Genomic DNA, 109564 nt, shown 5'->3' on the forward strand with positions numbered 1-109564 from the left:
GACTACCGGAACTTCCCCCTTCTTTTTCTCTCTCCCCCACCTTCTTTCTTTTTATAATATTCTGGTTTCAATAGTGCATGAATCCCAAGCAAAAGGTTGAATGATGAGCTGTTGAAGATAGAGTAGATGTAGATGGTAATACTAAATACGCCAATGAAGAAAATGTTCTAGTGGATTTTAATTACCTTTCTTTGGACTCACAATTTTTTGGTATGGTGTAGTTTTAATCTTTTTTAGAAACAGATTCCAACTCCCAACCAAATTTAAACACAAAGGTAAGTTTTTTAAGACTATTTTGTGTTATTTTCAAATTTTTGCTTAGATTTTGAATATAAGAAAGAGTGAAATTAGTGTTTACCAGCTTAATTTTCATAAATAGAAAATTAAAAACAAAATGATTATCAAATGGGGCTAAATTTAGTCTCTAAATTTTCAAAGTTTGTTTTTTTAGTACAACAAATGGGGGTGGAAGAATTTAAACCCATTATGTGCCAATTAGTGCTCAAGCTCGTATTAGCTTTCAAAGTTGTATTTAATGAAGTATTTAAACTTTTAAAAATATGTACCTTAGGATAAAGCTATGAGTTACCCTAAAATCTATATTAAAAAAAAATACCCTTTTGCAAAAAAAAAAATTGTAAATAAATAATAGGTCTTTAAACTTTTAATATTGTGTTTAATAAGTCTATGAATTTTAAAAGGTATCTAATAAGTTTTGAATTTTCAATTTTATGTTTAATAGACTCATTTTTAAAATTCAATAACATATTTGACACAAAATAATAGTTCTCCAATTTATTAATTTTGTGTCTAATAGATTAGGAATCTATTAGACATAAAATTGAAAGTTCAGAAGTTTACTAAACATTTTTTTAATTTAAGGTATCTATCAAATGCAACACTAAAAGTTTGGGAGATTTATTAACCACAACTTTAAAAGTTTGAAGACTGCAATGGTAAAATTTAACCATTTTTTAGAAATAATTATTTGTATTATGTGATACATAATAAATAGCATATGATGTTTTTTTACTTCATTACTTCGTCGACTCTAGTTACCTTATTTAGACTTTGATTTTTACTTTTTAATTGTGTAATGATTTATGTTTATATTTTAATATGTAACGATTAAAATTTAAGGTAAAAAAGGGCTGACACCATGGTAAAAGAAAAAGGGATTAAAAAAAATACAAAATTCATAAAATATAGGTTTATAAAATTCATACTTATTTAATTTTGATCTCTGAAATTTCAAAAAATTTTATTCTTCCACTTTAAAAAGATGGGTTCTAATCTCTAAAGATTATAGATAAAACTATTATAGGTATTGTTAACTTTTTGGTTATTTTTTATTTTTTGGAACATACTTTTTCTTTTAAACATTCAACAAAAGCAAAATCTATTATAAAGCTTGACACACTCACCCTTTGTAAATTCAACTAATTATTTATGTGAGCATCAATTTTCATGAGATATATGAACAACAACCATATATTTTACATTATCAATTTCAATAACCATTGTCATTAATGGTTGGTATTAAATATAATAGATAAGAATATCGTCACACTAATATAGTCGCAACAATTTTTAAACACCTGCCATATACTTTGATGATAATTGACATATATCTCCAATCAAGTAACTGTGAGTTCGATCCCCCACCCGATATCACTTATAAAAACAATTAAAATTAATAAATTAAAGTACTCAACTTAAGTAGAACACTTAACCAAATTTCATCACATAAAAAGAGAAAAAAAAAAGACCCAAATTTCTTAATGGTATTTTGAAAGGTATCCATGAATCTTGTTTGCCAATCAATTAATTGTGGTAGCAATGCTTTCCTCCATTTGCACTACACATAAATTACCCATTTCCCTTAATTTTTGCTTCCCCAAACAAAGAATTAGTCAACTAATTTAGAGAGAGGAGGTTGACTTAGAAACCATAAAAGTTTAAAATACTACTTTTACTAGTTTTGATCTGATCATTAATTTAGTTCTATCACAAATTTAGCACCACACTTCGCTCACTGAATTTCTTGAAATGTAATCATAAATTTATATCAAAGATTTTCATTAGGTATAAAATTTGTGTTAAAATTTTTTAAAGATGAACCAAAACAAAAATTAAAAAAAATTTGATGGTAGGTGGCCTTCCAAGCCAAATGGTTGTGTAATATTCACAATTTATAGTGTAAATATGCAATGAATCTGAATCTAATATTATATAATTTGAATTTGTAGGTCCAAAGGAGCAAGTAGACAATTTGAGCTGAATATAATTTGAGTCAGAATAAGGCCTCCAAAGAAAGAATAGGTTAAAAGTTCAATGTATTTCTATTTTTCTCTGCCCCCACTTCTTATTTCTTATTTTTCATGTTATCCAAACTTTTAGCCTTTTTTCTATTTTTAATATTCATTTTTTGGATCCATTTCAATCATGATTAGGGATTTCTCTCTCTTTTTTTTTCCCTCCCTTTCTCCTCCTCTCACATCATTAAATTACATAATTACCCTTCGAAAAAAAGGGGAAAAAAAAGAGAATCAGTAAATATAGCACTCGGACCAATTAGAGATTAGGTTTTGATTTCTTTAACAAATATATTTTTTTTTGGGATAAATATAGCACTCAATAATTGAAAATTAGATTAGAATAAATATAAGAATACCATATCTACATACCAAAAATATAATTTATTGGGATTATATCCACCGAAATGCAGGACGAGATAAAAAAAATTCTCGCTATGGAAGCGATTCATATTAAAACGAAGATTCGAACCAATAACTTTTTTGATCGGAATACATACCTTAACTAATTGAGATAGATTCAAATTGGCGTGAAGAATCTATTTTATTGTAGAATATGTTAGATTAGGGTAAGCATATAGTTATTTGACGGAGTTTTGAATAATTAATAATTGTATTTAGTGTTTTTATGAATATTTCAATTATTAATTTTTATTATTAAATTGATGTGGTATGTGAATAATTTAGGACGTTGTCAATATTTGACATATAGTAATATATAGTACGATGTACGATTATGGATCGATTCTTTTTGAGTGGGTGAATTTTGCTTCTAATTTGTAAATAAAAATTTCTAACAAATTTTGTCACCACCCTTAGTGAATTTAATGATTGAAGCTTATCATTTACACTTGAGTTTCTTTTTTAAAGTAAAGAAAAAGGAATATCAACTATATATATATATATGTAGATCGTTTTCCACATTTCCTTTAGGTGTTACTTGTATGTATATATATATATATGTATATATATATATTTTATGAATTAAAATGAGCAAAATTTTGTCTGACATTTTTAATATATTTACAAAAGAAAATTTTCACATTTTAATCTTGTATCCAGTGTCAGACATTTTAAATTTTTTTTTATGATTTCTCGCTAGATACTTGTTAGAATTCATATAAATGAATTAAATTTATCCAACCTATTAGCTTAAGCTTTTGGGTTGAGTGGTGGTTTGTTTATTCTTAAGATGGTATCAAAGCGGGAGGTCTTGTGTTCGAACTCTTGCGTTGAAATTTTTGTTTTTTTTCTTTGTTTTGGTATTTATGTTGTTGAGTTCAGGCATTTATTGTGACTTAAATTTTGAGAAATTACACTATATAGTAAAAATTTAATATGTATTTTAAAAAATGCAACAATTTTTCTTTTTTCAAATATAGCATAAATCTATTTTTTAGTGTGTTTTATATTATATTTGAGTTTGATTTGGATTTGTATTGTCCTATTTTTATAAAATTTTATGAAATTTGGGAAATGAAAAAGATAATGTCCACCTGTGAGAAGCCATGGAAGACCATGCTGTGAACCTCTTATCAAGCTGTTACTCTTTTTCAATTTGTTTGATTTTTTCTTTTTCTTTTTGCAAATCTCAAGAAACCTAAAAAAAAAAAAAGACATTAGAATAGCTACGTTCTTTTTTAATGTTGTATATACGTTGTATATTTAATTTATAGGTTAAAAGAGAAAATGAGTTTATTACTCAGTTAGATCAAATATGTAACCCTTTTAAAATTCGACAATTTTTTTTTGTTTTGGAATAATGTAGAACGAAACAAAACTAAGAAAAATAAGAGTCCCCAATACTCGATAACCAAAGTGGGAGATCTGAAAGACCACTCCATCTCTATCCCTCCTTCCATCGCAAACCGAGCAATCTCACGAGCTACCGAATTTGAGGCCCTCTAATTAACATGTTGGATAGATCTAATTCTCCTTCCACCGTCACAATTTCTGATATATCCTCTAGAAGCCAAGCAATTTATGTGAAAACATCTATTTTGCCTGGAAGAAATTGAACAGTCTCCATGGAATCCGTCTCTAGATGAATCAGTTTAGTGCCTTCGTTCGCCAATATTTCAAAAGAAGAAAAGAAAGTCTACTTTAATATTATTAAGTTTTCATAAAATATTAGTAAGTTCAAGTCAATTGGGTGATCCGAGTATAGGTATCTATGTCAATTCTCCTATTGTCAAAATCAAAGCTTACACTACTAGTACTAATTAAAATTAATTTAATAATTTACTGTATAGTATTACATATCTAATTGTTTAGCCAAAATCTGTCTCAATATTTATTTTACTTGAGTTATATAATGATAACTAGGACTGTTCCTCTCATAGATTAAATTAAATAGGGTACATTAATTGAAACTCTTTTGATTAGGATTGACTATTAATAAACACAATTAATACTTAAATGTTAATTAGCATCCCTTTTACGAGTGAAATCTAATCACAATATGTGTCGGAGACAATTTATCCATTCACTGATAGCAACTAAATTTTAGTGTTCCATATTTATCATTTTCTTAATTAAGGGGTGGAGATATGAGTCTTTAACGAAATTTTAAATGTCTCTCTCATAAATAATTTAAAAGATTTAAAGTGCATGCATATATATATATATATATATATATATATCTCTACATTGGTCTCGTCCTTTGCAAAATCACATTTTTCTATTACAAGGTAAATGTTAACATATGCATTGAATCTCATTTTCAGATTTGTAATATTGATGGGAAGTTTTTAGAATAAAAAAATATAAAAAGAAATTACGTGGATACGATGAAATCCAATCAAGATCTCTGAATTTTAATTTCACCAAATTACATGTCTATATATACACTAATTAAAAAATAACACATTATAATATCAAACAATCAAGATTCATCGGATCATCAAGTAATCTCCAAATATCATATTGAATCTTCAAAAAGAAAAAAAGAAATAATTATTCAAATTCTCATGTGGAGAGAGAGAGAGAGAGAATCACATGGTTTTATTTGGTCTATTTGGATATGTTTTGTTGAAGTTTGAACATTTGGGAAGGGGAAGGTTCATTGTAATGAATCCCAAGGTTGGTTTTGCCATCATGCCCAATTATTATTATAATACCAAAATCCATAATTAAAAGTTCTGCAATCAAAAAGCATGTTATGGTTTCACACCATATTTTAATCATATATTAATTATTTAATTTAGGGTTTCAAAACTTTATGTGTGTATCTTCAAGTTGAATTCTACCACTTGGGTTTTTAAATTCAATGTATGGAAAATGGGTGGCAACCATGAACCTCTTCCTTTATCTTTTGAATTTCTTTTGAATTTCCTCATATGAAAAGAATGGATTTATAGAAACAAAATCCCCTTTTTTAGGTAGGGGAAGGATATTTTTATTTATTAATCTTATCTAAAGGGTTTATTTTATTTTATTGTAGAAAAAATCAAATTATTCCTACTTCTAGTCTCATTTTCGGGTTAGAGAGTTATTTGGAATCTTTTATATCCGTGAGTATCTCGGTTAGCTTCTGTACACATCGACTAAACAAATAATAATGAATTCAAAAATAATAATTTCAAATTTACAACCAAACTCTTACCGTTCATCTCATTGTAGTTTTCAAAAGTAAGTTTTGCAGCATCTAGAACAACTCCTAAGTTACTATTTTACCAACCATACATTGATAGGAAATTTTTGTATCTTAATATATTCGAGAGAGAAAAAAACGCGACAAAAACACATGACTAAAGTATAAAATGAACTAAAATTCTCTTGAAAATGAATAGTTGATAGGGAAAGAACACAACCTAATCAAGACCAAACTCCCCAACATACAATACAAGATATCCTCTCCATTTGGCTTCATCTCTTTGAAGGTGTGAACCTAATTGGATGCACTTAATTAAAAGAGTAAGAAGAAAAAGTAATTAATCTCGATAAGTAATTCCCATCAATATGTCTAAACCATGTCTCATCCGACCTTTTAATGGCATCCAAAAGTCAAAAAAGGACCACCTTCCTTTTTATGGGGATAAAATCAAACATTATATAGGTTTAAATCAAATTTTGTATCTAATGGAACCTCTTTAATACAAATTTTATGGTTACATTTTAAAAAATTTAATAAGTAAAGTGTTATCTTAAAATTTTGATCGAAATAAATGAGATGATTTAAAAATTAAGGGACCAAAAGAATCACTTTTTAAGAGTGCAGAGATCAAAATTGAACATTTAGAGGGTCCAATGATTAAAATAAACAAAAATTGAAAGTATAAGGACCAAAATTGACATTTGAAAGAATTGGGACCAAAATGAACTAAAATAGAAAATACGTCATATTAAGTATATTTTAATTATCCACTTAACCAAATCAAACACAATAATAATAATAATAAAAGGTCACGAGATGTAATCTTGCGGCTGAATGGTAAATTTGGGCAAGAAAAAACAAAAATGATCATTATCCTAAAAAAATGATAAAATAACAATTGAGATTTTCAACCTTGAACAACAAACCATTCAATTATTTTATAAGATATCATTTACATCATCTAACTAGTAATTTAAAAAAGAAAGAAAAAAAAAAGTAAGTGTGAGAGGTACAATACATCACACCTCAATTTATTTTTAAATATATCGTTTAAATAATATCTTTAATAACTCTCGAGCAACTCAATTGATTTCTCAACACATATATCTACTTAATCGTAAAATATCTTACCTTGAAATAAATGGCATATAAAAATTATAGGATATTATCCCCCTGTAAGAATAGATGATATACGAGTCTATTAACATATGAATAATACTTAGTGACAAACAGGAGAAAACTACCAAAAAAATTAAATAACTTTTATATTTTTCAAAAAATTAAAAAGCTATCGAATTTTGAGGGTAGTCAACATGAAATAGATGTTAACACCCAAGTAATTGTTCACAACATATCGCTGCCAATTTGGCCAACTCGAGATGAGTTGAATTGAATTGCCTAAAAAGTTCTTTATATTTCCCTTTCCAATGATTTATCCGTCCAAATAGAGATTATATCAGCCATTGAAATTCAAAACAAAGAACACTTCTTTTTCTCTAATTGTGACTCGGAGAGTACACATTCTGAGTCAGAATATTTATGCTACATTCTCTATTATCAAAATGAGAGAAAATTTGATTTTCAAAGGGGGAAAATGAGAGAAAATTCAGGGTGGGCTCCAGATCCTTGAACAGTAAGCATTCTTTCCTGAAAAAAGGGTTTTAAAAGCATCTTGATCTTGGCATCTTCAACCATAAATCCATCAAAATTTCTAGTCTTTTAATGGCACAACCACCAGACAAGAAGACAATTGATTCCTGACTTTGTCTATTATTTGTTCTCTACCATCCAACACAGTTGACAGTAATATCACCACAAAATCAAACTCAGTATTATCAAAATTCAAAACTACAAGAAAGTTTGTTTTAGAGATCAATATCTGTTTTTTTACATCAATCACAACAAGTCAGATGATCAACATTGTGCTTCATCCAAGCACACTGCAAGGTTGATCTTTCTGCACATTTTAACTATTGTCATGGATGAGAAAAAAACGACGAAGAAAGCTTTATATGTATGTATGCTAAGTATATATTAGCTGATTGCCCAGAGGTAGCTCACCGTCTAGCTCGCCGATCATTCAGAAGATGATCTTGGATTTTGGGTTATTTTACACTTGGCCCCTCCCCTAGAGCTCTCCAATGTACCAAAAGAGAAGGTTAGTAAACCAGGTGGTGTCATTTTGTAAGTTAACTTAGACTGAACCAATTGCAAGTTAAGGCAGTAGCATATGTATTAAACTACGGAACATGAAACGTCATGGTCATGGGGTATTCACAAGGTGACGGTTTTTGATATACTGGCTCAATAATACAGCCCTTCTTCTTCCCATTCTTCTACCAGAAAATCTACCATGTCCTGTCAATTATATCATGATAAGATATTCAGAGCAGAGGATTTGAATGAGTAGTCAACTAAAGAAAACATCATATTACAGACAAAGGGCATACTTACAGATAACGGTATGCGCCGATGGAAAGGTTTTTTGCTTTCCAGCAAGAGTTCTTTAGTCATATACCAACTGCAAACAGAAATGAAGCAATTATAGTAGGAACAAAAATTTGATATGAGTCAAAGTTCGGAAACAATCACAGGAAATTTGACCTCCACCTGATTTTAATGACACAAAATTTCCAACTAAAGAATGATAGAAGAAAATATTCAATTAATTGCAAGAAAGATCGACAAGAAAAGAATTTCATTCGCATTATAACCACGTAGCTATCTTATATAACAGCAAGGTTAATGACATAGAATGTGTATGTAAATTTGTCAAAAGTAGATACAAACAGTAACTCACCTTAATCCTGGAAGATGGTTCTTTTTAGTTTTCTTAGCAGACTCACAATTTCCGAGCCATCCAAGCCTGGTCTGAGTCCAAAGGACAAAACCTGCAATCCAGAATAGAATTGCGTAACCAAGTTTAATTTTTCATTGATACAAATAGACTTGCGTAAAACCAGACTAAAACAGCGACAGAAGTGCTGGTGCTAAAACTATATGAAGAATACACAAGCAAGCATCCAGAAAAAAAACATCTATTTTTCTTTGCAACAAACAGTGAACAACATAAGATCTGAGTTTGTACCATGATTTACAAAGTCAGAATGATTGCTCAAATGGCCAGTGCCACCTCCATGATCAGGGTTGTGGTTCGTTGAGCTGATAGATGAGATTTGTTGAGACTGAGCCGTATACATCTCATCAAGATCACATGTGCTTGTACTCCAAAAGTCATCTGACATGCTAGGCATCTTTGCATTCTGATTATTCCCAGAGATGGCTGGTGCAGGCTTAGTGCCCCTACCAAAAAACAAACACTTCCTCTGTAAAAAAACATGTAAAAAATTGTGTCTTACACAAACTCTGGAACAGAGACAACAATGTAATAGTTTAAGTTAATGATAAATGCACATGAATGAATATGAACATCAGGATACTGCCATTTATCATTGCCTAAGCATTCAATACCAGAGCAAAGCTTTGGGTCCTCAATGCAGTTTGAAATAGACCAACTATGTAGGTCATTATCTAATATATAACTGAGGAAAATGAACCTAGTCAATGACTAAGGAAAAATGAATAGAGAGATGAATTAGTTTATAGTGGAATGAAGAAAGATGAATTATAAACCAGTTGATAAATCAAGGTATGTGTATACAACATGCTTGCCAATTACTTAGAGATGCTCCTTTGGCCATGCAAAAACTTGCATTCCAAAATCTGATAAAACTGAGTACTAAAAAGCTTTCTTTTGAAAGCAAGAATAGACTCTAATGACGAGCTTAATAACTAATCCACTCAATCTAAGAGCTTTGAGGTTGTACCAATTACTTAGAGATGTATATAGAGTCAATCAGCTTCAATATATCAGAAAATGGCCGAGACGAAGAAAAATCCATTTTGCACTTTTGCTTGGGTTATCTTGGATTATGTTTCCTTTAATATCCCATTTTTTCACTCAAATATGTCCACTTCTAACATTATTCTAACAATGTCTCCTCGGAAAAGGATTTATTAGGAAGTACACTAACAACGTAATTAAAAATGTGGCTAGCACAATGTGTTGAGGTTCAATCCATGGAAGAACTATGAAGCTACCTCCTCCCTCTCCATTTCCAAAGCTAAACCCTTCCTAAGAATAACCAACTGGTGTTTCTTCTACTTCCAAGATTCCCTAATTGCAGAGTAAGAAACCCTAGGTGTATAAAATGAAATCTACTTACATAAGAAGTCTCCAAAAAATTAATTCAAGTTCCTACCCACTTCATAAGGAAAGCTGAAAGTATCGTCACAACAAACACATCCCTCCATGAAGGAAATATCATTCTTCATGTAATCAGCTGAAACAGTCATCCAAAATATAGCCAACCAAAGAATAATGGCAGTCATAAGGCCTATATATCATGTATCCGTACAATTGTATCTATTTTCCAAGCAACAGGGCAGATAAATTCCCCCATATCAACAAGTTTGATCAATTGCAGATAATCCAGAGCAGTGTGTAAGTATCTAATGTGCATGCTTCAATTAGCTCGCCTAAATTGGTTCCAAATTTTCGAGCTCGATCTCCTTAGAACTTGAGAATCCAAAACCAGAGTGAGAGGGCTTACCCCAAACAAGAGAGAAATCGATCGATCCAAACGGAAAACCAGCGCTCCACCGTCACCATATTCGGCGAAAAATCAGATTACATTCATCAAAACGCAGAAACATGCCGAAATCGAGATCGAAATCGAAATCGGAATCACTAATTCCGGATAGAACAAGAAGTACGATTGGCTAGGATATGATTATGATCGTGACTTCCGTTCAAACTTTACCAAATCCAGTTGATGATCAGTAATTTCGTACCGTTAATAGAAGTTAATAACCGAAACCGTGTTCATCTTTTTCTTCTTCTTCTTCTTCTTCTTCTTCTTCTTTTTATTTTTATTTTTTTTATATTAATTACTTATTTGTTAAAATTGCAACATTACCCCACATACTTTGGGGTAATACTAATTTGACCCATTATCTTTCCGTTTGCATCTTTCAGTTTGATCCATTGTAATCCATATTGTAATTAGTATTGCAATTAATGATCCTATCATACAACTCCAAAGAGAGCAAACCAATAATTGGATGGAGTTTTATAAATTGAGATAAATGTATCGTTACATTTTTTTGACGTTGAAAATGATAAGAACGTTATCGTATCGACTTAATTGACAGTGATGTAGAATATACTGTAAAGTAAGGTACTGAAAGAAAAAAATAAGTCCAAATGATATTTGACTTAAATAATTGGTGAACTGTTTTGATTCATGCCCTCGAGGAAGAATGGACTTTTGGGTGTACGGAAAGGTCATTTAAATAGCTAAGGTTATTGGACAGTTGTGAGGTTGGAGAAATACAACAAAGTTCATTTGAAATTGTGGAACGATATGACATGTGACGAATGTACATATAGTCGATTTCTAATGGATGTAGACCTATAACTGGATAGTTGGCATTTGAAAGGTCACACACAAGGCTAATTGTACTCGCAAAGTTATGATGGGAACGGTGTTCTTTCCTATGGCTTTTCCTACAATTAATGTTGAATCTAAAAAGTTTCGGGTTTGGTGGACCTCCTCTCTCGAGTAAATTATACAATGTAAGAATGCAATTTCAAATCAATATATTCATCTTAATCAAGATGAATAATAATTTATGTTTTGCCAGTTGTAGTAAGCAATTGTAAAGCTTACAATAATTCTAGCTTATCATGTTGGGTAAGAAGTACATAATCACGCTACACCTACCCAATAAACCTACAATTCAATCGTTTTACGTTTGTCTGATGAACTAGACATCTTTTAATTCAGGAGGAAAACATATCATATATTTCGATTGTGAAGAAAAACATCATATACCTATTAAAAAAAACTTACACGCGAGAAAAAAATAATATGTATTTTTACTTGGTTGTATAAATATAAATATAAAACTTATAATTATATATTAAACTCAACCTCCCAAGTTCTATAATTTTATTATTTAAAATATAATTATTAAACATCAATTTCAATATAGAGTAAGCAACAAGGGATGGGACTTCCATATTTCAAGTTGATTTTATCCAATTTTAAAACAAAAGACAGAATTTTTTAAGTGTTAATACTGGATCTTTGTTGTTACTTGTTATGGAATATTTGTATGATGGCTTTCTTTAAATGGAATTTACGTCTTTTTTTATATGAACAAATGTCTTTTTTTCAGTCTTTTCCAAGACGGTTACTTTTAATTTTTTTTTTTTCTATTTCTATGCGTGGATGGTTTTGAATTTGGTATATTCTAATCATCGTTACAAAAGTTTATTGTAAAGTTCTAAAATAATTATAATTAAAAAATGAGTCCAGATATCAAAATCAACGTTATTTATTTATTTGTGACAAGTATGATATCATCTTATAAATTTTGAATGGGTATGAATTTTCAATTGGGATATGAACGTCTCGAGTCAAAGAACTTTTTGCTTTTTTAAAGTAAACAATTTAAAGCTAAATGGACACTTCCCCTATATGCCAATAAAATCAACATCAACTTCTTTAGCTAATAAAAAAAGAAATAAAAGATTGTCAACTTGTAAACATAATCCAATCAATCATATTATCAATCGCTCCCAGTTACATTATATGATTTTACTTCGTATTAATAACATTATTTATATCAAATTTTCAAAAAAATAAAAATAAAACATTATTTATATATTCTAAATTGCCGAACAAATAATTAACACAAATCTTGACTACCAAAAGTAATCTATGTGCCAAATTCTGGCACTAAGTAGATTTAGCTGGACCCACACAATTAAAATGTTTTTTTTTTTTTTAAGAAGACGGGAAAGTAGAGTCAATTCTCTTATTTTGAAGATGTAAAATATTATTATAAGCTCAAAATAACGTAATATATATATATATATATTAATTCCATAAACAATCTCCATCATTAGTGTTAGAAAAAGCAAATTTTGTAGGCCTTCAACCATTGTATAAAGTTTGTGAGCATTTTTCATAATTTAAATGCCCCTTTTTGTGATAGTGCCAAATCCATTTATGAAGAATATAATTAGTTGCACTAATGGGAATAATCTTGGGGATAATCTTCATACCATCTTCTCAGTTCACACACAACAAACCCCCATCTTGATGTTCTTTGGGAGAATTTGTAGAACAAAGAACAAACATTACAATATCTAAATAATATATAGAAAGGATTGTGTCACATAGAATGAAAGTTCAATTAAGATATATATTTAGGTAATTATAACATTTCATTTAAAAAATAACATAAACAAAATGACAAAACAACTTTATACTTTTCAATTATTTTACCAACTCAACCTAAATCAAGGTTTTAAATATTGATGTAAAAGTCGAGGTCTCAATCTCATGAAAATGTCGATAGAAATATTGATAAAACATCGATGTTGATTGATATTTTTGAAAAGGTTATAAAAATAAAAAATAATTCGAAAAAAATATTTAAATTAACAAATAATCGCTACACTATTTTTAAATAAATTTAAAATGATTGATATTAATATTATATTTATATTAGTAAAATTTTGTTGATTTTTTCGTATTTTGAATATTTTGTCGATTTATTGCTCATGTATAAATACATAACCTAAATATAGATAAGCCATCAAAATTTTGGAGATTGGAATTTCTTCCCCAAAAAGCTATTTTACCTAATTTTAAAAAGAAAATTTCTTTCTTTCTTTTTTTTTTTAATTCTATTTGAAGTATAAAAATCACAAAAAATATTGAACTTGGAAGGAAAGAAAATATATATAATTAAAATTTCTAATCCCAAAGAGATAATGTACACAAGTGGAGAACAACTCAAGTTGAGAATATACATAATAGGCTTTTTTTTTTTTTGACAAAGAAAATAAGAGGAAAAAGTTGTGTTGGAACTTTGAACTAAATTTAAAGAGAATATGCCATTCTGTGAACCAAACGATCCCTTAAGATTCCATTGTACAGCGCCACCCTGTTGGCCGGCATTCCGCCATGGCTCTTCTCCAGCTTCAAACACGGCGGCGGAGCTCCGGTCGCCGGCGGCGAAGAACACAAAAAAACCGACCCTTTTTTTCTCCGCAAATCTTCAGTACTTGTGGGCACATCCTCTGCAAAGTGAACCCTCTTTCTCCTCTTCTTCTTCTCCGTCGTCTCTCTCTTCTTCCCCACTTCAGAAAAAATAAAATAAAAAACTCAAAAAATGAATGATTTCTGTAAGTAATTATTAAACAAAATTGAAACTTTTATTGGTAGGGTTTTTTAGAAATTAAATTGCTTACCAGACGAAATGGAGGAGTGGGATTTATGGAGGCAGAGGGAGAGGACGATGAGAGTGCCAGAGAGAGCTGCCATGGCTGTTGCCAAAGCCATGGCCATTCCTTGGGAGCTCAAAATGGAAGAAGACATATTGTAAATTTATTTTAGCTTTTTGTTTGGAGAAGAGACCATGGAAATTATGAAAAGAAAAGAAATGAGTAGAAAGTAAAGGAAGGGAAATGAGATATTTGGGAAGGAGGAGAGAGTTTGTTGGGCTGTAATTTTCTATAGATAGATAGATTGAATTTACTGTATGGTAGATATATATGAATTTAATAAACTATTTAGGGTGGGTTGGGAGTGACGGTGAGATAAGTGATTTCGAAAAAAAAAATCTAAAATGATACTGTTAAGTAATTTTATGTTGTCCTAAAATAAATTTTTTAAATTACCAAAAGAGTGATTTTGACATGATTTTGTCACTCTCAAACACATTTTTAATTGAATGGTAGTTTATTTAACTTTTAACAAAATAAGGGATAGATATTAGACCCGATTCAAACTTTCAATCTTCGAAGACTTGACAATTTAGAAACTTTCAATCTTGGAAGAGTTAGCCATTTCTTTTTAATTGAATTCAAAATGGCAGAGAGTCAAAACAAATTTTGATGCAAAGTTAAAAAAATAAAAAAAAATTATCTTTTCAAAATAATAATAATAATAATAACTAAAATAAATAAAAGATTAACTTGAATATAGTTTGAGCAATTATATAATAGTTTTATTTAGTCGATTATAGGGTTCGCATAGCCTTCCTCATTTATAATATAGTAATAATTTTAAAATATATTTACGAGAGTTCATATATGCTAAATAGAAATTGTATTTGATGAATGAAGGGATAAAATCAAATCATTCAATCTAAAAATTGGACCACCTTCGACATTGAATTAGAAATTATAAAGTTGACATCTTGTTATTGATATATACAATTTGGAACTTTTGGCCTGACTTAAAAATTTAGCAAAAATTATATAAAGGCTTGTTTGAAAATATTATTGTTTCTAATTTTATTAAAAAAATCAAAGTATTTTTTACAACTATTTATGTTTCTCGTTGTTTTTAGAAACATTCCCATAATCTATATAAGATTTTTGGAAACAACAAAAGATAAGTTTCTTATTTTCATTTTCATTTTTATTTTATTTCAACATAAACAAAAAATTGGTTCACAGGTTGTTTTGAGAAATGTCAATACTTTTAAAATGAAGATAAAATGTTACATGCAAACTTTTCTATTTCTATTTCTATTTTGTTATTTTTGTAATTACCTCAAAAGTTTTTATGTGGCAATTTTAAAAAGAAAAAAAATAGACGTTCATTTTAACGGTTGTTTGCACATATTATCTCTGGTAGTCCCATCCTTAACCACCATATCTTGATCATAGTGGATTATTTTGTTCATAGTTTATTTTTTCCATAAGATTCCCTATATAAAATTTTGCATATTCTTTTAAATCATTATCATTAGCTATCATGTCAAAACTTAAATATTTTTTTTAATAATTACTATTTTACATATAATTAACGATTAACTTAAATATTGATAAATACGTAGTACAATTTTTATCATAGATATATTACACTTGTAAATTTTTTTTCTTTAGTTCAACGGTGAGATAAAAAATTATGACTTTTGAAATGGTAATAGACGTCTTTACACTGCTAAATCAAAAGACACATAAAATTATAATTGTTAAAAGCATCATTATTCAATAAGAATACATAATTTGATGTTTTTAATACCTACTATTTTTTGTAATGTTAATTAAATTTCTATTAGAGATCAAAACTAATGAAATTATAGTAAACTAAGAGGCAAACTTACAAATGGAAGGTATTAATTGCATATACTAGTGACCACATGATTTCATAGGATTCCATTATTTTGCCACTAAATTATTGTTTAATTAAGAGTGATAAAATTAGACTATGACGTGACAAAGAGGGAAGTATTTTTACCAAATAAATCATTTATTCATTTGCATATGTTCTATGATATTATATCATTTTCTATCCATTTTTTTACTTCATAAAATTAGATCGTTAACCCATATAAACAATTATACAAATTATACCCCAATAAACTTCATCATTTTGCAACTCTTTTAAGATAAATTAGGAGTCAACCAGAGCACAGCTAGACGGATTAAGACACATATATCAAACCATGAAGTTGAGAGTTCCAATTCGCAATTCGCACCTCCACGTGTTGTACTAAAAATAACAGATATTTAATTTAAAAAAAACAGATTCTCACTTTTTTTATGAGTTTTTAATTTTTTCTTTTTATAAATAATAGCCTTTGTCACTTGAATTATCTAGCTCCGTAGGAATCATTCAGTAACGTTCCAATCATTATTTGTATTATAAATTAACCAAGTAAATGCAATAAAAAGCTATAATAATGACTTCATCACCAAGTCTCTCCAATTATTGTTGTTTATGTACTGTAACTCTATCAAATTAATTAAACCCCTTCATCTCTCTTTATTTGATGCATTAAAAAAACTTCTCTTTCTTAGAATAAGTGAGATTTTTGGTAAAGTTATTGAATAGGAGAGGCATACTCTAAAGCATAGACTTTATAAATGGACCAAAATGAAGTCTTCAAAAATACTCTATGAACAACTAAAACAAAGGCTAAAACCTAGGTTTTTTTTCCTTCAAAAAAAATATTATTTGTGAGATAATTTGTTCTCACTCATATTTTTTTCAACTTTGTATGTTACAAAAATAACAAAATTATCATTGTTTTGTTTGGATAATATACCATATTTAAAAATATAAATATTTGGAATAGTGATTTATTAAAAAGTGTGATAATTTTATAGATAGAAACATAGATGAGTTGACTTTTATATAAAAGAAGATGAACTATTATTTATTTATTTTTTGACAACATCTTTTGAATGGTTATTGAAGGTGAAATATAATTTTAAAGAATTATATTACATGTGAATTTTCTCTATCATTATTACTGTTCATTTTTTTTTTTTTTGTTTATTTTGCCGAGAAGTGTATTAATGATTAGAAGGAAAAGCAGAGGTGTTCTCTTCCTGAACACACCTCGAAGAAGTAATTTAATTAGCATTAGTTACAATAAATAATGAATATGCCATAGGCATGTACTTAAAATTATTTGAGATTTTATTAATACAGACTTTCTCATTACAATAGATACATTAATATATTTGAAATGATATCTTAAAAAACTGAGTAATTTTTTTTAAAGAAAAAAATTGAGTAATAAACTTAGATCATCCTCGATATAATATTGGAGCATTAGTCTCTTGCTTTTCTTTTTCCTTTTTGTTTAAATATTTTTTATTTGATTCGTTTTGGTGTATGCACTCTCAAAACATCAATTTAAAACAACCATTTTCGTCTTTGTATTTTTAAAGAGGGTACATTTCAATCATTAAATTTGAATTAAAAAATACAGTAAAAGATTAAAAAAATGAAGGTATTACATATATAAAAGAGTAAAAGACATGTGGGGTAGGGATCCAACACAAAATCTTTAGATTAGAGATATATTTCGATCACCACTAAACTATGCTTGTTTTGCTTGAAAGATTAATAAATAATAAAAAAAATCAACACGTATTTATTCACCATTGCCCATGAGTGTTGATCATAATGCTACTTAATGTTTAGGAGAGGAGTTTTTTATTTTTATTTTTATTATTGTTCTTTTTTTCATTTCGCGTTAAATAATAGAAAATGAGTTTTCTTAATTATTTTTCTTGTTATTTTTTAGTACAATATATGGGGTTGAGATTTGAACTTACAATCTCTTAATTGGAGATATATGTCAATTACTATTGAGCTATGCTCGCTTTGACTTATTTTTGTTGTTTATATATACTGAACAAAGTTACTTTTTGTTCATTAAAAGATGTTACTCCTACCAAAGCAAGCATAGCTCAACAGTAATTGGTACATATATCTTCAACCAAGAGGTCGGAAGTTTAATCCCCCACCCCACATGTTATACTAAAAAAAATGTTACTTCTAGTTTCGTTCTTTTTCATATTCTTTTTTTTAATATTACATCTTATTGTAAAATATATACGTTACATCACATTTATAACATGAACTATACAATTTTTTTATTATTATTAATCAAGATAAGTTTTTTTATTTTCGTGAGTGTTTGGGTCAGCTTGCACGCACCTCGACTAATCTCGCGGGACAATTGTGTGACTGTACAATATTTAGTGTTAGAAAGCACATAGAAATTTACTAATTCTTAAGGTAGGTAACCATCTTGGGGTAATCAAAATAAATCTTAAATTCATTTAATATTTTTTTATGGACCATTTGGATATATGTAACAAAGGTAGGAAATTAAACATACGAGGCTTTAGATTCATTCTAAATCGACCTAGGTAACAAATTGGAAAATTGAAAAACTACCCTATGAAGTGAAGGTCATGGGTTTAAAATAAATCATTGTCAATGGGAGAGAATAGAAACCTATAGAAAAGATAACTTAGAACCATATGGTAGTAATAAATACGATGAGTACCTTTTCAAGAAAGAAAAGAGAAAAGACACTTTTTTTCAAGATTTATTTATTTATTTTTGAGTTCATAATAGAAGATTGAATTGTCAACTTTTAAATTATGCTATGTTCAAATTAATGACACTTTTCTAAGTTGATGGATACCGTGACGCCACCATAAAGCAATTAAACTTAGAGATGAGAAACAACGTGTTACAATTAAATCTCATAGTTGAGAATTATTTATTTTTTATCTGCAAATGATTATTATTCGAGTTTGAAATGTTGTTAAAACCCAAATTATAACTAAGGGTTTTGTTTTCTATGAGCTAACAGCAACCCTAAAATAACAAACTAAATGGAAAATGGTCAATCTAAGCATAGTTCAAACACACCTATCTCCGACGAAAATGTCGTGAGTTAGAATCTCCACCTTCACACACATGTTGTATTAAAAAAAAACACAAAATGGAAAATGAAAACAATTATAACCAAATATTTTATTTACACATGTGACAAAATATCTATCCTTAAACCTATTATGAGAGAGAAAGTACTCGTCATGTCCTAAATTTAGACAAAAATGAACGAAACTTTACAAATTATTCTTAGCCTCAAATATATAAAAATAACCCAATTGGGGAGAAGAGTAGATTAAAAAAGTGAAGTTGTAGATTGAGAATGTACTAATTTAACAAATTAAAACCCTATATAGCTAGAGAAACTTAATTAATTAATAATTAGTTCATAGGTTGCATAATATAAGGTGTCACCTCTCAATTTTTTTGGTTCAAATTATGACCAAGCTAACCTATGGAGGGAGAGAGAGGAAAAAGTCAAGAACTTGGACAAAATAATTTATTTGGGTAAGTATATATATATGGTACACAACTATATTACAATAAGAGGAGGGATTTAGTTTTACAATGATGATGAAGAGAAAATGATAGCAATATTCATCCAACTTTTTGATTAATTCACCGACACTATCCTCAATCTACAACAATTTTGTACTTGAGAGACCACCAACGTTCAAATTTACAAAAATACAATGTCACAAAAAAAAAATAATAAATAAACTTTAGTTTTATTGAAATATATATTCACCTCTCTCAATTTTATTTTGTCCATATGATCATAGCTTAACTAGTCGAATAATATACATTTTCGACCAAAATGTTATAATTTTGAATTTTCATACTCCACGTGTGGAACTAAAAAAACTTTAAAAAAAACTACTGAACTTTCAATTTTCCGTCTATTAGATTTGTGTTAGATCTATTATCATAAGTTTGAATCTATTTTAATATATAGAAAGTTGGGTCACAACGCTAAACTTACAAATTTAATAGTAGAAACCTATTAGACACCAAAAAAAAAGTTTATAACCCTATTTTAAAAAGAAAATAATCACAAGGATCATATAGCTTGCACAACCTTGAAAACCTACTAGAAACTGATTAATTAGGAATAGAATAAACAACTCTTTGAAGATGGCGTAGACGCAAAAATCTAAGGTCTTGTAATATCACTTATCTGGTGTTTGAATCATACGTTAGTTATAGGGATCAACTCAGCATAAGTATTCCACATGACATTGTTCAACGATAGATTTTCCTATTACTCTCATAGTCTCCGAAAGGATGAGAACCAACTATGACATCTACCTCGAGAATTCAAGTATTGTATAGTCATTAGTCCGATCATTTGTAGGAACTACTCATAATAACAAACTTGCAAAATGAATCTGTTTTTCGTAATTCGTATGATGTAATTGGAGTTCATCCTGGTACGAGAATCAATTTAGATATTCCAATGGTGGACTTAAACAGACCATTTTAACAGAAAAAAGAAAGTATTGATAGAAATATGAAATTGGGTTGATTGATTAATTAATTGGATTCCTCAACCATATCCATTTTTAAGTTAAAAATTTCACCTTTTCCCCACGGGTTGTCTATATTAATTCCTCGTTTTCCCTCTTTGATCCGCCATGGTACTTTGCCCCTCACATTCTGAGTCTGACACACTCAATCTCTCTCCTCCCTTCTTTCTCTCTCTTCAACTCTGAAACCAAAATTAAACATATTCATACGATCCATCATGGTGCCATCAAAGAAGTTCAGAGGTGTTAGGCAGCGCCACTGGGGATCTTGGGTCTCTGAAATTCGCCACCCTCTTCTGTAACTTCTCTCTCTCCATACTCTTTCAAGTTTATGGGTTACGTTCTCCATTTAATTCTACCTCTAAATCTCTTTTTAAATCTTAAGTTGACAGGCTAGGATTTGTTTCTTTTGGTAATTTACGTCGATCTCATCTCTGAATCAAAAGCTTGATTATTAATAGGTTACGATATAACGCTTTTTTGTATTGTTTCACTCTGGATAGAATATTAAATTACGATTTCATGTGAATGCTCAATATCTAAAAATTTAAGCTTTGATTATGGTGTAGAATTTTGCCTCATTTGTGAACTTAAAAAGAACAATACTTTCTTATTAGGTAGCAGACTTTTTTCCCATCACTAAATTTTTTCTGAAGCCAAAAAGGAAATGCACGTATTTACACTTAAAAAGGAATAATAATGGGGTACTTATTTTTAGAGGGATCGAGAAAAGAGACCTTTTCTTTCTTAAAAGAGTAAGATCCAACGGTGGTGAAAAAGGCAAATAGTACCAAGAAAATTGATGAAAAAACAAGAGTGATCATCAAAATTCAATTAGAAGAAAATAATATAGGTATGTTCAATCAATCGTGGGATTGAAAATTGAATATATGACCTCTAAGAAACGAAGAAAAAATCTCAAGTTAATGGTTATCGGGGTTAATATATATTTTTTTAATTTTATTTATGTTCTCTTGAGCAGAAAAAGAAGAGTTTGGTTGGGAACTTTTGAGACGGCGGAGGAGGCGGCGCGAGCATACGATCAAGCCGCCGTGATAATGAGCGGCCGGAACGCCAAAACCAACTTTCCGATGAGCCAAACGGCAGCGGCAGCCGATCAAGAAAAACCCGACCGGATTTCACCGTATTCTCCGAAAGGTCTGTCGGAGATTCTCCACGCCAAGCTTCGAAAATGCGGCAAAGCGCCGTCTCCATCGATGACGTGTCTGAGGCTCGACACTGAAAATTCCCACATCGGCGTGTGGCAGAAACGCGCCGGCCAACCCACCTGGATCATGACCGCTCACCTCGGAAAACAGACTGCCGCACGAGACGACGGTCGTTTGCGAAATAATAGTAATAATAATAACTTTTCTGATGTTCCTGCTCGTCCTCCAGTGACGACGGGTGGACCGCATCGGAGGAATCTGCAGATTGATGAGGAAGAAAGAATTGCGCTGCAAATGATTGAGGAATTGCTGAGCAGAAACTGCTGCAGCCCATCTGATCATAATCTTCAAGTTCAAGTTCAAGATCAAGGGGAAGAAAGTTTTAATTTCGCTCTTTAACTTAAAATTAATTATATATATTATGATTGGCGTTGTGTGTGAATTTATATACATAATATATGATATTAATTACTATGATAATTATTATTATTTATGTATGCAACTGTACATTGAAATAAAGTCTCAAGTTTACTAGGAAATGACTTAAATTTGTGTCATTTGCTAAGTGAGATCACTTTAATTAGGATTAGTTTAAGTATATAACTTCTTCTTGTAATTTTATTTTCTTTTTATATTGTAAACTTCGAGAGGTATTTTTTCACGGTTTTTAATTAATATGAAATCATTATAAGGTTTCTTTGGGTGAAGATTTTGTTTTTATTTATTTTGAGAAATATTTTCATTTTTTATTTTATTAGTGAATAGCGGAGTTAATTCCTATTTTAATTAGAATGGATGGTTTATAAAATTCTGTGTATGATTATTGGATTATAGTATGGACAATACTTCTTTATTGTGTGAGCATTAGGGAGATTTTGTTATCGTGCCGTATTAAGCTTTTGAGAGATTGGAGAGAGACAGAGAAGAAGAAAAATGCACACTTTACTTACTCGATCCAAATTTTTCATTTTTTTTTATCTACTATTAATCTTGAACTAAATTAAGAAATAAAATATAGAGAGACCAATTGAGAATGAGAGAGAGACTAAATGAGGACACAGATGAAGAAATCAGTGAGACTAAACGATGGAACAAGATCAAGAGAGAGTGTGTGACAAAGAATGCGACAGACCAAATGAGGGAATAAAAAGCTAGAGGGAGAGAGACCAAACGAGTTTAAGAAATCGATGAAATAAAGACATTCCACACATAATAAGAGAAAGATCGAGTATATATATCTTAACATTATTGAGTTATACTCGTATTAATATTTAATGTCCTATTGCATATAACTGATTGCGGATGAAACTAATTAGTCTCCTTTATCTTAAAATTTTCTTCTTTCCACTAAAAAAAACATACATCGATCACAAGATTTCAATCTTGAACTTGTACCCCTTTTGTATAATTAAATTTATAGATATCCAACTTAACTTAAATTATTTTTTTATGGGTTCTAGTTTGCATATCTCAACTAAAACTTATATCAATGGCTCGATTCAAACTTAATGAACTATTTAGACTTATCTGAGTTTAAATTTTCCTCAAGTAATCTTGAATCCATCTAATGAAATTAACAACTAAGCATTCAAGATTTGGATTATCAAATCATTATCAAATAAATTAGAGAATAATTAACGCCATTGCACCATTTAGTTTCAAAAGCTTTCAAATTTGTTGTTAATTAGCATACCATTTTTAGTTGGCATAGGATTTGAATATATAAAATTTTTCTACCAAACAAAGTGAACATAGTTCAGTGGTATTATACAAAAAAATAATTTAAAAAATTTATTATTATTTATTTTTCAGTACAACAATTGGAGTGAGGTGTTTCGATCTCATGACTTCATAGTCAAAGATAAGTTAAGAAGCTCGTGTGGGCATTTTTTAAAAATTATTCCTACATCAGAAGACTTGTAATTATTTGTGACCTATGGTTCAAAATTTTGTTTGGTTGTGCCCTCACAAAATATATGAAACCTACCCACAATCATGACAAATAGTAATTTTATTTTTGTAGTCCAAAAAGCGAGATTTCAAATCTCCGACCCTCTAAGAAAGTTAAAGTAGTATGTGGACCAGTTAAGCTAATCTCGTGTTGGCTAGTACTTTCATTTTCTATATCCTTTTTGAAAAGTTATTTAATTGTTTGGTTTCAATTTAATTTTGATTTTTTTAGTACTAAATTTTATTTTGATCTACGCTTTATATATTTTGGTGTCTAAATTGTTAAATATTATACTTAATCTCTTTATTTTTAGGCATATCTGTATTAGTCTTTAAATTTTTAATAATTAGTATATCTACCTACCTTTTCTCTATTCATCCCAAAGAAGAGGAATAGCTTTAATTAAATATCCCACACGACCATATACAAAAGCAAATTTATAATTTTTTTTAAGAAACAAATAAACCAAACTTTGAAAATCAATCATGGTCATTGACATGTTTAAAACGTGATACTAATTAATAACATATATCTTTTTGTAACTCATTCTTATTTCATTTATCACATGTACAGAATGTTAAAGATTCCACGTTGAAAAGAAAATGGACCTAACAAGAGGGTTTATAATATAAGTGGACTACTCCTCTCGTAGCCAATTGGTTTTTGTTAGCTTTACGAGCTTCAATCACACCAAATATTTTGATGATAACAAACTTTATTTACTGATGATTTTAGTGTTTCAAAGTGTCCATAGCACAGAGCTTGGAAAGACGAATTCAACGTATTTTGAATCACTTAAATCAGAGTTCAAACAAATAAATTATAGCCAAAACAAGTTGGTGAAAAAAAGCACATGTGGCAGGTGATGTGGCATCTAATTGTCAAATTATGCCACCGTGGCAATAATGTGGCAGTAACGTGGCATCAATAAATTTGGTGACGTGGTGGATGACGTGGACATATCATGTGACGACAAGTGACGCTTTCAATTTCGACAAATCAAATTCCTACAATTCTATCAATTCCACGATCTTTTTACAATTTCACATAATTTCTCAATCTCCATCAATTTCTCCAAATCTCCAGAATTTTCTTTATTTTTTTCCTTATCTCTATTTTTAATCTCCATCATCCATCCTTTGTTGCCTTAAATCCAACGGCCAAATTTCATCTTCGAAACTCTATTTAAAGCCACCAAATTTCACCATTCTCCAACCCAATTATCAAAGCAAACATTCTTCTATCTTCAAATCAGTTTGCTTTCAAACTTTTATTCTCTCCCCACAAAAAGTTGCCAATATTTTTTTGGTGAGAGAGTTTAGCTTTTTAGCTATTGCTTTAGTGTGAAATTTGTAAATTCACCTCAGTGAGGTATTTTCTTTGTATTATTCATTTCAAATTTTTGGGTTTTGTATTAAGGTGCGGGTACACCTTGAGTCGTGAGAAAAGGCAATTGGTTGGATCCTGAATCCTAGGACAAAAAAGAGAGTTGATTGGTTTGGTTCTCACCTGTAAGAGAGTCGGCGCAGTAAAATACCCAAAAAGGTCTTGGGGAGTGAAGTAGCGATTTTCGAACCACTATAAAAATTTCTGGTGTCATCTTTCTCTCTCCTCTTTAATTTATGTATTTAAATTTCATTTGATTTTTTGTTATTTTTAAAATTGTTTTTTAAAATCTAAAAGTTTGTAAGCAACCCTATTCACCCTCTAGTAATGCCATATCGATCCCACAATTTTGAGATGAAATTCCATGAATATTTATATATGGTATCAGAGTCCAAAAGCTCAAATGAGCATCCGGTCTGAAAATGAAATCTGTCCAAGATCGATGAGCCAAAAGAGCGGATCCATTGAATAGAGGATGAATGTTCGTTTCATTGTTAATTAGTTTTGAGATGGAACCATGAATATTGATAGAATATGAACTCTATTTGCAATAAAAATTTAGGTAGGGATTATTTGAAAATGTAGTTGGAAACTTAATGAAATCTTACTTACTACTTTGAAAATAGAGACACAACAATCTCTAAGATAAAGAAAACTTCCAAGGATATAGTGGTTTGTGGTTGATAATGATAATGAATGTGTATTTGTCAAAAATATGTCTTTCTCCCCTTGGATCTGTTTGGTACCCTTAAAAGAAAAAGAGTGCTTTCATTTGTGGTCCTCTATATGTTTAGGAATACCAATTTAAACTTTCACCAAATTTTGTACCAAAATTTTGAATTCATTGCTTGACAAACATGCATGAAGAAAAAGTTAATTTTATGTCTTGTCCCTTTCTTCAAAAGTGAAATGGTTTAGAATTTATTGTTTGGACGATAAATTAGAGTTCAGAGTCATTGTAAAAGTTATAAGAGAGTTTATTTTAATACAACACGTGAGATGAAGATTCGAATTCGTAACTTTTTAACATTGTCAGCCAAATGAGCATCATATAAAAATGATGTGGGTCTAGCATCATTATTAAATTATTTTTAAAAATAAATTATATAGTGTGAACAAAATGAGTGGATATAAGTAGTAGTAGAAATTTTTCCTTAACTAATAATGGTCAATGAGGACAACTTTTAGGATCGAAGTTGCATTAAAATGCCTCTCTATATTATCGTCGACGAGTGGTAATCATTATTTATTTTGGGGTTTAATTTGATGTGTAACTTAGGGCATCTTTGTCCCCTTTATTTTACTCAAACCATATCTGAATTAAGTTTTAGATAGGTTGAAGATATTTAATAAGTGAAAGAATATAAAGTTACATTGAAATCTAGAAAATATCATTATGTCAATTTAGATATAGGTTAAGTGATCAAATAAATATCATAGAAGTTCAAATCCCTCCCAATGGGGTTAAAATTGAAGAATAATATTTAAGAATAATTTTAACTGAAACTTAGCACTTGTTTTCTTATTGATTCTAGGGGGAGGTGGCGTTCTTGAATGAAGTCGAGACGAACCAAATTAGCACTTCTCAGATCACGTTAGGCCTCTCCAGCAGAGCTAGGCGTCGGGGCCCTGGATGCGGCCCGTTGGTCAAAGGAAAGGGGAGGTCCTGATGCCGAGACGGAGCCGTATGTGGCGCCTCAGGCTGAATTCCATGGTCGAGAACGCTGTAATAAGAAATTGGCCATGAGAGACCTTTTTAAGTATGGCAAAAGAAAAGGCCTGCTGATAGAGCTGGGCAGGAAGGCGAGGGCAATTAATCAAAGTGAGACCAGCTCGATTCGGATATCGAATCAAAGTGGATTTGTGTGTAACCAACTCCAGTTCCGGGAATCCATAGATGGATTTTGAAGAGTAAAACGTAATCGAATGAATCGATGTCGTCCATGCCAATGATAGAGTACGACATATGAGTTCAGACCCTTATGTGACCTTACCTGCGCTCTAATCTAAAAACTTGAAGAATAATATTTAAGAATAATTTTAATAAAATAGTCAAATAATCTAAAAATTCTTCATTTTGCTTAATTTGAGGTTCATTTCTATTAATTTTTTATTTTAAAATGTTAAATAGTCAAGATATGATATCACAAGTAAAATCATATTATCCATCAAGATCCAGTTTAATTTAGAGTTAATCGTATTTTGGTCCATCAGCTTTTAAATGTTTTATCTTGGACCTAAATATTATATAAAACATATTTTAGTTATTTTTCAATAGTAATTATTATATGCCAAAGCGATCATAACTTAGCGGTAATTGATATATACCTCCAACCAAGAATTATGAGTTCGAATTCCCTCCCCAACATCTTGTACTAAAAAAACAAAAATTGAAAATTTTAGGGTAAGATATACTTTTGGTCTTTAAAGTTTGAACTAAATGTTTATTTTGTAACAGAAATTAAAAAGAAAAAACATTTTGTTCATGAGATTTGAAAAATGGTTATAAATGGTCTTTGAAATTTGGTTAACTAATGAAAAGATGACATGGTGTTTATTGTAGTCTGGAATGACGAATGACTTTGTTAGAGTGACTTCGTTTTCAAGTTTGGAAGATGACAGCAGATGAGCGACGAATAGGGAGACGACTGTTCTAAGGAGAAAAGAAAAGAGAGAAGAGAGAATGAGTGACTTGCCACCTCATAATCTAATTACTAAAGAATATAAATTTGTCAAGTTTGTCAATTATAGTTAATATCACATCATCTTTTCGTTAGTCAATTAACTCTCAAATAAGTTCATAAACTATTTAAAACTATTTTTTTAACCTCAGGGATCAAAGGGTCCATTTTCAAACCTCGAAATAGATACAATATTTCACGAACCAAAAATATATTTTACCAATAATTTACAATCCCTTTTTCCACATAGTACATGAGGGTAAATGGGCTTCGATGGGCTGACAATAAGTCCATGATTGGTCTTCTACACAGTTAAAAGCCCATTAATTTTGTCATTGGGCTTGAGAGAGAATTTGAAGTATTATGAAACTCGACAAAACAAAACAAAAAACTAACTTGACATGTATACCTCAATAAAAATATTGAAATCTCAACTTTATAGAAACATTAATGGATATTCTTTAAATGATCATAAGCAAATATTAACATCCTTAGTATATCCTCTTTAAATTGAGAAATTTTATTCATTTTATGAATTAATACCTCTTAAAGCTGAACTCCTAACTAATTCTTTGCAACTATTTATCTCTTGCAAGCACATCTAGGTCACGGGCAGCTTGATTTTATTCTCTTAAGATGCTCCAAATTTATGTAAATGTCACTATTTATTAAATACTAATAAGAATTTTTTTTATATAATTAGTTAAGAAAAAAATATATTAACTTTCACATCATCAATCAATTCTCATGTCATGTCATGACCATCAACAAACAATTAGAACATTTGAAGAATGAAAAGCGAATATTTTCTAAAGTTAAGAAATCACATCTCATTTTAAGAAGCTAATAAACTTAAAAGCTTAAAAAAGCAAGATGGAGATATAAATTTAATTTTTATTTGGTTACTATAATTTAATTTCAAAATGAAATTTAATACAAAACCATTATTTTGGTTGCAAACAATTGGGATAAATTCAATTACTTTACATTTGGCAGGATAATCAATTTTTATCCTAAAACTTTTAATTCTATCCAATTGAACTTTAGACTTGACAAAATGTAGTTTTTTTAACCTTTTTCATCAACTTTTATTGCATTCACCCACTAATGTCAATAATAATAATAATAATAATAATAATAATAATATACATATATACAAATCTCTCATAAATCACTAATTAAACAAAAACCAAGCGCTAACAAATAAATGCATAAATAATGCCCGAACAAATCAATCCATGAGATAAACTAAAGAGTAAATTTAGTTATAGTGTCAACTTTCTCTAAAGCCCCATCAATTTCATAACATATTTCTTTTTTATAATAATTAAATTCTAAAATAACTTAAAATTACAACCCCTAAAAATGGAATTTCAAAATAAAAATAGCTCAGGTTGCCAAGTTCAAACTTCTCCACAGAAAAGAAAAGAAAAAAAAAATTAAAAAAACTTTAATTCAACTTGAGCCAACCAACCACTTGCTGCCATGAAATAAATAAAGCATAAAAAATATATTTTTTTTAAAATAGCACATTAAAATAAAAAAAAATATATAAATCCTCATCCATCGCTTTGAGGGAATATTATAAAAAACCCGAAATATGCCGAAAGGAAGATAAAAAGGGATATTCGAATTTCGAAGACAAATTCTTCGAATATTCTTCCCTGACCGTTATATTCCATTCCCCTTTCCTCTTCTCTTCAACTTCACCATTCGATTTCCAAATTCCAATTCCAGATCCAGTTCCAATTTCTCTCTCGTTTTCCCCTTCCATTTCTGATTCTCCGGCGCCGGAAACCGGGGTTATGAAGTTCGGCAAGAGCCTGAGCAACCAGATTGAAGAAACTTTGCCGGAGTGGCGGGACAAGTTTCTGTCCTACAAGGAGTTGAAGAAGAGGCTGAAGCTGGTGGAGCCTAAGGGCGGCGACCGCCCGAGCAAGAGGCCGAGGATCGATGCCGCCGGGAGTTCTGCAGAGTATGGAGAGACGGACGATTCGTCGAGCGAGGAGATGAATTTCATTAGGTTGTTGGAGGATGAGCTCGAGAAATTCAATACTTTCTTTGTTGAAAAGGAGGAAGAGTACATCATTCGATTGAAGGTATTTCTTCGTCTTTCTTCTTCTTTGCTTTTAGTTGTTTTTTAGCTTCTCATTCTCCGTGGTTTTGGTCTGCTGTGGTGAAAAGAAATTGAATTAGACCTCTCAATTATTCCATTCCTTCCGCAATTGACAGAGTAGTTACGATTCTGTTCTGGAAACTTTCCAAGCCAAACGAAAATCCGATTCTCTTATATGTTGTTGGATCGACATAGGCATTTTGATTTAATCCTGTAGTTCCTAAGAAAAGATTGTTTGTCTGTGTTGCTCATGCCAATCTGTAGAACTAGTTGATGATTCACATTCATTCAAGATTTCAAGTAGACAGAAATCTTAGGATTAAGAAATTTGCACCAATAGTTTAAACTACCTAATTCAGCTCTCTTGAAACAATAATCAATCATCATACAATTACAGGTCCATAGAGATGACCAAATTGCTTCCCTTTTTTGGCCTCTTGAATAATCCAGGAGTTACAGGATAGGGTAGGAAAAGCAATGGACTCCAATGAAGAGATGATCAAAATTCGTAAGGAGATTGTAGATTTCCATGGAGAGATGGTTCTCTTGGAGAATTACAGTGCCCTCAACTTTACAGGTGTGCAAACTTTGTTAACCTTTTCTCTTCTTTTTCTTTTCAATTATCCTTTCCCTACTTTTATATTTGATTGGTTAGCAATTGACATGGTTGTATGTATTTAATTTATACCCTTTCGTAGTAAAGTCTTTAAGGAATACGACATCTTTTGTCTCCCATTTTTCATTTTGATAAATATCCTGTGGCCATTTTTTTTGCAACTTTATGCTATTTTGTGTTCTTACGGCACATTCTGCTGAATCGATTCCTTTATAGATAGAATATGCTTCCATTGCCTTAGAAGAAGAAAAGCACTTTGTAAGAATGAAGTAATTCTTTATTGCTCAAATAATCTTATCCACAACTTGCATACCTTTTCAATAGGACTTGTGAAAATCCTGAAGAAGTATGACAAAAGGACGGGTGCGCTCATCCGCTTGCCCTACAGTCAGAAAGTTCTGCAACAGCCTTTCTTCACGACCGACCTGCTTTACACGCTCGTGAAGCAGTGTGAGATGATTCTGGACCTTCTCTTCCCTCTGAATGAGCTGCCCTCTTCGGGTTCAAATGGAGTTGATGAAGTTGGTGCTCCTACAAAGCCAGCCACCACCAACATTGATGATCTGCTCAAGGCAACCAAGGAACTTGCAGAGATTGAGTATATGGAGAGTCTTTATATGAAAAGCACAGTATCCGCATTACGGGTCTTGAAGGAAATTCGAAGTAGGAGCTCGACCGTCAGTGTCTTCTCATTGCCACCATTGCAAATGAATGGATTAGAGGATACATGGAAGAATGTTCCAGTGCTGGAAGAAGTAGCTAAGTAGAAGATGGTTCGACTATCATCGACGTACAAGGAAGTTCCTTTCTAGTTTTGTATGTCTTCCTTTGATACTCGTATGTGTAGTACTTTTGATACTAACAGTAACACATGTAAAACTGAAGTATAAAGTTTAAATGATGCAGACTCTTATAAAGGAATGCTAAATCAAAATATTATACAGTATCTTTAGCATTTTTTTCTCTACCAACACTACCACGAATAACACCTCATTTAATGATATAGAGGTTCTGGAGAGTTAAGAATGGTTACTGTAATGAACAGAATTAATGAAGCAAAAGGTATGGATCAGAACATTATGCACAAGTCAAAACAATTATTGTGGAAATACCATACCGGTTTGTCGAAAAATACGTTAAAAATGTAGGATTACACTTTTACAACAAGCACAAGATGGAAAGAAATGTAAGCAGCTCAACAAAAATGCAAAACTCATTCTTTTTCAGTGAAGTTGGTAGATGATGGGAAGAAAGAAATGATACTAATTTGTCAAAAAGCCAACTAATGCTCCAAACATTATAGCTAAAGTAATATCCAAAGGAATATCCAATTGTGCTTCTTTCTTCCTTTTTTTTTTTAATATTACATTACAAATGAGGAGGGATTCAAACAGAAAATCCATGAGAGGAGGCATCAAATACCTAACCACTTGATCATATCTATGCTCAAGTCAACAACTCCACTATTGGTAGCTAGCATAAGAAGTCCTGTGAATTTGATTAGACTATTTGATAAATAGGGTGGAAAATGATCGCATTTATTAAACAGAAAATAGGAATGAAGATTATATTTCTAATGGTAAAAGCATATCAAAACCATTTAAGAAATAACTCAAGTGTGCTGTGAATACTAGGGATGAAATGGGATCGACTCCGTTAAATAGAAGGGAACTTTAGACTACTAACACTCACAAGGCAATGCTTTCAAGACGAATCCATAATGATTTAAGTGAACAGCTGATATCCTTGAGCTACCTCACTTTTCAGCATTTTCAACATTTTCAGCAATCCCCTTTTCGTAACGACGTTTGAACTTCGCAATCTGCCCAACGCTTTCAGCCATTTGGCGCTTTGCTCTGAAGTGGTAGACTTTACCTACATGGTGTATCTTGGTCATCATAACATGCATCAATCTGCCACTCTGAGTGACATATGATATCCACTGCATTTGAGGGTGCAAACCTTTCTTCATTGTACAAATCTGAGATCACAACTGAATTAGAACTATCACAGTAAAAAGCTGCATTTGAATTAAAAACTGCAAGTTTCAACCACTGTTCCTTTTTTCAATGGACGAATTTTCCTTTTTGTGCGTGTGTGGTGTATGTTGAGGGGAGGGGAGGGGCTGAGGGCGAACAAAAATGGATGAACATGTACAAGTATACCACTTTATAGAAGACTTGTATCAATGATCAAACATTCGGTGGGCATTATGCAAGTTTCAATATTCATGACCTCGAAAGTGTAGAAATTTGAAAGTGACAGCCATATTAAGGGGATGAAGAAAGATGGACATTTACAAGCACACCACTTTATAGAAGAATTTCATCAAACAGTTTCTCTCTCTCTTTTTTTTTTTTTTTTTTTTTTACAATATTAGATTGCAAATGAGGAGAAGGGATTTGAAGCTACGATGGGCCACTAGATGCTTGGCCAACTGACCGATCCTTAAATCAACGAATTTTTCATCAAACAGTTGCTGACCATTAAGCAAAGTGCAATGTTCGTCACACTGATAAATAAAACTTTGAAAGGGACAGCCAAATTAAAAGGAAATAGAGAAGGATGAACATGTAAAAATATCACTTTACAGAAGAATTTCATCAAACAGTTGGTGGGTAGTTCGCGGGTACTATGCAATGTTCAATGTTCGTAACCCAAAAGAGTAGAAATTTGGAAGTGACACCCACAATGTGGCCGCCAATTATTTTTCTCTCATTCATCCAACCATTTTAAATATGGAAAGCAGAAACTACGCTATGCCCGTCGCATTGAATAATTTATCCGAACCCTAACTTGACCAAGGTATTTGTGCAACGGTTCTGAAACTAAAATTTCGTGCCCCACAGCTCAGGTTGAATAACATCAACATGGAGCAACCTAAATCACTCGTGTAATTACGTGCAGATAGTTTCTCGGCAAGTAAACAAAGATAAATTTTGATGAAAAAGAAATCCCTCGCGTGCGCCCAATGATTTATACACTTGAAATAGGCAACCGAAAAGCAAATCATATGCCAAAATCCGAAGAGGAGCAAGAATTAATTAGTAACCTCAACAAATGGAGAACAAACTTACAGATATCAACCCTCAAGTTGTGAAGGACTGGGTGAACAGCAATCCTTCTCCAAGGCACTGATTGCTGAAATGCGTCCGTTTCTGAAAACAGCGCGAGTTAGTAATAAGCTTGAATTTTCACAAACGGAAAAGAGAAGGTCAATCTCTCCAAATTGAACAGGAATCACCATTCAATTGAGCCGAAACATGTCCGCAATCTAATCGAGTATGAGAACGGATGAAGAAAGAAACTTGGAAATACAAAAATCAGAGAGAGAGAGAGAGAGAGAGAACCTTCTGTGACTGAATGAAGCGCAAACTGGTACTGCAAGAACACGCTCTCGATGGAAGACCTGGTAAGGAAGACGGAGAAGGGAGTTGTTAAATTACTCTTATACCCTCCATGAGAAATAAAAACAAGATGAAATGAATTGAGAGTATTTTGGTCAACTTGAAATCTTAGGTTATTGTTTAATTTGTTTTCCATTTTTTATCTTCTTCTTTTTTTTTCCACTTCTACCCTTCATCCTTGAATGTGGGATGGAAATCCAACGATCAACCTATCTTTTGGTATTTTAAATATTTTAAAAATCCACTTAAACTAATCAATTCTTCCATAGTAAATTTAACCTATCTTTTGGTATTTTAAATATTTTAAAAATCCACTTAAACTAATCAATTCTTCCATAGTAAATTTAAGTGTGACGTGTATTTGGTCCACAAGTTTTGAAAAAGATATTTTAGTTCCCAAAATTAAAAAAAAAAATTCTAAATTGGTAGTTCAATAGTTTACTTAAAAAAAAATGATATGATATTATTGAGGTGACAATTTTTAAATGACATACAATTTCAACAATCTTAAAACAACTCAATTTAAATGCAAAATTCCTTTAAACTATACATTACTTGCGTATTTATTCTCTTTCCTCATTTTTACATCAGCTCCCGAGTATTAGAAATACTTCAACAAACGTCACACTAAAATTTGTTAAACCTTACAAGTAATTCATGGAGGAGATCATTTCTTCTTTTTAGCAAGAAGAGGTCATACTTTAGATTTATTCGTTCAATAACATGTGGCATGTAGGAGTGAAGATTCAAACCTCTAACATTTTGGTCAAAGATATATACTTTAACCGGGTCAGGTTAAAAACTTAAAGTCATGCCATAGTATAGTCACATATTACATCTCAAAGTTCTCAAATCTTCAAAGGATGCAACAAAATAAATAGCAAATAACAGAAGAACATTCAGAATGTTCAACTACTGACCTGGAAATTAACCCATTATAAAAAATTACTGAAACTAATATGCTTTTTTCATCTCAGATAGACTAAAAATTGGTTGGAAAACACTCCTTTTTCTGATGCAGCTGAAGATAACTCATAGTTAACAGTACTAACTATCAGCTGTACTCATAAATCCACCCACAAAGCCAGCTCCATTACAGCCCCCACACAGGATGTCCCTTTTGCCTCTGCAATTTTAAAGGCAAGAACTTGTTCAAAACATCAAATTTAACCCTTTATAAGATGCTAACAAATTATTTAACTTATACCGCATTTAAATACGAGATGTTATGTTCAAATCCCCCTTCATTCACATTTTCTCAATTTCAGAAGAAACCGTTAGGACGTCCTAAAATAGTGGAGATCAAACCAGAAGTACTTGCTCAATATACCAATGTTTTCTCATAAAAAATGTGCAAAAGTACCACCTAGGTTGTAACAACACGCGGTTTCACCACGAGCATTTGTATAATTTATGTTTGGTTCATGGGTTTATAATTTATTAAAGTTAGTATTCAGTATAGAAGACAGAGTTTCATAAATATGGATTATACATCATGATTTGGGATAATTAAAGTGATATGAAAAATATATGCTCAACTTAACTCCGGGTTACACAAGCATAACTGTGACTGAACACCCTTACAATAAACTTAAATTTTCCGACTTATATTTATATGGATTGGAAGCAAACTTAGAGAGTCTTAGACTGTTGTCCACCCTATTACTTGCAAGTTATCCCAGAGTTTGTCTCTAAAAATTCTAAACTTAGCATTTTGGTTTACATGTCATTATAATTCAAATCTCTAAAATGAAGATAAGTGATGAGTAAAAAGCTAGACAGAAAAACATTAAAAGCAGGGAGAGTTTTTCATATATACCTGCACAGCCAGCATAAGCCACCAGCTTTAAACCGTCCATTGAAGTGATCCTCTGAATTAACTCCTGTTCCTTTACACTGAGAACAATTAACAGCACCTGATAATTGAAAGGAAAAAATAAAAAACCAATTTTAGAGACTGCTAATACAAACTATCTGAGAAATGAGGAATCTTGAGCGGATCAAAGAACTTTAAAGACATAGTCCCCAAGAAATGAATAAACAGAACAAAACACTACCAAACATAATTTGACACTACTGAACTTGGTTTTCCTATGAAAAATCAACTCATATTATGAAAGTAGATCAGTTAAGAAGGGAGATCAAATAGGGAATATATGTTGTTTGATGGCGGAGGAAGTTTTGTTTCATCCTCCATCCAGAGGTAAGGGAGGTGTCTAATGGACAGCTGCCCTTTTGCTTTTTTGTAGTACATTTGACTTGAGAGAAATAAAAGGATTATTAGTAGGGTGAATATCTTTAGAAGGTCTCGTCTGATGAGAATTGAAAAATGATTGCACCCAGATTGACTAGTTAGATATATGTATATAAAGTAGATCCTATTATTAGAACAATATAGAGATTGGGAGAAGTGACATTTATTTCCAGCCATTGATCTCTTTTAAGCTTGGAAAATCAATTAGCGCCGAATTTTGAGAGGGAAAGCTAAGTGCTGTTGGCGGTTAAATTTCCGGCGAAGCCATATTTGCTGTTTTATAAGTATGACCAAATGTACCTGCAACTGTATAAAATCAAGTTCTGCTGATGCCTTTGCATAAAAATTAAGAGCAACAAGTCAAACTTACAGCTGATCACCATTTTTTTATAAGAGACAGAAATTTCATTCTGTTACCTCACCCTTTTTCAATATTCATAACTAATATACCATTCAAAAGTTTGACAGACAGTAAAGAATTTTAGCAGAAGAACACATATTAAGTGAAGAAAACATAGAAGAGATAATAAAGTTTTACAGAAATTTCAGAATTTCCCTTACCATTTCCCTCGCAATCAGGGCAAAGTATGCTTTTGTATTTTGTGGTGGGTTGGTTACTATCTGAACCACCTGAAGCCTGCCAAAGCAAGATTGAAACACATTCTAAGAAACTGCAAAGAGTAAATTATGCTGTTCATTTCAACTATCATATAGTTCAACAGAAGTGTAATTAGGCGGTTTGGGTTGGTTTTAGGCCAAAACCGACGTGGACACAAATTTTTAGGACAGCTATGTGCAATCGAGCGGTTCAAGTTGGTTTTTGGCTAAAACTGATGTTGAAACCGGTTTCTAGAGAACTAGACTAATAGTCAAGTATATTTCGAACTGTTTGTTGTTATTTTGGTTTCAACAGTATTTTGATAGCCCCAATTAGAAAGGTTTATTCTAGAGAGACCACAAGGGGGAGAGAAGCTGATGAAAGGGGGGTGTGAGAATTCTATAGAAGGTGTGGGCCCTTGTTAGTTAGATATGGGCAAATATGGTAGTAGGAGATAGTGAGGTAGAGAGCATATTTTTAGTATATTTTAGTAAATAGTAGTTTGGAGAGGAATCAGAGGATACAGAGCTCTTGGATTCTCTTTTGCCGTTATAAATTATAATTTCCTCTCTGAATATAATCAAGGTTCTATCATATTTCAAACTCAACCAATACTCTACTCATCTACCAAGCTAATGATCGTTCAGTTCAGACAAACTCTTCCATTCATTTGTTTTCCCTAACCAAGAAGATGCACTTAAATAAATCCTTTGTGAAGGAAAATCAGTATAGAACTACAGATTATCCCATGTTTTCCAGTCCAAGAATCTACTGAAGTTCCGACAGTTTGTCGAGAAAACGGTCAGAACCAAACAAGTCCAACATAAATAGAAGATTAAATCTACCGTAGCCAATTCGTTTAAGCCACGAGTCCAACGATTGTTTCACATGGTATCAGAACAAGAGTTCTTGTGTCTGAACTCCTGTGACGACATTTTCTCCCTAATCAATATCTCGGTGCTAATTTCCAAGGCCAATAAGAGTTAAGAAAATTAATAACAGATAAAATTTACCATATCCTAGTAGTTTAGTTTGTGAGGAGGGAAATGAATGCCCAGAGAAACCTCACCTTGACCTCAAAAGACAGAATCCTAATGGGGTTTGTTCTTTGAAACGCCTCATTTGTCTGAAAAGCCTTCCGAGACACTAAATTGCGAACAAAAACCCCTGCAAAAACGCGACAAGAAATGGCGATATAAACACATCTTAACAGTGAATAAATGAAACAAAACCACCGAAATTTCCCAGATAGAGAAGGAAATACCAGGCTTGGGCTTGCCCGAGGCATTGAAGGAGCAAATGGGTGTGGAAGAACATATAGAATATGCCATTAAAATGGGGTTTGAGATTCGAATTTGTTCTTCGGGAGCGAAATTCAGAAGTTTTCTGATGAGCTTTCGTTCTGCTTCTGCAGTGAGTGATCGTCCGGTGTGTGGTTTAGTTGGTGGCGAATGATGCAAGTTTAGCCAGATAAGGCCCATTATCCCCTCCTCCTTAATTACCTTATTACCCTCGCCAATATTTCCCTCCAAAATGAACTGTAAAACACACACCTGAATTAGTGGTAGTTTAAAAAATCTTATTTTATTTTCAACGTCTTTTAAAATTTTAATTAATGGAACTTATGCATTCAATTAATTTCATCGAATAACTATCAGTCATGTAATATTTTAATTTCTGAATTTTAATGACTTAAATAGGTTATGTCAAGGAAAAAAAATGTCTTAAATAGGCACTGTCCATTGATAAATTCTTCCTACTTTACATAAACATTATTTTATTTTAGTTTTATTTTATTTTTTATTTAAATTTAATCATTTATTTGCATTACAAAATAGAAACATTACAGACATCGATTTATTTTTTTATTTTATGAATTGTTGTCTATATAATCAAATATTTAAAACCACGCTCAGTAGGTTAGTTTTTAAAATATTTTGTTTGTTAAATAGTTGAGGGTCATTGTAATTTAAATTTGAGAAATTAAAACAAAATATTTTTTAAAAGAATTTAGAATGTTTGAGAATTAAAATGAAATAACTTCGTAAATTAAACTTGAGCATAATTAAATTAAGATATATATTTTCAAAAAAAATCTGACTCAGTCAATATATTGTTGTACTAAGAAAATTAAATGAGATAAAATTAAATAAGATTTAAAGATATTATAAAAATACAACAACAATAATAATAAACTCTTTCTTCTCTTTCCTTTTCGTTTTTCCAAATGTTTTTTATGGCAAAAATTGTCAACAGTGTCAGGGGTATTTATGTAAACTCACGTCCACTCGTTTCTCGTCCTCATAAAACCGGCAAATTTTGATTTGTTTTCAGAGAACAGAGGCGAATTCGAGATCATGGGCTGCACTCTTTTCTCTGCTTCTCGATTTTTCTCTTGCCCAAGTGAGTTTCGTAATTTCTCAGCTCTTATGATAAGAATTCTTCTGTAATTTATGCTTTGTTTCTTCAGTTTTTCTATTTGGCTTCATAAATTCTGATATCTGGTTTCTTAGTCTCAATTTCAAGTTCGTAGAAATGGGGCTGATTTTTGTGTAAAAAGTTGCTGAAGAAATTAATTAATTATGTGTTTGATTAGTTAAAGAAGTGGATGGTTCTTTGAGGAACTCAAGAAGCTCATTTTATGGTGGCGATATACTGTATGATAAAAGTCCTCTGAGAAGAAACATAAAAGGCAGCGGCGGTGGCTTCTCTGTGGTTGCCTCAGTGGTTTCTACCTCACCTTTCTTCATTTACTTTCAATGTCTGTGGTGGTTTTTCTTTTTTACCCTTTTTTTGTTTCACATATATCTTCCAATATTTCTTTTAAAATGCAGAACCTTTTCGAGCTGGTTTGATATTCATGGAAGTATAATACTTACTCTCCCGACTGGGTTAGAGCTTATTGACCGCCATTATATTTTAAGAAAATAATAAATAGCTGTGAAATTTTTAGTGGAGGTGATAACCAGTCAAGAGGTAAGTATTATTCTTTCAAAAAACGTCTAACTTTTTTTTCTTGGCTTCAAGTCTTAGGCTGGAACCTTTATGCCTATTTCACTTTAGTACCCTAAACGTTTAAATATTTTGTTTTTGTTCTTTCACCTGTCAATGTTTTTGCATTATTTTTGTTTTCACCTGTCTATGTTCATCTCTACAGTTTTTTTTTTTAGGGAAAAGAAGGAAAAAGAAAGCTAACTTTTGCTTTTCATAGATTGGAAGGAGGGTCAAGGGCCGAGAGACCGTGATTCCTGATCCAGATTACAGAATTCCAGTAGTCCTACTTGGTGGGTGCTAGAGAATTCTTTTCCTGTTAAGACTTGGTTTGCACTTGGAATCATATTATCTTTTGGTTCTTAAATTTACAAGTTCAGACGTTTTGAGGACAAAAACCATTATCGAAAATTGTTGGATTTTTGGGTCATTTTCTCTAATGTCATGTAAAATCCAGGTAAAAGAAGCCCACTGGCAACAAAACATACATTTATTTACACTTTCTCCAATGGCCTGGTCCATGAATGTTTCTCTGCAAAGTACATTGTATATGTCACTTGGCATATTAGAAAGAAAGGTTATGTTATTTCAAAATCACTCCTCGGATTGACATATTAGGAAGGTCATGTAGTTTCAAAATCACTACTTGGATATAGTAAGACAAAGAAGCTCTTCATATTTTTACAATGATATGATGGAGCCACATGGTTTTACTTTTATATTCTATCCAAGAGACCTCATATAAACGAGGACGTTGTCCTTACCTTTTTACTAAGATCTTTCCCACTTTTAATCTGGAATTATGTTTGCATCTCTAACAAAATAACATTAGAACCTATATTTGGTCATTACTTTTCTTAGCATGATTGGTTTACTCTTTCCCTTTATCTTAATCAATGAATCATCATAATCGTGGCAGGTGCGGCTGGCGGTTTAGCTTATACTGATAATCTTCTGTCAGCTGTACCTGTTGGTCTCCTTGGACTCCTGCTACTAGTCCAGGTAATAATAAAAAGGAAATTACCTTCATGAAAGAAAGTTTCACTCACAAGATTTTAAGATATATCCAGAAGATGCCTTCAAATTTCACCGTCTGAGAAAATATCTGCTGCAAGTTTTTTAGACCGCCCAATTTCCTTGATAAGCTATTGGAGATGCATTAATACCTTTTTAAGTGGCAGCTGATGATTTTTTCTTCCTTCTTCCAGGCTACGCGAGTAAGATTTGTCTTCGATGACGAGGCATTGGTATGAGCCTCTTAATTTCGCAAGATATTTGCTTGTTATCGTATAGAATATGGAATCTGGAAACGGTTTTTCTTTTTCTTTGCATTTGGGCAAGGAGTTGAAATGTTTTTGTGATCCTCTGAGACCAAAATCTCTGCAAAAGTTCTCTAGATTCAAGAATGCTAAAGTCAGTTCCGTGATTTTAGGAGGTAAAAATAGGAGATCAGCTTGAGGACTCTGGCGAAAATGCCTTTGTGGGTGGAAAGAATCGTTGGAAGTAGGTAATTTTACACACTTCAAATGAACCATTTATTTAAAGTAATTGACCCCATGTGATTTTACTGCAGATATTCAACTTTTGTGAATTGGGAGTTATGGTGGCCAAATTTCCCCATTCTGGTGTACTTTAAAGAGACTCAAACAAAGCCAGAAGGCCAAGTGCACTTCTTCCCAGTGATATTTGTAAGTTTTAATAGATGCAGATGAGGCTCGTAGTGATACCTTGTTATTTTTAATAGAGGGATGATTGGTTGAAAGTTCTATTAACAAACTGCATTTTCCCTTTTCAATCAGAATGGGAAGCAACTGTACGATGTCATGGTGGAAAGAGCTGGTCCTTCAAAAACTAGTGGACCAAAAACGTCATGAAGAACAAACCTTTTTCCCGTCAATCTTGTTCAGGTAATACTAATTTGGATTCGAAAGTTTTACGATGAAATGAGAACTTTGACGGCTCAATCTTTCAGATTATCCGAACAGTGAAATATCTTTGAAATTTACTGAGGATTTGGCTCAATGGGTGGTGTATTGAGCTCAGTTCTGGCCTTCAACCATTTGTTTGCAACGAGTTATGAATTATTATCAAACAATGTCTTCAACTAATCTCAATATTTATGTATAAATTTACAAGGATCTCTCTTATATTTGTATGTTCAACCCTCCCCACAGGGAATGGATGGACGAGTCCCCCGACGGATTGAAGTCCTAGCCAACATGCTTCTCTATGCACTATATAAATACAACTTGAGATCCGATTCTGAGGCTGATTTTTGTCCTTGCCCTGAAATGTGCTTGATATACATTAACCATATAAGCAAATGGATCTTACCCATACATTAGTAAGAGATACATTTATACTACTTGATGCTGAATATTCATTTGTAATTGCAACAAATTTAATACAAGGAAATATTAATGTTGGTATGGTGCTAATATGTAGGGATACAGGCCAAAACTGATTGAACCAACTCGTTTCAGTTGGTTTGAACCTAAGTATGCTTATCAGATTGTTCAATTGTGATAGAGTTTTCGATTTCAGTTGGTTTTGGATTAGTTTTGTTATCAATTTTGACCAAAAACCTACTTGAATCAACCTGCTAACACCTTTAGAAGCAATTATTCTGACATAATATTAAGATGCAGGATTTTTTAAGATACTCAGTTCTCAGTCACTAAAATCTAAGAGACTTTTCCTTTTGTTGAACTTATTTCTTAAGGCCTATGGTTACGGTTAGGAACACAAGCTGAATGTCATCTGATAAATGAGCAAGTACTGCTAGAATGGATTGAATTCTTGCCAAAGTAATTGACGATATTGAATTAAGAAATTAGAACCAACAAAATGGAATTGTTCTGCACAACAAAATACAGCCCAAAGGTTTCCATTTCACATGGTTTCTGACTATCAAATACAAATAGTGAAGATAAGTTTTGAATCTAGTGTGAAAATAAACGTTATCATCTGCAAGATCAAGCAGCAACAAACTAAAGAATGGTACAATCAAAACCTCAGGAATCAAAGATATCCCACATGATTGGCAAATGAAAAATCGATGGGAAGATTGACGGGTTCGATTCATACAATCTGACCACGCTTCAAAATGCAAGTTCCAAAGGCAGCTTCTTCTGCATATAACTCCCTCGACATTCTACGAAATGTTTGCTACATGATTTACCTGAACAACTAAGGCGAATGGCTCTTTTCCAAGGCAGTCCCCAAACCATATCACAAACACGAGAAACCATGTTTGATCATACCACGAGAAGGCAAAGGCGACTCGAATTTTCTTTGAGAAATTATTTGCAGGTCCATCGTCCTCTGGGGAAGCTTTGGAAAAGAATTTCAACCAGTTTTTGTGCAGTGTGCATCTGTACCATGCTGAGTGCAGTGATGGTAACCTACAGTATGAAGGAATTCTCTGATCTCTCTTTTGCTACTATTACTGGCTTTTAGCAGCCTTTCGTCTTCCTCATAGATCAGATATGGAGCTTCAGTGCCCTTCCTAGATAGAAGTTTCTTTGCTCCTTTCAGCACATGATATTCCCATCCCTGAACGTCGATTTTTATCAAAAGCACCCGTTCCGAATCTGGGATTACTTCATCTAGCGGAATTGACTTCACTTGAACTGCTATTTCTTCATTAGATTTGAACGCTAACTTTGCACCAGTTGCTGAAACAGCACTGTTGTCAAGCCGACCAACCAACTGGGTAGCAAGCAAAAGTCAGTGAGCACATAGTGCATCTAAAGTAGGGTAAAATAAGCTTACCAAAAGAAAGAACCAGATTAGGGTGGCCCAATGCCCACCCCTTCACTAGAAAAAGTAAAGAAATTTTGAAGAATGAACATATGATCCCAATGACATGACATTGAACCTGAATGAAGTATGAAACCAACCAAGTTTTACATGATGCTCTCTGTCATCATCTTAATTCCAATAAGAAATCTGACGTCTTTTTATACTACAAAGACGAGCTTACATACACCTCGACTAACCTCATATAAGAATATCCTACTATATTTGGTTGTCAAAAACGAAACTCATAAGATTCGATATCTGAAGTAGATGATCTCCATGGAGTTGGGACCATTCCTCCGAAGTCCTTGTACGTTTTAAACTTACCAATCCTGCCATGGTAGTTAAAGAAGAAATCTAAACCTAATGCAGACCAGTTACCCCAAAAAAGGAAACAATCAAGTTTTACTCTCGATCTTCCTAAGAGTCATCCATCCCAGATAGCACCCAAAATGGAAACAATTTTGCTAACCATATAATGAGTTGGAAATTTTGGAGATCTAATCAAATCTAATCACAAAGTAGACATTAAGTTCAGCAGCCAAGAACCAGGAAAACTGTAAAGATCGAAATCATGAAGCAGATAATACCTTATGGACAGTGATGTTCCCCAGCCTATCAGATGCAGCAGCCTCAAACACATTCACCAATTCACCAACCCTATTCAGGTAGATTCCATCACAGATTCTCTGCAGATTTTCAAAAACCGGCTCGAATGCCAAGACACGAAATCCCATCGCGGCAGCGGCGAAGCTCGCCATTCCCACATTGGCACCCACATCAACTACAAACCCAGCTCTGGACTCGCCCTTCATCTTCTCCAAAACCTCCTGAATCGTCACTGAAATGTCTGGCTTCCGGAAGGGCTTTCCCTTCAGCATTCTGACGATGTTCTTGTGGGGCTTATCGGGTAAATTCCCCAAATCTGCGATCGAAAATAGAAACGGGTATCGAACTCCTTCCACGACGTTGGCGATCACCGGGTACGATTGAGGACATTTGAAGCAATCGAAGGGGGAGATTGTTCGGAATGGAAAATGTGGTTTGATTGTGAAACTAGGGTTGGAGTGCTCTGAAGGGCTAGAGTTACCGAAGAGGAAGAAGAAAATGATGAGGATTGAGAAAGAAAACAGCAAGAACAGGGAAATCGGCGATAGAATCTTCGGTGATTTGTCTCTTTTCCAGGCATTTGCCATGGAAATTTGAGTTCGAACTACTAAAACTTCTGAAAAAGAGAGATTTCAGAGTGAAGCTGTGAAGAATCCAAATTTCCCAGAAAGCTAATAGTAGATCTCGGAACGAACACGATTCTTTCTGATCCAAAAACCCTTATATCTGGCGAGAGAGAAGATTGTTCATGAACAAGAAGAGTCAAAATATTAGTTTTATGAGATGGTATAAATTCTTCTAGTTGAGAAAATGGTATGTTTTAATTTTTATGCATGAAGTTGACTTTTCTTCATTAATATTAACAGTTAATAGTTGATATTCTCAATTAATGGTGTTCTGCCTATTAATTAAATGTATGATTTCTTAAAAAGATAGTTTAGAAAATGATGAGAAAGGTAATAAATCTTTAGCTTAACTCCTACTTCATTGAACTCCCATTAAAAAAACCCCTACTTTATCTCAATTTTGTCCCAAAAGATTTAGTAAACATTGTTGATGCAAAAATTTACCTAGGTGTCTGTTGTAGAACGATCTAGATAGGGAAAGTCTCTCTAACGAACTAAAGTGTAGCGAGTTCGAGAGGGAAGACCTCTCGACCGAGTTGACGTGGAGCGAGTGGGGGAAGAGAGACCAACAAAAACAGGTGGAGCACTAAGACACTCAAGTTAGTATAAGTTCGAGCTGACAGATCATTTTCAAATAGATTTTCATACCTAATTAGGTGAAATATGCGTGTATTTATAGTCCGCAAATGGGTAGTTTCATGTAACATCAATCTAATTCACTATTCCAAGGTAGGTGACCTACCAAGTATTGTCAGTCGTACTGATGATTGGCCTTAATTCCTTCAATAGCTTGACCTCGAGGTTTGTTCTCGGAGCCTGAGGCCCCTGCACAACCTGCTAGCTCGGCGTGCATCTTTCCTTGGTGGAATAGCTTGGCCTTTTATAGTTGGCATCTCAGCCTCCCAACAAACATTGGTAGTGGGTAACAAAAACAACAACAAATAAATCTTTTCTTTTCTTACTTTCATACTTGATTTATATGAATTAATTTAAAACGTGTGTGATTCAAAAAGAATAAAGTTCTAAATTTAAACGGAGTAGTATAATTAATCCCCTCAATTTGCTAAATTTACGATTTTTAAAGATCCATAATTATATATAAATCTAGTTCCAGCTCATCATAAAAATAAAATAATAGATCAACTGATTTTTCGTCAATGTAAAGATGGAAGAAGCACGTGCTAATATAGTTTCAAAAATTTTCTCATCACTGTTCGTTCTTGTTTTTCTTTTGAAAAAAAAAACCTTTTTGTTGTTTTGAATATTTTTAATTGAATTTAAACTTTGTATAACCAAAGTTTTAAATGTTAATGTAAGCATAAATGAATCAATAGATATTTTTGAAATATTATAAAATAAAATTAAAAATTCACACATTATAAAATAAAAATAAAAATTCACACAACGAACCACCATTTCACTGTTTTCAAATAAATTAAATATTTTTAATATTAATACTTTGTCCATATTAGTGACATTTTATTAATATTTATTGTTATTTTTTCAATATACTATAAAATTGTCGATTAATCCCTTATATCGATGTCGACCTCATAGAAATGTCATGTCGATGATAATTTTATATTCTATCTAGAACTAAATTCAAACACTCCTATCTTAATTTCATGACCAAAATCAGTTATTCTGGGTCAGATTTGGACAAAATTCTAAAAAAAAAGTAATTGTCTCTAAGGCAAAAGGGGAACGCAAAGTAAGTTTTGGTGTTAACTTTGATAAAATCAGCTGAAAGAGCATGTAGGAAGTTTCAAGATGTGATTTAATTTCACGTTTTTGTTCTCTCTGTAACTGCAAATTCCAAACATAAAGTAGACCAAACCGTTGAGATTTTAAAACTTCCATCACCCTTAAAACCAAAATCAACCCTCCCATCTTGCTTGTGGCTTCCTCCAATAGTTCCTTCCCCAAACACCATGGTAAGAACCTGCTCAGTTCAATTCAGATTAAGATTTCGAGACTTACCCACACCAACATGTTAATGATTTTCTGTTGCAGGGCGCTTTCGCTGTTCCTGCAGTCATTTTCGGGTTAGTTTGTGCTGTAACGTTCACAATAGGGTTTTCAAAAGAGAATGTTTTTAACGTCATGAGCTATGGAGCTGTGGAAGGCACCACTAGAGATAGTTCTCACGTAAAGTCTTCGATACCCGTAGATTAGTAGTTTCGTATTTCTATTTTTTAATACGATACAACCTCTTCCATTGGAAGAACTAGCAGAATTTAAATGTACTTATTCTTAAAGATCAAACATTCAAATCCTCACCACCTTGTTTAACTAAAGAAAAATGCTAGAGTGGAAGGATTGTTTCTTCCACCAGAAGAGTTGTCTTAAGGAATATTAGGAATTTTTAGAATATTAGAAGAGAACTCTTTCATTATTCACTACAAATTCTATTAGAAAAGCCATTATAACTTATAAGTAGGTTTAGATACTATTTTGACCCCTTTAAGATTTTAGTTCATGTCCTTTCAAATCGTCTACTTTGGTACTTATGCTTCTCACTTTTGTTCATTTCAATCTCTATACTTTCAAACGTCTATTTTGGTTCCTTAATTTTTATTTTTGTCTTATTTCTTTCGATCAAAATTTCAACATAAAACTTCATTCACTAAATTTCTTGAAATGTAATCATAAATTTGTATTAAAGGATTTCCATTGTACATAAAATTTGTGTTAAAATTTTACAAATAGAAAACCAAAATGGTCATTTTTTTAAAGTAAAGGAACTAAAATGAATGTTTTGAAAATACAAGGACTAAAATAAACCAAAATTAAAAATACAGAGACCAAAATGGACGTTTTGAAACTACAAGAACCTTATAAGTACAATAGAGTGGAGGGCATACTTCAAACAAAGCACTGACAAATATGTCCTAATATCTCCCCAATATTCCTAAAATTTTGCCCTGCTAACATTCCTAACAAAGCACTGGGTCTAATAATCTCCACAGTTCAAGCAACAAGGATTATACAACACATGTTATTATGACAGGCAATACTAAAAGCATGGAAAGCAGCATGTAGCTCTAAAACAGAAAGTTCTACAGTGCTAATTCCCAAGAGGCATACACTTCTAGTAAAACCAATTGTTTTGAGAGGTCCATGCAGGGCAAACAGCATCACTTTCATGGTAAAGAAAAAGCAGGGGCTTTCCCCTTTATGATTAAGTCTTCCCTAGATACTACCTGTCTTCAGGTAGATGCAAATTTTCACAGATACATGGAGAGATTGTGGCACCAACCTCACCAGGCGAATGGACGCGGACTGACCAGAGCCAGTGGCTGGCTTTTGAAGGGGTAAGCAGGCTCAATGTCACTGGCACCGGCATTGGCAAAATAGATGGAAGAGGTACAAGATGGTGGAGCCAATCATGTAGGGATCACCCAGACTTGGTAAGTAAATCATCAGATAAGAAAAACTTTCCAATGCATATAAAGTAATATCCAGTGTCTGATGTTTCTTCTACATTTTTCAGAAGGGTTGCACCTCATTAGCACCTACTGTAAGTATTTTCTGCACAAAGCAATTTTCTAGTATCTGCTAGAGAGAGAGAGAGAGTATTTGATGAACTTACCAAATCTCGTGCATTATTGCAGGCAATGAAGATTATTTCATGCAACAACACCAGCTTGAGCAACATTCACTTTATTAACAGCTCACAAACACATGTACTAATAATGGGGAGCAAGAGAGTCGAAATTAAAAATTTGGTAATCACAGCTCCAGAAAGCAGCCCAAACACTGATGGCATTCACATTCATTCCTCTCACAATGTTATTATAAAGAACACAACAATAGGCACAGGTAATTTGGATGGAATTATTTCCAGAAAGATCGGCTTTAACAAGATTAACAAGTATCGACGTTTTTAATTAAGAAAATAAATAACATTAATTGTGACGAGCAGGTGATGATTGTGTATCTATAGGAGATTACACCTCTAACGTGAATATCTCACACATCAGATGTGGACCTGGTCATGGAATAAGGTAGGTTCCCTATTCAGATAAGGAACTCCATAAAACACGCTTTAGAACAAGAACACGGAAAAATATAGAACAAAATTCGTTGTTTCAATAGCTCATTTCGTATACTATGTGAACCTGAAAATAGCATTGGAAGCTTGGGAAGAAGCGGCAATTTTGTACAAGTAGAGGATATTAGAGTGAGTAATGTCTACTTCAAAGGAACTACCAATGGAGCTCGGATTAAGACTTGGCAGGTAATGGAAATTCTACTCATTAATTTATAAAATAAACTGTAAAGCTTACACTAACACTTCCAAAAGATTGGTAGGGGTAACATCCGAAGGGTCACATTTCAGAATCTCTATTTTGAATCAGTCAATAACCCCTTTATTATAGACCAAAACTACGGTAACCTAGGGGGACTCAGCAACGAAAAGGTAAAAGAAACTGAGCTTCTTTACTAGATTAGTTTTAGTTTTTTCATAATTCAGTGCTCAGGAAATTTTGAATTTGCCCCAGCAAACCGGAGTTCATATAGCCAATGTATCCATCAATAACCTTTTCGGGACATCAATCAGCAATGTGGCTATCAATCTCAATTGCAGTAGGTCTGTTGCCTGCACTGGTATACTGTTAAAGTCGATACAGCTCAAATCTGCAAATAGTGGACAAAAGGTTACCTCAAGTTGCCTCAATGCCCATGGATTTTCCTTTGGAGTGGTACAACCTGAACCCTGTCTTCAGATATAAATTTGATGGAGTCTTTGAAAAAAGTTTCTATCCCACCCTAATTAGCTAGCAGTTGATGAAACTTGACCATGATCTTTTAGGCAAGATATTAGGACCAATAAGGCATTTTTATTATTATACTATATGTTAAACCCTCTAATTAAAATAATAAAATCAAGATATGTATCACATGTGCAATCCAAGTGAATGAAACATAATTGTTTTGATGGAAACGAACCATTTTCACTAAACCTCTTTATATGATTATGCCTATAACTATTAACAAAAGTAGTACACTTATACATGAACTATAAAGGAACCAAAGATAATTACATATTTTGTAATAAATGAGATCGACATGAACATTAACCAGTGCTTGGTACAGGATGGAGCATATAATACTGCCCCTCATAGAGCTAACTTTTGAATTGCCGTCTCCTTAAGTGAAGTCACCAATCTACGGAACACCTTAAGATTGTGTCCTATTTTATTCTGGAACACAACCAACAAAAAGAGAACAAAGCAAAAACATATTACGTTCCATTTCATACATGCACAAATTTGAAGTAAACAAAACAATTATGAAGCCATAGGACGAATTTTTCAACAGCCAGAAAAGTGTCACAAGATGAAGGAATGCAAACGACCATAGTCAGATAAATGGTCTCTTGCTATGACTAAGCCAGGGACTCAGCTAAATATTGATTAAACTGGAATGGTGGCCACAATAATATCTATTTGATACCGTGAAGAATATCGATACCAACTTTGCACACTTTGAATTCCTACGTGATACTTACCTAATCCTACAAAATTTGGTGTAAAGAATTCTTTTTTAAGATATTTAAGATTTTAAGATGGCCACCCTAGTTTGAATCCATAACCTCAAAGGCATATGGATTCTTAGTTATCTCTTTGACCATAAGTCCAACTCATGTAGTTTAGAGGGTCATAATAATAAATATACTAGAAACAATCATAATAAACGATCAACAAAGGTGGAAGTTATAAAGTTATAAATTCTAATATTTTTATGATGAGTTCAAACCTTGAGGGTCATTTACCAAATATATTAATATTTTTAGGAGCCTCTTAACTCTAAATATTGTAAGGCCAGGAGATGCATTTATAAAATTAATCGAAGACAATCATTCCTGAGGGATGGCCAAGCATTTGGAGATTCTCTCCAAGACCCTAGAGTCTAGGTGGACAACTTAAAATTTTAAATTAGTATAGGTGGGCCACGAGCATAATGCAAGGAGTCCAACCACACTACCTTGGTTATCAAAATATAAAGAGTAGGTAAAAATTAAAAATAAAATATAAAATCACAATACCCTGTGAAATATTAAATCTTGCCATTCAGGTTCTACGATATACAATTTTATAGTTTGAATTTTCAGTAACCTAAATAGTGGTGGTTTGTGAGATTAAAGCCGTGCAACTGAATGCAAATAGTAAAGGAGTGAGACGTAGAAGCATACCTCACTAAGCAACTCAAGCCTTTCTAAGATAGGAATCAACTTTCCACTCAATGAAGTTATTTCCTGTGCTGATCTTGATTCAGCATGATATGAAATTGCTTTAACATTCGCATTCCCATCAGGAATAACAGTGCTGCAAAGTACCAAAAAATGCAAAGGTTACTACAATGTGACAAGATCTGCCTCTTTTTTGTCCAAATATACACAAATCCAACCAAAAAAGATACGATCATGTCTTAGTAAAATGAAGCTAATAACCTGCCAATCTTAGTAAGTGAAATATCACATTATCCATATCCATTACATTACAAGAAAGGAGATGAAAAGGGAGGGGGAGAATGGCTGAGTATGAAAGATGCAATATCACATTCATGAAAAGAGCATACCACACTATAACATGCTAATATTAGTAAATATATCTTATAACTTACCTATCCTGAAAATGGATAAGCATGACATTTAAGACATACTCCGCAAGAGGGAGTAATAATGTAATCATCTGATTTTTATTTCCAACAACCTTGCACATTTCAATCATTGCAACATATCTCCTGTAAAACAAGATGAAACCTTTAGGAATGATACAAAAGCAACATAAGTAAATACACTTAAATTCATGATCCACTGAACTTTTTGAGAAGACATTGGAACTACTTGTTACTAAAAGGGATAGATATAAAGTTGCATTAAATTTTGGTCACTGACAACATCTTTCTTAAAAGTAATCATTGGTATAAAGGATATCAGAGTAAGGCGATTCCCATCAGCCAAGCAGAAGAATGAATTAAACAATATACAAGTACACTTACTGGCTGAAAATTAGGGGTGATGCAGAAAACATGGTTATTGGAAATTATTTTGCACATGAAAACGTCATGAAATATACAAGGTATAGAATTTGTGGATGATGTATTTATGCATGACTAAAAGTGTTTTTATAAATATAAGTAGTGTTTACTTATTTATTTATTTATTTTTAGTACAACACGTGGGGGTGGGGGGTGCGAACATATAACCTCTTGGTCGAAAATACATGTCTTAACCAATTGAGCTCGGCTCAAATTGGCAAATAGTATTTACTTAAAATTTCAAAGAGTGGTAAAAAATATTTTTAACCAATTGAAAGCACTTTTATAAATTTTCAATAATAAAAAATATTTCGATAAATTTTCAAAACACTTACATAAAAAGTGCTCACTGAAAAACACATTTCTGAAAAAGCATTACAAACTCACTAAACAATCAAATTGTGGTCAACAATGTTTAATGGGGCAAAGAGAGCTTCATTTTCTTGTTAATTGACGAGAATATACAGAATTTCACCAGATAAAATAATCAGAACTTCATTAGATGAAATGTAGAACAGATATAGGAAACTAGATACGAAGGGTTTATTCTCTAAGCATTCCCAATAAATATGACAACCCAAAAATAAATAAATAAATAGAAGAGATAGAAAAAGAAACTAAAGCAAAATTTATGTACTCAAAATAAAGACAGACTAGGTTGTATGTATAACGTAACATTCCTTGAGGAATTAAATACATTGCTCAGAACCAATCAATTTCATAGAACATGAAAGAACACCAGCATCATGCATCCATTGACATACTTATGTATTGTGCTATTTAGCCATCAAATTAGATCAAAATTAAAATTTGCAACGAACGCAAAATTATTCACCAAAACTAAGATAAATAATGTGGAAAAAACACCTTCTCTGGATATCATCAGATAATGAAGCAAAATCATCGCCAACACAGCGTACAATAATTTCCTCTACCTCCTGTCTTGACAGTTCATTAATGTCTCGAATCTGCAAAATCGCAAACCATGATAACAATGCATTCGACCCATAAAACAATCAGGAAAGGAAAAATACAATGCAGCAAGATGTTTATTTGCTCTTGTATGGTCGCACCTTATTTAGCAACAATGATCTTTCTTCAGCTGCTCTTTCAAGAGTAGTCGTCGTAGAATTAAGGAGTATCCCAAGTAAATCCAGAGATGGCCGCTGAGCCCTAACAGGAGAGCTGTAGCCAGAGGAAGCACCAGAGACCTGAATGATATCACATCAGAAAGTCAAGTTCCAATCATTCAATTCCTCCCATGGCATATTCAAATTTTTGCCAGAAAACACTGTAAAACGAATTACCTCCAATCTTAGGGATTTCCTTGTAACTAAAAAATATAAATAAGAGCTCAAACTGAAGTTTAGCTCAATGGAGTAGAGTTCTGAGCTTCTCCGATTCTGAAGAAAAAAAACCGTTAAAGGCTAGTCATTGAAGAAAAAAGAACTTAGCTTATGGAGATTTCATAAGTTAGTTTTATTTCCATTAAAACCATTAAAAATAATAATAAAAAAAAGATTACAACCAACCTTTAGCAATTTAACTCCTGGACCAGAAGTAAGAGAATCCGATTCACGAGAGAAAAGTGAATGCATCAATTGGAAGAGACTTTGAACAAAACCGTATTCATCAGTCTCCTCATATGGCCAAACCTTCCAAAAACAAACCCTCACAAGTGAGATTCATCAAAATTCAAACAAACTAAAATGAGAAAAAATTAAATGAGATTAAAAAAAAAAAAAATGATTCACAGAAATAAATACTTTACGAAATGTAATTCAACAGAAAATATTTTAGGACTAAAAAATGATTTTCAATGTTAGATTTGGATTTTGTAAGCATTATATTCTCCCTACAAGTTAGGCGACTTTTGGCACTCTATGTTTTCCAGTCTACTATACTAATGCTGTTATGAGCCTCTTTGAAGAGTGAAGACAATATTCCACCACGTCCCGAAGCTTGACTCTGTTCACATGTTTATTTACTAATCACTTGGATCATTTGTTCATTTCATGTATATCTTATCGTATTTCAGTACCGCTTCCAGTATGACTTCTATCTGGTCATCGTAATTGCTGAACCTTTAAGTTATAAATCAGGGAATCTGCCATTTTAGCTCTGTAACAGTGATTATCTTAATAAAAGGCTCCATTGCTCCCAAAAAAAAAATAGAAAAACAGACTAACACTTGAAATCAGGGCCTTTTTGACCGAAATCCTTCTTTAAGAAATTTACCTAACACCGACGCTACCTCTTACAGTCATTTTCAATAGTTTTGCTTAAATCTTGGTCTTGCTTCAATGTATCTTCAGACGGGTCGCTTTAACTTTCATTTGTTAAAAAAAAAAAAAAAAAAAAATATTTGTTATTTGTTTGTCTGAATAACCTCGTAACAAATTCAATCTCACCAGTATAATTGCAATTGTCTATAATTTCTTTCCTGTATTTTGGTGTTAGGGTGAAGTTATCAACTCCTAGTTCGATCGTTCGTTCGTTCCCATACAATTTTACATAAGAACCCTAATTCGTTTTGTCGATTGACTGCAACTGTCTTGAGAAGATTCCAAAGATAAAGTTTTTCTCCGCCCCATGTCAATAGGGGGAAGTAACAACGAGAGAGGATAGGACAAGGGAAAGGGCGCCATGGAAGATGAGAAAGGAAGAGGGAAATCGGTGGCGGATGATTATTAAGAAATTTTTAGGAATATTAGGGTTAACCATCATTCGAGAATTTACCCTAGGGAATAGATTTCCCCCTTCCCTATAACTTTTTAAAATGTAATTCATTATTTAAGAAAATAATCGAACAAAAATAAGAGAATGAAAGATGTTCCCATCCATGATAATGATATATTTATTCATAAAAATGTTATTTAATTTCTTAGTAATATTAATCATATAGCTATACTTTCATAAATAAAAGTTATCTTAATTTACTGTTAAGTTTGATGCAATTTTTCAAAGCAATTATATAAATATAATTTTTTTAGATAAATTAAATATGTACGTTCAGCAGAAAGTTCAAAATTTTATGGGAAAAAAAAAAACAAAACACAATCCAAATAAAAGTCAAACTCAAATATAATGTTAAATTTATGCAATATATGAAAAAATAAAAATAAAATTGTGACCTTTTTCTAAAACAGATATTAACCTTATGTTAAAGAATGAAACTTCTCATAATTTTTCTCGACGAAGGTCGTATTTATCATTTTAGTTACATTACAAAATTTCATTGACATTAAAGAGGAAAAAAAAGATAGAACAAAAATACTTCTACATTTTTAAGACATTAAATATTTTGACCTACCTGCACACCTTACCAATAATCTCACGGGACAACCTACCTAACTCTACCATACTCTACATACGTATAATCTTTTGTATATTTATATCAGCAATGAAATATCTAAAAATAACCATAGCAATGCAACAATATTCTCTCGATTAAGATATCTCAAAAGGTTAATGGTGTTACCTTGCCAAGCGAACCCACAAGAAGATTAATCTGCTCCATTGTAAAATCATCAGCTTCAGAAACATCCTCCCCAAGAATTTGGTCAAATAGCCGTTGGTGTCCTTTAATAAAATCAACAACTTCTCGAACAATTTTGTTTTTTACCTATAATAATAATACACCAAATGATACAACTGCTCGAAATCAAATTCACAACAAATTTTAGAGAACGTATGCTCTATAGAACAACCTAAACATCAACTATCTAACCTCTTTTCAAGGCAGAAAGTTCAATTTCCTACCCCACATTTGTAATATTTTTTAAAAAGTTCATGCATGATGAGATGTGACTCTTCCAAAGGATCCTACTCTTCTTCTCTCACTCACTCTAGTTGGACACCCGTTTAAAAAAGAGAAGATGCTTCTTTGGATGAAATTTGTGCGAGCTTTTTTTTTCTTTTGGAGTATTCAGAATGAAAGAAATCACAGATTTTTTCTTGAAAAGGAGATTCCTTTTGCTAGGTTTTTTGATGCTATAGTTTGTTTGACTATTACTTGTATATCCATCAGAGAAATAATTGAATATAAAGCAATAGGAGGATAATGAATCACCCACATCTAAATCAAAAGAGGTTTAGGTTTAGGAAAATGCCTTATAATTGACATATCCCAAAATAATACAAGAGAAATGACAATGTACAACGAGATGGTTGTCCTTAGTTAACATAGAAATTAGGGTGAGAGATTAATGAGAGGATGGCGGGCAAAGTCCATGCCGCTCTAAAAATTGACGTGGAAAAAACTGCATGCTAAGAATGGCAAGAAATGACAAAAGAGAAAATTTTAGTGAATGTATGCTCACCTCAAAAAAGTCTGATGTATCAACTAATGACGTCAAAGAAAACAACAGTCTCAAAATCGGCGTTACAATAGTTTGTTGCTTGTTAATATTCCCTGCTACATCTCTATGAGGCTTCATGTCAATCCACCTCAAACTTCCCTGGTACAGCACTTTCAATAAACAAAGAAATTCTAAAAAAATCCAAGAACATAGTAGACAGTTACTCACCTGTAAATTGACTGCCCTGCACGAAGCAAGATGCTCCAAAGCACCCATCGAGAAGAGAAGCTGAGCCCCATTTTTTCCGTACTTGTGGCTAATTCTCAACAGTAAGGCGAGTTCAGCCTCAAGAGTGCATGCTCGCTGCAAAGAATCGAAAGAATGCGCACCATCCTAGAATAGAATTTTGACATACATTATTAGGGATCGATAATAACCACTATCTTTGAAAAAAAATAGATGAATATATACACCCCCACAAAAGATGCATTTAGAAACAAACCAATTAGCGAAAATTCCAATATCCGCAGCACCCTAACTATGAGAAATAAAATTTTAAAAGCCCCAAAATTCTTTCAAAGGGGTGAAGGAGACCGTATGGCTGAATTTCACCAGGGGTCCTCCTTTTGGTCTACGGGAAGACATCTTCAAGGAAAAGGAGAAAAACTTCAATATTTTTTTGAATCATTATCTTTCTTGGCTCTACCTTAGAGTAAAAATCTTCTTTTTTCCACAATTACAGCATGAACGCTCTTCTATCCAATTAGAAGAGTTCCTTGTAACCTCTTGGATGAAGTCTTCTCCCTTATTTTTATAATTTCATCTCATAAATGAAATTTTCTCATAAAAAAAAAACTAAAAAAAAGGCCCCAAGACTTTGACACAAGAAGTTAAACGAGCTTCCTTAAGCAGAAACCTAAACGATTTGTGCATGACAGCTTTGCTAAATCATAAAACACGACCACAAAGATTTAGGGCATAGAACTAGACAAATTAAAAAAAAATATTCCAATCTACAATGGGCTTACACAGCTTTACGAAGCCATTGCCACCTTTGTAACAGAAGGTAAAACGATTTCCATTTGAGTTCTCATATTTTAGAGCCCATTTTATAAGTTATATAACATCTAGTCTTTACTCAATAGCACATCCTTAGATCCATTCAAACTATAAATATCTCAAAATTATTTTACTACAGAGTGGAAACAACCTGAAGTGAAACGTTGCTTATGCTGATCAAACAAGACTTCAAAAATCCCCTGCTTTGGAGTTGGTTCAGGAAAAATCTGTCATGATCTATACAGATTAATGCATCCAGTATGTAGAGTGATATAGTCTTCCCTGGTTCACTGCCTTGAGTTGCATCCTTGATAACCTGATGATTAAGATCAATAGATTAAAGAAAGAGGATTAAAGAATTTGTTGGAACACACGATAACAAGCATAGAGCATTGAAGGAAGACAAACGATAACAAGCCAAGTGTAATAACGTGTCTACCCTGTTCCTTGTTTGTTGCTTGAAAAGCATCGATTGGAGTATGAATAGGTTGCCTTTAAATGAGATCAACATGACTACCATATATGCTTCAGTTTGATGGGGTGAAACAGCATACATATTAATGTACATTGATGTAAACATCTTAGTTACAGGTGCACATTAGTAGTCATTTATTGTAAATTCATATTCTATTAGTTTAAGGCTATTATATATATGACTCTAATAAATGCAATAACATATTCTGCTAGCTTACACTTACACCTAAATATCATAAGTACTTCTTCTAAGTCTGAGAGACCAAGAATGGTTCCAGGGGGTGAAGCATTTTTTCAAACAAAAAACAAACTGTTCATTGATGGATGAAAAGAAAGACATAAATTCAAAGATACAAACTTCCGAGGGAATGAAAAGAAAACAAAACTTCCGAATAAACAACAAAAATGCAACCATTACAAGAGCCTAATAATAAAACATTGAAGAAACACCTCCTCCAAACTGCAAAGCTGCACCAAGATAAACACTAACGCCAAAGATGCTTTAAATGCTCCCCTCTTTCACAACTATAGCTTTTATTCTCCATTGTTTAGTTGGAATAGCTTGATTAACTCTAGGCCCACTTTTGTAATTTCATTCATCAATGAAGTTGTTTCTTACACAAAGAATGAAAAAATAAGAAAAGAGATGAGAAAGGCTGAAACTTTAAGGACTCCACCTCCGAACCCCAAACTCCAATTATGGAAAATGCTTTTAGCCTTCTTCTTGGTGAGCCGAAAATTAGCAACCCACAAAACAAGTAATTGATCACAAAATTGAGGATCAAATCATATGCTAAAAACACCAAGATATCTTCCCATCTCTTGAAGGACTCTGATCAACCTTTAGATTTTATTTTGAATAAAGAAATCCCAACTACATCAAAACAATTGAAGATCTTCTTCTCCCGAAAATTTTTTTGATGAAAGAACAAAATCAGCCCTCCCAAAAGTGTTGCCTTCTTACAAGATTCTTCAATAAGCACAATACAAGCTGTCTCTTTCAGCAATGAGTTAAGAAAGCGAAAATGAGATGAGAGGAGATAGACCCCACAAGAAACTAAGAAAGATTGGGAGATGATCTGAGAATACATACTTGTCTAGAAAATTTGGACATGAAGAAAAAAAATAGAAATCCCAGCATTTGTTGCACTGAGTAGTCTTTTGAAATCAAATGCCTAAAAATGATCCAAATTTTTATTTTTCTATCATTTCGAAACTGGAATCTAGTATTCTAAGCAAAGTTCTTTGAAGTTGCCTTATACTCATCTACGGACTTCTCAGGCTTTCAGATCTACCGTAATTGGTGTTACTCCTTCACGCTATAAACATACGAGAGAGAGAGATAGATATATAGACCCAAATTGAAAATGGATCCATTTTCTTTTCTCAATAGACGAAGTGTTTCTAATGGGGTAAAAGAACCATACTAGAAAAATACCACCTAATCCAAAATAGTAAGAAATTGATAATGATACAGATCAACCACGACTTTGTTGGTTTCATATTTCAAGAGCAAGAAACCCACCACATCCAAGATAGATTGGGCCTCTTTACGTAGAATTGAAAAATTAGCATGAGCAAGTTCCGCCTGGTCCTTATCAATCTGTACAGCAAAGAAAGTATCAGAAGCAAGAAACTATTTTTCTACCTTCCAGAGAAACTAGTTGAACTTCGAGAAGTGTATATGCACCAAAGCATTAAGTTAACAACCTTTTGTAAATCTACATCCTCTCCATCTTGCTCATTTAGAAGTAGAACTTGCAGAACGGTTGTTGGAACATCTGGATCCAGCATATTCTGACAATACTGAAGGTAGCTAAGAAGCAAAGCATATTGCCTGTAGATAGATGTAAAAGGTTAAGATTGGATTCCAAACAGTAAGCCACAGAGAGAACACCAGCCAAAAGTCATGTTAATCATACCGTCTCCTCAAAGCTTCAGATGATTCATTCCTAAGAATTGCCATAATGAGCTTCAGTAAAATAGAGTGACAGGCACCATTAGATATTTGCTTCACCATGATAATATCAAGACATGAGACACTATCAGAATTTGAACCACCAGGACACGAATATCTTTCATCCCTTAGCTTGGCCATGCAAGTCAGTGCAACCTGTGAAATTCCAGATCCAAAGGCATCAGCTACTAGAATAAATGAAAGGTTAAGGAAGTTAAAAGTTCAATGGGACATGACAAATAGACCTGACACAAAAGGTATGCCATCTTCAAAGAACAATCTGGAGAAGCAGAAGCGCTCAAGGAAGCATCAAGAAGTCTGTCCACAATAATAAATAGTTAAAAATATGAAAAGCAGAAACAAAAAACAAGGTACAAATATGAACTTACTGAAATAGAATATCAGATCGATTTTCAAGTGATGATATTCTTCTGGACACAGTAACCTGTAAAAAACAAACTGCTTATCATTTTGAAAACAAAATGTGAGCATTGAAAGTAAACGGATAGCTTATTGATAATGAAAATGAAATTTTCAAACATTAGAGGAAGCACAAAAGTTCTTTAAAACTAAAACACTGGAATTTATTGTCCAGGTATAGAGGAAACCAGAACAACAAGCATGCAACTAACACAAATAGAGGAAAGAACAAAAGACCTCAATGGTTTGTGACCAGCTAGTTAACATATGAAGCTGTGCAGCCTGTTCCTCGAGATTTTTGTTGTACTTCCATCCCCATCGTAGAAACTGTTGAATGGTCTCTTTTACTTCTTCCAGCTCCGCTTCATTCCCAACGTTATTCAGTTGAGGATTATTGGAATTAAATTTCTGAAACAAGCAAACATATTACTGAAGTCCTTCATTAAGAAGAAACTGATTTTGTCCTTCACCAACCTGCCAAAGTTTATCACAGAAGGAAGTAAGGTCAACCAGGCGATCACCACGCTCTGAATAATAGTAGATCCCACCCTTTTGAGAAGTTGAAGGATTTCCAAGTATGTCCTTTGTCTACAAAACATTAATAAGAATAGTTTCAGACGCTATTAATGCAAAGGAAAGAAAAGGGAACCAGCATACTAAAACATTACCAGCAATTCATACTTCAAATTTGAAACAATTTGGGGAAGCTTGATTGAGGTATCTGGAGTTCTGAACTGAACAACCTCAAGTAGCTCCAACGCCTGAATCAGATATTAAACAGAAAAATTCAGGGAAAAAATTTTAAAAATAACAGAAGCTGATTTAGTACTATCATTTCTCCATAGGAAACAAAACCATATCATTCAGTTCAACCAGAAGCCAGAAAAATGAAACATCTCCTCAAAAAGTTCAGAAGAAACATTTCTAGTCTAACCATTCAGTCCCATGAACTTTAGAAAAAAATTCTAATTGGGTCCCCCTGTATTATAGGTCGGTGACGTGGCAGTTAGATACGCTCATGTGGCATATTTGTTAATTATTTATTAATTTTATAATATTAAATATGCTTATGTCCCATTAATTTGAAAAAATTAGTTTAAACAAAAAGAAGACTAATATCCACTTACTGTACATAAGAAGATAAAAGGTTACTGTCGAATAGAGTACCTTGCTCTTACTAGTAGTTCTAGTTCCGGGGTCCACCACATGATGTTGAAGTGAAAAGAATGGAACTGATCCAGCATCAACAATTCCCTGCCCATACAGGTGCCCAATAATGCTCTGGCATGCCTCTCGATGGATTGGGCTACTCAAGTCAGCAGCATGCAACTCAATTGCTAGAAGTTTAAGCAACCATGCTCTCTTGAAGAACAAAATATTTCCCGGTCAAGCGCTAAGTTAGAAAATGCTAAAAAAATGCAATCTGCAAGCATACGCATAGTTAAAAAGTGCAGTTATTCATCAAGGAAAAACAAACCTGATGAAGGGAACTGACACGAAGAGTGTGATTGTTTCTCTTAGGAAGGGGAACAACTCCAATTGTATCCAAATGCTGCCATTACAAGTGTGAAGAAGGTATCGTGTAAGGAAGGGAGGGCAGAAAAAAAAAATCATATATTTTAAAAAAACATATACAACATTCCGATCAAAATAGAAGATATTTCCATAACAAAAATGCAGGTATGAGGTATCCGTACCTTAATAAAGAAATAATACTTTTTGTTGCTCAAGAGATCCATGACTGGTCCAGATGTTAGGGGATCCAAGCATAGCTCATAAAGAAGCTGCATGTCCATCACTTTAGACTTACAGGGAAAAGTATAAAGGAAAAGAGAAGAAGAAAACGAAAACTATGTTGAAATTGTTACTTTCTAAATAAAAATACACAACCTACAACATCTAACCTGAAAACCAAACTCATAAAGTAAGGCATTGACTTCAGGATTTGAAAGCTTATCCAAGATTTCGAGAACAACCTTCAAGCAACTACAAAGGAATAATCATACAACCATTATATATTATAATACCACTTAACAATGCAAAAATGAACAAGATGTCTTAAAAGTATTTCATTAAATCACCTATAATGAAATTTTGGCTGCAAAACAGTCCGCTCAATGGATATCTCAAGGTTAAATTTAAGTAGCAAATGTGTAACACTTGGAGCTGGTCGGCTAATGTTGTCAATAAGAAGCTGCAAAAAGAATGGGCATAAAAATGATGTGTGATCACTGGTTAGAACTTAAGGAGCAGGATTTGGTGAATGCAGAAAAGTCCAGAAACAGTACTAAAAGGATAAGAAAAGTCAAACTTGAGAGTTGAAAAGTGCAAAGACAAACCTGCATTATAAGAACACCAGGATCATCTCCACTGTTTTCTATAATGTGACTCTCTTCAGATCTTAACTCAAGGCAGGATGCATAATCCTCGACTAAAGAACTTGCAGTATTAGATTTTAGTAGTAACTGCACAAGGCCAACCATACGAGAACTACAACCGACAAAATAATATCTTTAGAACTTTGAAATCAACATATTAAAAAATGTAAAAAGTTTACAAATTCTTCGAAAATTTTCCAATCACATGCCACACTATGACAATTGAGGAAGGGATGAAGGATGTGCCTTAAAATACTCATAATTTTGATAGAGAACTGCTGAATCTTGGGCTGAAAATCATATCTGACATACTCCAACAGTGCAACAATTTGACCATGATCTTGAGAGAGTATAACTTCCAAGGGCTGCAAGAATTAGGTCAAATCAAGGAGCAATTAAGTTTTTTCAATAAGACATAAAGAGCACCAGAAGACGTCCGTCTGAAGATATGTGCAGGATCAACTAAGTGTTTAAGGTTCCCTATGCATAAACACAAAATTCAAATGAGGTAAGAACAAAATTAATCATCATTTATCAAAAACTTAGTTCCGGGTAGAATACTTAGTTAATGGAAACTACAAGATCACCTTTCTTAACACATTTCTCTTTCCATTTGAGAACTAGAATAGGAAAAGAAGAGGATGGTCAAGATAAGGAAAAAACTAACTCCAATACTAAATGAGCCATGTGAGCAATGAAAAGAAACTAGACAACGTGGCCAATATTAATTTCTCATAACTTTGTATTTAAAAAAATTAACATACAAAAGGTGAGGAGAACTAGGAATTCTGCTATGATCTAGACTGACGAGATTATGGTATACCTATCAGAAACAAGTATAATGGAAATATTATAAAAAGGCTTTCAAAATTTTAGCCCTAGATAACTATGAATGATATTTCAAACCTCCTCAATAGTTAATATAACTAATATCCTTGGAGATCATGTGCCACCATTCCACTAAATTTTCCAAAATTTGCAAAAAAAAAAAACTGAAAATCTACAAGAAAGCCTTCGGAGCATGCCAACATTATAGTATTCAATGAAAATTTATTTGTAGTCTTATCAAACGGATATGTACAAAACCACCAATTCATAGATTCATACAGGAAAAAAAAACACTTGGGCTAACAACTGCAACAAATGAGCCTATTACCTGATATAGAGGGCGCCAATAATCAGCCAGAAGTAAATCCTTCTCTAATACAAGGATAATTATTTCAAGAGAAAGTTCCACAGACTTCTCCAAAAGTTGCCCATATATCTGGCTGGTCCTTTCTGTAATGAGAGAATTGACACCAGGCAAAAGAATACCCATGATGTTTCTAAAAATAGATTTCCCACTCATGAAATCCTACAAAAAAAAAACAAAAAAAAAACTTAAAACATTTCTACCGAAATTAACAGACAAGAAAACATAAGATCCATGAACTTAAATGATATCATGCAGTACCTTTTGGATTGGGAAAAAGATTCAAGCAAATAACTTGATTTACTTCATGGAAATTACATATTCAAAAAATTCAGAAAATGAAAACCATATTTTCTTAAATTATGGTAATAAAAGAAAATGAATCGTGACTTTGAACCTCATATTTGAGAAAAAAAAATCTCCATGACTCACAAACAAAGCACAGATCCCATAGTTAAAAAGTTTTTTAAATTAAAAAAAAAAAACAGCGTGACAAAAAGACACCTCCTATCTAGAGGAGCTCCAATCCTAAATAATAAACTGATCATTACAAAAAAATTAAAACAAAAATAGCTTCATTCATGGGGTAAAAATGCAAGTAAATCAATTACAATCAGTAATAAAGAAACTTATACCAATAGAAAACAATCACAAATAATAAATTAAAAGGAACTTTTTAACATGTGGATCAAATGAAGCAATAGTGTCAGTCAGATACATACTTTTAGCAACTCAAGGACAGGTAGTTGCGTATGAAGTGAAGATGATTGTGCTTCCATTGATGACTGTGATTGATCAGTAATAATGTCAATGTCCTCTTCTTTAATATCATACATTTTCAAAACCCTGCATGTTCATTCAAATGTGCATGTTAAATTTGATTGGCCCTGTAACATTAAGGTTTTACATGTGAACCTTGATAGAAAATAAGAATTCAAACAATCTATCAAATACTAGCCATGGTATAAGAGAGCTGACTTGATGACAACCAGATAAAATTAGTATGATAATACAAAATGAGATAACTATCAAAAAGAAAACTTGCAGCATGGACAACAATGGAAATCCCATAAACACGAGCAAAATCATCAACTCCGTACCCACACTATCACTCACATAATAAAATGCTGAAGGCAGGCAACAACTAACTGCCATTTCTCAGCAGCATCAGCATAGGCTCGTTGAGGGAATGGCCCAAAAACATGATCATAAATGAACCTAAATATTCCAACAAATCTGCAGCAGAACTTTCAAATCTCAGAATAAATAAAAGAGTCAAACGTATACTAAAACCAATAAACATTACCTAAGCCCTCTATCACTTAGATCTCTTTCTTTAGCAATAAGAGCATTTAACAGGTTAAGAAACGATACTGTTGACGGATATCTCTCCTGTCTTGCTTCAATTTCATTCAACTCGAATTGCATATCATAAACCTGCAAAAAAAACACTTCTCTGGTTGTTTCAAACCACAAAAAAGAATATGCCATATATATTCTCATTGCAACAATCCGTTACTGCAATTCTCATCTTTGAGAATGCCAACTAAAGAATGTTTACCTAAGACTACATCTTTTTTCTATCAAGCACAAAACAGTACATCTTTATTCAATTGGTCATATAACACAGGACATCTCACTAGAACATAGAAGTCACTATGATGCCAGTGCCACTTTCAATTTACACAACCTACTAACGATACAATTAACAAACCAGAAGATGGAGCAGTAGTAGATATCAGAGCATCTAATTTCTTGAATATTTTGCACATCTAAAAGGATCATCTAAGAAAACTAACCTGAGCGGTAATTGGCTTTGTGCCATTCTGGATATGAGATGCAACAAGAACAGGTAAATCATACCGCTCAAGATAGCTCCAAATGATATCCTTCGATTCAGAAGAGACTTGAATGAAGGATGCGATTGCATTCCTCAACGCACCCTACATTAGTATAAAAAACTAGATCAGCACCAACTCAGAAATTTCAATTGAAGCATCTAAACTCCAAAAAAATAATAAATCTTATGCCACATATTTTTACTCAAAACGTAACAAACAAAGAACAACTAACCTTCAGATAAGGAGGAACATTCTCATAGCTAAGAAGTTTGAACAACGGCTCGATATCAGAAAACCAGTTCTTCCTTTCAACAGGATTCCCATTCTCCACAACCTGAAGCTCCTCAGAACCCAGCCAACAAAGATGATTAGTAATGAAAACAATGACACCTATTCAATAATCAATTTGGATTATTTTTAGGTCTTATTCTTTTGGACTGGATCCCTCTTTTGTATAGTTATTTTAGTATCTAGTTGGCTCCTCTTTTTGCTTGTTCATTTGTAGGCCCCAGTGTTTTTAAAAGCTCGAGGCGCACTAAAGTGCATTAGACCTTGGGAACATAAGCGCAAGGCGAAAAAAAAGTACGGGCTTTTTTTCCCAAGGTTGTATTATATATAAAAACATATATACACATATATAACATATAAAAGCCAAATAATGTTTAAAGCTCAAACATTATAAGTCTCTTAGGGAATGGTGCGGGATTGTTGTGGCATGGAGGTGGAAAAATTATAGAGATGGAAAGCTGTTGTGTGGAGGTTTTGTTACAGAAAAAATATTTCCTTGAATGTGAAGCGAGAGGGGGAAATCATAGAATATGAAAGGTCAAATGACTATTCACGTAAATGGAGGGAGGGATAATCAAAAAGATTGTGGAAAGGTTGAGATCTTTTCCACAAAATAAAGGAAAAGATTGAAAATTTAAAAGATTATGGGCTTTGGGCCCATTTTGAGATTTCATCCATTGGCAGCCTTTGGCATTTAAAGGAAAAAAAACCCTAAACACAAGGTTGTTGCATTTAGGGTAATTAGGGTTTATTTCATTTTTTCTTTTTTTAAATTTGTAACAGAAGCCTCCAAAGCGCTTGTGCTTTGCACTTCAGGGCTTCGAGGGAGGTGCGCGCTTAAGGCACGCCTCTTTCATTAAGCCTTGCCTTTTCAAGGCAAGGCGACGCCTCTTCAAACAGTGGTAGGCCCTTCTATAATCTTCCATTTTTCTCCATGAAAGTTGCTTTCTAAATCTTCAGAGAGTGTGAGGGAAGGGGGTTTGAATCCTAAAAAACAAAAAATCAAAAAAGAACCAAACGGATCCAATGTCAACATCATATCTTCAAGGATCTAAGGATTGGTAGCTCAATCATAAATGCTCTGAAGGAACAAACTCCCATCAACTTCCTGTTCATTACCAGCTTCTCCTCATGAGTTTTCCAACTCACCTTATAAAAAAGATACAAAAAAAAGGGCTCAAAAGGAAGTGCCACAACCAATCAATTTGAAGTAATCCTTACCAATGACAGAAGAAGTAACAAGTTCCCCTTCATGCAGAACTATATTTGGTTTCGCAAGTACAGTGAAAACAAAGCCCCACAAAAATTACGGTCACAGATAAAGAAATCCAACTTTACAAACAATCTCAGAAAAGCATGACAGAACTATTACCTTTTGAAGAACATTCAAATATGCAACAAGTGCTTTTGCATCGCCTTCCTGAAACTCTGGTAGCATGGCCCCAGCAGTTTGAAGGGACTGTCTAAATTTTTCATCATAAATTGATAGGCAATCAAATAAGGTGGTCCACCCAACAGACCGGAATGCTTTTCCCTGAAGTAACTCAAAAACCCTTGAAGCGCCTTCTTCATTACAAGCCTGAAATGATTGGGTATAGGACAGTAATTATAGTAAAGTGCATTCTCGTGAAAATATTTGGTGAGCTGGATTATAATTAAAAAGTCTCAAAATAGCATGTATCTCATACCAATGTACTCAGCATATTCAAGAATGCCACCAGCGTCTGAAAATTTGAATGATCCTCCCCAGCAAAATTTGCAAATGTCCACAAAACATCATTGCTAGATAACAGTTCTGGTTCTTTCTGAACAAATTTCAAGAAATTCTAGCTCAATAATCATACCTAATCCATGTCCAGCACATGTGATGCAATAGCTACATCACTTGAACTTTTTAGCAGCATACTAATTTTTTTACTATTGCAATTTGCATGTTACTTTGCCTTAATCAGTAATAGCATGGACCTAATAGTCGCTAAAGAGTCAATTCAATGACTATGCATGATATATTTTTCAAACAAAATATAAAACCACCGAACCATCCCCGTTTGACTTGAAAGCTTCTATCTTTTCAACATATCAAAATTTTTTAAATACTTCAATTGAAGCTTACCTGGTAAATTTCACTCACAAACTCCAAGAGGGAGACAAAAGGTAAGGGAATAGTTTCACTAGCTTGATGGGAACTTGTATCACCATCATGCATGAAATCTTGAGATCCAGTAGCACGAAACTGACTAAGCATGTGCATAGCTCTGTCCTTTGACTCTTTCACCTTCATACCATAAAAAACCAATCACCTTAAAATAAACTTGCCCTCAGAAATGAAAGAATAACTATTAAGGAGGTCAATCTGATAGGGCAAAAAACATATCCTTTCAAATTTGTAGTCAACACAACATATTTTTACAAATAAATTCCATTATTTATAAGAAATTTATACATCCTGAATAGACTAAACAATCACATCTACACAAAATAATAAACACCTTCCTGCAAAATTATCATTCTGCTAGGATTTTCCAAAAGAAAAAAAAAATTACATCCATGTCAAACTAACTAGACATATAACCAACCCTGCAAGTAGCACTAAAACGTTGAAGTTATAGCTCAATTAATTGATGTTGTTCTGATCAGGCTGTGATGCAGTGTAATTAGGGGCTATTTCGTTTTTTTTTTTTTTTTTTTGGGGGGGGGGGGGGGGGGACGAGATGAAATGTAACAAAAGGCATATTGAAACCAAAAAGCATATTGAAGGGGATCTAAGATATAGTCTCAACCACCAAAAAGAAACACCCTAGAAATACAGAGCTGGAGATGTCGTTTTTAAAATGATGTTTCGCCAGCAAAGATGAAGTCTCGTGTTTTTTGGCAGAACTACTCCCCAAGTTTGACAAAATTAGGGACAAAAATCTGCTGGTAGAGGAGCATGTGAAGAGGTCAGGTGTTCTTGAGAGTCTGAGTTCTTCATGTGCATGATGGTGAGAGGGCGGGAGCCTCATTTTATATTGTTGTGTGTATTGATGTTCCTAACACTCAACTACCAAATAACAGGAAGAAGAAAGGGGATAAAAAAAATTGACAAATCAATAGAAGGGGATCTAAGATATAGTCTCCGTTTATGTTTATTCTGTTTGTTAGAGTATAGATATTAGTATATTTTAATATTAATTTGTCTTTTACCTCCTCCTTATAGGATTAGGTCAACCTTGTATATTTGTCTATATATAGACTTTAATAATCAGAATATAGAACATTGGATTCTCTCCAACCTTAGTCTCTACATGGTATCAGAGCCAGGTTTCTTGCCCATTAGGGTTTTGTGCCCGTTAGGGTTTTTATGCCCATTAGGGTTTTGATGCCCATTAGGATTTTGTGCCCATTAGGGTTTTATGCTCATTAGGGTTTTGATGCCCATTAGGATTTTGTGCCCATTAGGGTTTTATGCTCATTAGGGTTTTGATGCCCATTAGGGTTTTGTGCCTTAAGGCTTTGTTTATTGCTATCCAATACAACTCACTACGACCGCCGTCACCGCCGACCACCACCGCAGGCCACAGACCACCGCCGCCGCCGGCCGCCACCGACCACCACTGCCGCCGCTGCCGACCACCGCCGCCGTTTGCTGATTCGCCAACGCTGCTATTTTCCAATTGCTATTCGTGGGTTTCGTCTCGCCGTTCTTCACACCTTCGTCGCTAGTCGTCGTGCGCTTCCATCACCACCAATCGCCTTCGGCCCTCTGGTTGTTGTGGGGTAGCACTTAGGGTTTCTGGTTTCAAAAAACACCTGATCCGGTTCAAGCGGTCCAGTTCAACCGGTTTGGTTTCAAGTGGTTTGGTTCATCCGGTTCAAGTTCGGTTCGGTCTGGTTCGTCACATTCCAGTTCGGTTTGGTTGATTTATACTGGTTTTGGTTCGGTTCGTTTGTTTCAATTCAATTGGTTCGGTTCACTTGGCTCTGTTCAATTGGTTTGGTTCGATTCCCTTTTCTCCTTCAGATTGGTTTGGTCTGGTTCTGTCGTTTTGTTCAAATAAGTTCGTTTGTTTGTTATGGCTGAGAAGAAATCAATCGTAACTTCTCAGGTGATCCCAATGATATCAAAAATCACAGAACACAAGTTGAATGAAGTACGAATAGATTATTTGTCTAACAAGTTGGGCATGATTAATATATATGCACCAACTTGAGGGGGAGTGTTAGAGTATAGATATTAGTATATTTTAATATTAATTTGTCCTTTACCTCCTCCTTATAGGATTAGGTCAACCTTGTATATTTGTCTATATATAGACTTTAATAATGAGAATATAGAACATTGGATTCTCTCCAACCTTAGTCTCTACACTGTTAATTGGTTTTAGTTTGTTGATTAGTTAGTTGGTGTTGGTTCACTTAATAGGTTAACATCCACTAAACAAAGTTCAGTAAAATTCCTTTTAGGAAATTGACGCCTAAGGCCGGGATAGAGGAAACCTCCTCCCGAAAGGACTTCAAAAGAAGAGTCTTCTTAATATAAGAAGGTTATAATTACAAAATAATTTCATGTGATCAAAACACTACCACGAAGCAGTATGTTGACAAGACAAATCTTGGTTTTCACCCAACTCAACCAAGTCAGACTTCTCAATGAAAGCGACTCAACCACCACTTTGTCCATAAAAAAGACTTCTTCTCACCCAAGTCTCTTCAGAGACATCCTAAAAAACTGGCAAGCTTTTTGAATAATAATAAAGATCCTTTGATGGAGAATTCTTGGAGTCCAAAACTCTTTCATGCTAGAGTATTCCCGTGGTATGCCCCATTCTTCACATCGAAATAATTTCCTACTAAGATTTAGCTCTTTTATTGAAAGGTGGCATTCTGTAAGCTTTATTCCAATAACTACATCCAATGGAGGAATACCCCTTTGTGAGAGTTCTATTAGGAGTATAGGGGAATATTAGTTTGTTAGTACGAATGGGTAGTATGGTAATTAGTTAGGGTGAGTTGCTATAATTAAGGGTAGTAGGGAGAGGAGAAGGATATCTTGGAGAATAGTATTTTGGTAAGGAACTTGTGAGAGTTCTTGGGAGACTCGAAAGGCAATCGGTTCTTGTTAGGTTCTCGTATTTGGGATCCTAACAAATTGGTACCAGAGCAAGTTCGTCCTGGCCATGGATCTTTCATTCGAGACAGTTACAAGGATACGGAGATTATTGATAGGAATGAAGTTGCAGCAATTGAAATGAAATGGTTCGAATAACGAAAGAAATGTAAAAGGGATTTACTGTTAGAAAGGAAAAAGAAAGACCAAGGAAGGAAGAAGCAACGGCAAAGAGCATTCGGAAGCAGGGACGAAGGATTGCTGGAAGTCGGCGATCAGACCCGAGAATGTGGACTGGAGCGCGATGGAAATTCAACCGCGGAGGGAAAATGTTGTCGTACAGCGGTTCATCGAGAAAAGAGGAGAAAAACTTCCCTCAACAGATTATGAAGAATCCGAGAAAGAGAGAACGAATGTCATCGGGAAGAAAGGCTCGACTACGATTTGAAAGAGAATGGCGACAAAATTGGAAGGTTGGGCACGAGGAAACGGGAAGGATACAACTTGCGACGGAAGTTGGAGGGCCGAAGGGAGGTCGGCCATTGTCGGTTATGGGGCAAGTGAGTCTAAGGAAGAGGAGTTTTAGTAGCCAAAAAAATAGGGAAAAGGTTGTTGTTCATGTCGAAGATGAAAAAAAAGGGAGTCAAGAAGTTGACGACGGCCATCACCATTGGCGAAAGCTGGAAGGGTCGGAGAAGAGGGCTTGGTGGGGGCGCCGATGCAAGATTCGTGACGGTGCAGCCAATGAGACGGTAGGTCACGTGCGAAAGAAAGGAAAAGATAACCCTAATTACATGAATGACTTCTAATAGAAGTGATGAGGCCCATTTTATTTCAGTTTCAAAGTCATACGAGGAAGATAAGTTACGGATATTTTCTATTGGAAGCAGTTTCTGGGCGCATATTTTCTTCTATAAAAAAAAAAATGTTTTTGTGTATGCACACCTTGAGGACAAGATGTATTTGAAGGGCGGGGTAATGTGAGAGTCCTATTAGGGGTATGGGGGAATATTAGTTTGTTAGTTTGAAGGGATAGTATGGTAATTAGTTAGGGTGAGTTGTTATTGTTAGAAATTACCTTAAGTGGTTTACCATTATACATTAGGTGTAAACTCCTAATTATTTGTATTCTTTCCCTTAATCTTAGGAGGTAGTCAACTTACCTTATCTTGTAGATTCTTTCCATATGTTATCTTTGTATCATTGTATATTTAGGGTATTCTATTGAAAAACTAAATACATTTTTGAATTCATTATTTACTGAATTACATGGTATCAGAGCAGGAAACCCTAGCTTCTTATAAAAAGAAAAAAAAACCCTAAAATTTTTCAAAAACCCTAGCCATTGCCGATCTCACCGGATCTCTAGACGCAGCCGGATCTCGTCGCCACTTTAGACACCGCTTTTTGATCGGCGCGTTATATCCGACTCTCTTCGTTTAGTCAGGTGAAGACGTTTGTGGTCGCCTGTTCCCCGAAAATCGAATTTTTTTTGGTTGCATCTGCCATTTTCATTTGCGATTTTTTTTCTCTCTCCATTGATCGATTCTGTCTGTTGCGCCGGAGTGCTCGCCGTTCGCTGTTCGCAGTTTGCCGTTTGCCGCTCGCCATTCGCCGTTTTTTGCTTCCGCCGTTCGTTTCAGCGTGTTTGAAAGGGGTCATCCGTTTGTGTTTATTTCAAACGGATTTTCCCTTCTGGTGTTGCATCTAGCATTTTTTTTTGGACAGTTTCTGATCTTCAACTTTGTGACCATGACCAAGAGCACCATTGAGTCTTCAAAGACCAATGAAAATATTGGAGCTGAAACTACTGTTTCCACCAACCTAGGAGATTTACAAAATATTCAACCTAGCTACCGTTTGGATGGAAAAAATTATTTGAAACGGTCTCAATTTGTAAGAACTTTTCTGAAAGGAAAAGGAAAAATCATTCATATTATGGGAACCGGACCAAAAGTTGGGGACCCAAAATTTGAGGCATGGGATGAAGCTGATTCTATGGTAATGTCATGGTTATGGAGTTCAATGGTTCCTGTCATTAGTGACACCTGTATGTTCTTAACTTCAGCCAAGGAAATTTGGGACATGATTAAGCAAACTTACTCCAAGGCACAAGATGCAACTCAAATCTATGACATCAAGACTCGGATTTTAAATACTAGACAAGGTAACCATTATGTTACAGAATATGCAACTTTGCTGCAAAATCTTTGGCAAGAACTAGATCATTATCAATGCATTACGATGAAAGATAGTGAGGATGCTACCACACATAAAAGGTTTGTTGAGAAAGATAGAATTTATACTTTTCTTGCGGGTTTGAATGCTGATCTTGATGCTGTTAGAGTACAAATACTTGGCAAAGAGTTACCAACCTTGAATGAAGTTATAGGGATCATCAGAAGTGAGGAAAGTAGACGAAAAGTGATGCTTGAATAATATCCTGTTTGGCTCTAACACTGAAAATGGTTTTAATGATACCCAGTCAAATGGACAAATAGGTAATAGCCATGGAGAAAAAGACAGTGTTTTTTGCACTTATTGTAAAAAGCCCAGACATACTCGAGACAAGTGTTGGAAATTGCATGGAAAACCAACAAACAGTCTACACAGTGGTGGAAGAAATTGGACAAATAAAGGAGGCCAAATAGGAAGAGAACAAGCCCAAGTCCATAATACCACACAAGGAGAGAAGACTGATCAGATACAAAAGTTTGCATTCAATCGAGATGAAATAGAAAAATTGAAAAGCCTCCTCAATAGCTTGGAAAAGCCCAAAGAGAACTCAGGTACATGTTCAGTCGCGATTTCAGGTATGGCCCTTCAAACCCTTAAATCTAGTACAAAACCATGGATAGTAGATTCAAGAGCAACTGATCACATGACCAGAACTAGTGATAGTTTTATTACTTATAGTCCTTGTCCGAGTAATAGAAAAGTTTCCACTGCAGATAGCACTATGATAACTGTAGCAGGACAGGGGGATGTTAAAATTAGTTCAAATTTAATTCTAAAAAACGTCCTACAAGTTAACATTCAATTTGATTTCTGTTAAAAAACTCCTAGGAGATTTAAATTGTAAACTTATCTTCTCTGAATCTCAGTGTATGTTTCAGGACCAAGTCAGTGGGAAGATGATTGGGCTTGCTAAAGAAAGAAATGGGTTATATTACTTAGAGGAAACAGTTGATGGTGATACCAATAATAGTGATCGATCTATCTCTTTAAATTCTAAATTAAGTTTTGCTTCCGCTGATAAAGTTTGGTTACAACATTATAGATTAGGTCATCCTTCATTTGCCAAACATAAGAGAGTTCCATTTCCTATTAGTAACTCTCGCATGACTACTCCTTTTTCTCTTATACATACTGATATTTGGGGGCCATCTACAATTGCTAGTATCTCTGGTAGTAAATGGTTTATTGTGTTTATTGATGATTGTACTGGAGTTACATGGATTTATCTTTTGAAGAACAAATCTGATGCTCAAACTATATTTCAGAATTTCTTCCAAATGATTAAAACTCAATTTGGGGTAGGATTTAAGAGAGTTCGGTCAGATAATGCAAAAGACTATTTTAATCAAACCTTGATATCCTTTTTTCAAAATAATGGTATTATTCATGAATCTTCTTGTGTTAATACTCCTCAACAAAATGGATTAGCAGAAAGGAAAATTGGGCATATTTTGGCTGTTACTCGTGCTCTTTTGTTTCATAAGAATGTTCCAAAATATTATTGGGGAGAAGTTGTTTTAACTGTTGTTCATCTTATTAATAGACTTGCTACTAGAGTCCTGAATTTTCATACTCCATTGGAGGATCTTTCAAAGTTTTTTCCTGATGCTAGAATTAATAACAACTTGACACATAGAATTTTTGGATGCATAGCCTATGTTCACATTCATTCTCATCAACGTGGTAAGTTGGATCCTAGAGCTCTTAAATGCATATTTTTGGGATATTCTCCAACTCAGAGAGGGTACAAATGTTATCACCCTCCTTCTCAAAGAACTTTTATTTCTATAGATGTGACATTTGATGAGAATAGTTCATATTACTCTCAACTTCCTCTTCAGGGGGAGAATGTAGCAACAAATAAAATTGAACAGGAAGTTGAAGATCAATATCAATTTCTACAATTTTCTCAAGAGATCCTATCCTCTAGTCCACCAAGCAACTACCCAAGTCCGGAACCATCGTCCTCTAATCCACCAAGCAACTACCCAAGTCCAGAACCATATGATGTCACTCCACCACCTACAGTCATGAGTCCAACAAGTGAAGGTAATTGTCCTTTACAGGTGTACTCAAGAAGACATAATCATCTCCATGATCAAACCGTGCAAGAATCACAATCCGACAAAATCAATGGTAGCTCAACTGATGAGGTTTGTGACAAAGAGTTGTCGGCACCTGGAGAGGAGGACTTGCCCGTAGCTATTCGAAAGGGTGTTCGTAAGTGTACTAAAAAATCTCTTTACCCTATATCTGACTTTCTATCTATAATAATGTGTCAAATAGCCATTGCGTTTTTCTTACTCATTTAAAAAATATTAATATCCCTGAAACCTGGACTGAGGCTTGCAAATATAAAGAATGGAGAGAGGCAATGAAGCATGAAATGGATGCTCTTCTTAAAAATGAAACTTGGGATATTGTTGACTTGCCAATAGGAAAAAAACCAGTAGGATGTAGATGGATTTTCACGGTTAAGTATAAGGCTAATGGATCATTAGAAAGATACAAAGCTAGATTAGTAGCCAAAAGATTTACTCAAACTTATGGAATAGATTATCTGGAAACCTTTGCTCCCGTAGCCAAGATGAATACTATAAGAATCCTTCTTTCTCTTGCTGCTACTTATGGATGGGAAATACAACAATATGATGTTAAAAATGCATTTCTCCATGGGAAACTTGAGGAAGAAGTTTACATAGATCTTCCTGCGGGATTTGAACATGGCGATAATAAAGTATGTAAGTTGAAGAAAGCTCTTTATGGCCTAAAACAATCCCCTAGAGCTTGGTTTGGGAGGTTTTCAAAGGCTATGTTAAGATTTGGTTATCAACAAAGTCAAGGAGATCACACCCTATTTATTAAACACTCAACTTCAGGGGGAGTGACTGCTCTAATTGTGTATGTGGATGACATTGTAGTTACTGGAAATGATATAGAAGAAAGGAAATGTCTTAAAGAATACCTCACCAAAGAATTTGATATTAAAGATCTAGGGAGATTGAAATATTTTTTAGGAATAGAAGTAGCTCACTCCCAGAAAGGAATATTCATATCCCAGCATAAATATATATTGGATCTGTTAAGAGAAACTGAGAAATTAGGAAGTAAGCTTGCTGACACACCAATAGAACCTAATCATAAGCTTTGCAATGCTATAGAAGATAGCCCGGTCAACAAAGAGTCCTACCAAAGACTTGTAGGACGTCTTATATATCTATCTCATACGCGACCTGACATTGCTTATGCTGATGGAATAGTAAGCCAGTTCATGCACAACCCAAAGGAAACTCACCTTCATGCAGTGAACAGAATACTTCATTACCTAAAAGGAACTATGGGCAAAGGACTTCTAAAGAAGAGAAAACAAACCGACTCTTGAAGCTTATGTTGATGCAGATTATGCAGGTTCAGTTGATGATAGGAGATCAACAACCGGTTATTGTACCTTTCTTGGAGGGAACCTTGTCACATGGAGAAGTAAAAAACAAAACGTGGTAGCAAGATCAAGTTCTGAAGCTGAATTTCGAGCGATGACTCTTGGAATCTGTGAATTACTTTGGATCAAAATTATATTAGAGGATTTGAAGATTCCATGGGAGGCTCCTATGAAGCTATATTGTGACAACAAATCTGCCATTAATATTGCTCACAATCCGGTACAACATGATAGAACGAAGCACATAGAGGTCGATAGACACTTTATAAAAGAAAAACTCGATAGTGGTCTCATTTGCACACCCTTCATTTCAACAAATAATCAAATTGCTGATGTGCTGACCAAGGGACTGATGAACACTCAATTCCAGAACTTCATTGACAAGCTGGGGATGGAAAATATTTACCTACCAGCTTGAGGGGGAGTGTTAGAAATTACCTTAAGTGGTTTACCATTATACATTAGGTGTAAAGTCCTAATTATTTGTATTCTTTCCCTTAATCTTAGGAGGCAGTCAACTTACCTTATCTTGTAGATTCTTTCCATATGTTATCTTTGTATCATTGTATTTTTAGGGTATTCTATTGAAAAACTAAATACATTTTTGAATTCATTATTTACTGAATTACAGTTATAAATAAGGGTAGTGGGAAAGGAGAATGATATCTTGGAGAATAGTATTTTGGTAAGAAACTTGTGAGAGTTCTTGGGAGAGAGATAGCCCTCTCGAAAGGCTATCAGTTCTTGTTAGGTTCTCGTATTTGGGATCCTAACAAGTAACACCCTTCTAGTAGCTCACTGAGGTTTATGGAAATTGAAACAGAATATGGGTTTCTGGGGGCTTCTATGATGACTAATGAGATAAACATATTTCCCTTCTTTTATTCATACAATGGGATCTTTTTTTTTAACAAGAAACGAACTTTTCATTGATTAATGAAAAGGAACATGAAATTGTTCAAAGATACAAACTCCTGAAGGAGTGAAAACAAAGGCAACAAAATAAAATGTTACAACAAGACCTAAAGGGGAGTTATAAAAGCCTTCCAATTTAAAGAAACCATACTAGAAGAAAAATTAGCAAACAAATTATAAAGAACACACCATGTCGCTGATTTAAATATATAGTTCATGTCGCTGAATTTCTGATCCAAATCTTTCTTGTACTTCATACACTATGGAGAAACTAATCATTTTCTTTACTGTACTTCGTCATGAAATGACATCAAGTAAATAATTAAAGAAAAAGTTAGCTCCAATTCAACGTATAACACGACAATTTTAATTTAATGACTCTAATTCACATGCTCAAAAATATTAAACCGTCCTGTCAATTAGATCCAACTGTAACAAGGAAAACTAGCAAACCATACACTGGCTCATTTACTTGCTAGATAATAAATGGTTTTAATTCTAATCTGTGTAGCTTTAATATAGAAATAATCAAAAGTTGACAAACTCTTCGTCCATGGTTCCTATGCTACATGAGGCTGATCTTTTATTGCTTCTCAACTAGACCTTTCCTTATTTCTTCCTAGGAAGATTGATGATTTTATTGCTGAGGTTTTCGGGGTTGCTATGTTAAAAGGAAAAGCTAGTGTCTTATGGAATTGTGCTGCTCGTGCTCTTATTTGGCTCTTATGGAAGGAGAGGAACAGCCGGATCTTTGAAAACATATCGTCCTCGGTGGATTCTTTTTGTGTGAATATTAAGAATGTTGCTTCGTGGTGGTGTGTTTCCCACAAAAAGTTTTTTTGTAATTAAAGCATCCAACTTATTCTACAAGATTGGAAAGCATTGATTGTACAGTTTTGAGGGGAGGGTTTTCTCTACCCTCCGCCTTTTGGCTGTATCTTTTTGGGTCCTTCCCCTTTTCAATATACCTTTTTGATGTTTCTTATCAAAAAAAAATCAAAAGTTGATTTATGAAAGGAATGCAGCAATGGCCAAAATCAAGCTAGAAAGCTATAAAATTTTAGGGGGAAATCTCCCAACTGACCTTGTCCCTGGCAAGAGGATGAGATAAGAAACAAGTAACCAGCTTGTGCAGATAAGCATTGTACATATAGATCATATCCTCGTCATCATTCTGCCAACATAACAAACAGAAGACAGTATCAGCCAAAACGATATAGCTAATGAAAATGACTTTTTTTTTTAACAAGAAACAAATTTTTCATTGATAATATGAAAAGGAAGAAAAAAGTTCAAGGACACAAGCTCCCAAAGGAAGCAAAAAATGAAGAACAACAACCAAACAAACGAACCAAAATACAAGGCAAGAGATCAAATAAATATCAGAAAGCTAAAAGAACAATATAGCTAACAAAAATGACTAATGGCATTATCAAAAACATTAACGAGTAACTAGTTATTCCAATCATTCATTTAAATTTGACAAAGCAAGAAATAAGATGCGTATTCTAACTCCCTTTCTTATTCCTTTAAACCACATCAAATACCACCATAAGACCAAATCCCCTGCCTCAACAATCCTGCCCTTGGGCCTTGTCCAATCAAAATAAGATTGTACTGTGACATATGGATTCCCAAATGCAACTAGGGATGTAATCCATTCTATCCTTGTTGGTTTTCCAACAAAAAAAAAAAAAAAAAACCAAAAGAAAAGAACACGACAATATCTCCCCTTGAGACAAAGCCAACTGACACCAAGAACCCGTCAGTTCATAAGTTTGGCTATAGATGGTTTGCAAGTTCAACCAAAAATAAAAATCATAGGTGAGGGATTGAGGGAGGCTGATGGGTGGGGGTGGGGTGGGGGACTAAGGCTGAAGGGCTGAGCGAGGGGAGCAAGGTGAAGGGAGACTGATAGTGAAGGAGATCTAAGTGTTGAGAGAGACACACATTAGACATAAGGGCAAGGGTTTCTAGTAGAAACATGGGGAATGAGCAGGGTTGAGTTGGAGTGGATTGGGGCCACTAGACCGTGGGAGGGTTTTTTTCTTTGTAATTAGTCAGTCGGATTAGGTAGTTTTCCAAAACTGACCGACCATGGTCAATTTTGATTCTTAGAAATACCACTGACCGACTGTTGGTCAAACTAACTGACCGTTGGTCGGTTTTGTCGACTTTATTAATTTTAATTTGCAACCTCAAATGCTACCCAGCCAACAATATTTTTAGAAAGTGATGGGTTCTCCCACAAGCATTGCTGAAACTTCAAGAGGGAAAAGCAGAGAAGACAAAGTACTTGCTGCAAATTAAGAATGAGGGAACAAATATACATTAAAAACTTCAAAAATAAGTGTTCTACTGCTTTTAAGATATATAATAATTACTTATAACATAAAGAGGATCAACCTGGTAAGCTGCAGTCTGAATAACTTCTTGAAGTAAAAACTGGAAAGCATTATGGGAAAAAATAACATCCAAGCACGATTGTAAGTTATCCAAATCTTTTGATGAAGCATTAGGAATGGCTTCTCTTGCATCAATCATGTCATGTATTAGCAGCAAATGAACAGTCCAAGCAAACCTTACTGCATTGACAAATCCTTCCACTGTTGGATCATTTCCAGAAGCCATCACCTAACCCAAGATTACAAGCTCATTTAAAATGTTGATAACATGTATTTATGTATCAAACAATTACTATCTTTATAAACTCACAGTATCCTGAAATTCATTCCGGAAAGAAGCATCACTGGACAAGAGGGATGCTTTATTTGGAACTGCACTTAAAGCATCCGATATGAAGGCAATAATGGTAGAGAAAAGGAGACTAAATACAATCTGCAGGGAGGAAATACATAATTATGAGCAAGCAAACTGATGAAAAACAGAAGAACAAAATTCATCTAGAAAAATAATTAATATATAACACTAGCATGCACCCAGGCTACTTGTATGAAAAAAGAAACAAGAAACAAGAAACAAGTGGGGGTCTTCCCATTTTCGTGAGTAAAGGGACTTCTTATGGGATGGAGTTAATGAAAGGGGTGGTTCCCATTTGATCAGGTGGGAGACCGTTGTGCATACTTTGGCTTTGGGGGGTTTGGGCATTGGTAAGTTGGTAACCTTAGGTTACGTAAGCCTTGTTGACCAAATAGTTGTGGCATTTCTTCAAGGAACTGGAAACTTTATGACGTAGGATTACTTTGAGTAAGTATGGTCCACACCCTATTGAGACAAGTCTCGAGTTGCACATCTAAAGGCTCAAAAAGTCCCTGAAATTATATTTCTTCATGTCTCCCCTTGTTCTCTCAATTTGTAAAATGCTCTCTTGCAGAAGGTAAAGATATTTGTTTTTTGGGAGGACTGTTGGGTGAGAAATAAGCCTCTTGGCACTTTGTTCCCTCATTTGTATCACCTTTCTGATAAGAGGTTACATAGGTGTAGGTGGCCTCTATTATGCTTTCCTCGGGTTGTAACTCTTCTCTATTGTTAGGCTTTCGTCATCCTTTATCGAACAAGGAGACGATGGATGCATTGCCTTTCTCTTCTGAGTAATGTTCAGATAGGCTGGGAGGAGGGATGTTTGTTTCTCAGCCTCAACCCTTCTAGGGCATATCGTAGCTCTTTGTTCCAAATTTTATGTCACCCATCCCCTCCTGATGCCAGTCCTTCCTCCTCTCACAGGAAGGTTATGATCCCAAAGAATGCCAAATTTTTTATGTGGCAGGTTTAGCATGGGAAAGTTTTTTTATTTTTTTTAATGAGATATCAAACTTTTCATTGAGACAAATAAAAACAAAAGCATATGAATAAGGGAATACAAAAAAACAACCTGCAAGGAAGAACCCCAACTAAAGAAAGGGTCTCCAATCCAAAAGAATAAAGCCTAACTATTAATTACAGAACAAATTCGAAATCGACCCCACAAAGAGACATTAAATCTAATGAGATCTCAAAGGGGAGTGTTCTTTGGCAAGCTTTTTTTTTTTTTGCTAGGGTTTATGGCTCCAAAGGAATGGTAGAATTTTTAGAGAGGTGGAGAAGTCATAGGAAGGGATGTGGGAGATTGTTCGATTTTATACCTCTTTATGAGCTTCCTTCTTTGCGATCTTATGGGGAATTTGGCTGGAAAGGAACAATAGAATTTTTAGGGGGTGAAGAGAGATGGAGATCGGTTTGGGACCTTATTAGACTAAATGTCTCTTTGTGGGGTTTTGTTTCAAAGTTGTTTTGTAATAATCACTCAAGTTCTATTCTTTTGGATTGGAATCCCTTTCTTTAGTTAGGGCTCCTCCTCCTGGACTTTTGTTTTCGTATGCTCTTTGTATATGCTTCTATTTTCATTCGTCTTAATGAAAATTTCATTTCTTATAAAAAAAAATTATTTTGAATTGGAGTACGTTCGTTAGTTTGGACTCCTTTTGAGGGGCTGATTTTTTTATGCCCTAGTTTTTTCTTTCCTATTTCTCAATGAAAGTTTGGCTTCTCATTAAAATAAATATTCTACAGACTACAGTAATATAAAAAGTGAAAGAGTACCTAACAAATCAAATAAGAATTAATAACGTGCCTGAAGCTTTATGGGAGCTTTGGTCTTATTAAGCTCAGCAGCGCAGTCTTTTAAAACAGAAAAGAGACCCCTAACATCCTTTGCACCTGATAAAAAGGAAATCATGGAGCTGTCACATGCATAATTGTATGAAAGGCCAGATGCTTCTTAGTTGTAGATTCTTACTGAGCTATCTTCTTTATTAACTAGAGTTTCTTGTCCTATTACTTATCAGTATCTTTTCCACTAACTAACTTGTGTTTTTAATGATCAACGTTAAAAATGATTTCCAATTACAAATTTTTGTTTCTCATCATCAAAGATTAAATGGCATGAAGGTATTACCATTTCACACATTTTTAACTAAGTTCCAGTCACTAACAAATATAAACTACACTATCAAATCATTTTAAACAAAGCTCTACTACTCTAACATCAAGCAGGTATCCTAACACAATGACTGTCTATGAAAGAAGAAATGCATCTTTGACCATCAAATATTGACTAGAAAAGCACCACATGATGCAAGGAGAGTGAGTCATAGCAACAATCATAGCTAACGTTCAACCTGCTACCAACTGCATTAATCAACTCAAAAAAGCTTACCTATCCGAACAACAAGAACAGATAGGACAAGACAATGTCCAATTATTAGTCTTTCCCTACAAACCACAGCCTGACGCTCAACAAGAGCACCTCTGGAATCCAGAATGTAACGCTCACAGCTAGGTCCACCCAAACCAGCTGGTTCTTCTCGATTGAGTTCCTGAAATCAGAAAGATTGAACCTTATACTGAAAATAACCATGGCAAAAAGTTGTACCTGATGGTCAGTCATTATGCCTTAACAATTAGTTCCACTATTGGAAGCAGTATTGTTTTTCTTAACAAGAAACAATGCATTAACTCAAAAAAAAATGTACAACAACGGAAAGAGATGATTCGATTTACCTCATACAAAAATATGAGATTACTTACAATTTTTTACTTTTTTTTATAATTGGGAGTCGGAGATCTGCTCCCCTATATCCAAGGGCATCCACGCCCTCCCCAAGGCCTGAATCCAGGAAACATAAGGGTTTGGTATTAAGTTCATCAAAAGGATTGAACTTGAGACCTCTAAGCCAGTATAACCAAGAGACCCCAAACCCTTGCCAACCGAGCAGTCCCCAGGGACTGAATACTTACAAATTTTGATCATAGGAATAAAAAATTAACTAGTTAGGAATTAAATTTAGTGCTAATTGATCAATTAATTGAACTTCATATAAATATTGATTAAAATACTACTTAGTAATCAACATTTATTTAATTTATAAAAAATAATAAATTAGTTTTAATTAATTAAATATTAGTGCTAAATAAGTTGACTCACAGCGCATCACTTAGATACTACTCATACCACAAAACTCCTCATAAAACATTGGATTTAGTTCAATTTAAGCCACAAGAGTACTATGTAGGTTGGTATAACACAAAACATGCTAAAGAGGTCTTCATCAAAGATCTAATGGATTCAATAAGCAGCATCAACATTGACAAATTATTAGTTATTAAGAAGACATCAAAAGCAATTTCGAACAATGGCCACAAATTACCAAAAAGGCTGTTAGCAAATACTTGGAAAACAAGTAGCGCTAAGAAGTTTTTTTTTTTTTTATAGGAAACAAATTTCGTTGATAGCATGAAATATACAAAAAAAACCTATCCAATGAAATTACAAAAAACTTCTCTAGTTGGATATAAGGGATGTTAAACCATAACTATCAAAAGGATTTACACTTTTGCACCACGGTAAAGCCAAAAAAATAATCGAGTCAATCAATTGTTGGACCGAATGATCGCTGTCCTTGAAGATTCTAGAATTCCTCTCTTTCCAAACAATACAAATATAGGCCCTGTTAAAGTTCATCCAAAAAGTAGCCTTCTCCTTCTTGAAAGGATGCATCAGAAGATTAATGTGCTTCTTGGATTCTCCTTTTTGGAAATTTAAATACTATGGATATTCTTCAAACTGGCCTCCCGGCATCTCCAGCCATCATTTTGCGTACTCTGTTCAGCAAGTAGTGACAGCCAAGTCCACATCTTCTTTTTCTGCCCCTTTGCAGCTAATTGTTGGGCAAGCTTATTTCTCCTCTTCAACTTATTATGGGTTTTCTCAAGTTAAAGAAAATGTTAAGCAGCTTCTCTTGGGCCTTTTCTACCTCCAACGACTCGATTATTATGGGCAAATGCGGTTAAACTATACTTTTGGAAATTTGATTCGAAAGAAACCAAAAAATCTTTGAAGACAAGAGAAGGGACTGGCTTGACTGTTTTGAATTAGCTAAGTTCAAAGCATCTTGATGGTGTTCAATTTCTCGTCTTTTTAAAGATTACTCTGTTGGCACTATTTGTTCTCCATGGGATGCTCTTGTTCACAGATAGTTTTACTGTTTTTACTTTTCTCACTCCCACGGGATTTTGTATCTCCGGAGCATTTTTATAATTTTTCATTAATCAATAAAAAAATTTGTTTCCTGTTCAAAAAAACAAGTATTCAAAACTTTGGTTTGCCCGGGGTTTTACATCTTCAAATGAATCATCTTTGATCAACCTTGACTTCAGCCCTAGGATTCACCACAACAGACCTCACATCAAACATACCCTCCAGAAGCAAATGATTACAATGCCACAGGCATTAATGAACTAGAAAAGGAAGATACAAAATTATTCTCCTTGTGGGTCAACAATAAGAAACAATAAGGGAGGAGACACTCCAAACATAATAAACAACTGATGAAGATACACCTCCCCCCTCCCTCCACAGAAACAAAAATAAGGGATTTTCCCCTAATTTGCAATCTCATACATCAATGAAATTGTTTCTTATCCCAAAAAAAAAATATGATAATTGATACATACCTTAGACTGAACAAATATTTTTCAAGAACAAACTAAAGTTTTAGTTTTTTCACTCTTTCGAGAGTTTGTATCTTTGAACAATTTTGTTCCTTTTCATTATTTCAATGAGAAGTTCGTATCTTGTTAAAAAAAAATATAGAGGCTAAGAGCCTAACAATACTGAAAAAGGTACAAGATTTGGCCTTGGTTCAGCTAATGGTTCAAATTTTCTGGTGGCCTGGGTCAATAAATTTCAAAGTTTTCAAATGGGTCCAACATATCAGAAAATTTCAATTGGTCCAAACTTGGGTGATCCTTTTAACTAAAGGAAAAGGGATTTAAGAAACAAGGCTCTTTAATCTGAAACCAACAAAATCAAAATTCATTTTCAAATTTTGGGTCCTATTCATAGCAAGTTTAATGATATGATAATTTGTTGGAGCATCGTTCCGAAAGGGGCTCAAACTTGATTTTACTTCACAATTGAGTAGTGAAGCTTGATTGGTGTTCCATTAGCCAACAAGGAAAACATTTATCCAAATCAGCACCTTTACTATAGTACTTCGGAGCTGACCAAATAAGTGGCACCGAGGACAATCAAAATGTTTTTTTATAAGAGACAATATTTCATTAATAAATTAGAGAATGTACAAAAGACTGTGGAGTTACAAAAAGACCCCAAACTAGTCGCCAAAGCTGTAAGGTTGAAACTACAAAAGTAATCGGATTTGAAAAACCACAGAGAAAAAATAAATAAATCATATCTTTCAAATCTGCTCTCCAATTTTCCGCTCATAATTCAAGATTCTTCTATTGTATTGCAACCCAAACATTCCAGAGAAGAGCACCAAATTCGTTGATCGATAAAGCCTTCCCAGGAGTATTGGGTCTCTGCCCTTCTATTGCCAGAACCACCATATTGCCATATAAGTTAAAAGGTCCAGCTAAGATTGAAAGCCCCACAATGCTTGAACTACAGAAAAGCCGTTGCTGGGCAGAAACAGACTAGAAGAACAATGTCCTCAATCCTCTTGGTTGCTTTTACACTAGGACCACCAATTAAGGCTGCAGTGGAGTGTTAAAACTTCCAAATTTCTTAACCCTAGAGACAGGGGAAGAGAAAACCTCCACCACCGAGAGACTACAGAAAACACCCTAATTGAGGTTTTTTTATGAAAAAAATAATTTTTATTAGGACAAAAAAAACACAAAATACCTGCACAAATAGGGCCAAAAAACCAGGGAGCACAAAAGACAGATTAAAAGTAAGAGCCCCAACTTTTTTTTTTATAAGAAACATAAAGATTGTATTCCATATCAAAAGGAGCCCAACAAAAGAAGGCAAAAGAACAGCCTAGAGGCGGAAGGTCGAGGAGGCCCTCCCCAAGAGGACTAAACAATCAAGGAATTCCAACTTTGTAGGATCAACAAAAAACCATAGTTACAAAAAACCTTCTTATGGATCGAAGCCCACCAAGAAGCTGTATGCTTAATATTCACACCGAAAGATTCAAAAGGGGCCTCTTTCTCTTCAAAGAGTCTAAAGTTCCGTTCCTTCCAAAGAAGCCAAAGGAGAGCTCTAGCAGCGCAATTCCAAAGGACATAAAGCTTTTCCTTTAAGTAGAGAAGCACCGAAGCCCTCAGCTATAAAGTCTTCAATTCTCTTCGGGACGCAGAAGTCGATACTTAGGAGAGAAGCCACATAGTTCCAAGCCCTTGTTGCAAAGGTACAGTGTAGGAAAAGGTGATCCACCGTTTCTGCACTCTTAACACACATAGGGCAAGCTAAAGGTGAGAGGGTCCAATGGGGTAACTTCCTTTGAATTTTATCTGTCGCATTCGTACTCCTATAAAAAAGCATCCAAAGGAAAATCTTAACCTTTCTTGGGACCTTAAAATTCTATATGAGGGATGCAGTGGCCCTGTTCAGAGCAGGGGAGGGAGAAGTGATGGCAAGGAAAGCAGATTTCCCTGAAAAACTTCCTTTGCTGTCCTCATTCCACCATAAAGAGTCGCTCCCTTGACCGATAACCACTCCATCTAGTCTTCCAGTAAACACAACCCATCTCTCGAGCTCTATATCAAAAAGGTTCCTTCTCATACCGATGTCCCAGGTCTAGGCCTTAGAATTCCAACAAGCTGCTATCGAATTTCCTTTTTTGGTAGAGATGGCATATATATCGGGGAAAGAAACAGACAAAGGAGAAGAATCAATCCATACATCTTCCCAAAATCTCATTGAATCACCAGAATCCACTTTGTAAATAATTAACTTACGAAAATCCTTCGAGTTCCTTGAACATCAATCCATGGCCTACCTATGGAGGAACAATTTGAAGGTTTTGACATCCAACCAAAAGGTTCTTCACCGTAGATAGCAGCTATAACTCTTCTCCATAAACAATTTTTATCCTTAGCAAACCGCCACTGCCAAAACCTTTAGCTTGAAGAGCTGCATCTAAGAAGGACCAATCGACTTTGTCATAGGCTTTCTCAAAGTCTAATTTTAAAAGGAAACCCTTCTTCTTCTCCTTCTTCCAGTCACTGATCGTTTCATTTGCCACTAGAATTGCATCAAGAATCTGACGACCTTCCACAAAAGTCGCTTGAGCATCATGAATAACGAGAGGGAGGACTTTTTTTAGTCTGCTTGCTAAAACCTTTGCCATGATTTTGTAGAGAGATGTTACTAGGCTTATAGGTCTAAAGTCTTTCACCGAAGAAGGATGATTCTTTTTAGGGATGAGGCAAGTATAGATTTCATTTTTTCTTCTATTGACTATACCTTTCTCAAAAAAGTCATGGAACACCTTCAACAAATCTGTTTTGAATACGTTCCATGCCTTTTTCATGAATTCGTTGCTCATCCCATTCGGACCCAGAGACTTAAGAGTGCCCAAATCTGCCACTGCTCTCTTAATCTCTTCTTTTGTAAAGGGGATCTCTAGCTGATGTCTGTGATCTGTAGGTAGCGGGGCCCAATTCAGATTATCTAACATATAGCAGCTATCAACTGTGGTGCAGTATAAAACCTCAAAATAATTCAGAATTTCAAACTCAATCTCTTACGCTGAAGTCAACACCTTGCCTTCGACAGATTCTATATCCCCAATAAAAGCCCGATTCATTTTATAAGCAGTCCATCGATGGAAAAAGTGGGAGTTTTCATCCCCTTCTTCAAGCCATCTGATCTTCCCTTTTTGAATCCACATACGTTGTTCCTGAATGATGATATTTGTTAGTTGATCCTTTAATTGGGATCTTCTACTGAAGTCGTCGGCAGAGAGGGCTTGCAATTCTTCTTTCTTATCTAGCTCACTTATATCCCTGCCAGTAGCTGCCTTCTGAATGTCTACGTGGCCAAACACCTCCGTGTTCCATCGAGAGAGGACAACCTTAAGCCCTTTAAGTTTCTCCATAAAACAAAAACCAGGCCAACCTCTCGAAGGGCAGTCAGTCCACCATGGGAAGCAGCTGTGGCGATTCAAGCCACGCATTCTCAAAGCGAAAACGGGTAGGGCCCCACTAGACAAACTCGGAAGCCAATTGGATAGGGAAGTGATCCGATGTAGTTCGATAAAGCCTTCAAGCTCTCTAATCCGCAAAAATATTCAACCAATCTTTAGATAAAACTAAAGGAAACGGTCTAACCTTGAAAAAGTTTGGGAGTTTCTCATGTTGGACCAAGTGAAAGTCTCATTCACAAAAGAAAGATCCAACAGGTCCAGAGCTTCAATAATGGCATTAAAGTTCTTCATATTGCGAGCGATACGCCCTTGATTTCTACTGTGTTTCTCTGTAAGCCATCTAGCCACATTAAAGTCACCGCCAATGCACCAGACTCCTTGGCATAAGCAAGCCAAATCTTCTAGCTCCCTCCAAAAGTCAGCTCTTCCTCTAGAAGAAGAAGGGCCATAAACCCCCGTAAACCAACCGTTCCTGCCATCAAGAAGACTAAAGTGTAAAGTAATGGAGAAGGAGCCCATCACCGAATTAGTAATCGAGAGCTTTTGCTCATTCCATAAAACTAAAATACCCCCTACAGGGTTTTCCGCGTCGAGCGACAACCAACCGACATGTCTAGAACTCCAAATAGATCTAACCAAACTGCGATCAACTGAACTCTTCTTGGTTTCCTGAAGGCAAACTAAGTCAGAATCTGATTTCTGAATGAGATCGTTTAACCAGGGCTCGTTTTGAGGCCGCGCCCAAACCTCTCACGTTCCAAGAGATTATCTTCATTTAGAAACTGAGGGGCCCACTTCTACACACTGCTTGGCTAACTTCGCTTCATTCTCCCATGTGGCAAGCAAATTTCTAACCTCTCTACTATCCGAAGAAGTCGAATTACTTGTCTTTCCACATGCCTTTTCTTTCTTTGGTATGGGTCTAATACACATGTTGTGTTCCCACAACTCCATAACCATATTTTTGGTAAAGGAGAAGACCTTTGGGGAGGGTGGTCTTTAATATTTTCCCCTTTTTCTTCTCTTATCTTCATCTAAAGCCTCTGGCGGCTGACAATCTAATGGCTCAAGGTGGGCGACAACTATCTTTGTACCATGTTTCTCGTAAATGCCCTCTAACACTTCACCCAATGACTGATCAAAACAGTTATAGTACCCTTCTGGTAATTCCGAAGAGGGATTCCCTGAAGGATGACTTTCTGGCCTTGGGATATCCTCACCGGACCAAGAGGATTTTGAGGAGACTTCTAAATGTCTGCCTTTCTTCTTTGCGTTCTCAGCTATTTCCTCTTTTCGAAGTTTCTTCCTCAACTCCTGTCTTTCTTCTTCTGTAGAAAAAACAATTCCTTTTTTATAATTCGGTGAGCCCTTTTGTCCTTTCTTTAAAAGCAACTTCTTGGTTGTTGTGTGATCTCTAAGCCTATTGAACCTGTACCTTTTTTTCAGAACCCCTCCTTTTATGAAAGACTCAGTTGGCTTTTGCGTGTGGCAGTGTTCTTTTCTGAAAATGGCATCTGAAATTCTGGACGCGTCAGTGGGGCCCATTTGGAAGCAGAGCTTTTGGGCCTCGGTTTCGTCTGTTGTCTCATTCATGGTGTGTATTGAGGGAACAAAGACTGCTACCAAAGAGGGATTGGTAAAGACCATTGGGTAAAAGAAACCGTCTTCTACCCGCCACAGGTCCGCTGGGCACAGGCCTGGTTTCCCCGCCGGTCCTCCATGGAAATTGGTAACTGCTTCCGACGAGAAACTCCCATGGACTTTAGCTTCTTTTCCTATCAAAAACTTCACATCCTCAAAAGTCGTTGTTTGTACTAAGAACTTTGTTCCCGCATCTTGGATCATGATCCCCGTTGGAATGAAACCAGCGTAATTCCCTTTAACTCTGATAGCAACATCCATATATTCAATCCTCGCCGCGTTCTCATCTGCAAAGTCAATGAAACCACCGAAAATGTCTCTGATTTTCCTGAAAAGGCCTTCGCTCCATAAATGTAGAGGAAAATTCCTGAACTTTAGCCAACCACCGTAGGAAGGGACCACTGTACTATACCCATGTTTTTCCTTGTTCCATCTCTCCACTTTAAGAGTTAATGCTCCGCACGTGGCCCATCCTTTGTTCATGTTGAGGAGCCTTGCCAACTCTTCATTTGGGTATTTAAGAATCGCCTTGTCTGGGTGAAACGCATTGATGATGAGGTTGACCTGCAGTTGGCTTTCAAGCGTGTCTAAGATGACCCCCCAATCATCGTGGAAATCTCTTCTAGTGATAACTAGGATTTGGTTCCAATCTAAATGTCCGATCTCTTTTGTCTGTGCCTGGAGAATCTCTTTCTTATTATGTGTTGATGGAGAACCACTTAGTGCATCTACGTAGGATTTTGTCGTCGAGAGTCTGGTATGTGGCTTCGTTCTTTTCGTTGACTCATACCCGTTGAGAAAATCTAGGAGGAGCTGCTTGAAGTTTTCCCATACGTTAAAGTCCTCCCCCGCTGGGACTACTATGTTTGTCTTTCCTCTGGAATGTTGCACTTTAGTAATTTCTATGAAGCTTCCTCGCTTGTTTGTTGTTTTGAGAATCTATACAAAGTCATTCACACAGTGCGTCTTCCGAAAGAATTTATGTGTCTGTGGTGAGAGAAGAAGGTATGTGATGGTATCTGTTATCCAAACTAAAATCACCTCCTCGAAATAAATCGAAAACCGTCTTTGCAGGTGTTGTTCTTCAATTTGAACGACTCTACCCTTTGTCCTGTTGTCAAAATAACAGGAAAAAGATTTGTAATCTATCCTTGTGGTTAGTTGCCGTGAAGCCATGTCGGAGGAGAGAGGTGGCCGGAAAAGGGATCAGTGGGACCATCGTTCAGTGGAAGAGGTTGGGGGAGGAGAGTGAGAGGAGAGGGCCATCTCTTTGCCTGAACACTCACATATAAAAAAAAGACCAACAACAACTAGTGGACACATGTTACTAAGTTTTCTACAGCTCTATATACTCTAACACTCTCCCTCAAACTAGAGCCTATTCATAAGAGCCCCAACTTTTGATGATAAAAAAATAAAGGATAAGTGGATAACTGTAAAAACAGGTTAGTGTTAAAGAGTCCAAAGGGAGATACTAAAATGACGAGCCTCACAGTTCTACCTACAACCTATCTAACCCTTTTTATTTTTTTCTTTTTTCTTTTTTTGATATAAAATAATTTCATTGATGTATGACATTACAAGAAAAGAAAAAAGAGAGGGCCCCACAAACTAATGGAGTTACATGAAACTTCATCGGTCAAAACATAATTAACCTTTTCCAATTTATTTCCAACCAAATTGGCAATTTTTTTTTTAAACAAGAAACAAACTTTTTATTGGTGAATGAAAAGGAACCTAAACAAACTCCCAAGGGAGAAATAGCAAAAATTAAAAAGGTACAATCCATAAAAATTGAGCAACATCCGGTACATATCTATATTGGGAGAAGGAAAGCCCCCCAATTAGCATATATCATATTAGGAGAGTAATAAGCAAAAATATTGGATAGAGCACGCCATTTAGATGCTTTAAACTTAGCCAAACTGAAACACTCCACCAAGGTCATCTTTTTTCCTCAAAAATCCTTTGGTTTCTCTCAAACCAAAGCTCCAACTAAATTGGCAATTAGAAATGATATTTTATTAATGCATCAAGTTCTCTACCAAAGAGTGGTAGTCTATTCTTTGAACTCTCCTTTTGGGTTGTATAATGTTTAAAGGTTGGGATACATGGACGCCTTGAGGACCTTTTATCCAATACAAAAGGTTTTTCCCTTCGCATGTTGAAATTTTTGGTTCCTTTATGATGGCAACTTGTAGGGGTCTATTGATAGCATTGGGTGGATTATAGCCACCTGTGGTTCTCCTTGCAGAAGTTGTCCAAACCATGGTTCTTGCAAATTTTTGTTATTCTTGCTTATGGGACAATTCCGTTGTTTGGACATTCTCTTTTCTTTTTTTTTTTATAAGAAACAACATATGTGTATTCAAATCAAGAAGGCCCCTAAATGGGATACAAACAAAAGGCAGAGGGTAGAGGTAACCCTCCCCAAAGCTCTACACAATCACCGCTTTCCAATCTTGTGTAAGCAAAATAAGATTGTAGTTACAAAAAACTTTCTTGTGTAGTAAAGCCCACCAAGAAGCTAGATGCTTAATATTCACACAAAAAGAATCTAACAAAATCAACTTATCTTCAAAAAGCCGACTATTCCATTCCTTCCATATCGACCATAAAAGAGCCCGGGCGGCACAATTCCAAAGAACCCAAGCTTTGCCCTTGAGCTGCCTTCCTCCATAACCTTAAGCAATGAAATCCTCAATTCTTCTAGGAATACAGAGAGAGAAATCTAGCAAAGAGCTATAAACTCCCAAACTTTGGACACAAAAAGGCAATGGAGAAAAAGGTGGTCCACTGTTTCATTGTTGCACATACACATTGTGCACACATAGGGAAAAAGAGTCCAATGAGGTAATTTCCTTTGAAGTTTCTCTGCGGTATTTACCCCTCTATAGAACAAAGTCCAAATGAAGAATTTTACCATGGACATTCTCCGATCGGTGCTCTCATCAAAGGCTTATGGACGTGCTTTTCTCCTGTTCAATATATTGGTGTAGCTTTTGCAAATTGAAGGGAGTGGTTTTGGTTGTTTCGGTTCGTCATAGGCATTTTGTTCTTTAATGTTTTATTTTCTTGAAATTTTTGGAGATTTGTACTTTATTTAGCTATATAGTCTTTTTTACGCTCCCTTTTGGAGTTTGAATAAAAAAAATCCAACCAAATAAACTAGAAAACAGAAAAGGAGCCAGCTCGCCAAAGAATACAGGCCTTTCCCCGTAGAATGGAGGATCCAAAATAACTTCCTCCATCATTCCTCAAATACTCAAACTCTAACTCTAAGCTAAGAGATGCAAGACACCCTACCATACACAACCCCACACTTTAAAAGAAAAAATCATAACCCCAAAACACGATCCAGATCCTTGCACTACACATGCGCTAGACACACCAGTTTAGGCATGAACAAAAGTGGAGACTATCTTCAAAAATTCCACGATGTTAATCATCCCTAGGCTAGGAGCTAATAAAAGAACCAGATCCACTTTAGGATTTTAAGCTTCCACAAAAGAAAAAGGAGGGAAAATAAGACCAAACAAGATAAAAGTACAATAACTAACCAAAAAAAAGACTCATGAGGGCTCGAGAGACCACGAACAACAACCTCTACATTCATAACAAATAAGTTCCAGTTGTAATTATGATATAAGTGAGGCTATCTCCAACACCAGTTGATTAAAGGAACGCTATAATTACAAAGACACGTTTTTTTTTTCTTTTTTAATAAGAGACATCGAAACTTCCATTTAAAAAAATAATAATAATCAAGGCAAAAACAACCTAAAGGACAAAGTTGTCCCTTCTCCCAAAAGAGGGCATTACATAAAAGCTCTACCATCTAGATCAAATAGTTACAAAATAACTTGTGTTCAACACTCCAATTTGAGGCAGAAATCTTATTGTCGGGATTATGAAAATGGACAACACTTTCTAACCACCACGTGTCTCTGTAAATCTCACAAGACTAATATAAAATAAACTATTTTTAGGGTCAGGATGTTAAAAGATCACAAAATACAGACAAATTTCATATTTACTAGCAAAATTTTGTTTTCAAGATTCAAAAGTCCACATAACTAAATACCAAGTTGATGTTATGGCATAATAGTAACATGATTCCAAGCTTCAGAGGAAGGTTTACACATATGACATAGCCTCAAAGAGAGCCTATGAAGAACTAACCTTTATCAAAGTAATCAACCGTTGTCTTAGTCCATTATTAATAAGATCTTCCAGGTGTCTTTGGATGTCAGATATAAGACCAGCTTCAAGTCCCTGATCAAGTACAACAGCCTGCAAACAAAAGAATATAATATACAATAGGCAATGAAATATATAATTTAATTATTCAAAATTAGGATAGAAACAAAATGATGATATAGATACCCTAAGTAATGTATAGAGTGACATTATTAGATCTCTTCTCTCTGTATACCAAAGCCCTGCTGCAAGGCGGAAAATTTCTGAAGGCTCTCGCCCCATTAAAGCCCACTACGAAGAACAAGAAAAACAAGTCATAGAAAGGGAGACAAATAAAGCTGACGTGAAATATGATACCAGTTAATAAATATGAGAAAGAGAGATATACCTCTTGATGGGCAGCAACAAGTAGACGCACGCAGTCTATTTCATTCAGATGGAGGTCATCACTCAATTTTAAAGCCTACAAACGATAATGAAAGTTAAATTAAATTTTTCAAAAAAAAAAAAAAAGAAAGTGAAATTAAATCACGTGGATATAAAAGCCACACTGTGCTATAACAAAACAGGGAAAATTTTATGGTCCTCAACATTCATATAACTTGGATGAATAATGCAAACATAAAAACACAACCACGCTCTTATCAAAAAAATAAAAACATAACCATGATAATAGACCAACTGAGAAGGAAATGGGATCGAAGAGTTATTCTTCATCATTGCCTAGTTAACTGACCTCGAAGGAGAACTAACCTCACTCGGCAGTTCATAGCAATTTGCTTTTGTGCTTTAGTTTACTCAGCAAGAATCATAATTATTTTCTGAGAGTACTAAGGCAAAGTTAAATGATGCTGGAGATTGTTTAATTAAATTCATCTTCCAGTTCCAAACAGTTTTAAAACGTTCACTTCTTTTACATTTTGAATTAGAGAGGGCGTAATTTTCCTAGGACGCTGCTGGGATTGACCCTAGTCATCGCCCGTTTATAAATAACGACTCTCCACTGACCCAATTGTCTACTGTCTCCCACGAAACAAAAATTGAAGAAGAAGGGGAAGAAGGTTAATTACTTAAACTATCATTTTTCAACTGTGCTCGACCAAAAAATAAGCAACCAAATCTGCATTCCATGACACCCACGTCATTTTCTGATTGACAACCCAAAAAAAGAAACGAATACACGAAGAATTTACAATTTGGACGTCCTGATCATCGAGCGTTATTGTTGAAGAATCTGGACACCTGACTTCTCTAGATTGAACTTGTGCACGGTCTGAAGCTTTCGGCGGCTACAACCCGAAATTCAACAAAATTAGAACACCAACAGACAAGTACAAGCTACTAAATCACAAAAGGTGAAATACCCATCTCAGCAACCGACGAAAAACAACACCATACTTACAGGGAATTGAAGCAGCGACCGAAAAGCAGGCATAGACTCGTGAATGGCGTGTAAGAGCTCTACCCTCTGAGACGGCGAAGGAGGGGATGGACCCAGAAGCGCCGACTCGATAATGTGGAGACTCTGCTTGGAGGAGATCATGGCGGCGGAACGTGGGCAGTACTTGTGGAGCCGGCGAAGAAAGTGGAAGAATGAAATGGGGGTTGGAAGGTGGAGCGCGGGAAAATGCAGGGCGATTTTACAGACGCAGAACTGTTCGATAAACCCTGCTCGTAAGCCCTAGTTGTGTATTACGCCCACTGGGTTTTTCGAAAGAAGACGGAAGGAAGCAAAATAGGCGCCATTTTTCCTTTTTGCTTTATTTTTCCGCTTTACCCAAATAGCCAATACAATCAATAACCCATTCGAAGTTTAGTTATTTCATCGAAATTAAAGATGGCTGTTTTTGGTTTGTTTGGAGTTTGGACTTTGGAGTGGCAGACAAACACGGTCCTGTGTTTTTTTAGGTTCGTAGAACATTTTTTTTAGTACTGACGTTCGGAGTTAAATTCTCCACCTCTTTATTGGAGATATATGTTAATTGTTGTTGACCTATATTTGTTTTGATAATCATAATGATTAATTGTCATATTAAAAGAAAACAATTCACCATTCATAAAATCGTCTATAAAAAATAAACGAATAGTGAATAAGGTATTTGTTAACATTCGAAAAAGTGAATGATTCAACAAAACACCTTGTAATTATTGAATTCAAATGTTATGAACTCGTCTCCAAGTACTTAGGTTTTAAGGTTAGTTTTTTAATTTGAATTTTTTTTTTATTTTTTGCATCGAATGAATTTAAAATGACTTTTTAGTGATTTGAAATGAATATAATTAAATTTATTTATTTGGACGGTTGCTATAAAATGAAAGAAAAGATAAAAAATTTACTAATTTAAGCCTTTAATCCAAATTGATTGAATTATTACAATATGACAGTGTTAAATAAGTAATTTACTTTTGAAATTTTATGAAATCCTGTAAAATCCAACTATTTTATTCAGAAAATGTTGTCGAGTAAAATTTCAAATTATTAAAAATCTTGAAGTAACAAACAACTTAAAATTCGTCCAGATTTGGAATCACTTAAAATACTACAATATCATACGTGGGAGGTGTAAGACTCGATGCTCTAGTTAAACGGTATTTAGATTGAAGATCCATCTGTTGAAACTTGAAACTAATTATAACTTTTTTACTTTGGATAATAGTACATGTAAAAGAAAATTAACTAACTACTCAGCCAATTGGCCAGCACATTGCATCAGTTACATTGATAAAGTCTAATGCAATGACATCTCTATATGACCAATCATAAAAACTACGTCTGTCAAAAGAAAACCAGCTCCGCTGCTGACTATTGAACTACAGAATTATTGTACCTTTTTTATATAAGAATCTAAGCCAAAGCATGTTTTCCAGAAAGCCAGTGTGACTCTCCCTTCCCTTTAGCTTTGTTGTCTGCTCTATGATGCTATTAACTATACACTCTCCCGCTCGTCCCGCCATCGATCTCGAACCTCGTCGGTGCTACACGCAATGTGAAGTGTCAAAATCAGGTGCTGTTAGCAAACCGTGGATCAGGTGCTTCAGCCTTTCGGCGCCAGGTCCTTGCTTCAGTTCAGTGGTGTTTGTTACGTTGTGCATGTGGGAAGTACTGTTATTTCCGATCAAATCAAACCAACTGCCAGGAAAGTATCCATCAGCATTGCAACCGAGCAAGTCCGAGTCGACCTTGTCGAGGACTGGATCGTCGTGGCCAAACTTCCGAGCGAAGGGTGCATTGCTGTCTACCAAACGTTGGAAGTCAATGAGGTTGAGGAAATGGGGATGTTGCTTCGGGGGATTGTCCCACGAGATGAAATGGAGGTCGTGGTTGACCGTGGTGTTGCGAAACTCGTCGGCATTGCAAATGACAGTGTGGAAATAGCCTTCTGGAGACGAGAGGAAGTTGGCATAATACATGAGGACTATTCTTGGGAGATTGTCCCAGCCCCATAAACAGTATTCTATGAAGGGGCGAGAGAGCATCATCCACGCAGAACCTAAAGAATTTAGATCTTTCAGTCAGCGCCAAAAATAAACTACAGTCCACAAGATTCAAATCTATACAAAATCAGCTCAGAGTTGGTAAAAACCAAAAGGATCCCTTTACATTTCCTTTTCAAAACTTTCATTATTTTTCTGCCTAAGCCTAAAAACTAACACTTGACCTATTACACGTGACTTCAATTTCAAACATTTGTCTACTAGAGGTAGATGAACGAAAAAATGTGTGCTTATGTTGGATTTCTGTTAAACAAGGAATAAGCGCATGATAGTTTAAAGACTGAAATATGATTCATGTCTTACATGTACTCTAAATCTTATGGTAACTTAGATGGGGATAGAGTTGCAAAATACTTGCTTACCAGCATCATCAATGGAAGCACTCTTAGATCAATTTAGTTAGTGAACTGAATTTTATTGTTGTATATTCTTGGATTTTCAACAGAACTAGAAAGCAAAAAGTTAGAGAGAAATGGAAGAGATGACATGCATTGGGGGGGGGGGTGGCCGTGGCCGTGGCTCACCTGTGAACAGTTTATAAGCTGTTGGAACGCTCCGTTTCTCCGAGACCCAAAAAACATCTGATTTATGGAGGCTATACAAACCCGGATCAATTATAACCGGTTTGGCTCTCTGGTACCTGAGAGATCAAAAGAATTCACATTTACATCTCTACGCATATTATTATGACCTAAAAAAACTTGAGATTGGCTTGATAATCGTTTTATTTTGATTTTGTTTTTGCTAAATTATGGTTGCTTCCCAACTGTTTCTTTTAAATCTATAATTTATCAACATTCTGTTTAAACATTGAAAATTATTAAATTGGAAACGATTTTTTTATCAAACAGGACCTCCAGCTACTCAATTGAATGAAAACTTAAAATTTCTGTAGAAGAAAAAGCGCTTACTCCTTCCATCCAATGTCACTGGTATGTTCAATGAAGTTCAGATTTCTTGGAATGGATATCAGAGAATGAAGCAGATCTGTAGTATAAAAGAAAGCAAACAAAGAACTTTGCATCAGAAAACTAATTGTAAACTTCCCTTTCTTCAAGATATACTGATCAGAAGTGGAGGCGAAGGAAACTAGATTAAACTTCTCAATCAGACCCAACAAACATTAGACAAATGTCTTAGGTTGTAAGCAAAATTTGAAATAATGTGGCAACCAATTATTGAAGATTCTTACCAACCTACTTTTTTTCTTTTTGTGGGTTGGGTCTCAAATATAAATGTTCAAAACCCCAAGATACCTTCCAAGATACTAGGCTCATGCCTTCCAGTTGAAAACTTTGACCCTGTTTAGATTTTATTTTTGGTTTTCTGTTTTTTAAAATTAAACTTGTAAACACTACTTCCACAATGTATTTCTTTATTTTGCATCTACTTTTTTAAACTATTGTCAAAAGTTAAGCTAAAATTTGAACTAATAGAGTAGTTTTAAAATTTTGTTTTTGTTTTTAAATTTTGACTAAGAGCTAAAATGTATTTTTAAGATTGATCAAAACATACAAAAGAAAGGGTGAGCAAAGAAGCATGATTTTCAAATCCAGAAAATTAAAATCGAAATCGTTACCAAATGGAGCCTTATTAAACCTTTGTTATCTCTCAAATCTGGTATTGGATGGGCAAAGCCTCCCGAAGAAGAAGAAGAAAAAACCCGCTCCACTCTCCCTCCAACAGACGAAAACATGGAGGAAAGATAGGGAGAAGCTAATGTGCTAGTCTTTGTAATTAATTATCTTTTTTCATTTTCGTCTTTGAGCTATCTTTCATGGCTAACAGTTAGTTTCCAGTGAAATCTTTAGTGAAGTGTTATGTGGATGATTAACAAACCATTGATATTCCACTAGTATAAATGATGAACTGTAATAAACTTTCACACATCAAAGGAAGGAAAAGGGTAGAAAACAGAAACTGAGAATTAATAGGTTCAACAAACAAAAGTGCAGTTTAAGCTAATTTAGTCAAACTTCACAATTTTCCACCCTAAACAAGTAAATACTTTTGACTCATGGATTATAGTTGTATAACTCAAAGTCAACCTGAGTCTGTATTAATAATCCACATCCTACATATAAATTTAAAACATATGAAACCAACCTTTTACATTGCATAAACTCTGACAAATCCTACAGCACAAAGTTATACAAACCCAAATTCTAAATCTGGTAATTCAAACACGAATTACACAAATCCAAACTTATCAATCTCGTGCTTACTATAACCATAATCTAAACACCCCCATAACTATAGATTGATTAAAATGATCAAATCAGCTGAAAACTCAGAACGTGAACAACAGAAAACCAGAAGAAACAAACTGGAACTGAGCCAAAAAACAGAATATGTCAAAATGCCCAAATCCCAATCCTCATCTCTTTCGGAGAAGAAGAAATGATCCAGTTGCAGCCACCATAATTAAAAACAAGAAAACAATGATGATTAAGAAGAAGAAGTAACGGAAGCATTATGGAATAACATATAAAGAAATCAGAATGCTAGAAACGAATTCTGAAGTTTACTAATTAGACTAAACAATCAATAAATACCATCTTGAGTGACCAGAGGGTAATCGGAAGCACTGAGATTAATAAACCAGTCCCAGTCGCCGCCTTCCTTCAACAGAATCGCAGCCGCGTGAAGCGTATTGCTGACCATCGTTGGCCCTCTATAGGTAACCAAATTCGCCCTCGAAACCATCCTCACATTCCCCACGCTCTTAAACACCGGCTCGTTCTTCACAAAATCAGCCAACTCCAGCCGCTCCGCCACCGGCGCCTCCAAATCCAAATGCACCGCGTACTGATTCCTCGGATGGTACAGAGCTTTCAGAGCTCTCTTCAAGCTCTTGCCGTCGCCCGTGGAGCCGGAGATCAAGTATGCCAGGCGAGGAACTGGATCGCCGGAAGCTTCCGATACCGTTAGCTTCGATTCAACGAAGTGGGGAATCCGATTTTTGAGACGGTTGCGGTAGAGTTGGGAAGAGAAGAAATGGGGCGAAGTGAAAACCGTGATGAAAACTACCAAAGCTGTCAAAAGCAGAGAAAACACCAAGGGAAGAAACCATTTCCTCTTCTTCTGAAACTTACTGTTCGTCTCCATTAACAGAGCTCGAGAAGCAGAAAAACAACAAAAATGGCAGGATAATCAGAAGAAAACTGTACAAGGGTCGGTCAGAAATTTGCAAGGAAACGAACTGCGCCGGAGGATTGGTAGAAAACGGAGATTCGCAAGTGGATTGGTGGGTTTTGAGGTAATAATTAGCATTGGTGGGCATGGCACTGAAGAGTGGAAAAGGAGAGATGACAGGTAGAGAGAGAGAATTAAAGAAACTGTACAATGGCGAGTAATTAGTGAATGTTTTGTTGGTCTTTAGATTCTGCGGCCATTTGGGCCACACCTAAGAATTCACCTCCGCCATTTTTTCTTCCTGTGGCTCCGGGATGAAGGAGAGGTTTATTTAGGTAATTTTTATTTGATTTCATTAATTTTCATCAAATTATGGCCTTTTTTAGTATATTTAATCAGATCCAATAATTTCCCACCATAAAATTACCAATTTTTGTATATGTATATGTATGTGCTTTTTTAAAGTGTTTTTTTTTTACTTTTATTTTTCTGATATTTTTAATCTAATTTTGTTTCTCTAATTTAAATTTTATGTTTAATCTCTCAATGAAAAGATATTTAACATTTTTTACTAGTTTTTTTTCCTCACTGTATATTTGTGGTCAAATTATATAAAAATAAATTTTTAGATGCATTTGTGACTTTTTAAATATATATATATATTGTGACTTTTAAAATAAATAATTGTATTATTGTAAAGGTAATGTTACAATTATACTAAATTTAAATAACCCCGACATTAGCTAAGGTAGATCATTAATTAGTTTGAATTTCCATTTTAATCTTTACAACTTTAAACAATTTAGCATGACATATGAAAAGGTGTTAGAATCAATTGTTGTCGATTGCTAGCTTGATTGGTTAGGTGAGCAACACTTTTATCATGTTAACTGATCTCTATTAGTGAAGTGATATGCTGAAAACTTCTCACCTGCCTTTTGTCGGCAACTTTTTATATCATAAAGTCCCAATTTCACATTAAGCTTTTATTTTACTTTGCTATCTAACATAATAAATTCAGATATTTCTTACGACTTGTAAATTGTTTTTAAAAATATTGACGTGACGTATAAATTCGAATGCGTTCGTCGGATTGGATAATCGTCTAGTGATTGTTTAAAAATAATGTAATTGTAAGTTATTAGTATACTTTATATTATGTTGTTCAAACACAAATTTTGGTACCTATACTTGAACTAACAATTTGGTATCTCAACTTTAATTTATCATGATTTAGTTTATGGGATTTCAAATTTGGTAACAGTTTAGTCATCGAACTTTAATATATGCAACAATTTAGTCATTGTAGTTGAAAATTTGTGACAATCTAATCCGTATAATTAAGAGTTTGGTTTTTTTTCATTTTTTAGGTAGATCGATTAAGCTAAAGAGAGACAAAATGTATTATAAATTACAATGACAAAATTGTTATATGATAAAAATTGACACTTTATTTTGATAAAACATTTTACGGTAGAGACTAAATTATTATAAAGTTTAAACTATAAAGACTAAATTGTTATAGATTTGAAAGAAAATTTGTAAACTAAATCGTTAGAAACTAACGTTTAGGGACTAGATCAGTACTTTAACGAAATTATAGTAATCAGATGTGTTTTTTAATGCTAACTAAAACCCAGCTTAACTCGTGACGACACTTATTTATCACAATTATTCTATATAAATAGACTTTTGTCGAAGACATGGGGCTTACATTCACAACTTCTCAGATATGGGCTTCAGCAGGCCAAGTATCGAGTTCAAACGAAGAACAAAAAACAAAACGAAGCCCATTAACTCGGCCCGTAACCATCCTTTTGTCCGGCCCAACCCAATCCATCCTCCCGTTCTCCTCAAAATCATCCGAGTTTCACCATTTTCTTCCTCAAGTTCGGTTTTCAGTTTTCGATCTGGGATCTTCAGTTTGGTCGGAAATGGGGAAAGGCGGAGCCATCTCCGAGAATGTTCTGAAGAAAGTTCTCCTTTCGTATGCGTACGTTGCGATATGGATCTTCCTCAGCTTCTCCGTCATCGTCTACAACAAGTACATTCTGGATCAGAAGATGTACAATTGGCCGTTCCCGATCTCCCTCACCATGATCCATATGGCCTTCTGTTCCTCGATCGCTTACCTTCTCGTCAGCGTTTTCAAAGCTGTTGAGCCGGTTTCCATGTCCCGCGAGCTCTACCTCAAATCCGTGGTTCCCATCGGAGCTCTATATTCGCTTTCCCTCTGGTTTTCTAATTCGGCATATATCTATCTATCAGTTTCTTTTATACAGATGCTCAAGGCCTTGATGCCTGTCGCTGTGTACTCGATCGGTGTTACGCTCAAGAAGGAGAAGTTTAAATCGGATACTATGGCCAACATGGTCTCGATCTCGCTTGGTGTTGCGGTTGCTGCGTATGGAGAGGCGCAATTCAACTCGAAGGGTGTAACTTTGCAGCTGTTGGCGGTCGCGTTCGAGGCAACCCGATTGGTGATGATCCAGATTTTATTGAATTCCAAGGGTATCTCGCTGAATCCCATCACGTCGCTTTACTACGTGGCTCCGTGTTGCTTGGTTTTCTTATCTGTTCCGTGGTTAATAATGGAATACCCCTTGTTGCGGGATAATTCGAGCTTCCATTTGGATTTCGTGATTTTTGGTACCAATTCGTTCTGTGCTTTCGCTTTGAATCTTGCGGTGTTTTTACTGGTCGGTAAAACGTCTGCTTTGACAATGAATGTTGCCGGAGTAGTGAAGGATTGGTTGTTGATCGCATTCTCCTGGTCTGTGATCAAGGATACAGTAACACCCATTAATTTGTTCGGTTACGGGCTTGCCTTCTTAGGAGTTGCATATTACAATCATTCCAAGTTGCAGGTACTTAAAGCCTCGGAGGGTCAGAAAAAGGCTCAGCAGGCTGACGAGGAAGCTGGTAGGTTGTTGGAGGAGAGAGAAGAAGGGAATGAAAGGAAGAATGATAGTCAAGATTAGGCTAATGACATCTTTGAGCTTTTACGAGGAGACATGCAGAAGAGAACAGATCGACGACGTTTAAAAGAAGCTGCAAAAATCGAATTCATATCTCGGCTAAATTTTGGAGTTTTGAATTAGGTATGTGTTCTTAGATATATTATTTTTTTGGGTTCATCTATTTATTGTGGGGTTTTGGGGTTATTTTAGCTGCCTAATGTTGTAGTACAGAATATATCTCTATGACCGGAGAATGAATTGCTGTGGATGTTTATGGGACTGAGCTTCCAGGAGGAAGCTGTCCAGTACGTTTAACTAATATCTACTGTTATTTATGATCTTCTTTTCGTTTTGGTTAGATACCCATTTCCAGCAGAAGCTGATATTGACTGCAATTTGTGAAGTTCATATATGTCACAGTTGTGTTTAAATAATATGTATATTGACAATATAAGGACATTTAAGGGAGGAGGGGATTTACAAGCGTCTCAAGGGGAGGAGGTTACATGTCTATCGATTAATTTGGTCTTCAGTTTTCTGCCAACTGACAGAGAACTTTAATTTGCCAGTTTTACTGGCTTTCCTACTGCAGTTTTGAACCCCTATTTTGTTTTTTCTTTCTTTATTTTTATTTTGCGGGATTTAAGAGCAATCAAGAGTTCAGCACCTAGCAAATTCAACATTAGAGTAGCTATTGGAATTTATATCTGCATTGTAAAACGGTCCTTTGTCAATTTAGAGTACTCATTAATGCCCCACCGTTATTTTGCTCATCCTTATTAATCTACTCTCCGAATTTATGTGGAATACAAGATAAAAAATAAACAAACCCAAAATATAGCTGGTTTACTAGCATTTCTCAGCCACAGACCCCTCATTTGTACTAGTTGGCATCTCCAGAAGTTGTTTGGGTTTCTGTGGCTTATACCATATTGCACAGACTAAAAATACTACAAAATTTATAGCACTTAATATGGTGAGAAGTCCATAGAAACAGTCGAGCCTAGCATAATTTATGTTGTCTGCAAGCCATCCTTGTCCATCCTTGCTTCCAGTCACCCTCTTCACAACTGCAACCAAGAAACTACTAACAAAAAACCCAAGTGATAAAGTTGTGAGGAAGAGACCAGTGCTCACAGTTTTCATTCCCTTTGGGGATTGTGTTATGAAAAAATCAAGCTGTCCAGTATAGATGAAAGCTTCTCCAGAGCCCACCAAGAAGAACTGAGGGATCAATAGGAACACACTTAAAGGCAAAGTTGCAGTGGATCTACCCACAGCTTTAGCCACCGAGAGTCGCTTTGTCTCGGCTAAAGCTGCAGCTGCCATTCCCAAAGTTGACAGGATAAGGCCTATGGCAATCCTCTGTAGGTTTGTAAAACCTGTAATAGAGATGGATGAAGATGAATCATGTTTTTGCAAGATTCTAATCGGTGGTAAACTGTTTTATAAACTTAAAGCAGGCTGATATGTTGCTTCTTTAGTTCATATAGATAGACACCCTTAGTCTTTGAAGATTAGTTTGTGTTCTCAAATACGCAGGTTCTTTGTAACCATTCATAAAAGTTTTGAAATTTTATTCAAAGTCCATAATTTTATCACATTTTTATAATTCTGTAATTTCTGTAGTTCCAAAGTGACCAAATGAAAGCTCTGTTAAAGTAAAACCAAAGAGTCTTTTTTGCATGATGAAAGAATTATTATTTGTATTCTTCTCAAAATTACCTTTATTTCAAAATGTTTCCCACTAACAGTCACAAAACGTTTCATTTATGCCCTCATACAAATAAATTATCCTGAAAAACTTCAGAGATGACAATTTCTGACAGTAACCCAACCTAAATGAGAGGAATCCCAGTTTGACTAGGGACATGGTCAGAAATAGAGATGAAGGTATATTTTTTTCTCCAAGTTAATTTAGAGAACAGGAATGAAGAATAGTTTGAAGGTTCCGTATTTACCTGGTTTTCCTTTCCATTTTCTCCAAAGAGGCATGATGAGACGATCATACAGAGCCAGTGTGATCAGTATGGCTGTCACAAAGAAAACAGTAAGAGAGCCGGCGGGAATTTGGAAAGCACCAAATGATCTTTCCATGGTGGATGCCTGCTCGACTGAGAAAGTGATCATCTGGGCGTATGCAGTCCAGAAGATTATGGTTGTGGCCCATATTGGTAGCAGCCTCATCATCATCTTCACCTCCTCTACCCTTGTTACTGAGCAGAGCTTCCAGGGATTGGGAGCAGAGTTTACAGATTTCTCAAAATCTCCCTCTGCAAAAATTGCAGCCTTGTCCAGAAAACTATCAGAAAGTAAAACAAATTAGGAGCCTGCAAAAAACTATCACCCTTGTCCAAATTTTGATTTACAGGAAGTTACCTCTTTTCAAAACCAGGAGCTTGTTAAATGTTGTCGCAGAATTAGCACAAACACATTTATAACATCAATTTTTTATTTTGGAAAATTTGGATAAAAGTAGACTAGAAAATTTAGGAATTCTATTTTCTAAACAGTTTAGACGTGTGTGTAAACATTATTTCAATGTGTGCATACACAGACATGATCTAATCTCAAGTTTTTTCTTATGCCAAAAATCACTCACCGGAATTGATTTGTGTGATCGATTCTCGATGTTGCAGCAGAATCTTCATATAGCAAAGCATCATTGAATGGAAGTGCCATCTTCCTCTTGTTTATTGCTGCAACAATGACCTGGGAGATATGAACTATTGGACTTCCCATGCTTTTCTTGTATCTGTATCTCTTAGTACCACGCAGGAATGACAAAATTGCTGTGAACATTGAAACAGAACAAATTCCATAACCCCAACTGCGACCCACTTCATCTTGCAAGTAAACAAGCACTGTCACTGCTAACAAAGTCCCACTGCTGACAAACAAAAAGAATCTGTTGAAGAAATATGCCATTTGAGCCTTCTCCTTGTCATCTTTCTCATCAAATTGGTCGGTTCCAAATCCCGAAACACTGGATTTGATTCCCCCAGTTCCTAAAGCAATTAGATAGAGAGGCAGATAGAGCATTCCCATTTGGAACCCATTGGCTTGTTTGCACTTCTTGCTGGCATTAGGGTCACAAGGAGGTGGATGTAGTTGTTGTAGCTTTGTTATTACGGCTAGAGTTCCAGTTCCCTATTCATAATAGCAATTATGTTCTAGTTATGAAACGAAAAGATAAGATTGTCATATGTCAACTTGACAAAAGAAAATCTGTGATCACCAGTGTCTGTATTGAGGCAAAGATTGCTATTGTCTTGTATCTTCCAAGGAAAGAATCTGCCAGAAAACCTCCAAGCAAGCAAAGGAGAAAGCTTGTGCCCATGAAATCTGTGACGATGTTGGCTGAAGCTGCACTAGGCAGATGCAATGTTCCCACCAAGTAAGTCACCAGATTGACAGCTATACCCATTGTTGAAAGCCTTTCACATAGTTCAATCCCTGTCCAAGATTTAATGAGTTTGATTCATATTCATTCTGTAGCAAAACTCTCCAAAACTCCATCCGATCTCTTCAATGATTTTATTTTTGTACCGTTGTGATTTGTTTCTGAGTCCAATTGGAGAAACAAGATGGACAAAATTTCATACTAAAGGAAACTTTTTGTGCAGCTAAGGAATGTGAGCAGGAATAGAATATTATTTCTTTTACAGAAAGTGGAGTATAATTGTAAAACACATGATGGGCATTAAAATATGATTGAAGGATCCAGCTAGAATATTTGTCTTTTGCCCATTCTCAGCTATCTGACTAATGGCATAGACAACTATTTGAAGTTGGTTATGGCTTTGCTAGCTCTTTAGGGTCCCTTCCTCTAACTTCAAGAGGTGGAAAAATATTGATCTAAACTGAGACTGAACAGATTCTGAATCTGAATGTGCTAAAGATGTATACCAACCTAAACTTCATAGAACTTTAAAAGCCTGTCCTGAATCCTCCATGATTAAGATTTACATTTTTTCTTAATGAAATTTGACCATCATGGTTCATCCTTTAAAACCATCTCATAAACCACCATGTGGGACTCGGAACCTGCAAATGTAGCTGTTACTAATAGTTACATTGAATACGAAACTCGATCAAACTCCTCTCCCAACTCGCGACAAAAGGTTTTCCAACAAGCCTTACAAAGAGCTCTAGGAACTCTGAATGGTTGTTTTGACAATGAGTGAAAGGTACGAAATAAATTAGACTGAGTTTTCGATCAAAACTGCTACTTGTGGAGTATGGAAGGAGATCAAATTTGGATTTGGGGCCAACTCAAGATATGCTTATTCGACTCTATGTTTTAATGAGCAGGAATCGATGGGTAAAATTACACGGTTTTATGAGACCGTGTTCTATGGCTCAAATTAGCTATATTATTTCAGTTGAGACAACGTTGAATCCAAACTAGATAGATTGTTTTTTCAGTGAGATACAGAAACAACATGTTTCTGGTTTACTTCACATGCTTGAAGTTGGTTCTGGTTTCAGTTCCCAGAAAAACTTCAAGCGGGAGGGATGAATCAGATAGATAAGACAAAATGCAGACCTAGAATAAGAGCAGCAGGGACCCAACCACCAGTTTTAGACCGGCTTGCTGGACAACCTTTGTAATCCACAGCATCAGTAACTGTCAAACTCTGCTTTTCATCCTGTAGGCATTGAAATGGTTACTTCGTATAAAGAAACATTGGAATCATCACATTGGTCCTATTTGAATACTACAATGAACTGAAAAAATCTAACCATTGTTCAAGCTTCAAAAGAGAAGAGAGTAAGCCTTGTGCTGATCTCCAACTCGTCTGTTTATGCATTGGTGGGAAGGAACTTCCCGTTTTATAGATAGCCTTTAGCAAATTAGATAAATACTAAATTGCGAGCCTTCATTACAAGATGGAGACAGATCACATTTGACCATGATAAAGTTGAAGGTCAGGTTCATCATATTGCTCGTTTAAACTTTGTTACTTATAAGAATGATAATTGAAGGGGAATGTGGAAAGAAGAGATTGATTGCAAGGACTAGACGACACGACAATGAGAATCTTAAAGACCCAAAACCAATAGCTTTATCTCTCCGTTCTAGCTGGTAAGATGGGGTTTGATTTTGGAGATTGTGATCCACGACACTCAAAGCCTTCCCGTGAGTGCTTTTGCTACCCCACTCACTACCCAAAGCCATCCTGCGCTTCTTCTTCTGTTGTCTTGCTCTTCCAAATAAAAATAAGAAACCTTCAATAGGGGCAAGTGAGAGTGGCACTCAAATGATCTGAATATAACTATAGATCATGCGGTCTGTAATGAGTGTGGTAGGATAGTATTACCTCCAAGTATTTAATGCCCATGGGAAATGTTGATTTACTGATGCACATATGAAGAAAAGGGACATTATCTTTCTTTGATTGTTTTAGTTCACTAGGTTTAGAAAATGCTTATATTTAGTCTCTGTGGTTTAAGTCAAAACAGCGTAATCTCGAGTTAGCTTGTCATCAAGGGGACGTTTCGTTCATTGTTTTAATAACAGTTGTGTTTATGAAACTTGGGGTTGGGAAACCTAGGTTTCTAAAATCTGTGTTTTCAAATACTATATTGCATATTGAAGATATTTTTATCATTTATTGTTATACGCCTAAAAAGCTTTATATCTGAGGAGATAAATATGGATACAGGTGGAACTTTCTATGATGAGAAATATGTAGGGTCATGTGAATGTTGGAATTATTT

The 109564-nt window shown here is 34.5% G+C and overlaps 12 protein-coding genes and 1 pseudogene across 16 annotated transcripts; 5 read left to right on the plus strand and 8 right to left on the minus strand.

The window, feature by feature from the left end:
* Window positions 1–7719: 7719 nt before the first annotated feature.
* On the minus strand, window positions 7720–10823 carry LOC111012992 (uncharacterized). The gene is made up of 5 exons (XM_022287310.2): window positions 10524–10823; window positions 8999–9213; window positions 8711–8801; window positions 8365–8431; window positions 7720–8268 (listed from the first exon to the last, which is right to left on the minus strand). Exons 1-5 carry the CDS (start codon window positions 10580–10582, stop codon window positions 8215–8217), a joined length of 486 nt encoding a protein of 161 aa, XP_022143002.1. The 5' UTR covers window positions 10583–10823; the 3' UTR covers window positions 7720–8214.
* Window positions 10824–13708: 2885 nt separating this feature from the next.
* On the minus strand, window positions 13709–14478 carry LOC111013136 (uncharacterized). Its single transcript, XM_022287527.2, has 2 exons — window positions 14240–14478; window positions 13709–14128 (listed from the first exon to the last, which is right to left on the minus strand). The coding sequence occupies exons 1-2, from the start codon at window positions 14364–14366 to the stop codon at window positions 13869–13871; spliced, it is 387 nt and encodes a 128-aa protein (XP_022143219.2). The 5' UTR covers window positions 14367–14478; the 3' UTR covers window positions 13709–13868.
* Window positions 14479–20758: 6280 nt separating this feature from the next.
* LOC111013122 (ethylene-responsive transcription factor WIN1-like) lies at window positions 20759–22465 on the plus strand. The gene is made up of 2 exons (XM_022287500.2): window positions 20759–20969; window positions 21654–22465. The coding sequence occupies exons 1-2, from the start codon at window positions 20890–20892 to the stop codon at window positions 22237–22239; spliced, it is 666 nt and encodes a 221-aa protein (XP_022143192.1). The 5' UTR covers window positions 20759–20889; the 3' UTR covers window positions 22240–22465.
* Window positions 22466–29504: 7039 nt separating this feature from the next.
* LOC111013067 (SPX domain-containing protein 1) lies at window positions 29505–31536 on the plus strand. Its single transcript, XM_022287432.2, has 3 exons — window positions 29505–29957; window positions 30425–30551; window positions 30915–31536. Exons 1-3 carry the CDS (start codon window positions 29664–29666, stop codon window positions 31355–31357), a joined length of 864 nt encoding a protein of 287 aa, XP_022143124.1. The 5' UTR covers window positions 29505–29663; the 3' UTR covers window positions 31358–31536.
* Window positions 31537–31856: 320 nt separating this feature from the next.
* On the minus strand, window positions 31857–34099 carry LOC111013069 (Ribosomal protein L31). Of its 2 annotated transcripts, none has more exons than XM_022287433.2 (3): window positions 33941–34099; window positions 33668–33748; window positions 31857–32571 (listed from the first exon to the last, which is right to left on the minus strand). In XM_022287433.2, exon 3 carries the CDS (start codon window positions 32560–32562, stop codon window positions 32347–32349), a length of 216 nt encoding a protein of 71 aa, XP_022143125.1. In that variant the 5' UTR covers window positions 32563–32571; window positions 33668–33748; window positions 33941–34099; the 3' UTR covers window positions 31857–32346. The 2 variants fall into 2 exon arrangements, with proteins under 2 accessions (XP_022143125.1, XP_022143126.1); XM_022287434.2 differs by having other exon boundaries at window positions 33835–33985.
* Window positions 34100–34736: 637 nt separating this feature from the next.
* LOC111012989 (protein BUNDLE SHEATH DEFECTIVE 2, chloroplastic) lies at window positions 34737–38311 on the minus strand. Its single transcript, XM_022287308.2, has 5 exons — window positions 38114–38311; window positions 37919–38016; window positions 36813–36888; window positions 35817–35913; window positions 34737–35123 (listed from the first exon to the last, which is right to left on the minus strand). Exons 1-5 carry the CDS (start codon window positions 38178–38180, stop codon window positions 35045–35047), a joined length of 417 nt encoding a protein of 138 aa, XP_022143000.1. The 5' UTR covers window positions 38181–38311; the 3' UTR covers window positions 34737–35044.
* Window positions 38312–39100: 789 nt separating this feature from the next.
* On the plus strand, window positions 39101–42278 carry LOC111012982 (uncharacterized). Of its 2 annotated transcripts, none has more exons than XM_022287292.2 (9): window positions 39101–39252; window positions 39446–39576; window positions 40061–40133; window positions 40760–40842; window positions 41049–41087; window positions 41273–41343; window positions 41414–41528; window positions 41640–41747; window positions 42015–42278. In XM_022287292.2, exons 1-8 carry the CDS (start codon window positions 39207–39209, stop codon window positions 41712–41714), a joined length of 633 nt encoding a protein of 210 aa, XP_022142984.1. In that variant the 5' UTR covers window positions 39101–39206; the 3' UTR covers window positions 41715–41747; window positions 42015–42278. The 2 variants fall into 2 exon arrangements, with proteins under 2 accessions (XP_022142984.1, XP_087984141.1); XM_088128015.1 differs by having other exon boundaries at window positions 41826–42110.
* A 349-nt stretch (window positions 42279–42627) lies between these two features.
* LOC111013146 (FkbM family methyltransferase) lies at window positions 42628–45040 on the minus strand. Its single transcript, XM_022287539.2, has 2 exons — window positions 44232–45040; window positions 42628–43551 (listed from the first exon to the last, which is right to left on the minus strand). Exons 1-2 carry the CDS (start codon window positions 44835–44837, stop codon window positions 43189–43191), a joined length of 969 nt encoding a protein of 322 aa, XP_022143231.1. The 5' UTR covers window positions 44838–45040; the 3' UTR covers window positions 42628–43188.
* Window positions 45041–46979: 1939 nt separating this feature from the next.
* LOC111013063 (putative polygalacturonase At1g80170) lies at window positions 46980–49698 on the plus strand. The gene is made up of 9 exons (XM_022287423.2): window positions 46980–47024; window positions 47887–48024; window positions 48110–48286; window positions 48370–48396; window positions 48491–48698; window positions 48802–48883; window positions 49008–49116; window positions 49183–49299; window positions 49382–49698. Exons 1-9 carry the CDS (start codon window positions 46980–46982, stop codon window positions 49610–49612), a joined length of 1134 nt encoding a protein of 377 aa, XP_022143115.2. The 3' UTR covers window positions 49613–49698.
* A 133-nt stretch (window positions 49699–49831) lies between these two features.
* On the minus strand, window positions 49832–96037 carry EMB3142 (nuclear pore complex protein (DUF3414)). Of its 2 annotated transcripts, XM_022287421.2 has the most exons (45): window positions 95653–96027; window positions 95444–95539; window positions 94639–94713; window positions 94437–94541; window positions 94233–94343; window positions 82667–82826; window positions 82082–82167; window positions 80227–80349; window positions 79918–80145; window positions 78596–78685; window positions 67947–68108; window positions 67522–67638; window positions 67206–67412; window positions 65778–65879; window positions 65504–65647; window positions 65011–65141; window positions 64821–64940; window positions 64427–64550; window positions 63669–63866; window positions 62759–62877; window positions 62474–62624; window positions 62216–62328; window positions 62039–62120; window positions 61832–61918; window positions 61612–61686; window positions 61302–61496; window positions 60803–60895; window positions 60609–60722; window positions 60372–60542; window positions 60104–60159; window positions 59960–60032; window positions 59680–59870; window positions 59468–59594; window positions 59283–59360; window positions 57435–57599; window positions 56453–56617; window positions 56246–56383; window positions 55405–55548; window positions 53456–53578; window positions 53231–53326; window positions 52997–53134; window positions 52791–52891; window positions 51507–51626; window positions 51076–51208; window positions 49832–50083 (listed from the first exon to the last, which is right to left on the minus strand). In XM_022287421.2, exons 1-45 carry the CDS (start codon window positions 95791–95793, stop codon window positions 50000–50002), a joined length of 5652 nt encoding a protein of 1883 aa, XP_022143113.1. In that variant the 5' UTR covers window positions 95794–96027; the 3' UTR covers window positions 49832–49999. The 2 variants fall into 2 exon arrangements, with proteins under 2 accessions (XP_022143113.1, XP_087983393.1); XM_088127267.1 differs by lacking the exons at window positions 49832–50083; window positions 51076–51208; window positions 51507–51626; ... (3 more) ...; window positions 53456–53578; window positions 55405–55548 and having other exon boundaries at window positions 56244–56378; window positions 95653–96037.
* An 824-nt stretch (window positions 96038–96861) lies between these two features.
* On the minus strand, window positions 96862–101112 carry LOC111013062 (beta-glucuronosyltransferase GlcAT14B). The gene is made up of 4 exons (XM_022287422.2): window positions 100301–101112; window positions 98657–98732; window positions 98270–98385; window positions 96862–97741 (listed from the first exon to the last, which is right to left on the minus strand). Exons 1-4 carry the CDS (start codon window positions 100851–100853, stop codon window positions 97227–97229), a joined length of 1260 nt encoding a protein of 419 aa, XP_022143114.1. The 5' UTR covers window positions 100854–101112; the 3' UTR covers window positions 96862–97226.
* A 1642-nt stretch (window positions 101113–102754) lies between these two features.
* On the plus strand, window positions 102755–104198 carry LOC111013043 (putative sugar phosphate/phosphate translocator At5g25400 pseudogene; annotated as a pseudogene).
* A 334-nt stretch (window positions 104199–104532) lies between these two features.
* Window positions 104533–109253, minus strand: LOC111013042 (Major facilitator superfamily protein). 2 transcript variants are annotated; one of them, XM_022287396.2, is made up of 7 exons: window positions 108587–109253; window positions 108390–108492; window positions 107079–107296; window positions 106443–106990; window positions 105802–106142; window positions 104978–105222; window positions 104774–104910 (listed from the first exon to the last, which is right to left on the minus strand). In XM_022287396.2, the coding sequence occupies exons 1-7, from the start codon at window positions 108587–108589 to the stop codon at window positions 104905–104907; spliced, it is 1464 nt and encodes a 487-aa protein (XP_022143088.1). In that variant the 5' UTR covers window positions 108590–109253; the 3' UTR covers window positions 104774–104904. The 2 variants fall into 2 exon arrangements, with proteins under 2 accessions (XP_022143087.1, XP_022143088.1); XM_022287395.2 differs by having other exon boundaries at window positions 104533–105222; window positions 108587–109248.
* Window positions 109254–109564: the final 311 nt, after the last annotated feature.

Source organism: Momordica charantia (genome assembly GCF_013281855.1).
Source record: "Momordica charantia cultivar OHB3-1 chromosome 8 unlocalized genomic scaffold, Mcharantia_2.0 BLBB01000008.1, whole genome shotgun sequence".
In the NCBI taxonomy this organism is placed as follows: domain Eukaryota; kingdom Viridiplantae; phylum Streptophyta; class Magnoliopsida; order Cucurbitales; family Cucurbitaceae; genus Momordica; species Momordica charantia.

Coding starts and splice junctions, on each gene's coding strand:
- LOC111012992 (XM_022287310.2), bottom strand. CDS start 10,582: ATGGTGACGGTGGAGCGCTGGTTTTCCGTTTGGATCGATCGATTTCTC. Junction 9,214..10,523: donor CGATTTCTCTCTTGTTTGGG/GTAAGCCCTCTC, acceptor GTTTTTTGGTAG/GGGCACTAAGCCTGCACCAG. Junction 8,432..8,710: donor AACCATCTTCCAGGATTAAG/GTGAGTTACTGT, acceptor TTCTGTTTGCAG/TTGGTATATGACTAAAGAAC.
- LOC111013136 (XM_022287527.2), bottom strand. CDS start 14,366: ATGTCTTCTTCCATTTTGAGCTCCCAAGGAATGGCCATGGCTTTGGCA. Junction 14,129..14,239: donor CCACTCCTCCATTTCGTCTG/GTAAGCAATTTA, acceptor TTTTTTCTGAAG/TGGGGAAGAAGAGAGAGACG.
- LOC111013122 (XM_022287500.2), top strand. CDS start 20,890: ATGGTGCCATCAAAGAAGTTCAGAGGTGTTAGGCAGCGCCACTGGGGA. Junction 20,970..21,653: donor GAAATTCGCCACCCTCTTCT/GTAACTTCTCTC, acceptor TCTCTTGAGCAG/AAAAAGAAGAGTTTGGTTGG.
- LOC111013067 (XM_022287432.2), top strand. CDS start 29,664: ATGAAGTTCGGCAAGAGCCTGAGCAACCAGATTGAAGAAACTTTGCCG. Junction 29,958..30,424: donor AGTACATCATTCGATTGAAG/GTATTTCTTCGT, acceptor TGAATAATCCAG/GAGTTACAGGATAGGGTAGG. Junction 30,552..30,914: donor CAGTGCCCTCAACTTTACAG/GTGTGCAAACTT, acceptor CCTTTTCAATAG/GACTTGTGAAAATCCTGAAG.
- LOC111013069 (XM_022287433.2), bottom strand. CDS start 32,562: ATGAAGAAAGGTTTGCACCCTCAAATGCAGTGGATATCATATGTCACT.
- LOC111012989 (XM_022287308.2), bottom strand. CDS start 38,180: ATGGCATATTCTATATGTTCTTCCACACCCATTTGCTCCTTCAATGCC. Junction 35,914..36,812: donor CCCTGATTGCGAGGGAAATG/GTAAGGGAAATT, acceptor TTCAATTATCAG/GTGCTGTTAATTGTTCTCAG. Junction 35,124..35,816: donor GGCTTATGCTGGCTGTGCAG/GTATATATGAAA, acceptor TTAAAATTGCAG/AGGCAAAAGGGACATCCTGT.
- LOC111012982 (XM_022287292.2), top strand. CDS start 39,207: ATGGGCTGCACTCTTTTCTCTGCTTCTCGATTTTTCTCTTGCCCAA. Junction 39,253..39,445: donor TCGATTTTTCTCTTGCCCAA/GTGAGTTTCGTA, acceptor GTGTTTGATTAG/TTAAAGAAGTGGATGGTTCT. Junction 39,577..40,060: donor TCTCTGTGGTTGCCTCAGTG/GTTTCTACCTCA, acceptor TGCTTTTCATAG/ATTGGAAGGAGGGTCAAGGG.
- LOC111013146 (XM_022287539.2), bottom strand. CDS start 44,837: ATGGCAAATGCCTGGAAAAGAGACAAATCACCGAAGATTCTATCGCCG. Junction 43,552..44,231: donor GGAACATCACTGTCCATAAG/GTATTATCTGCT, acceptor CTTGCTACCCAG/TTGGTTGGTCGGCTTGACAA.
- LOC111013063 (XM_022287423.2), top strand. CDS start 46,980: ATGAGCTATGGAGCTGTGGAAGGCACCACTAGAGATAGTTCTCAC. Junction 47,025..47,886: donor CCACTAGAGATAGTTCTCAC/GTAAAGTCTTCG, acceptor TTATTATGACAG/GCAATACTAAAAGCATGGAA. Junction 49,117..49,182: donor CTCGGATTAAGACTTGGCAG/GTAATGGAAATT, acceptor CACTTCCAAAAG/ATTGGTAGGGGTAACATCCG.
- EMB3142 (XM_022287421.2), bottom strand. CDS start 95,793: ATGATCTCCTCCAAGCAGAGTCTCCACATTATCGAGTCGGCGCTTCTG. Junction 62,878..63,668: donor ATTGGCGCCCTCTATATCAG/GTAATAGGCTCA, acceptor TAATTCTTGCAG/CCCTTGGAAGTTATACTCTC. Junction 56,618..57,434: donor TAAGCAACGTTTCACTTCAG/GTTGTTTCCACT, acceptor ATTCTATTCTAG/GATGGTGCGCATTCTTTCGA.
- LOC111013062 (XM_022287422.2), bottom strand. CDS start 100,853: ATGGAGACGAACAGTAAGTTTCAGAAGAAGAGGAAATGGTTTCTTCCC. Junction 98,386..98,656: donor AGTGACATTGGATGGAAGGA/GTAAGCGCTTTT, acceptor TTGATCTCTCAG/GTACCAGAGAGCCAAACCGG. Junction 97,742..98,269: donor AGCTTATAAACTGTTCACAG/GTGAGCCACGGC, acceptor TAAATTCTTTAG/GTTCTGCGTGGATGATGCTC.
- LOC111013042 (XM_022287395.2), bottom strand. Junction 107,297..108,389: donor CCCTGCTGCTCTTATTCTAG/GTCTGCATTTTG, acceptor AATCTTGGACAG/GGATTGAACTATGTGAAAGG. Junction 106,143..106,442: donor GATCACACAAATCAATTCCG/GTGAGTGATTTT, acceptor ACTTTCTGATAG/TTTTCTGGACAAGGCTGCAA.